Source organism: Diadema antillarum, unplaced genomic scaffold (genome assembly GCF_040938485.1).
Source record: "Diadema antillarum isolate AM-2024a unplaced genomic scaffold, OU_Dant_1.0 scf00000116, whole genome shotgun sequence".
NCBI lineage: Eukaryota > Metazoa > Echinodermata > Echinoidea > Diadematoida > Diadematidae > Diadema > Diadema antillarum.
Window position 1 is genome coordinate 1,052,309 of NW_027271005.1, and position 144,179 is coordinate 1,196,487.

Sequence of the window (144,179 nt, forward strand, 5' to 3'; positions counted from 1 at the left end):
CTTAAAAGGTCATTGGAATGAGGAGACTATTGGATAAGTTTGAATATCTTTTGCGAGTTACGCAATGAATGCTTAGTACATCTCTAGTCTTTTTTCATAAATGACATATACATGTAATGTGCATTCTGATTTGTGATTATTCTTTGTTATAGAAAACCAGTGAAGCTTTGCAACATGAGAATTCATTAATTGTGTCGTTAACTCGTCACTCTCAGTTTTTGCATCTATTTCTGTATTTCCTCTTTGCCGTTTAAAGACGGCAGGCTCCTGCATGTTTTTTTTCCTTCCTCTTAATTCTGAAATAAGTGTATCCTCGATTTATTTGATCTCATTATGTTTATACCTTAAAGATTGTGATTATGATGCTATGAATGTGCTATTTTTTTTCTTATTCTGTTGTCAGATACACGTGTTGTCGTTTTTTTCAATATATGATTTCCTTGAAAAAAATAGAGAAATGAAATTGAACTGAACTGAACTGAACTGAAAAGAAATGGGCTTATTGAGAAAACTAACAGTGTAGGCCTACTGCAGAAAAGAAATTCAACGTTGCAAGCATTTTGCCGTCATGGTAAACATATGATATAGGCCACATGAATGCGTGTAGGGCCTATATGTATGCATTTACGTTGTATATAAAGGGGCTTCAGTAGTGGTAGTTTATTTATGCACTGACATAGCATTGCATCTGACTCATTGCGTAAGCTACTGAATCATCTATCACTTCTTCCTCTTTTAGTTTTTTTATGGCCGACATAAATTACAGTGTTGGGAAACCGAATAGGTCTATACAGAATGTAAGTCATTTACACGAAGACATGAAAAGAGTCTGACAAGCCATGGATTATTGATGTGGAAAGGAAACTATCTGCGATCTACAATATACAATGTTTATGCGTGTAGTTTCATAGTACTGTCCACATATTGCTCTTCTCGGCTGTACATAAACATATTCATCTCCCCCCCCCCCACACACACATAATGACACACCCATATCCACAAACAGTACAAACATGTATAAAAATGTAATATATATTTATATAATATGTGTGTATATACGAGTTTATGATGTGTGTATGTGTTTAATGTTTCTGTTTCGATTGCTGTACAGGTTATTTTGATCATCAATTGTTGATGTTTGCTTGAATAACAAACATAATAAATGCTTGCAACGTTGAATTTCTTTTCTGCAGTAGGCCTACACAGTTAGTTTTCTCAATAAGCCCATTTCTTTTCAGTTCAGTTCAGTTCAGTTCGATTTTATTTCTCCATTTTTTTCCAAGGAAATCATATATTGAAAAAAACGACAACACGTGTATCTGACAACAGAATAAGAAAACAAATAGCACATTCATAGCATCATAATCACAATCTTTAAGGTATAAACATAATGAGATCAAATAAATCGAGGATACACTTGTTTCAGAATTAAGAGGAAGAAAAAAAAAAACATGCAGGAGCCTGCCGTCTTTAAGCACATGCTTGATAGTGATGGCAGCCTCAGAATCTCAAAAAGGAAATAAGAAACACAATACATATACAAAATGGGCACTTTCCCATTGAAATGTTTTGTGCTAATTTTGTAGCGTCCGCAAGGGGATGTCAGGTGGGGAAAAAAAGAAAAAGCAAAATGTGCAGAGTAGTGAATAAAGTGCATCAAGTGCAGTGAAATGTGCTTTTATTATTACTATAAATCAATTAAAACATGTGAGAATGTATTACATGGTTGTGGACATGCGTGTGTTTATGTTAAATGTATTTTGTGTGTGTGTTTGTCTTTGTGTGCGTCACGTGTGTATAATTATGTGTGTGTGCACGTATTATGCGTGTGGGTTGATACATACTAACTTTTGGATGATGATGACTTAATTTTCATGATGATATCGAGTGTGCTGAAGAGTTTAAATATATCTGTAATCAGTTTCGTGAAGGGACCTGCGATAATTGTCTGTTGCCCAAATTTTAGCGGCCAAAGTACAGTAACCAGGAAAATCTTCAAAGCTGATTGGATGCCATATCCATCTGTCCATAGAGGAAAACCATCTGAATTCCTGCATAGGGGTTTATGCTGTCGTAGACAATTAAAACTTATCTTTTCTTTGGTCTAGCGTAAGAATGTATCTATTCAATTCAATTCAATTCAAAGGTTTTATTTTCACTTCTTTCAACAAAATGTACAAAAGATATAGATTCGACATGCGTTTGAAGGAATGATACATAGATAGCAAAGAATAACATTTGTCAATAATCATTACAAAATTAGGCATTTTTCATACAGACATATTTATACATTCTGCGAAAAAAATGGAGGTACCCACTCAAAAGACTATGCTTGTACAACGTGGGCACCTCACAGGAGGAAAAAAAGTAAAAACTTAACTACAAGTGTGCGGGATGAAAAAAGAAGTGGAAAAGGGGAAAGGGAAGAAGCAGAAATACAAGTAAAGAGACGAGACAACTAAGAACAAAAAGCCTAGATCAACCGGTACATTCAAGATCAAACCAACAGAGACTATTAGCCATATTAGAAGTGTAGAGCGTTGAAAGCGACGAGAAAGTGATATATACAATTGTATGGAATTGCTGATAGCAGAACACATTATCTGTTCTGTGAGAACATTATCTGTGAGAACATTACCTGTTCTAGAGAGAACATAGAAGAGTAAAACATGCGTGAGAGACATCGTGGGCAGTCTTTCATGAAACTTGTCAGTCACTGCTGGCTTACGACAACCGTTTAAAATCTTCTACAGCTCTTATAAACTTGATGAGTGAAGATGGGTGATCGCCTGGATGCTTTAGAGAAATTTAACACTAGTAGAAACCAAACATGGGAATTTCCGCTCTGTGTTTGTTTGTCGGTTGGTTTCATTTTCCATCTGAGACGATGGATTTAGAGCCTATATTCAGCTGCACTAGCTGGTCTTCCATGGGGTCTAGTTGGATGTGAGGCGGGACCACTTCACCGGGTGTCCGGTTATGCACTGTCCTCTTTACGAAGTATGAATGAGCGAAGAGGGATCTTTCAAGTGCATGAGGAGTGACCCTCTCTCACACGGGACCTCCGGTTTATGTCCTATAATTCGAGGGACTGTGTGGAAGCCAAGAAATGAGAACTGGGTAATCAGTACAATACTTCCTCGTCAGACTTTCCTGAGACATGAGTGTATGTATACACGGGTGTACATGTCATGTAGAACGCGAAGAGCCAACAGACAATCCGCTGTCGCGGAACTGAGAGGGCATCGATAGCTAGTTTCAAACTTGATGGGTATATAATTCATGACGTGGTTTCGACTCGAAATGTTCACTAGTTTGAGCCTCTGCAACTGACCTCTAACGAAACATAGGTCGAAACTACAACTCTCCAAGAAGTGGTCTGGTGGATTTGGACAGCTTTATAGTCTTGTTCAAGAAAAGGTAACTGAAATATGAATAGCTCCACATTTGCACTGGCGCATCGTTCTCTTGACATTCCCGATACGAGTATGCATTCATCGTTGAGTTTTGCGCGCTCACTTCTTACGGTCCTGTTTACCTTTGGGAGCAGTGATTAAAAAAGAAAATGTTCCAGATATCACATTTGATGGATATGTGTAGGTCTGTTATCACAAAACATCCTAGGCATATAATTTTTTTTTTTGCAATAAAGCCTAAAATATAAGAAGATATCAGTATTTTTCTCAATAAACCATAAGTTTAGACGAATTAATCCGGGAACATTTTTATCATAACTATTGTTCACATTTTGTGTATTTATCCATACTTAACATCGATTATACGGATTCAAATTTTTAAAGTGTTTGTTTCTATCCCTAACTCCTAACTCGCATTAAGTATTAGCATTACTGCTGGGTTTTTGTTTTATCTGCAAATGGTAAATTATGCCTTTAAAGATTCGTTTGTATATACCTGTATTAAGAAAAAAAATATATACAAGAAATAGAAAGAAACAAAATAAAGGGGGCTGTAGTGGCACCAGAAAATTGCGCTGAAACTTTTGATCTGTATTCATTAACGCTTTAACAGGGCCGTATTCAGCCATAGAGTAACCTTGAATTTCACCTGCTGTGCATAACACCTGCATGTGGTATAAACAGCAACAGTTTTTGCAGGTAGATATTATTTTAGTTTTCGCTTGTAGGCCTATTGTGATACGTGAGAAACTTTGTATATAATGCGGGACAAACACACATGCATTTACAATGTAGCATCAAGACATAATCGTGATAGAATTCCTTGATTTAAAAAAATTGTTACATCTATAGAATTATATAAGTTGAAGTTTATACGATTTATAGAGATGACTAATAGACATAAAATCAAAATGTGACGCACCAGAGTGTATGGGCTGCGATCAGTCTCAGTTATGTATATAGGCCCTATACCTTGCAAAACCAGTTTGTCATTCTACGCATTACAAGCAAATATGCATATACGCTTTTACAAAAGCAAAAAAAAACCAACAACAACAACAACAACAACAACAACATAAAAAACATGCACACACATTGGTATTAGGCCGTATATGTAGTATACAACCTGGCGTATACAAAAAAATAATAATAATGTAGCTCATGTCTGCTCAAATTCCATTAAGATGTCCTGACGAAAATATAGTTTCACTCTTTACAAAGGAGAAAACTTACGAACAAAGAGAAGCACCAACTAGTGGATCATTGCCATAGTCATTAGCCAAGTCCAATTTACTTTCTGTATGCAATGCGATATCCATTGCGAAACTTTTTTCCGATGGACATTGGCATGGACATGCATTCAAGCTAGACCCGCGTGTTATACGCATTCCCACGTACATAGCCAGGGAAGCGACTGAAAAAGAGACTAGGCATGAAAATTACGACCTCTCTGTAAATAAAGAATCAACAAAAGTAAAATGCAAGAAATGAATCAGTGTACATACAGCCTATCTGTAGTTTCTTTCACTCCATGGAGCCCTGAAATATACAAGGATATAATATATGCCCAAGCTCAGCAAGAGGACCTTGATGCAGAAATGAAAATCTAAAGGACATGTCCACCTTCATAGACATGTGGAGTGAGTGAATGCAGCAATTTCAACAGAACACATCAGTGAAAGTTTGGGGAAAATCGGACAATCAGTTCAAGTGTTATGAATTTTTTAAGTTTCAGCTTAGTCATTGCTGAATGAGAAGACTACTACAGTTCGTGATGTCACATGTGTACAACGATTTAAGAAATATAAAGAAAATTCAACATATTTTCACTTTTCTCGCATAATAAAAAACACTTTCAGAAGGCAGGGGAAATAATATAAATCTTAACATACATCAGTGACAAGTTGCAGAAATGTGCACTCTTTTCAAAAAAATAAAATTTTGTGAAATTCCCTTTATATTTTCCTTTTATTGTTGTACGCATGTGACATCATAATATGTAGTAGACTTCTCATGTAGCAGTGACTGCACAGATACTTTAAAAAAATCATAACTTTTGAACGGATTGTCCGATTTTCCCCAAACTTTCACTGACGTGTTCTACTAATATTGTTGCCTTCACCCAATCCACATGTATATGAAGGTGGACTTGTCCTTTAAGAGCATTCGTGAACCTGCCTTCCGAAGCAAATGCAGTTTCCCTAAACTTAATTGAAATTGTGCCAAGCATCTTTTTTTTTTTAAAGGTGTAGGATATTGTAGAGGGTTCCACCTCGATTGCCTGAATTATAGCCGCATCTTATTAGCTTTGAGTTCAAAGTTCAAATATATATATATATTTTATGTCCATCAAATAAACAGAAAAATTATATACAATATATCATAAGCAGAACACATTTTATACTGCAAAAACGTAAATTAACAAAATACATGTGATGAGTAACAAAATGAAGAAAACATAATTAATATTTTTAAATACATATGCTTATATGCATAGTACATATCAAATAAGGAAGGGAATGAAAATGGATGGTTCCACTTATAAACAAAGCTTATACAATATGGGACCCTCACGTTAGTATTAGGCCCTTCCGGTATTATTTTGATGCTGGAGAGAGATAGAACTCTAGCAGATCCGTTTTTACTTGTGTGATGTTTGGCATCATCATGTACATATTTTCAGTGTGACACTATATGATTGCGCAGTCTCTTTTGCAGCACACACACCAGTGTTAAACGCTGATTTCCACACTCTTGTGAAACACGCTGAACCATTCCTTTGTGTGTTACACTTGTACATATATTCCCAGTCCATAAGTACGTAAAATTTCTGCACATTATTTCACGCGTTGGCACCGAAAAGGTTAAAGGTGAGCGACGAGTTCCTTCTGATATATCATTTGCATTATAAATACCAAGGCTTTGGTAAAAAAAAATGTAAAAACAAATGTTTTGTTACTTGGACGAGCTGTACTATTCATGTATATCAATTTGGCAATAGAGTTAAAGAGGAGACACACCCCAAAATAAACAAACTTCGAAAGAAAAAAAAAATTCCCTACAGAATTTAATTAGAAGTAAGGAAGATATGAAACTTCACATTTTTCTGGAAAATATTTCTTGACCACTCCTTATGAGCATTCAATTGAGCAAGTTGACGATGTCATGCTCTCACAACTTCTTACTCATATTAGTATATACAGAAATGACAGAAATCTCATATTTCAACTATTATTATTGTTATTTCGTTTTATTTATACAGGGTGGCCCCGTCAGTAATCAAGTACTGTTTTCCAGGGGGCCCTGTAAACACATACATGCAAGGTAACAATCACAAAAATTAACATAACACAATAGGTCTACATCATACAGACCAGAACTGTTCATAAAAATGAGAAAATAAAGAATGAGACTAAATGCATCAATTTGCAACCAGAATGAAAAAAATGAAGATACTGACTGGGTTTCTAAAAAAAAAATGAACCTTCTATAATAGATATGGGAATATCATATGTATCAAAATATACGTGCCTGAAAAAGTACACAACCACTGAATTCTGTTTCTATCAATATACAAAATCAATAACTATTTTCTATACTAAGCTCTTATTTCACTTATACATTATCATATTATATACCTCAAAATTCTCCATTCATTTCTTATAACAAAAATCAGTTATAAACAACATCAATCATCTTACAATATTCAACAACATAACATTTGCTTCTTCTACCCCCCAGTGTTGCCCCATAATATGTGACGCCATGAAGGCAATGATGTCAACATCATGTCTGTCCACTTGTCGAACCAAAAACAAAATAACCCTAATTTACTGCACAACCACAGAGCTGACACTGAGTTCCACAAGGTTCCACAAGGTCCACACTGTATGAATATAAAACGAGCTTTAGAACCAACCAGAATATAAAAGAACAAAAGATCTCTGACATATCACTGTGTATCATGGTATGAGAACATGCTTTTATTTGTTTTAGCTGGTTTAGAAATGAAAAAAAAAATAAGAATTTCATATATGACATACATGAAAAAGTGTGAGGGTATGACGTCATTTACCCGCTCATTTGAATAAGGACTGGTCAAGAAATGTTTTCCGAAAAAAAAGTGAAATTTTGAAATATCATATCTTCCTTATTTCTTATCCAATACTTATAATTTCTATGTCTTCTGTAGGGAATATTTTTCTCTTTCTTTTGAAGTTTATTCATTTTTCCTCTTTAAATAATATGGCTGCGGGTAGGCCTACTACACTAAAATCTCTTGGTTTTATGATTTCGATTGGATCGTTTATTCCTGGCCTTATTACTCGAGAAATACCCAGGGTTTTCCATTTAATGTCAATTCCTAACCATTTGCACTCAAATCACGTGCTTATATAAATGACACTTGAAAACGCTTAAGTACCCCTTGTCAAATTCTGGAGCCATGACGATATACATTATATTGCCATCAAAGTGTAATTAACAACATTAACCCGGAAGTGATTATAACACCATTAGTGGAAAGATGATGCCAAAGTGTGTATAAATATTCTACATCTACTTTGACCGATTCGCCGATTTGTCCATTCCTTCAATCAGTCCGTTACTTATTTTTTCTTTGTTCCCTCAGTTATCTATATTAAGCCTACCCAGTCCAACCCATCCATGCATAAACATGTATACGCATATCATACTCACGCATATCACACTGCGTATACGCACAGACATACAAACACAATCTCATATGAAACTCGGGGACATGTTGTATAGAGATTTTTAACATACACAGTACACATTCAAGTTGCTTTCTGTTCCCATTTCTCCTCGCCTGTCTGTCAGATGATGTTTAGACGTTTGCACAATCTTTTGTCATTTATCGAGACCTCCTCCAAGATCAAATAAAGATCTCGATCCTGCGTTTCTTTTCTCTTGTCAAATCCCCACAGCTTTATCTCGAAAGTTAAATAATCAACCGTATTGTTTCTATTTCGACGAAGTCTCATGATATTTGCCAAGGTGGGAGAGCAGATTTAGTTCATCTGATGGGAGAACATAATTGACATGATAGGAAAGATAAGAATGAGTAAAAAGAATAATACATTGTATGACCAAAAAAGGTGCAATTGAATGGCTTTACAGAATGTCGTCATGCAAGCTATCGATCTCCGTGTGCACCTCGGCTTCATCAGCGAACGTCCAGGGGCTAATCGACGAAATGAGGTCTCGCTTTAGGGATATCGTCGCCGATGTCGATTACTTCAAACTCCCGTACAACGACATCGACAAGTTCTCCGTCGCAGACAGCGACATTGACGTCATGCTCTTGTGCCACTCCATACACAACAGGCGGTTCGCCATCACGGACGTGACTGACGCCCTCTATCAAAAGTTTCTGCCTAAAGCAGCAAGAGTTGTGGGTAAGGTTTATTGCCACTTGATCTACTTACTATCAGATGGTCTGCTTCCCAGTTTGTTTAACACCACTATGGCTAAACTCATTTAGTCTATTGTCAATTTCTTCTGATGCCCGTGTGGTCTAATCGTCACTTGGTCTAATACCCAGTTTGGCTAATTATCGTTCCATCTAATAATCAGATGGTCTAATCTCAATATCTCCTTAGGGTTCCCCCCCCCCCCCCACTGTGGTCTAATAAACTGTGGGTTATACGAAATGGGCATAGCCAACCTGGGAGTAGGCCAACTGGTAATGAGTCTAAGTGGAAATTAGACTAAATGGTCACTAGACGAACTGGTTGTAGACGAAACGGGATTAGACCATGTGGGTTGAGATTAAATGGCTATTGGACGAAGTGGGAGTAGACCATGATTGTGATAAATCACCGTGGGTAAGACGAACGATTTAGATAATGTGATTTATTCGTCCTGGAAATGATGACACATATCTATTGTTATAATGTATGTCGATGTGAACGGAAATAGATTATAGTTGTTGTGTTCCAGTGATATCCATTAGCTTTAGTCAGTCTGTAAACGGTTAGGTCTGCAGTTTTATATTTGCCCATATCCTCTGTTGTCCAGTATAGATACGACCTCTTTCTCTCGCGTTATTAGATGCGGACTAGTTATGAGTGTTCTCCATCTTCCCGTCATTTTCTTTCTCATTCTTCCTTCTTCTTTCTGTCTCTGTCTTTACTGTTTCTGTTCTGTTTTCTGTCTTTTCGTTATGTATGGTCTCAATTATGAACGATACTCTTAACAATGATCCTCGAGAATTTGAGGAAATAAAGATCATGTCCACGATTATGAATATCTTGTTCATAAAATCCTGCCTTATTTACTGATTCTCGACTTCACTCGCCGTAGATCTTACTTATACATCTCACGTCTGTTCTCCTTCAGAGTATCAATAAACATTGTTCCTTGCTGTCATTGGTTTTCTTATGTCTGATTGTGGCAGGAAAAAGCAGAGTTGGCGTGATAGTGCACGACATGCCCAAGGACAAGTTCGACCGACATGACGTGTATGCCAGAGAAATGAATGTCTTTCGCAGACAGCAACCCAAGACGTTCAAGAATTCCGCATTGGCGATGATCGCGGGAAAACTGGACTTCAAACCGGTGGAGATCATCCCCGATGACTGGGAGAGGCTGGAGGGGTTTGTGAGGGAGGCGTCATCACACTCAAGGCAGCAAACAGAAAGGGGCAATAATAAGTCACTCGACAGGCAATGTTTGATCGTCACCTTGGCTCTCATCGTCATTGCACTGGTCGTTGGTTTAGTCTGCCACCTAATGCCGCCATCCAGGCTGGAATTCTCACCATTCAGAAATGATACGCAATGACCCCATGTGTTTCCGTTCACGTTAATGTGACCTCTGACTTGTACATTTCTTCCTGTACATGTTATTATAACATTTCCGGTCTTATACGCAATCATCTTAATCCCCTCGTTAATGTGTGTGTGCGGTTTTCTTTGTGTGTGTGTGTTGTTGTTGCTGTTGATGTTGTTTTTATTTACGCTTTAAGATAAAGCTTATCTCCAAATATGACCTGCTAATCGTAAACCACAAGTAATGTGTCTTTAAACGTCTGTAATGTAAAGAGCACAACAATGTCAACATGATATACAATGCCATTTTTTCTGTTCGCTAGTCATGCTTTTGCTCCTGGGTAGGAAAATAATGATTTAGATACCAAACGTGAAGAGTGAGACAATTCACAAGGTTAGAATGGCAGGTATAAACGAGCATCCAAATGTATAGGTTTTACCATTAAGACCTGTTGATTTTATTTGCACTTGTTCTGGTTCTCATCATAATTATTGATGTCAATCCTACATCAACGTTTTGTCTTAAAAAGAAGTTTCTTGAACGTTTAATTGTGATGCAACTGTGGGCTCACGGACATACAGACACACACACACACACACACACACAAACACACGCACACAATATGTGCTTGTTTTATTGTTGCAGGGGGTTTATTGTCCGTTTTTTATCTCTTATCTTAATGAAGGATCCCATTTTACTTTCATTTTGATTTCGCACTAAAAAAATGATTCTGTATATTAGGCATTACACTGCATGTATGAATTGTCTTTATTACAATGAAAGAGTAAACTTTGCCAAAATGAATTGTCGAGGCTTCTTCAAGTAGAATGTGACATAGGAATGTTGCAAGGAACTTAAGCTAAACATGTTTTCATTGAGCAATGACATTGCTCGAATCCACCATTTATAAAATTTAATAATGTTAGAGGCTTGCTGTCATTTCTCACATGTACAAATTAAACGTGACCGGTATCATAATTGTGCAAACATGTGGAACTATCTATGATCCCATAGGCCACTTTATCACTACACTTTTTCCACAACGCGTCTGCTAGCTGCACGTACCCTGAGCTCATTAAAGAGGCTTGCTTCACAGGTGACTGAAAAGGCAGTTTCACTGTGGAGACGCCCATTCCATTAAATTCCCTGTAAATCAACTTTCGATGGATCAGAACGTGCACAATAAATTGCCGTCTGAATGTTGAATTTCAAAAATTCGAATTTTGAAGTTAAATTTTTTGAATCTAAAATTTTGAATTTCACTTTGCTTTTGACACGATTAAAGAGCCCATACACCAACATCACTCTGGAAAGATATTACTAAACAGCAACATGAAAGAAAACAATGTTGATTTTTGCGAGTGCTTGAAGGGTGTGTACAGATCTGGTCGAGGTGTAGATTTAGCTTTTAACATTTTGCGAGATATTCAGAAACCACTCTATGAGATGTCAAAGAGCATGCAGTTCTAAGGGGTATCAAAAGTTTATTCGATGAAAATCGGTTTTGAAATGGCTGGGATATCCAAAAACAAGGTGGAACAAAGAGATCCTAATAAAGGCGTGGCATGTCGCCTTTTATTATTATCAGGGTTTTTTTTCTAATATCTCAGCCATTTGAAAACCAATTTTCATCAAATAAACGTTGAATCCTTCCTTAAATTACATGCTCTTTCATATTTTATAAGAGGTCTTTCATTATCTCACTTAGGAATGTTATAAACCTGAATCCCCACCTCAACCAGTACTGTACAGTCCCTTTAAACACCTTTAAACTACACCACAATCCACAGTATGAGATGTCAGTTTCCTTGAAAATGGGCAAGCAGGCTGTTTAATGAAGTTGCTGTTTCCTTGGCATCATTTTGCGCATGTCTTCAATGTTGTTTACGTTTGAGTCATATCATAACTGTGAAATTATATTCCTTCTTGCTCATTATATGAGCCATGAAGGTGCTCATGTGTTTGAATTAAGTTTCCATTGACTGACAACATGTTGGCAGTTACTGTATGTATTATTGGCATTGACAGCTAGTTAACTGTAGTATTGACAGTTACTGTAGTATTGGCAGTTATTGTAGTATTGACAGTTAACTGTAGTATTGACAGTTACTGTAGTATTGACAGTTATTGTAGTATTGACATGCAGTAAATGCAGCATTGGCAGATAATGACAGAAATTGTAGTATTGGCACTTACTGTAGTATGACAGTTAATGTAGTATTGACAGTTTATGTAGTATCAGTTACCGCATAGTATTGACAGTTAATGTAGCATTGACAGATAATGTACAACGCCTATTATTGCCAGTCAATGTTTTGCGTGTTTATTCAGGGCGGATCTAGGAATTCCGTAAAGGGGGGGGGGGGGGGGGAGCAAACAGTATTTTCTGGTGCTACTTCCGAGTTTCATCTCATTTTTTCTTTTCATTTCTTTTGTTTTAAAAACAAATAAAGAGGGGACGCCCCCCCCCCCATCCCCCTTTTGATCCGCCACTGCATGGTATTAAAGGTTAATGTATAATATTGACAGTCACTGTATGTAGTATCGAGAGGTATTGTAGTATTGACGATTAATGGTTAGCATTGACAGTTAATGCAGTATTTTTCATCAGCTCACAGAGGCAGTTCCCACAATATGCTCTTTCCCCACTCAACAAAATTATTTGTGGTGAACAGGAAATGCTTGCCATCTGGGCTATCACAAGCGACCCACCTTTGATCTGAGCGCATATACATTAAATGGCGCTGACTTTCTTCTTAATAATTGCTGTAATGTAGATTAGCAGTTATAGTTTACCAGCGGTCAGGGTAATTTAAATTAATAATAATCCTTGACGACTCGACCACGAGACTGACATATCAAGTAGGCCACATTGGCCATCGGATATAATCTTATTATTATTATTCAAGGAGAGTGGGGTAAGGTGAATAATTATCCTGGTCTTCCTAAGTTTGGTTGACATCTAACATCCATCGTTAACTTATTTGTTGGATCACTATTTCCTCTTAACGCTCTCACATCAATACGACTGTGAACACTACATGCATGTAATTCGAATAAAATAATTAATTTAACCTGCACTCGAAAGTGCTTGTCTATGATACGACGGTGACCCTGAAATTTCCTCCAGAGCAACAAACTCAACAACGCACAGCATTAATGAGCAAATAATTATGCCTCTATACTTCTACATAATAATAAATACGCACTCGGACACACATACACACACACACACACACACACACACACACACATACACACACACACACACACACACACACACACACACACATATCAAATTCACCTTTCTGTCGTGCCGAAACTCAATACGAAAAAGTAACAACAGCAACATTTCAATATTTTTTCAAAAACTTATATTTCTCATTTTTGTTTGTTTTGTATGTTTGTTTGCTTGTTTTTATCTCTGCCAGTGGCATTCTGGTCTGTCTAATCTGAATCAACAATACGACGCTGTTCTTCACTCCTTTAAGAGGGTACTCCACCCTCGTGGTATCCTTCTTCTTACACACAAAATGTGGGGTCCCTCTGGAGTGAGGCACGATGCCATGTCGCGGCCACCTCCCCCTCCCCTCCTCTCTCCCCCCCCCCCCCATCGTAGGAAGCTCTTTGTTAGACGTCATTGATTGCCAGTGTATGTATCTGTGAAGGAATTAACAAATGAAAAGGGCGTGTCTCGTACAGTATTTCCTTTTCATCAAAATATCTCAACCACCATTTTTTTTTTCTGCGAGGAGAACCGACTGTAACAAAAGTAACGTTATTGTCGTGGTATAAGAAGACATATACGTAGGCACGGGCGGAAAAAAAAAAATCCAACCAAACAAACAAACAAGCAATATAGATTGTCAATCTATCAATAGTCTTCCTTCATTGTGATAAAAGTCTCATTGAAACTACTATCTTTTTTTGTATCAATGATATTCCGAAACGCTTCGAAGTAGGCTGAATAGGTTGGGATTCCCCGAGACTGCATGCCCTTACGGAATGTGACTGAAATCAGGAACTGCTTCGTACAATATTTTGACGCAGCATTACATAGCTCGTAGAAAACGAACTGGACAACAGTCACCGCATTCCTTTGCTGCACCCTTGAAATTGTTTTCAATCGTGCAAAATGGCTGACTCTGTTATCACTGAAGAAAATATGCCAGAGAAACCAGGGGAAACACAGGTAAGCCAGTTGAACTATAGGCACTTTTACTGAAGTGGGTGTAACGCTATGGTGAGTACAGGTTCTATGCTTGTATTACATGGCCATTGTTCTTTGGTCATGTGATTATCACTGACTATCTATATTCCAAAAGGATAATCCCGTCACTGCATGATACGTATGCAGCCTCTGTGTGTGTGTGTGTGTGTGTGAGTGATGTGTGTTTGGGTGCTTCGTTTTGGCTATCATTTTAGACAATAATAAACAATATCAACTTTATTTGTTGTAAGCCTATGAAACGTGTATGTAAGACTGAGATGGGAGAGAGGGATAAGTTCGTATGATAAACATGATGTGTATGGGTACATTAGTCATATGTTAGTGCGGACAATGTACCGTGTAGTTGTCAACGCTAAAATCGTTAGTGAATGCGTTCCTTGGCTTAAGTGCATGCATCAATGCAATCACAATGAATTCAATAATCACTATCGAAGTTACTTTCACTTTCATTATCCATTCATCTCCACTAAAAAGACATCTGGTCATCTAAAGAGTTGATTTATTGGGATGACTTCGCAAAGAATTAACTTGAAAGCAAAGAAGTACGACATTCACGAGGATAGATCTTCCACCATTCCCAAAATATGAGAAGCAAATGGTTCCCTTTAACATTTAGCCATCTGGAGGAGAGAGAGAGAAAGTGAGAGAGAGAGGGAGGAAATGATGTGGGGGAGCTAAGGGGTGACTAAACATCTACATCAAGCTACGATCGGTGCAGCTGCAAGTCGCAGAATTTGTGTTTACATGATCTCTCCTCGTGCCGTATTTTAGCTGTGCGTCTATTTAGATTAGTGATTGGTGTAGAATCTATTCAGTGTCCTTCATTAAGTATGCTATAATGAGTAATATTTATAATATTTTATAATAAATAATAATAATTTATATTTCTAGTATAAATGATACAATCACGATCATTTAGGACAATGCCTATGGTAATCTATCTATATATATGTATTATATATATATATATATATATATATATATATATACACACATATATATATATATATATATATATATATATATATATATATGTATATTGCATCACATGATCAATTTTTTAATGCCCTGCCCCATCTCATAAAGTTCGTTTGCGGAAATTGACACCCTTATAGAGGAGTTTGTATCCGTTTCTGTTTTGTCTGCTCAGTCCCTCTTCACACTCTCAACCCCCAGTGCTCTGCCGCACATAAAGGGGAGGGAGGGGGGGGGGGGTGATGTCAGATAATTTGGGTGTAAGGCACCTCTGGTGGGATTGTACAGTCACATAGATGACATGCCATAATTATGACATATAACAATAAACGATCCAGATCATGGTCCTATATAACATGCAAATTATAAATGAATATTTCCCGCCCTTACTCGGTATTTGACTGTTGCATGACATTTCCCTATCATAATCAAAATAATTACTCATCAAAACGCAGTTCTAACATTTTCAGAATTTCTTTCGGTACTTATACGTTATTCAAAAATTGAATGTGAACAGAAAAAAATGAACCTGAAACTTTCGTTTAACGCAACCAAAACCAAAACATCATTCAAATAAAATGATACACTCAATCACAACCCTGCATACATGATAATCAGACATGCCATTGCCTCACAACTATCCAATTTAGTTTGTACATAAAGTTTATAGTTCACGTCACTATCGCATACAAAACTCGTGACTTGCAAATCGCCGTGGTGTGTTTCATAACGTTTTGATGAAACCTCTACCTTAATCATTCTGTTTATATGTGTCTAGCCTGTAAAAGTTATCCACGTCACTTTGACAAGAAGTGGCGTTTCACTTAAACGGGCAAGAATGCAAGTAACCAGCATTGTTATCAGAGGTTGTTTCATAGGAAAAGCGGGTAGTCATACAGGGACACCCAGATAGAAGGCTGATAGGACAGGTAGGTCAGGAGAGGATAATTTTTATATCGAAAGGGGATGGGGTCCCTCATGTAGTCTGTATCTTAATCCGCAAATTATTCCCACTAGCCGTAATTCTGTAGTTTCTTGATGTATCATTTTGTCATAATGTCAACTAACTTAGTGTTTTAAGAGGTATATCTTTCAATTGGGCCCTCCGTTTTCCATATGTTTTTGTTTGTTTGGGTTGCAGAATGGTATGAAGAAGCCTCTAAAATTATCAATTTGCAATGAGTAAGAAATTATCGTCGCATTTTAGGATAGTGAAGTCCTTTTCTGTTCTCTCCTCTTCCTCCCCCCTCTCTCTCTCTTTCTCTCTTTATCTCGACTTTGCCAACTTTCCGTAATTGTAAATATCTTTCCTTGATTTGTGCAGATGTGAAAGTGCGGCAGATATTACCAATTAGCAAATATTGGTCTAGGTGCTCACATCCGGAAGATGAAATTTTGCATCTACAGCTATAGGTGGGACACTTATTTTAAAGATTGCTAGCTCCCTCCTCCTTAATTCCACGAGCAATAGACATCACGATACTTTTGAAATGCAGATAATTGAATTTATCAATCAGAGTGCATGGTACGGGATCCAGACCACTGCACAGAGTTACCGTTTTCATCCATATCGATTCTTTTCGTCTCGCAGAGGCAGCAGTCGGAATCTGCTGGAAAGGATCAGGAGCAGAAGGAAAAGAAGAAGAAGGACAAGGAGAGGAAAAAGGAGGAGAAGAAGAAGAGGAAGGAAGAGAAAAAGAAGAAGAAAAAGGAGAAGAAGAAGAAAAGGAGGAGAGTGACAGTCACCGTTGGTACTACAGGCGGCTCAGAACGTGTGGCAGGTCTCATAGCATTATTACGAAGCATGGATGATGTTGTAAAGAGTGTCAACTTCAGAGAGATACCCTATAACGTGAGAGACATGGATCAGTTCGAGTTTGATGACGTGAACGTCTTCATTCTCTGTCATTCCATCACCAACAGAAGGCTGTCTATCACTGACGTCCCAGATTCTCTCTACGATCAGTTACTTAAGACGGCTTGTCGTGCTCTTGGTACGTAGATTTTTATGAAGATATTAAGTATACTCTGAAGTGATATATTAAACATTGGTTTCAGTTTATCATGATGGAATAGGTACCCTTCTTCATTATAGCCTTGCAGTGTGATCCATTTGTCAAGCATTCTGCCATATTCTTCTATTTCGACGAAATTGAGATTACATATGAAATTATGTCCTTGAGATTCATCAAGTTCATAAGGCAAATTTGAAAGTAGCTTGAGTAATTTTTAATTCACTTAGAGAGATTCAAATTGAGAAACTCAGACGTTCCCTTTTGAGCATTAACTCAACAGCAAGTCAACCAAAAAGTGAAGAGTTTGTTCGCAGAAACCGATAAGTTCATTTTTGAAGATTTTGAAGTACGGTCTCTGTCATAAAGTACAAAATAATACCTTTTAAATGATATATTGGTCACTACATATAAAGGCAAATTTTTGAAGTTATTGTCAAAAGAAGCATAAATTTTCTTATTATTCTCTGTATTTTTCTTGACCTTTAATCGCAAATATCTCCATTTGGCAAATATGGACTTATCGGTTTTTGCGAACAAACTCTTCAAGTGTTAACATGTCACCTGATCTTGATTTAATCATCATGGGATACGACTTCCAGCATTTCCGTATACTTACAATATTTTTTAAACTTTTAATTTTGTCTTATGATGAAATTTATGTATTCAATTTCTGTAAAAATATGTTTCTGTTGGAAATTGAAAAATAAATGAATGAAAAATACATGAATGACATGAAGGCTTTAACTGCAATTAGTGATTTCACGGATAGGGGAACGATACAAAGAAAAATAAACTAGATTTCCACATTATTTTCATTTCTCTATAGAGCATAATGAAAGGGCTCATGACTAATATCCTTAACCCTATAAAGCCCAAGGGGGGGGGGGGGCACATTGTGCCCCCTACCATATTTTCGTTTATCACTCCTACACCCTTTACTCGATTTCAATCAAATTTGGTGACTTTTCCTAAAACCTTATATTGCAAACATTTTTATATATAATTTAGCTATGTCCGATATTGCTGGTTGCCATGGCAACCGTAAACTGACAACCATGTTCGTCAGATTTTACATGATTTTCTGTTCCAATTTCAGTTAACAATATGATAATGGATGAAATGGGGGTTTTCTTGGCTGTAATTTGCTGAAGGACCAAAATTTGAAGCAATTATGGTTGTGAATTACCCTAAAATGGTCTTCTTATTATTTTCTTAATTTCTTTTATATGACGTAGGCATCAAACAATAGATAGAAAAGAAATAATCGAAAATACAGCATTTTCCAAAGACTACCCTTCTATTTTGTGTTATCTTCACACAAGCTTTGCCTGTAATATCATTTTTTGTCATATCATCAATCTGCAAATTCAAAATTTCAATATTTGGAAATATGAAATGTGATACCAATATTATGTACCTATTCCAAGCAATACATCATAGGTTTCATATATTTCTTCATACTGTAATGAGTAGCGCCCCCACCTGTTGACCTTGAGAAATTTCAACCTTAACAAATAGTGAAGGTTGACTTGCTTTTCCTTTGTGGTAAATATTAAAATGGTTGATATGAAATAAAAACATATATGCTAGGGATAAAGAAATAAAAAGAAAAAATATGATTTTAGCATATTTCCTATGTATTTCTTTATATTTTGGTAAATAGCGCCCTCAGTGGATGACCTTGAGAAATTTCAAATGTTGGGTCATGTAGAGTATGAGTTGCTCTACTCATGTGCCAAATATGACGGTCATATATCATATATCATAACTATAAAGAAGTTATATGGGGGGGGGGGGGGGGCACAATGTGCCACCCCCCACCACCCCCCCCCCCCCCCTCTTGGGTCTGGAATGGGTCAAAATAGCTTGGGCTTTATAGGGTTAAGAAGGCATGAGAAATTGTCACACGACATTTACCATGTCAGCAACAAGTAGAAGGATTGTGTACTTTTCATAAGCAATGACATTTTGTGTGAATCGCGTGGTATTTTCTCCATTATATCATGCCGCTATATACTGTATCCATCACTGGCTGTTGTACAGCCTTCTTATCTAAAAATCATTACCTGTACTTTAAAACTTAGTTTCTTACTCCGGTTTCCTCAAAATTAATCGATGCGTTCAGTAATATTTCTCCATTCTCTAAAATAGATGTTACTCTTTAAATGCAATTTAGCAAACATGATGGTCTACAATGGTTGTTGATGTTTTTGAGGGAGGGGGAGGGGAAGGGGCCAGAGGGCAGCCATCCCAGTTCCGCGGACATTGCGCTCAGAGTGAGTATATTACGTCATCTGTAACAGATAGTCAAGTATAGGTTTATCACACAATCTATTCCCTTTTCATTCTCATACCCGATATTTCTTTTTCCTCGTCAGGTAATAAAAAGGTGATCATTGTTGCGTACGACTTCAAAGATAATGAACTTGAAGCCAACGTTCTTGCGAGTAGTCTGAACGCTTTCAGGATCAAGCAGCCGACGGCGTGCCGCAAATCGTCCGCTGTGGTGTTTGCCGGACAGTGTGCTTCCTCACCGCCGGAGCTGCCGGAGGATCAATTGGAACAACTTTGCAGCAGCTTGAAAGGAGCTGTCTCAGCACGAAAGCGAGGATTTTCGGGCTGCTTTAAAACTTCTAACAGTAATTAGAAACCTACGATCCATCCTAAATCGCATGATGATCTCTAAAATGTGTGATTATTCATAATTTGTCGAACTGCATTGGAGAAGATAAATCATGTTCATTTATCTGTCACAAAAATACACTTGTCTATTTGGGGGGGGGGGGGTCACAAAATAATCGGAAGTAAATAGAGTCACTCCAGTTGAGTAGTGTGGTTAGTTCGCAACATTTGTTGATGTGAGACGCATGAGGAAGTCATTTTTACTGGTTATTCAAACTTGGCCTTCAGCTTGGAAAAGTTTCATGTCACTGACAAATCTCCATGATATATATATATATATATATATATATATATATATATATATATATATATAGATATATATATATTTGTTAACAATCAGTTTGATCATAGACCTACCTTCTCGAGCTTTTGCCTCGTACCCAGACTGCCAGACTGCCAACGCTCCGTCTACAAGGCGAGCAAGTCCAGTGTAACGAAGCCAGCAGACATAGTCATAGGTGAAAGCTCACGAAGGTAAAATCAAATCCTGACTGTGAACGTCTAATTTACTTTGAGCTGTGTTACTCAATACCAACTGCGTAAGATCTTATCTGCCTCTTATAGTAACCTCATCGTGTTAAACTTGTTTATAAAAGTAACTTCACACTTTAGATAACATTTCCCACCTCGCTTTCCAGAATAGCTTTATTTGTAACTCTGACTGGTGCTAGTGAGAATGTCATGTACATGTATATTGTACAGTGCAAAATGGAGATAGCTTGCTTTATCGCAATAAATTATCAGAAGCAGCCAAACATCGGAGACAGACCAGCTGATAAAGCAAGCTGATCAATGACGAACTCGTTTCAGCTAAGATTGTTTGATTCTGTGTTTGTCTGTATAGGGCAACAATGGCGTAGTCCATTATAATAGCGTTTGCTCCCGGGTTTGCTCGTGTTGTATTGTCTATACGCGAGCGTATGGATGTGTTTGTTTAATTAAAGGAAACCAGGGCCCCATTTCATAAAAGGTTGATATGATAACAACTCTTGCTGGAACGGCAATTGTCATGGCAACGACAGGAATCCAGCTTCCTGATTAGCTGTTTGCTGTGGGAAGTTGTCATTCCAGCAAGAGTTGCCATCCTAACATCTTTTATGAAATGTGGCCCAGAAGTCAACAATGAATGAGGATTGGGTGAAAGTAGCAATATAGAGGAATACTTTAGTGAAAGTTTCAGGAAAATCGCACAATCCGTTTAGAAGTTATACGAATATGTAGGGTTTTGGTGCCGTCATCTCGGGATGAGAAAATATTACAGTTCATGACGTCATATTCTGGACAACAATAATACGAATGAATACAGAAAATTCAACATACACCTTGTATTTTCACTTTTCTGACATAATGAAAGAGCACTTGATTTACTTCTTTTAGAATGCGGGGCTATTAAAATTACCCCATGTCAGCTAGAATGCGGGGTATGTCAGCAACATGTCGATGAAATATGTAATTCAAAAAAAAAAAAGAAAATTGGTGAATTCTCCATTATCTTCTTCAAATTGTTATCCAGAATGCGATGACGTCATTAACTATCGTATCTTATCCAGCGATGATGGCGCCGGAAACTATGTAACTTTTGAATCATAGTCCTACAATTTTAACGGATTTGTTTTTCTAATTTTTACTTCTTCTACTGCTTCTTTTCCTCAATCCACATTTACATTTGGGTTTCGGTTTCCTCTAAGGATGGATGGAGTTCCATGAAGTGTCTACAAATTAATAATGATATAATGCATGCATATTATAAAGACTCTCCAATGTCGCTTTGCGTGATATACTAGTACAACGCTTGGATAAAGTGAGTCGTACTTTTTAGTTTAGTCCTTGATATAACTGTCATATACGTGTGGAATTCTGATCATAAAACTTACCTGCGATCTTTGTTAACTTTGTACATGAGATATTGTTGTTATATTTGTGCATTCTTATTGTCTTTCACGTGTACCTAGAAATTTTTAACATTCAGTTACCATTTTAATATAAAAACGCAGTTATTCATGTATATTAGTAATATGTACGTACACTTATGAATGCATTATTACTAAAGCGCATTTCGCCTGTAGGCCTGTAATTTTACTGTTCAATGATCCAGAACTTTACGAGTTCAGTTACATTTTTCTGTTGTACGGAAAGCATGAGTAATGTGCAAATTAGTTTCTTTTCCTTACCATACACTTTGCCATATCAAAACAAAGTAGATGGATTTAAGGATAACCTGAATAGTCGCATCTGGACAGACGTTTTTCAAAGTGCAAAGTAGAATTTATAAAAATATGAAATTCAATTGTGACGCTTGAATGTCATAATCTATGTCCACTATACAATAAGTCCACAGTGTCCACCGATACCCATGGGCCTGTACTTTATCGATAGAAGACGAAGAAGAATAAGAATGCCTTGATTGCATCGTCATCATGTTATGTTGTGATGGGGAGGAAAAAGCCGCGATGATGCCCCTCTTGCTTTTTGCGGTTGACTGCCATGTTTAATTCATTTCACTTCATTGATTTGTATGCAAATTTATTTGTGATTGAACCTAGTCTCATTTTGGAGACATATGGCTAGACTGTACACCCTAATTGCTTATTTTGATGATCCCGAAGGAGCCTGTTATATATAAAATACAGTCCGACCTGTCCTATCCGGCCTCTCTTTATCTGGTCTCTCTATTATTCAATCAGGGCATGGTGCAAGTTTCGTTCATTGAGCAAATTATCAGAGAATTCTGAACGCAGACCAGCTGACGAGGACATGACATGTTCACGTAAAATCAATACACGTAGGCCTACATGTAGCTACCATTGGGTAGACAGCTGCTTGTACTAAACATTATCAAAGTTTCCCATATCCGGCCAAATCCTTTATCCGGATGAGCGCCGGTCCCGGCATGTCCGGATAGGAGAGGTCTGACTGTATACAATATATCTTCGAATTTTCGGATGATAATTTTAGTGTATGCGGGTGCATGGTATATAAGTTTCATTACCTCTGTCCATCATGCCACCATCCAGGGAGGTGTAGGGAAGGAGAGACAACTACTGCTCTCCTTTGAAGTCATGCGCGGCACAGTCGAGAAGTTATGCGCTTAACTGCAGGTGGGAACCAGATGCTTTGACAAAAGAGAGCATCAATAATCGGGGCTAGCGCTCTCACATCAGGAAAGACTTGCCCTTACTGTAATTCGCTCTCTTTCAATGTGATGGCAACAATGAATTTGTGTACCTTGAATTGGAGCAGCGAATCAAAATGCAGTGTAAAACTGACAATTTTAACAACAAAAAGGTTTAAAACACGCTTGAACACGCTTTAGCGGAATACTTTATTTGAAAGATCAAAATATCCAAGATTAAAAGATAGAAAACTGACATACGTAAATGTGCGCATCATAGAAAAATATTAGGTTTTTAAGAGGGCCTAAGTTTCATTTCATTTCGATTTGCGCCTTAAAAATAAACTAGAAATACATGTTTATTATATTGAATTCTTCCCTAAACTGTTCTAAATCAATTCGAGCGTTTCATTTAAAATCTCACTGTGAAATAAAACTCGTAATTCAGTGAAAGGTGAAATGCGTCCTTCGTCTCCAAACTTCGTCTTGACACTAGAGCGGTGCCAAGCATGACTTAAAAGTGTAGTGTAATGTTAGACATCCTATTGTCAACGCTTTGAACCCAAACATGTGTTTGCATGAATTACGAAGAGTTGCCACTCTATCTCTGTAACACATTCCTGGATAAACCCTTTGTGTAAGTGCAAAGTGTTTGAAATCATCATTGATCATTGCCAACCTTTTCATGAACTGCTTTCATTTGTGTACCTGTATAAATATGAAGAGATTTTTATAACGTTCAGGTATCGTTCTATGACAGCATGTTATGGAATGAATATCGGTAAGATTTATATCCGTGACTGCATACAACTATTGATGACCAAAGACCATTATTTTCTTTGATTCACGAGGTGTTGTCGTTTTCAGCTCTACAGAGAGCACGAATGGTGTGACAAATGTATCTTCTTTAACATACAAAAGCAAACTACATGGAATTTAAAGCCAAGTAGTTACAGACTTTTTGCAATATCTTTACATAAAAATCACCTTTCGTGAAAAAAAGAAAAAAATAGGAAAAAGAAAGAGCTAAAGTATAATTTGGAATCCCAAGAAGATTTCATTCGAAAAGAAACATATTGTAAGTATGAAATTGCAACTGTTTAATGCTTATTGTTATCATGCATGTCCGAACCTTTGTCATCTTACTCTGATGTGAAGAGAAATATATAAGATATCTGCTGATTTCTCTTGCTCGGAACTAATAACTTCTTGTTGTGGATGACGTACAAGATTCCAACCATTGAATGAATACATGATAGTTTTATATGATATATATATATATATATATATATATATATATATATATATGGGTATGTGTGTACGTGTGTGTCTGTGCTTGTGTGTGTGTGTGTGTGTGTGTGTTTCCTCAATTTTTGTCTCTGAAAATCAAGAAAAGTTTCTTCCTTCTATTTCTATTTCAATTCAGTATTACAACGTATATTCCCAAGTCAAGTTCCATTTTATCCGTTTCATACAATGTTCCTTATATTATAGATAGAAGTCCGCACGAAATATGCAGGCCTGGATGAGAAACTCATTTACAGAATTTCCTATCATCCAATATCACGTCATAAACATGTTTACTATCACCAACAGCTGCGTCCGTTAAATTGATTGTGAAGCCTCAAATGAATAATTAGGCCTACTGAAGTTTGAATTGTGCAGAAACCCGACTGTCACAATTGTGAGGATGGATTGTGATATCATTCAGCGTAATTCAAGGGAAAATAATAAGATAGAATAAGTCGCCCATACAGTTCAGAAAGCGCCTTGTTGCCACCCGGGATCTCAATAAACTAATAATAGAGTGAATCAAGAGAACAAACAGAAGTACAGTCATCTATGTGTGTTTTCTTTGAGAATTCCAAGAAAGAGAATAGTCATTGATAATAGGAAGCAATGCTGGAATGAAGAAAGCAGGGATGATCTTGATCTTTATTTACAAGTCATTTTCCTATTCATTCCTGAACACTTTTTTAATAGCTCCTTGGCAGAAATTGTAAAGTTCTGGTTGAAATTGGAAAGTTGAAAAATCTGTAAATGAGCTTTCATTGCGAATGCTGACAATTGAAAATGCATAAAAACTGAATTTGCCAAAGTGTCCATTCTATATTTTTGCAGCTACATTTTTACCTAACACTAATCGTGAGAATATGTGAGAAACTTTGATAATTGTCTGGAAATGCTTGTATTGGGAGTATCCGTGATCGAGTTGAAAATGTCCTGCTGAGATGAATATTTACAGAAAAATAAAGAAACATCTTACATCGAATTAACGACTCTGGTTTGCGTATTAAAACTATGCAGGTCAGGTCACCTGTAGAGCAACAATGTATCATTATAGTATATAAGAATTAATTTTACTGTGCAGAGGCATGCTGGCCGGGCGGTATTTTCCAATCGGCGAGTTTTGTTCAAAACAAATATAAGATAAGAATACAATAAAGATATACGAATTAATTTCATGAATGAGGCAATAAAAATTTGTATTGCATCACAAATGCTTGCAAAAAGCCTCCTAAGACAGCACCAGTAGCCCCCAACTATACACGTGACTTGATAACCTTTGACAGACAGCTACGGATCCAATGATGAACCGCTCGCAGAATTCGGGGGTTGCAACAATTTCAATGACCATCGCAATTTGTAACAGCTTAAGGCCTCCCTAACAAGAGTCGCCATTTTCTTAAAACGAGTAAGATAAGAAGCTGAGGAGCAGTCATACAATCCAAAATCAGAAATGATAAAACAACGAAAGTAACAAGCAACTTTCTTAACAGAAAAGGGCGATGATGTGGCCTAAACTTTATTGATTATGTGTGTGTGTGTGTGTGTGTGTGTGTGTGTGTGTGTGTGTGTGTTCCCACTTGACTAATCACCGGCATTACCGCTACAATTGCGAAGTATAGGTGTCAAAACGGTTGCTAAAGGAAGGTGCTAATTTGACTTTCACGTCATCAAGTAGTCATGAACGAATGCTATTTATACCACTTCTACTTTATACGATTAGCCTACTACTACTACTACTACTACTACTTTATCTGATAATGGTGAAAATATTATACATAATAATAATATGTATAATGATGATAAAGATAATAACAATTCGAATACAGAATACATGATATCATAATACTGCAACAACTATATACTAACATTTTATACCTTTAGTACAAGATATTGATAATCTTCGAGAATGATTCAGCTATTAGCAATCTCTTCATACTTATAGGCATACTGTATATCACAGGGATGTAACCACTTAATTGAATGGGCAACTCCATAAACAGTATTAACTGTGAAGCAACTGCGAAACTGCATGGCTTATACGAAACAAAGAGAAACTATATCTACTCAACTTTCCAACCAAAAAAAAAAAAAAAATACCGAACAACAACAATACAGGCAAGTAATCTGAATCATGTACACTGTCTGTATGGTAGGGATAGATACATACGATTCGGGAAGTAAAGTTGAAAGTTTACAGGATGCAAACGACGGATCACGACGGCAACACATTACTAACACAAGGAAGTCAGGCCAATGCTAGCCATGCTTTCGGCTACCTGGCTTTCTACATAGGCTATTTTCCGTTCTGGATTGCAGAATCGTATATAAATGAGATAATTTAGAAGTTAACGATTGCTGACATCATTTTATGCTTGTAATCTATTCAACAAGGAATGACTTATTTCCTCTTACTTACCAAGACCCATACAACCAAGTGAAATTCTTAAGATAGCTGCTGAGTTCAAATCAAACAAAAGTCCTTGATATGATGATATCAATTGATTCTGAAGTTTTAAAGAAATCTATCCATTATCTTGCCACTTCTCTGTGTAGTACTTTTAATCTTCTATTCGAACAACGTGTTTTCCCACGTTCGTTAATGATTGCCAAAGTTGTTCCTGTTTATAAAAGAGTTTATGCCTTCTATCCCATCCAACTATAGGCCTATTATATTTTATCTGTATTTTCTAAGTTATTTGAAAAACTTTTTCACAAGCGATTGATTTCATACCTATGTTATAAAAAAATGTATTATATGGAAAACAAGTTATATTCAGACCAGGGTATTCAACATATATAGCATTACTTGACTTTGTTCAGACTAGGGTATTCAACATGACATTACTTGACTTTTGTGTACATAAAATGAAACATCATGTTATTGTACTGTAACAAGTACCAAGCATCTCCAAATTCTGAATTTGCCTTCAGGCAGTTATATTCAATGAGGCCGCACGTCGAATTGAATATAACTGTCCTTCGGGGCAAATTTAGAATTTGTCGGTGCTTGTTATAATGCATTCAGCCTCATGCACTAGACTCTATTTAACAGACGTAGATGGTTCCTTATCATGCACCTCTCTATCTACCTACCCGTCTATCTATCTGTCTATCTATCTATCTATCTATCTATCTGTCTATTTATTTATCGACTATCTGTCTATCTATCTATCTATCTATCTATCTATCTATCTATCTATCTAGCTATCTACAATGTATCTGTATATGCAGAAATTGTATACTATACACAGTATAATCCAATACACGTAATTATTCGGGTGTGTGAATGATTTTATTATTTTCATCATTACTGTGAATGCTACTAACTTGGTGATTGCTTTTGATCAAATACCTCTTTGCGTCTTCTGAAAATACGTCTAAATACCTATAAGCTCATAACCCTGCATCCACCGGATTGATTTCTTAACCGTATTTCCTGCCCAGACAAAACGCAATACCGACAATTCATAACTATTTTTATAACGTACATTTCCCGTTTAGATTATTGTGGTCCAAGCCAAGCCATGAATTGTCGAGCTGATATGCTGGTTTCCAGAAGATCTATGCCTGTCGAAACTTACAATTTCAGCAATAGCCTATATTTTTACACATGACAAAGTTCTGTGGAAGCATCATATTTCGTAGATAAGTAATCTAAAACGGTTGCAATGTAAGCTAGGGATAGACTGCTATTTCCCCAAGTTAACGTGTGCCCTTACGAACTGAGCGGACACTGGTAGAAATCAGTCCATCAGTGAAACATCCGGGAAACTATTTTCAATCAGGCAAAATGGCTGGTCGTTTTCATCCAAATGCTCCGCTACTTCAGGAGGAAAGAGAGGTAAGTTATAGTTCGTATAAGAAACAGTCACACTGACTTCATTTTGAGGATAGATCTTTTCAGTGGGTGGAATTATACTCACTGTAAAGCAAGTATAGAAAGGCACATTTACATATTGCGAGGCTATTTGTGTCACGACTGCATTATACATACAGGCTACTCTTTGCAGAAATGCGAACAGCGCGTGCTTTTTAATCATGTGATAATAATGTACGATAATTTATTTACCAGTGTAAGGGTACGGGGGTAATTGCCCTAGACCCATTTGTCAGTGCTATTGGTAGTGACATACCCAAAGCTGAGGGATAAGAGAAGTAATAGCTCGTCTAGTTTAACGCTATGTAATGTGTTTGTACATTAAGTAGTCCATGGGCCAGGCCAGATATTGGTACCACCTGAGGTGGCAATACCTTTTTGGTGTCATTTTGTTTGTCGGACATAGATATGCTTATCAAGCTATGAAAGCATTTCCAAATGAGTAGCTTAGTCATAATAAATGAATTTTAAACCAATTTGGTCTCGCTGTTTTATCCCTATACTTCTGAATCGAGACCAACCGCGGAAGAGCACTGTCTTCTGTATGTTCACAGGTGTTCTGTTGTAAACGCGGTGCGCTTAGTGTTTATTCAAGGCAGCGAAGGGAATATCCAAAGGGTTATGATGTCCACAGCGCTTAGTCTAATATTCAAGACGGCGAAGGGAATATCCAAAGCTTATAATATAGTGTATATCCCTTTATCTAAAAACAACAATAACAAAAAAAGCAATTCCTCGTGAATTTTACCGTATTTTTTAATTATTTATCATTTTCCGGTGAAAACGCTACGGTGAAAACGCTAATAGCACGCCGATGTCACTTTATTTCCATCCAACAATGAAAGATAATGCAAAAACAATGTACCGGTACACTACAATACATTATAATAAATAATGTTTTCAATAAACAGAGTGATTTTTGTTTAAAACTGATGTATTTGTTGAGAGGGTGGTATAAAAACAGTATATAATCCCTTTTATTAGGAACTTTAGATATGATAACGGTACACTGGTCTAGATAAAGACTTAGCGTGACAGCTGTGGACATCATAACCCTTTGGATATTCCCTTCGCTGCCTTGAATAAAGACTAAGCGCACAGCGATTACAACAGAACACCTGTGGACATACAGAAGGCATTGCTCTTCTTTGCATAGCAGTTTAGTTTCGATTCAGAAGTATAGGGATATAAAAACGAGACCAAATTGGTTAAAAAATCATTTATTATGACTAAGCTACTCATTTGGAAATGCTATCATAGCTTGATAAGCATATCTATGCCCGACAAACAAAATGACACCGAAAAGGTTTTGCCACCTCAGGTGGTACCAATAACCCATTTTTCGGGTCTTGGCCCATGGACTAAAGTTGATGTTGTGTTATTCATCACGACTTATCTCATCAAAATAGTCACTTACACAACCATCCCATACTCGACGATCTAATGAATTCTATCTCCCTCTCATGAGAACTATAAGTATGCATATCTAAAAAAAAGTTGTTTTATTTATTTGATGTCCGTTTTATTTCAACAGGGTAGCCCTTTTAGTTAAAAAACTGCTCTACCAAGGGACCCTGGATAATAAGAAGATACAACAATATATATAAATACACAACATTACAATCAAAACAAACGTACACATTATCAACCAGATAGTAAAAAGACAAATGAATAATGTAACAAAATTACACTATAACAAAAACACAATAGGAATGAGAAAGAGACCGAGAGAAATACAATACACGAGTTAAAAACAAGTACAACAAAAACAACAGCAAAACAAAATACTGATGTGTCACTTTCCGGTGTTACAGAAATAAACATATACGATGTATTGTGTTCTGTTTATCCAAAAACTACTAACAGTGTGTGCATTCTAATCATGTCACGATAATGCGCGATTATATTGGACCCATATTTTGGAATGGCTTGAATAACAATAAGGTGAATCTTCATAAATCCAGTACATTTGAATATAAACTAAACAGTTTTCTAGAAATAACATTAGATAATTGTGATAATTAAATCGCTTATGTAACAGCCCTCGTACATGTATAGTCGGGTCTAGGGCAATTACCCCCTGGGCAATTACCCCGCACCCTTCCCCTGGCCCTAATCCTAATCCTAATCCTGAACCTAATCCTATCCCTAACTCAAACTCCTAACCCTAACCCTAACCCTAACCCTAATCGTCACTCTAAGCTTACCACTAACCAGTATTTAGCCAGGGGGTAATTGCCCTCTCGGGGTAATTGCCCGGATACGGTATAGTCACCTGTTTGGAGCAACGTGTTCACTAACCTCTCTCCCTTTCTTCTCTGTGTTTTCTCCTTTTACCTTGTTCTTCGTTGTGTTATAATGTCTCTGTGTTCTTTAACTGTTCTTGCTATATACTGAAAAGACGTGGACACTCGTGGACAATGATTTTACCTACACTATTGTATGTGGGCATTTTCCTTTTTTTTGGGGGGGGGGGATCAACTTCTTCTCCTTCTTCGTATTCCTTTAAGCGTAAGTTGAAATCCTTTCTGTTAAACCCTCTCTGACAACCATCAATCAATTAATCTCTGAACTCATTAATTCATGAAATAGCCATCATATTCTCTACACGGCTGTATGCAACCACCGGCTGTTTAAAGCATTTTTTCAATTCCCTCTTCAATTCCCTCTTTCGTTTCTTTGATCAGCGTGTAGGCATTCTCTTTCTTCCTTCCTTCCTTCCTTCCATTTTCCACCTTTCTGTCTAGTCGTGTCATGTTATTGTGTGTCTCATGTTTTGTTCCGTCTTGTTTGAATTATACTTGTGTTAAGCATAAACAAATAAGTATTTCGTTAGAGTTTCTTGAGTGGTTCACAATCTACAAGCTTGCTTTTTAGTGGACCTCTCAGTTCTCCTTTTTTTTCCCAACTGAAACATAGACTTGTATTATTTTGCGTATATATGCATATATATGTAACTTTATTATTGTATCATTTGATATCATTTCCAGGTTGTGTGTATACGATTGTGATAATAACCTAATTTATACTGTGTTGTGTTCTGTTGGAAAAAGGAGAATGAAATAAAATAAAATGAAATGAAATGAAATGAAATGAAATCAACTGTGTTTGTGTGTATGTATTGTTGTTTTTGTTACCATATTTTCTTGGTACACACGACTCGATGAATAGTGTCTATGCCATATCATTGATATCTTCCATCATGCTCTATCGTTGCATAGCCTGGATTTGGAAATATATTGGATAGATTATATTATTTGCCTATTGCCTATCAAGAGATCCACGTCTTTTCAGTATAGAACACTCCTTTCCATGCATTGCAAAATATACTTTTCTTTTACTCTTGCAAAGTATGCATTGTTTCTCTCATTGATTAATTTATCATTCCGATGTTCATTTTCGGATTAACGAATCTCCGGAATAACGAACCTTCGGTAAAACGCCAAAAATGTTCGGAATAACGAACCCTTTTTCATTTCCGGATAAACGAACCTTTAGGTATAAGTAATTTGGGTGTTTCGGATTAACGACCCTTCGGAATAACGAACCTTCGGAATAGCGACCCTTCGGAATAACGAACAGCACTCGGTATGGTTTGGTTTACCCCATAAAACAAGACCTGGAATAGCAGTTCTCCCAAACGAGAGATGATCTATTGTCACGAGACCTTAGAAATTCAGGCAATCGGATGTATCACTTAGCAGTCATTGTGTACAGCCTTGTGGAACAATGCAGTTTTCATTTCCCTCCATTTCGATTCCTTTTGTCTTGCAAAGAAAGTGGCAGTCACCGTTGGCACTCTTGGCGACTCAGAACGTGTGGAAGGCCTCATAGAATTACTTCGAAGCATGACACACGTTGTAAGGAGTGTTGACTTCAAAGAGATCCCTTACAACGTCGCCGACATGGACCAGGTCAAGTTCAATGACGTGGACGTGTTCATTCTCTGCCATTCCATCAACAACAGACGGTTGTCAATCACTGACGTCACAGATGCTCTCTATGATCGATTACTTAGGAGAGCTCGTGGTGCTCTTGGTACTAATTAATGTTTTAATATGAGTTTGATGGTATGATACTTGGCAGCACAATATATTATCCTTTATTTCTGTGATACCTATTTGTGATGAAAACAGCAATTCTGTCCATATCGGACCCATGTGTGCCATCCTATACGGTCAATTATTCTGTTATTCGTCTTTTCAGACACGAATTTTAAAAAAAATGAAAAAAAAATCACGTTCATGGGGACAAAAGTCGAAAGTAATTTGGAAACTCTACTTCAAGAAATATACATTTTCCCAGTGAATTCATCATTGCGTCATCTTAAAGTTCCTATTCCGAGCATACAATTTCGCGCATTCCACGCTCGCAGCACTGAATCAAATTCTAAATCCGGTCATTCAAATTCACCATTGGAGCATCTTATTATTCATTTGAGTCATTCATATTTAAGATGGGGCATGCATTTTAGGAACGAGCATTCAAATTCAAATCTCATCGATCATCATAAATTCGGGAGAAGGCAACAATGTTTCAAATAAGTGCATTCAGTTTATAAGAAGCCTTGCATTTAATACTTTGGGGCCAAGTATAATGTGTGTCTTTCACTCAGCTTTGCAAAGACTTGGGGTTCGTGATGAAGATTATCTATTTTGCCGTGGATAGGTCCACCTGTTCATACCAAGATGTTATATTCACTAGGGTAAAATGCCAGCTAACGCGGACGCTACATACAGGCACGTACGTACAAACGAGCATATTATGTTCCGAGAGAAAAAATTCAGACTATTGCTGAATGCGGCCAGTCACATAAACGAAGAATACGCGACTTAAACAAGTCTAATAAGATCAAAGCAAAATGTTCCAAACATTGTCGGCTCAAATTTGACTGTCAAAATGAAATGCGCGAGGAAATGCATGGAAAACTTGATGTCATGACAATATCAAAATAAATGGTTATTACCATCCCATCAGGAAAGAATAATCTTTGTACTCGTACTGGAAATTCGAAAGTGAGCACAATTTACACAAGAAGCAGACGCACGTCTTGTTCTTCGACATGTTCGACATCTTAGTTTGTGAAATGCTACTCTTGTAAGGCTTATCGTACTCCTGATACAAAAACACCATGGTCAGGATGGTATGAGTGTGACGTACACAAATATTAAATCGTCGAATTTCGTCTTCATACGTCGTTTCAGAACAGATAGGACACAAGGTGAGCTACAGATTTCCGCATAATCGACATGCAATATACTTATACCATGGAACTATGAAAGAATGTCTTTCTTTGATCCATCGTCACCGCAGTCACTGATAATGTGCGTATTGACGAGTACATTCAGATGTTTGGACAATGACGATTGTGCCATCGTGCGTCGTCGTTGACAAAAGATCTGTTTTCCTTGTCTCGGTCTTGTTTAGCTGAGGTGATTTTTCAGACTACACTGTCTGTTTGAATAAACACCAATGATAGGGAGCAGCAAACCTCTGAAATATTTTGTGTGACAAAAATAATAATAATTACTGAAGTGGACACTTGGAGACACGCATCCCGCATGTAACGTTGTTTGGTTTCGTTGATGGTAGGCCATACATTCGTCTACCGTTACTGTCCATGTTTACTCATTGGCTCTGAAACAATGTGCGAAAAATTGCGAAACTTATATTATAAATCACAGTCAATTTGCCAAAATGTTTGCTATTCGTTTGTTAAGTAAGTCCATGCTTATACGTTATGTATGTATGTATGTATGTATACTCATTACATACTCTGTGATAGGCACTCAATCACCAATCTATGTTCCTGACATTATAATGTTTTCTTCTTCTTCTTCTTGGCCAGGTAAGAGAAAGGTGAACATTGTCCTATACGACTTTAAGTCAAATGAACTTCAAGACAATGTCCTTGCTATCAAACTGAGTGATTTGGAGAGAAGTCAACCAACGGCTTGTGACATATCATCAGCTATAGTGTTTGCCGGAAAGTGTAATTCAGCACCGCCTGAGCTGTCGCAGGAACAACGTGAGAAACTCCAGAGCAGCTTGGAGGTAGCAGCCCGGCGAGAAACATGCTGTTGTCACATTTTGTAAAAGTAACGACTTTCACAGCTTTCTTTGGTCACTGCCGCATCTGCTCGAGAACGGGGAACATTTCTGTGACAACGAATATTGATTTTTCTTTCACAAATGTGTGATTATCCCATTGTCGCCTCCGCATTTCATTTTGGGTCTTTGACCCTTCCAAAGCCCAAAGGGGGGGGGGGGGGGCACATTGTGCCCCCCATATAACTTTGTTATTGTTTTATGTTTCATCGTAATATTTGACGCATGGGTAGAGCAACTCATACTCTACATGACCGAATACTTGAACTTTTTGAAGGTCACCCATAGAGGGCGCTATTTACCAAAATATAAAGAAATACATAGGAAATATGCTTTAAAAAAAAACATGATTTTTCTTTATAGTTTCTCTATCCCCAATATGTATGTCTTATCGTATAGACCAATATTTTTCACATTTGCCACAAATGATGGGCAAGTCAAAGCTCATTATTTGTTATGGTTGAAATTTCTCAAGGTCATCACATGGGGGCGCTATTCATAACCAAATAAGGAAATACATTATGAGATTATGATATATTGTTTGGGATAGGTACATGCATAGTTATCATATTTCATATTCCCATAATTCGATTATTGGAATTGTAAGTCTGCAGATTGATAATGTGATAAACAAATGATATTAGATGTATAACTTGGGTGAAGGAACCAAAATGACACAAAATACAAAAATGGAAAATACTCTTATTTTCAAGTATCTCTATTATATTTATTGTGTTATGCCGTTGTCACAGAAAAACAAAGGAAATAATAGGAAAAACATTTCAGAGCCATAAAAACTTCACATTTGGCTTCTTCAGCAAATTTCAGCCCAGAAACGCCCATTTCATACATTATAATACTGTTAATTGGAATTGGAACAGAAAAATACGCAAAATCTGACTGACATGGTTGTCAGTTTATGGTTGCCATGGCAACCAGCAATATCAAATATAGCTAAACTATATATCAAAATGTTTGGAATAAGATTTTAGGAAAGGTCACTAAATTTGGTTAAAATTGGATTAAGGGCGAAGGAGTGGCGAATGAAAATCTGGTAGGGGAGCACAATGTGCCCCCCTTGGGCTTTATAGGGTTAAACGTAACCATGAACTTATTACCATGGTTACCTAATACTGATGACGTCAAAAACTTACAAACTTCTTGTGACTTACACTTTCAAACTTGTTAAATGTGCATTTCCAACATTCCACATATAATGAATGTTAGCTCACGATGCCCTGATAGCTTACCTTATACTGCCGAAAGTAACTTTATTTTTATCATTCATGTACATTGATAATTTACAACTTTAATCATTTTACAATTCTATAATATTACCGCAATCGTCATACTGTAATGTTGTATAGGGTAATTCCTCCTAATCTCATTCATCTGAACTTGTACAGCTTCAGAAAAGAACTATTCGAGTTATAACGCACTCTGTGCGTGATGCTCCAACACTCCCATTATTCAAAGAAAATACAATTCTTCCATTTCAGGAATTGGTTATACTTAATACTTTAATATTTATGTATAATTTTCATATCAGTAATGTTCCTAGTATAGTTGAGATATGTTTAAGTGGAACTCATCTCTTCATATTTATAATACAAGGCAGAAAATATTGTTACATAAACCTAGTACATATACGACTCAAGCATTGAAATTGTTTTATACGCTACGCAGGAATAAACATATGGAATGATTTAAATGAGAATATATGAGTATGCTCAACTTTGTCAAATGTTAAAGTATTATGTAACAGGCAAATATTTAACAAAAGGTGAATGTGGGAAGCGAAATACATAGTACACAGACGTGATTGCTGAGATTAAAAATTGGTGGTACACTATTAATGATAATTATGGATAATCGGAAAGTCACACTCCAGGGGTCCTTTTCATGAAAGTCTTATGAATGACTTTTCGCTCAATAGACACACATACGAGAGACTTCATGAAATGAATTAACTTCTTTTTCAAAATCTTCCATAGCTACATGTTATATGAGGGACTGTGGCCATTCTATGATTTATGTAAAGCATTTTATATGATGATTTCATGAAACGGACTCCTGGTCCTCTTCCAAATTGATCGGTGCCTCCGATACGATCGATCATGACATACTGCTGACAACATTGCGAACATCATTATTGTATTGACGGTATAGTCCTCTTTTAGATTCTGTCGTATCTATCTGATAGACAACAACAGATCGGTAGATAATGATTGTGCTATTTAAGAATAGATTCCAGTACTCGTGGTGTACTTCAAAGGGTCGCATGTATAGTACAAGTATAAGTCCAGGGGGTGTTTACAGTTTGTCAGCGCTGACAATTTTAGCAAAATGCTTGGTTTTGATTGGCTGACATGCTCTGGTCACTGACTGTTACTATGGTGATTCAAGTTGTCAGCGCTGACATACGTTGATGAAACACCCCTTGTACTTTTCACTTCTATGCAAGCAATTTGATAAAGCAAATGAAAGTAGAATTTCCTGGTGTCACTTTTACGCTAGTGATCCAAAGCTTTATATGTCTTCCAATCCAGCTATCACTCCACAGGAACAGACTTTTCTTTTCTAAAGCCTGTTTCCACGTATGTGCGTTCCTGGATGCTCCATCATATGTCGAAGCTGAATGATAAAAAAAACTAAAACATAGCTTATGATTGTCGAAACATAAAGACATATATATAGATCCTTGCATAAATTAATTGTACTTTATTTCATCGCTGGAAAGTCACTATGTTGATCTTTAAATATAGCCATGATAGGCTTGGTTTGACTCTCGGCTTAAAATGGAATATCAAATTTCCAGCGTTTGTATAAGTCAACATATTATTTACTTTCAATCAGTAAGTATACACTTACAGTATCTTAGATTATAAAAACAGTAGTGCGAATATTGATCATATGATATTTTGATACTGCAAAATTGATAACTGCAACGGTATATAGTGTGGCTTACCTGCTGAGGCACAACTATAAAGTTACAATGTATACAAAACGCCTGTGCAAAACTTGGACCTTAATCTTTCAAATATAATAATAATAATGATGATAATAATAATAATAATAATATTAATAATAATAATAGTAATAGTGATGATAATAATATTAATACATTACATTTGAAATGCGCTTAATACAGTGTTTCTAAGCGCAAAGGGAAAAGAAGAAAGAAAGAAATGAAAAAGGTGAGATAACAGACAAGTAAGTACACAAATAAGAATAACTAAATAAATAAACACATACAATCATAGTAATTGTAATAATCATAATAATAATCATGACAATGATAATAATCATATTACCTCTCTTTGAAAGAACTTTACACTTAGTATATACGACAAAGAAGCATGTTTAAAATTCTCTTGATTGTACACAAAGCACTAACTAGGTGCTATCCAAGTTACAAAAAAATGAGCTCTCATTCTCGGAATCTGGGGTGCTGAAATTATAATCGAGGGCCTACTTTTGAAAGTTTGCTCTTGGAGAATAAAGCCTAGCCTAGGTGAATGGGCATGCTTATTATACAGTTTTTAAGTGCACCCCTAAAGCTCTATAATTCTCTCCCAACAGTCAGTAGACGAGTTATGTCAGTGGTTGATCATAACCGAAATTTGACTGAATTCACACTTGTTCAAACTGTTTCTTTTTGTAGTGTGATAAGGTGGGCAAAACGATTTATATTCTGTGTGCTCTGTTCTCTCTCTCTCCTTCTCTCTCTCTCTCTCTCTCTCTCTCTCTCTCTCTCTCCTATCCCCTCCGAAGGATACCCTTTTAGCTATAGGTGGTTATGCCCATACTGTAGGTAGGATTAGACATGTCTGTTCGTATTTCACCAGCGTTGACATGCATACTGCACTGCTCACACATGCAGATCTCCATGTCGATGCATGGAACAGACGTATCTCAGCATTGCAGTACGGGGGTCGATGCTGACAGGACTTCCGTTTCCTGTCTCTATGGCACAGTGCTTCATGGCAAAAATGTGGAAAATGTTGATAACTGCAAATTGTTTGAATTTGTAATAATTTTGAGTTTCATAATGTGAGAAAAACATGTAAGAGTTTCCTTGTGCAGTGCAGAAGAATGTTATATTTGTATAACTGTACTAGCAAATGCACACCTTATTGTTATTATTTGTTGTTATTATTATCATTATCATTATTATCATTGTTGTTGTTATTATTACTATTGCTATCATTATCATTATCATCTTCATCATCATATCATCATCATCTTCATCATCATTATCATCATGTCTTTTAATTAGAGTTTAGGGTTTGCTTTGATTAATTTAAGCAGCTGGGACAAAGCAGTTGATAAAGCCCAACAGTCACGCAGTATAACTTTAGCAAAGATTCCACGCCATGAATACACATCGTAGTATTTTTTTTAATGCAAAATTAACCCACATATATTCCTCTCCATCAAGCTCGAGCATATTACAAAGAATGTGATCCCCACCTCATGACTCTTGCCATTAAATGAATACAGAACCCTTTAAAAAAACCCCAAGCAAACCTGGTATGCTGTCGTCGTTACCTTTCTTCATGAAATGTTATTTTTGGTGCAATTTTGCACCAATGATCATAAGCGAATATTCATATACAGTTGTAGATATTTGTATGTATCATTTCAGATATTCATGTAAATCAGTAAAAATGCAAATGTACAACTGCCGAAGTAAATTGCATTTATACGCAAATCCTATTACTCCGGATCATCAGTTCTTAACATTCTGATGTAAACAGAGAGAGTGAGTATAGTCTCTAGTTCCTCTCCATCACTAAAAATGTAAAGCAGAGTAACTGGAATCTTGTGACAACCTGCACAATCGTATCTCAGCATGACTTTTAAATAAGATACCTTATGTTGATACAGTGTATGGCCCCTTAATTCTCCCCCCCCCCAAAAAAAAAAAGGGACGAAAAATGTACAAAGAAAGAGCTGAAACATGATGACGAATTCTCAAAAGATTTGAATTAGCAACATAAAGTCACCAAAATATGATTTTTGTGACGATATACAATTTGTATGTATGTCAATTGCGTCACTATATTCAATTCAATTCAGTCCAATTCAATTCAATTCAATTCAATTCAGTTCAATTCAATTCAATTCAATTCAATTCAATTCAATTCAATTCAATTCAATTCAATTCAATTCAATTCAATTCAATTCGATTCTATTATCCGTTTCTGGAAATTTGGTTTGTTTGCATGCGTACAAATTTACATTGATACATACATTAAGCACACGTATAACAGATGCATAGACATGATAGACACACAATATATATACAGCAATACAATGTCATTGTCATTGTCAAAAATACATAACATAAAAGAGATATCAATCTGTATGAGTCAACGTTGTGTTAGATGTGGTGTGCATATAACATTATACGAGTCTGTAAATATGTATCAGATTAATGGTAACTGTATGAGAGTTTTAAACAATATAAATGCATGCATCTTTATGTCTTTAATGATTGTATAAAAATCTTGAAGGCTACGTACGTGCGTGTTTGTGCGTGTATGTGTGTGAACGTACAAAAATGTGGGTCTATGTGTTTTTACCAAAACCGTATGTCACATCACCGTCGTGATCATTCTTCTCCTATAATAAATAAGTGTTTTCACTTGACTTTAATAATATATAACAATGTTACGGGTGAAACACTACAGAACTGCCTGTCCCTTCTGCAATTGCCCCCTTGTTTTCGGAAAGCAAAACACTTAGAATTGAGGATCCATATCTTTTCGATATTGTTTGTCAATGTTTTAACGGGAGCTTATTGAGTTTTGAGCGTATGATAGGCTCACGTTTGGCTACATGTAATTGAACCAGCGAGAGAAAGCATTCAGAACGTGACACTCTGACAAAGTGAAAGTAAGGGGATATTGCCATCCTGACAGGAAATAACTTGAATCTTTACAAGGCACTGTGACAAAAAAAAAAAAAAAACTGATGAGGGCAAAATCCACACTTTAGAAGAGACATTCACATGTGCTTCGACATTTTATTTTGCCTATAATGCGTGTGCTCATTAAGAACCTGATCACATTATAACAATGTCACATTACCTGGGACGAAAATGTTGAATGAGCTGCCAACACTCTTGATAAAACTTGCTTTATGTATGTTAACAATTTGAAAACAAAGATGACGTACCATGCTTATTCAATCAAAGTCATGGTACATTTAACTATAACGACATGTATGATGCTTTGAATGAGTATACTTTATCTACTTTTTATGATCACTCTTCTTTTTACGGTCACTCTTCTTTGTAAGTATTGCTGTCCTGCCTGATTAACGTGGCTTCGTTTCGTTCTCCAGTTCTCTTATTCTTTTCCTACAATTTTACTAAGCAATATCTCCCATTGACCACTTGATATTAATCGTTATGCAAGGCCTTGCGTGTTCACGTCCCAGTCAACGTCAACGTCCATTTTGTAAGTTTCTTTCTTCAGCTCTGTCTCTGCCTCTGTCTGTGTAATTCTCCCTGTCCTTGTCTATTTCACAATCTTTCGTATGATTCCGTTTATATTTCTGCATAATAATCATTTATTTAATATCACATGAATGTCACGACAAGTTTTCTGAGTCTTTTTTTTTAGATGTGCCCCGGCACATTCATAATCATTGCATTGTCATTTTATGCTTAATGTGCATTTTGGTGGCTAAAAATTCATGTCTAATTGAACTGAAATAAACTTTTGAAACCTCAATATTTTCGATCATTCTTGGTTGTCAGTTATCTATGTCTGCTGAATTTGTTGATTGCATTGCCTTCACACCATAAGGTAGATTCACTTATTCATCGATGCTGTTATTGGTAAAAAATGAAATATACTTTACAAATCAAGCACGGATTTTGATCTTCATAATTGCTTACTTCCCATATGCCTGTGTTGTATTAAAGATAGGAAATGTTTTATTTCGTCTTTCATATCAGGAATATTACGCCTGCTGAAGGCAAAAGCTACGATTTAGAATACTACATTTATTGTCTCGATTGTGCTTCTTATTTCCTCCGTATCCAAGCCGACCACCCTGAACTATCCGTTAACGATCGCCCCGTCACTGTATACAGGCATGCTAATCTGGAAACATTAAACTGCACATTACTTGAATATGAGACCATTCTGAAGCAAATAATTTTCACACAACAATAGATATATGATGTACTCTTAAATGAAGCCCACAAGGATTAGAACAATCATCCCCCAGCATTCCCACTGATTCCCACTGATCAGTTACTAGCCATCCCCTTTAAGTCATTATTCGTTCTCTTATGTATTATTTCTGAGGGTCCCATCATATCGAACAAGCTTTGCTTTTTAGTGGGACCCTCCATTTCCATTCCCATCCTTGTACTATGCATATATATATTATACCCTAAAAATGCAGTTATATTCTTACTCATGATCACGTGTATTTTGTTAAATTACTTTTTTTAGTTTATTACAAATATGTTCTATTAATGCATTGTATATGATTTTCCCTGTTTATTTAATGGATCTGAAAATAAGTTGAATTAGATTTAATTGAATTGTCTTCTCCGCTACGCATACATGATTGTAGGGCCTATACTTTCGTCTTTGAAAATTCTGTTTTAGATGTCTTCTTTATTGCTGGTGTCTGTTCGTTGAAGACGTATTATCTGTTACATTGAATTTGGACGAGTCTTATTAATGGTTAGTTCTGTTTGTTCGTTGTTGTTTTTTAGTCTTTAAACGGTCATTTCTTGATGAAGAGGAATTGTTCTATATTGCTGTAGTTAAAGTCATTGATTTCAACCTGTAAAGCAGACATAGCTACAGAAGAACAATTAATTGACAAGACCTGCAATAATAACCTTATACGTAAATTATCAAAAAAGTCTGTGAAAATTACATCCTGTACATAGACAAAAACCTACGCGACTGAAAGCAGGCTACGAAATCATGACAATATAGGCCGGGGATTCCCCGCACTGATTCCCCGCGTGATGTCCTTTCACACTAATGACTAATGTAGCTGAAACGTTACAGCTCGTAACAAACAAACCAAACGAGTGCCTGAGTTCATATCAAGTTGAGTGCATCTGTGAAAGCGTGCAAAATGGGTGAAGGTATCAGTCAAGAAGCTACACAGGTAAGCATTTCTAATGAGACACGGTTACTGACTTCACTTTGTGAAAACCGTTGAGCTACATGTAGTACAATCATGTACTATAATACGTCAGATCACCTGACTGGTCTGGTCCCGTGACGATAGTGACTGATAGTGACTGGATTGTACTCTAAATTCGTGGTAATGTACATAGCCTCTGTGTAGATGAGACATGTATGCAAACAATATCTATTTCCCTTTTTCATGAGCAGAATCATGTCTGTAAGGTAAAGGAAAATAGAAGAAATTGCTCGTTCAGACATACATGTAATTTATGGGGTTCATCAACGCAGACAAATATTGTACTGGTAAATGGTTAACGCTGAAGACGAGTGTTTTCATAGCCCGACCAGACGCCGCCGTGCGTAGCACAGCGAGAGGACTGTGTATGCATCTCTATAGTATACTAGTAGTGTACATGAAGTTGGTGATTGACTTTGCGTGCAGAGCATGCCATATTGCCTACATCATTGAAAATAAGCCTTCAGTACATGTAAGTCATTTTTGCTCCATTCAACAGTTCGTTTCCGCTGATAATCATCTGATCCTGAAAACGATTATTTTTTTGAGGGTTGCCTGGAACCAACAAAAAATGTTGAATTTCATTCTTTCATTCATCCATCCATTCATTCATTCATTCATTCATTCATTCATTCATTTTTTTCATTTTCAACAGAAACATATAAATACATTACAGAAATTAAATACATACAAATGTAGATTTCATCATAAGACAAAATAAAGGATAAGTTAACAAAATATTGTAAGTATTCGGAAATGCTGGAAATGGGGAAGAATGCTAGAAAGCAATGCTTGTAGGGAGCATCCACCCCCCCCCCCCGCGTAATACAAGAAATTATCATAAGATTGACTCTACGTGACATTCCCTATCCCCATTTCATAGCATGAAAAATGGTCCTTTCCGACACGACGAAGGAGAGCGATAAGGAAGGAAATAGGAAAGGGGAGGGAGAGGGCTTGTAATGGGGGGGGGGGGGGGGTGGTAGTAGGGAGTGTGATCCATAAAAAGTTGTGCTGCTATATAGGTGTAACTCTGCGAACCATCGGCGTTATCATCATTAATATAGTTGCTATTTGACGTCAATATATCTGATAAAGAAGCCGTGTTGTACAGTGCGTATCAAAAAAAAGGTAATCCAACTTTGGAGGGCTACTATTTCATAATTATCAGCTATTGAGAGCACACTTTTATTTGTGAGGAAAGGGGAACTCTTCCTCTTTCCATTGATACCTATTTATGTCGATAAATGTCATGCATGACTGAGCACATGAACTTTAAAGACAACAATGACAAATTGCACTTTTCCAAGATTGCGTGTTATTGTGAAGGAACAATGCATGTCTCACTGCATGGATGAGATCTGTCAATGAAAGTGGCCATTTAGGCCAGCCTGTACGAATGCAGATTTGTGTTTAGGGTTTGTGTTTAGGGTTTTTTCCTAACCTTTTATGGTTCATAGCCTTTAAGATGGCCACCTGTTGGATAGCTAAAGTCACTCCCACAGAGGCCAACCCACACAATCGATTTTCTCTGTTCATATTCAGCACATTGCTCGCAGCGACAAACCATGTCTTAAATGTGAAGAGAGAAGAATGGATACTGGTTTAGCCTTTATGGGAAGGGCCAAGTTTTCAACAACGTGGCCATGTTGAAGGCTATGAACCATAAATGGTTAGAAGAAACCCTCAACACGAACCTGCAGTCATGCAGGCTGGCCTGATGATTCGACCACCTGCATTGACAGATCTCATCCATGCAGTGAGATATGCATTGTTCCTTCACAGTAACATGCAAACTTGGAAAACGTGCAATTTGTCATTGTTGTCTTTAAAGTTCATGTGCTCAGTCATGCATGATATTTTTCAACATAAATAGGTATCAATGGAAAAAGGAAGAGTTTCCCTTTCCTCGCAACTAACATTGCGCTCTCCATAGCCGACAATTATAAAATAGCAGCCCTCCAAAGGTGGATTACCTTTTTTTTTGATACGCACTGTATAGTTGCCATGGGACAATACAATGACATTGTGCTGAATTTACTCTAGAATTGAATAGAAAAGAATTGTGTTTCAAAAGCTCTAACAGTTCATTCAGAAATCTAGCAATGTGTGTCTAGTAGATAAATAATACGATTACTTTTTCTCGGTATCTGTACCTCAAGGCTGATGACTGATGCTTCAAAGTTGTAAACATTGAGTATCCAATTAACAAGCAGACAAAAGCAAAAGAACACATTTTGTCCATAATTTATATCGTTATTTCTTATACTTGCATTGACTAGTTTCCTGCACATGCACCAGCACATTCCTCATCCCAGGAATATTTGAATATTTGATAATTACGTAAGGGGGTCATTCTATAACGATGATCGAACGAAATTACGTTGTGCGTAAAATAGTGTAACTTGATTTTTGATTTGATTTGATTTGATTTGATTTGATTTATTCACAAAATGCATATACATACATTATTCACAAATATGCACATAGTTTGTACATGAAACATATTACACATTTTGTCTGGATCGTCATAAGCTATGAAAAGCTTGACTGGGACGTCCAGTATGGATAACGTACACATATTATGTACATAAACATCATTTATAAAAATGTGTTATGCGCGTTCAATTTGTTCATAGATAGGAAGATGAGAGAAAGAGCGAAAAAGAAAGAAAAGTGAGAGGAAAAGATAAGGAGAGGGATACTCTACATCATGGTAGTTAAAGGTATACAAGATTGACAATTCTGGTAACAACTAACATAGAAAGACTCGCTGCTATTATGTACGTAGTGTACGTATGACAAAATAAACCTGTGAACCTGGGGTAAGACAGCAGGCAAGAACCATGCAAATAGTATTGTTTAAACGTATTTGCAAAGAAGGGTATTCTTTACTAGTCTTCTGAAAGTATGCTTTGATTGGCACCGTCGCACTTCACGAGAAAGAGAATTCCAGATGTCAGGACCGGCATGTCGTATGGATCGATGGGCAAGGGCAGTTTTTGGATTTTCTAGGTGCACGTTTGTCGAGGTTCTGGTTGAATAACTATGAATAGCCAAATTAAAACGAAACATGTTTAACAGGTTGGTGGGAAGTTCTTGCGAATGGAATCTATACATAAAGACAGCACTTTGGAGGTAATGAATGTCGTAAATGGAGAGTGTACGCAATTGAAAAAACAATGGGTTTGCATGAGACCTGTAATCCGAGTTCGTGCAAATACGAACAGCTTTTTTTCTGAAGGAGAAACATTGAGTTGAGTTTAGTCTTCTGACAAGCCCACACGATATTGCAGTAAGAAATATAAGGCAGGATAATGGAATTATAAATGGTGAACAACGTAGAGCTTGATATGTATGGTCTGAGTTTGTACAATATTCCAACTCCGCGTGCTACAGAAGTCACAACATTGGCAATATGCAGATTCCAGTTCAACTTGTCATTTATAGTAATGCCTAAAAACTTCGTACTTTCTTTCTGTTCAATTTTCATGTCATCTATAATAATATCAAAATGAATGCCAGAGTTTAATGATCGTTGACTTTTGAACTTTATATAATTTGTCTTTTCTACATTTAATGATAACTTATTGCTTCTGAACCATTCGGAGACTTTGGGTAATTCTGTATTCATAGTGTCAATAAGACGCTCAAGATTATGATCAGAAAGAAATACATTGGTATCATCTGCAAATAGAATGAAATGAAGTAAAGAGGATGAATTACAGATATTACAGAATTACAGAACTTAAAGGGTCAATTTAGTCCAATTATTAGTCTGATATAAAAGAATAAAATCTTACGAGTTTAACGGTAAAAATTTGACTGAAATCGGATGAAAAATAAGGAAGTTATGACATTTTTAAGTTTTGCTAATCTCCGCAAAACAGTTCTTGTACAGTGGATACGAAATGCAAATGAGTGAGCTAACTATGCATGTCACACCCTCATAATTTTCCATTGATCGTGTAAAAAAAAAAATGGCGAAAACTCAATGTTTCTGTCATTGAAGTATGAAACATGATGCTATTCCTGGTTGAATAATATCAGAATAATAATCAGTTAGATATATCAGGATTTGAGCCTCATATTTGAGCCTCATAATAACGTTTGAATGACAAACAAAAAATTTAATAATTTTATGTACAAACCATAAGTTGTGAGGGGATGACATGGTCGCTTTGCCATTCGCACATTCATATTGACTGTTCAAGAACTGTTTTCCCCCAAAATAGCAAAACTTCAAATGATAACTTCCGTATTTTTCATCCAATCTCGATCAAAATGATACCATTGAATTCGTAATATTTTACTCTTTCTTATCAGACTAACTTGGACTGGATTTCCCCTTTAAAGTGTGTGTGTGTGTGTGTTTTTTTTTTTACAAAGTAACAAAAATAGAGACAGTCTTGCAGCTCCCACTTCACCCTTATCATCGCGAATTGATCATTTGTTACCAGTGGACTACTGAATAGTCTGCTCATCATGCCCATACTGGCCATGCAGCCAGTATAAGTACATATTTAATTGGATAAGGAAGAGATTGGTTATATATCCAGACTTCTTCCTCTTTTTCTCTTTTTTTTCACGGTGCTTTATTTTTCCTTCGATATTCTCTTCCAGAGAGGCCCACATTCTACCAGCTCTGCTTTTTAAGTGGGTACCTCCATTTTTTTGCGCTTTAAGCAAGGTTATACATGTACACTAATTGGACCACTTCTGTTTCTGTTATATATACTACACTGTGTAATTATTATAAGGTTCATCAATTATTGTATAGTCTTTCATTCTTCATTGTTCATTTTATATTATTCTCTGCTATCAAAGGAAGTGAACTATATGTTTTGTCGAAAAATGAAATAAACTTTGAAATTGAAATTGAATTAAATATATACGTAGGCCTATATACATTACAGCTGTATATCATGCAGACATATTCAAACATGACTTTCAAAACTCTTTTTAGAACATGATACCAAATAATAACTTGCGATTTTATGTTACTACATGAACATCGAAAATCTATCTTTTATATTTTATGCAGTCGTGCAGTTAAAGTGGAACCCACGGTCATTTAATAGCCTGGCATGAAAACTATAGCGAAAATAACAGTATGTCGAGAGGTGCTAATCCGTCAGACAACGCTCGGGAGAAGTCTCCATCAGGAATCAATGAAAGAATTCCCCTTATCCAGGTATATCTTTTGTGTCCTTCATTCCGTTGCTGCGTCGAAGCAGTGCAAAGATATTTGCATAAAGATTGGTTACTGTATTCACCAAAGTTTCTTTTTCGACACGTTGGAGCAGTTGAATCTTATACGTTTTCCAATTAAACATCGAAGGAAAATGATGGATGTGAATTCGGATTCTATGTAGCTTCCCTTAAACGACCAAAAAAAAAAAAAAAAAAAGATCGAAACGTTACACACACACAGACACTTTTTTTTGTTTTATAATATTCTTTATTTGAGCTTCATTCAATATGAAATCCATATTAACAATACAATTAATACATCCACCAACAAAAACGAAAGCAGCTGTATTCTTCTTTCTTGTGCTGCTAAATCATTTTTCAAACATACAGTACGATATATTTGATTCTTTTTACCAAATCACTCCTTGTTTTTATAAGAGAAATGACATAAAATCTGCATAATTCTCAGAAAAAGCTATTTTGATCAGCCTAATCAAGCCAATCCGAATGTGCCTATCACTCACACACCGAATGAGAAATGTGTGCTACTCAATCACTTTTTTACTTAACTTCCTTCTTTTTTTTTTTTTTTTGGCAGAGCACACGCTATATACATAAATATATCAGATAAGATATAACTCTTAAAGGGGAAAAAATTCTTGATCAACTTGATCAGATTGCTCAATATCCACTTCATTACATAAATTCTCTTACACTCTCTTGAGAATACAGCATTTCCTGAAACATATCATTAAAAAAACATTCTTTACTTAACCGAACAAAACTCATTATCTTTTCTATCTAACCTATCAACCACCCCTCCCCCCCCCACAGCACAAAATAACCATATGTGTATATCATCAAAACAAACCATATTCCTGCCTAACCCCTTAACCATTATTTTACTATTGCCTAACTACATCTACCTAACCCTGACCATCCCCACCTATTTCCCCACTAACCATTACTCTACTCTTACCTAACTACATCTACCTATAACCTTAACCATCCCCACCTATTTCCCCACTAACATACCCCCCCATAGCCTTCCCTCAACACACACACCCATATATGCACTACACATCAACCAAAACAACAACAACAACAACATACCCACCAGTGCGCACTCACAAACACCAACATTTGCACGCCAAATCACACTACATACTTGTGGTATCTTGGTTACCTGTTTCTCTGACAGTTAGACACACACCAAATTAAAACCGAAGCTAACTAAACATTTTACATGGGGGGAGAAAAAAAGTGACCACCATAATGCTGATACATATACCGATTCCTAAACATTAATACGGCAAAAACCTATATAAACTGACCATACATCTGACTCTATGAAAGTTTCAACTGCTCTCATTTTTGGAAATGAAAACCAAGCTTACCTGCTTTAACCGCATCGTTCTTTTCCTCCACTATAAAATCCAAAACAAATTTCTTTATCTTTTCCCTCTTGGGTAACTTATTTTGTTCTCTTGACCGAAATATTACAATTTTCATCAAAACTATCAAAGCATTCACGCATTTGATTCGATTTGAACTACCTCGTAAACCCAAGAAGATATCTCTCCATTCTAATTCTTCTAACTCAACTAAATCATAAAACTCAATAAGAAACTGCCATATCGGCTTTACTTTCACACAAAAAAAAATATATGTGAACAAGTTTCCCTTTCCAATTGACAAAAAGAACAAAGATTATCATTCACAAAACCAAACTTAAACAAATGTTCCCTTGTATATATCATCCCGTGTAACAACATAAACTGAAATTCCCTATGTTTACTAAGTAAAGTCGTGCTTCTAGGTCTGATAAGTAAATTTCTAATTTCCTTATCACTGAAATCATACGTCACTTCACCATATCTTATTTCCAGGGTATACAATTCTTGTAAAGCTGTAACTAAATACTCATACACTATTTTTGACTTAATATTTTGAAATTCTAATATTCTACCAAAAATCTTCACCTGTATATCATAATTTAATACATCAATTTGCTGAAACCTTACACTCCCTGTGGACTCTTTCCACTTTTCTGGAAAAACATAAATATCATTTATCTTAAATATACCATTTCCCATGATACCTAAATTTCGAAAATACCCAACGGGTTTAATAAAACCTCCTTGTAAAATATGATGTACATTATAAACACCCTTTTCATATAAATCACAATCAAAAATACTCTTCCCTTTTATACATATTTTTCTATTATTAAATATAAGTGGATTCATCACTTCATCTTCAAAATTCCTACATTTATCCATTTCCTGCCATACCTTAACCATTTCTAAATAAAAAGGTGGAACTGGATTTGTCAATGTCAATCTAGACCATTCATAATCACATAAAAATAAAAGCCTTCCTCCTACTAATCGAAAACTAAAATCAAAATACATTTTTCACCCAGATTTCTTCTCACCATACAATAAACGTTTCAACCACATAATACGTTGCGTTTTGACAAACAGCTTAAAATTTATCATTCACAGTCCCCCATTAACATAATCTTGATACATAATATTCCTTTTTACCCGGTCTTTACCATTCCACAAAAATTCAAAAATCATCTTATCCAATTCAGGAAATATCCATTGAGGAACAACTATAAGTGATGAAACATGATTTAACCTTGATAATGCATAAGTTTTCAACAAATGGATTTTCCCATGAGTGTTAAATCACGCTGTTTCCACCATCCTAACAACTTTTTTTATTCTACTTAATATTTCTTTAAAATTGATCTCATTCTTCCCCCTCACATCTCTTGCAAAATTCACCCCAAAAATTTTATCTGCATCAACATATTTTCCAGATACAGATAATACAGGTTTCTCTGTATCCTTACCCATCCACAAAAAATTAAATTTTTCTTTATTTACAATTAAACCGCTTATTTTCTCGAATTCATCAAAAATTTACTGTAACCTATTTAAAGATTTTATGTCCTTTATAAACAACGAAATATCATCCGCATATAAAATCTGCTTTATTTCATTTCCCCCAAAACATATTCCTTTAACAGTGTTATCTTTCCTTACTACTTGTGTCAGTGTTTCAATTACTAATAAAAACAAATACGGAGACAGGGGATCACCTTGCCTAACCCCTCTCTTGATTTTGAAATAACCAGTAGAGTGCCCTCCATTCATAACACAACTGCTAAATATCCTTATAACGCACCTTAACCCAGGAACAAAACGATTCACCGAAACCAAACCTATGTAAGACCCGAAATGAAAATTCATGTGCAACTGAATCAAACGCTTTTTCGAAATCCACTGTGACCAAAAACCCACTTGTGTAGTGCAAAGAATGACATAACATATCATCTACTAATCTTACCGCTTCTCCTATATTCCTATTCTTAATGTACCCAACTTGATCAAAATGAATAATCTCTCCCAAAACTTCTTTAATTCTATTTGATAACACCTTAGATAATATCTTATAATCTACATTCAAAAGTGTAATAAACATTGGTCTATAATTTTTGATGTATAATACATCCCCGTTTTCTTTTTCTAATAAAGTAACACCTTGCTTTTCTGATATTGATAAAGCCCCTTCATCATATACCTCATTCAGAGCATCTACAACTATTTGCCCCAGAACCGACCAGAAAGTGAGATAAAACTCCACTGTGAAACCATCGTTTCCAGGAGCTTTATTACCTTTCATTTCTTTTAAAACCATAAAACATTCATTTATATTAACTTTCCCTTCACAACTTTCTCTACTCTCTTCACTTAATTTCGGAATATCATCAAAAAATACACAATTTCTATCATGAATATTTTCATCATTATTAGAATACAACTTTTCATAAAATAACCTAATTACTTTCATTATTCCATTTACATCCTTTACCAACTGTTCTTTATTATCATATATTTCCTTAATAACACTTTTCTTTTTATTAGATTTGAACAATTGTTCAAAATATTGTGTTTTTGTTTCTCCTTCTTCAAACCATTCAGCCCTAGACCGAACTCTCATACCTTGTCGAGAATACTCATATATTTTTCGTAACTCCGATTTCTTCTCCTCTATATCATCTACTACCGCATTGCTGGATGAAACTAATATCTGGTTCTCTAATTCCTCAATATCTCTTTCTAACTCCTCTATTCTACTTCTTCTCAATTTTGCTTTATCTTTAGAATAACTCATAATATATCCCCTCATTTTCATTTTTCATAAAATCCCATAACAATCGTTTATCCTGAATACTCAAACTCAATTCTTCCCTTAATCTAATTATTTCATTACTAAATTTTTCAACAAATTCTCTATCCATACATAAACTGTTATTAAATTTCCAATATGACTTACCATAACAAAATGTATATACCAACTGTTCAGCCTGTAACAAAACACCAGAGTGATCATAACAATCGTTTTTTGGTTCTAAATCTCACTTGAATAAGTTGGATATTAATTGTATTTCGATTGTAGGTAATGATATTCCTCTGTCAAAGTCATGTCGCAATCTGGGTGTTATGTTTGACTCTCACATGGCTATGTCCGATCAAATCACCAACATTTCTAAATCAGTCCGTTATCAATTGCGCAATATTGGTTTTATTCGCAAGTATTTGACTCGCTCTGCCACGGAAAAACTTGTTCATGCACTTATTTCTTCACGCCTTGATTTCGGTAATGGTTTGTTTTTCAATCTACCAAACTCGCAAATTGCCCAATTACAAAAGCTACAAAATGCCGCTGCACGTATTGTTTCTTTGTCAAGTAAACGCAGTCATATCACACCTATCCTGAAGAGTCTTCATTGGTTGCCTGTACAGGAGCGTATTCGGTTTAAGATACTTCTTTTGGTTTATCATGTTATTGAGGGAACAGCTCCTGATTACAATGTTTGTTTGTTTCGTCAATACCAACCTTCACGAACTCTTCGATCCTCAACTTCAGGTCTCTTACATATTCCGTTTTCTAGGAAATCTTGGGGGGAACGAGCTTTCGCTCACGCTGGACCAACACTGTGGAATTCACTTCCTCGTGAGCTGAAAGACTCGAGCTCTATAACATCTTTCAGGAGTAATTTAAAATCCTATCTGTTTAGCAGTGCATTTTGAAGACCAGTGTCTTTTGAAGACAGACTTTCATGTCTTTTTTTCTGCTTCTTCATCCTTCTTCTATTACTGTGATGTACTTGTATTTTCAATCTGTTTGCTTTGATGTACAATTGTAAAGCGCCTTGAGCATTTAATCAAAGTGGAGAACGGCGCTATAGAAATTGTATGTATTATTATTATTATTATTATCAGGCGTTATTGACGTTATTTAATTTCACACTTTTTCACAGAGTGTTGTAAACTAGAAGAACAAAACCAGTAATCTGAACGGCTTTGAATAACAGGCCATTTTTGTCTGAACGTAAATTGTTGTTTGCAGATTTCTCTTTCTCCATATATCTATCAAATTATATTTATTCAAAAAATCTTCAAATTTTCATTAAAAACAGTTTTCAACACCTTCCTTGGTCCCATATAATCTAAACTTCCATTCATTATCAAATTAAAATCCCCTCCTATAAAAAACAATTGATTAGGATTATACAACCTAGATACACTAATATCTAATTTCTGCAAAAACTCCACTTGCATTCTCTCTATATCTCTTGTAGGGAAATAACAATTTCCCATTACCAAAGTAACCCCTTGCATACCACTTTTTCAATCTTTAATTTTAAATGTGAAGATATCAACGTTAATACACCCTTACTATGATTTGATCCATGACTGAAAAACATAGGTCCGTCCCAATCTAACTTCCATATATCTTCCACCTCTCGTGTACTATATGTTTCTTGTAATAGAATTATATCACTCCCTTTACTTTTACACCATTCAAAAATATTCTTCCTGTTCAATTTATCTCTTATTCCTCTTACATTTAAAGACATAAATGTACAAAAAGACAGACTATTCATATACTACATCACATATCCCAAAAATTCTAACAACCTTATTCCCAACAGATTGTTCAATCACACCCCAAACATACCCATAAAGAACTTTCTTTCCCAGGACATTTCTTCCCAACTGATTACACAGACAGAAAATCGCAAAGTGCGAAATTGCGCTGACTGAAAATAACTCCTCAAAATGGAAACAGGCAACCCTACCACGACTTGACATCCCATAACATTCACGCTCACAACACCTCAAGCACACAACACTCACCTCACACCCTTTACTCCTAGAATTAATCCCCTCTCCCTCCCTCCTATTACAGCCTAACTTATCCCAATATCTAATTCGGTGACAAAAACCTGATACCCATGTGCTATATATACCTACCCTGTACATAACTTCAAACACTACAAAAATAAACCTCCATACCAAAACAACTAACCCACTTTCCATAACATAAGGAGATGATTGAAAGCGGCCCTCCACCAAAGCCATACCAAAAAAAAAAAGAGTTTCTGGAAAGTCTGCGTACTTTACACACATAATTTAACAGTAATTTGCTTACCCGACATACATGAACTGATTTGAACCGGGTAGATAATAATAACTTCTTTTATATTAGATACCCCCCCCCCCCAAAAAAAAAAAAAAAAAAAAAAAAAAAAATATTCAAATTATGCATAAAGAATGTGAAGCATACCGAACCAAGAATTCGTACATTCTGGGTGTGGTGCGACACGCACCAAAACCCGTATCGATGGGCAAAAAAAAAAAAAAAAAAAAAAAAAAAAACATTGTATAAATATAGTGTATAAATCACCCGAGAGCCTGACAGTTTACATATATGGCAGGCATCCCAGCGAAAAAACAAAGCAAAACTGGTTCTGCCCATGCCAAACCAAGAATTCGTACATTCTGGGTGTGGTGTAGTACACACCGAAAATTATAACAATAGGCGTCCTCACACCAGCCTCCCGAGTCTATAACTCTGGAAACCTCCGAAACAGCAGTATAAATCAATGCGAACCATCGCGCCACTTGATAACGCTCGGGCCAATGCGAATAATAAAGGAAATAGCGCGCCAATTTGCGATCGCGAAAAGAAGAAAAATATATATATACATATATATCCCGGGCCCAGATCCCCACCGGGCTGATGTGAAAACGCCCAATGAGCACAAAAAAAAACAACAACAAACAAACAAACAAACAAACAAACAAGACATTAGGCGTCTCCACACCAGCCCGACAAGAAACATTTTTCCAATCTCCCAAGTCAACAAACAAACAAACAAACAAACAAGACATTAGGCGTCTCCACACCAGCCCGACAAGAAACATTTTTCCAATCTCCCAAGTCAAAAAACAGCGCGCCACCCCAAAACATCGGGCCGATGCGAAAACGCCCATTGTGTATTAATGTAACAATAACAGCATCACCCCGAGCCTGACAGTTTGCCTACATGGCAGGCATACCAGCAAGAAACTGGTTCTGTCCAGTTGGGAATTACAAAACTGTCTGTTTTGACTTTCGAAACATGTCATACGCAACCGCCCTAAAACTACATATATTTCCTCCCTTTTATTGAGTGTAAATACAAGTATGCAATTCCATAACTTAAAGACAAAACTTTCTATCAGCAATGGTATGGGTGGACTGGGAATCCATAAAAATTTGATTTAAAAAAAAGAAAGAAAAAAAAAAGGAAGAAGAATTAACCATACCTACAAAGTAAGTGTTTAAACATCTTTCACCACACCCCTAACTATAATTCATCTACAAAGCATAACCATGCCCTTTTCAACTTCAAAAGGCATTAGAATTCCACCAAGTGAGGCGGAACTCTCATCAATTGAGTGAACTTATAAAGACCCACTGGAATTTAACAACCAGATTTAACTTACATGCATAGCAAACCATGAACACATCTGAGCCTACTGCAATAATGGTATTAAATGCACGACTGACTACCCACGTTTTTGGCGCCAAACCTGGCTTATTCATATAAACATAGCATATGCGAAGCTACTTCACACTTGCTGTATCACACTTTTGTTCTGGGTATAATTCAGCTCACTCATCAGGCCGTAGACCCCTTTTAAGCATCAATGAGCTTACAATCTCACAACTTCAACAGGCCACATTCACAAGGCTCAGTAATTGCATAAAATTTGCATCAAAGTGCATCAAAAGAAATTTGCATCAAAGGAATTTGACAAACAGATTTAACTTACATGCATAGTAAGCCATTAACACATCTGAGCAGACTATGGTAATGCATGACTGACTGCCCACGTTTTTGGCGGCAAAAACCTGGCTATTCATATAAACATAACATGTGAGAAGCTACTTCACATCCGCTGTATGTTCTGGATAAGATTCAGCCCACTCAGGCCATAGACCCCTTTAACAATAAGCATCAATGAGCTTACAATTTCACAACTTCAACAGGCCACATTCACAATGCTAAGTAATTGCATGAAATTTGCATCAAAGGGCATCAAAAGAAATTTGCATCAAAGGAATTTGACAAACAGATTTAACTTACATGCATAGTAAGCCATTAACACATCTGAGCAGACTATGGTAATGCATGACTGACTGCCCACGTTTTTGGCGGCAAAAACCTGGCTATTCATATAAACATAACATGTGAGAAGCTACTTCACATCCGCTGTATGTTCTGGATAAGATTCAGCCCACTCAGGCCATAGACCCCTTTAACAATAAGCATCAATGAGCTTACAATTTCACAACTTCAACAGGCCACATTCACAATGCTAAGTAATTGCATGAAATTTGCATCAAAGGGCATCAAAAGAAATTTGCATCAAAGGAATTTGACAAACAGATTTAACTTATATGCATAGCAAACCATGAACACATTTGAGCAGACTGCAATTATGGTAGTGCATGAATGACTGCCAACGTTTTTGGCGCAAAAACCTGGCTTATTCATATAAACACAACATGTGAGAAGCTACTTCACACTCGCTGTATGTTCTGGGTATAATTCAGCTCACTCATCAGGTCATAAACCCCTTTTAATCATCAATGAGCATACAATCTCACAACTTCAACAGGCCACAGTCACAAGGCTCAGTAATTACAAAAAATTTGCATCAAAGGGCATCAAAAAAATTTGCATCAAAGGAATTTGACAAACAGATTTAACTTACATGCATAGTAAGCCATTAACACATCTGAGCAGACTATGGTAATGCATGACTGACTGCCCACGTTTTTGGCGGCAAAAACCTGGCTATTCATATAAACATGACATGTGAGAAGCTACTTCACACCCGCTGTATGTTCTGGGTATAATTAAGCCCACTCAGGCCATACACCCCTTTAAGCATCAATGAGCATACAATCTCACACCTTCAACAGGCCACATTACATAAAATTTGCATCAAAAGGCATTAGAATTCAACAAAAATTGAATTCAACAAAGAGAGACGGAACTCTCATCCCCAATTGGGTAGCCGTAGAAATTCCCTGGAATGTTACCAACGAAAGACAAAACTTGACTATGCATACAGAATACGTTTCTAAACAACTTCCACCTACACCCTTAATTATAATTTGCATACATTGCCAACCATGGACAAATTTGAGCACACTGCAATATAATGCATAAATGACTGCCCACCCTTTAACACCAAAATGTGGTTTATTCTCTCAACGATAAACTTTCTTTCCCCAACTATATAAAATATTTTTAAATAATTTGTGCACCATTAAAAAACAAACAAAAATAAAGTTATTCTTTAAAGTCTTCCCAAACACATACCCAAAATGTGTCAGTGAAACCTTTATACACCCCTATACACAGGTATATTTAACCCATTTCCTGATTATATACTATAAATCCTAATTTAATTTTCACGTCAGAGGTGAAGAACAAAATGACCTACTAATAAACTGCAAAACTATAATATTCCTATAAACCTTAAAATAATCATTACTTTTTTTTCCTTTTTCTCTTCTTCATTTCTACCTATCAAAATACCGATTCCAAAACTTAAGAGGCAGAAAATAAAGCTTACCTCCCCCTTTCTTTATAGATTATATCTGCTCCAAACAAATTTCATTCTCTAGGTAAGTTACTAAGCCCAGGATTAAAAAACAGCAACAAATAACCCTGAATGAAGTGCTCATGACATTTGCATGATGTAAATAAGAAATAGTCAGATTTTGACCATTTGCTGGGGTGCTCATGATGTAAATAAGGAATCGTCAAATTTTGAAGTCAGCTTTTACCTCTGCCGAAAAAAAAAAGGAACAGGGACAACAGACCATTCTATATAGATATTACTCTCATCTTCAGTAGTGTCTTATTGTCTTTTAAACCTCTGCAAGTCTTTTTCATCAAATAATGTAATATTACCACCACAAAAAAGAAAGAAAAAAAAAGAGAAAAGAAAAAGAAAAACCAAGAACCTTGCCAAGTGACATTCCGTACAGTATCTCATACTTATAACAAAGAACGAGTCTATAGCCTTCTATTATTATAACAAAAAAGAAAAAGAAAAAAAGGAAGATACATCACGATATCAACGACCGTGCACCCAAAAAGGGGCAGGGCCTATAACCTTGTCTCTTGAAAGTTCTAACCATGAAATGAAAAAGGAACCATCATGCATATCATTCTGGCGATAGTGTTTACAGAATATTATACAAAAACCTTTTTCTTTTCTTTAGGTGCCGAGGTCTCTCTTACAGACACAGATTCTCACGAGACTTCTCCTTGAATGAAACTTAGCTATTTCCTTCAGCTGGAAGAATATTTCTTTTCAATGTCAAAACACCATTCCAAAACTTAACACCATAAATCCCTACAAAAAAAAATCCTTTTTTTTTTTGTAGACACACGCACACACACACACACACACATACAAACTATGATTTCTAAGGTTCTTGAAGTTCGAAAAAGTGAAACTTTCAATATCATGTACGGAAACTGGGTGGTCAATAATGACCTTTTAAAAGTGCTATTGTTTCGAATTCTGCAGTATTTCTCTCTCTCTCTCTCTCTCTCTCTCTCTTTACAGTGGAATAATTCACAAAGCAAACACTGGCGAAGACTGGCGAAGATGTTATGATATAAAACACAGTAACTGAGACTGAAAATTGTAGATTTGATCAGACAGATAACGGTTAAAAGAGAAAACAAAGGCGTTTCAATTTCGTTTCGACAGTTCATAGTGCCACTGCCGTCGATGTCGGGGTCAAATCTCGGGCTGGTTTACTATTTTTACTTGTGTATCACAACAAATCGAAAGTTGTTTTCTTTTTTTTTTGTATACGGATAGCAACGACATACAACAGCCATGATATTTTAGATTATTACCTATACGAGGGAGTTTTGCGAGGCAATTCCGGTTGTTATTTGGCAGGGTTAAAGGTCAGGAGTTGTTATTTTGCAGGGTTAAAGGTCAGCAGTCAATATGCTTTTCGTCACGTCGCTGCGTAACAGTAACAGTATGTGCAAACAATGCAATCTTCCGGTTTGGGGAGGTGGGAAGAGAAAGAGTGGAATCTCTCTTCCCACCTCCGATCGACCACGAAAAGAAAACATTCCAGGACGTCCAGGGTGTCAGTTACACGCACCACAGAAGAACGCTGATAAATCAACTCATACAAAGGTCGACCACTTACAGCAGCACTAGGCAATGACTAGTCCATTTGTGATCAGTAATTGCACAGTGACCATCAGTTTTACAACTCTCAAACTTTAAACAGAGAAGTAAAAATAAAGTGTAAGAACGTTCAGAAGTTTGAAGTTTACCTGTTACAACTACATGCATCTTTGAAGTTGGAGTTGAATGATATACATTGATGAACAATTTTGCAATTATTCAACACGTTGATGGTCTACAGGTAGTCAAATGTGGCTTGATCTCTTATATATAGTGTATAGCCGTATTTACACATTTTCTTAATTTACCTAGGGGGGTAGGTAATAATTATGATATTGACTGGCCTTTCTTTCGGGAGGTACCAGATACATATTGCCCGCACTGAAAACATATTGCCCTCGTCTTCGACTCGGGCAATATGCTTTCAGTTTGGGCAATATTTTCTGGTACCTCCCTCAGGGCCAGTCAATATTATATAATTATTACCTTTACGAGGGAGTTTTGCGAGGCAATTCCGGTTGTTATTTTGGAGGGTTAAAGGTCAGGAGTTGTTATTTTGCAGGGTTAAAGGTCAGCGGTCAATATGCTTTTCGCCACGTCGCTGCGGAACAGTAGCAGTATGTGCAAACAGTGCAATCTTCCGGTTTGGGGAGGTGGGAAGAGAAAGAGTGGAATTTCTCTCCCCACCTCCCTGCTCTAAACGTAAATATTCCGATCGACCACGAAAAGAAAACATTCCAGGACGTCCAGGGTGTCAGTTACACGCACCGCAGAAGAACGCTGATAAATCAACTCATACAAGGTCGACCACTTACAGCAGCACTAGGCAATGTGACTAGTCCATTTGTGATCAGTAATTGCACAGTGACCATCAGTTTTACAACTCTCAAACTTTTAAAAGAGAAGTAAAAATAAAGTGTAAGAACGTTCAGAAGTTTGAAGTTGGAGTTGAATGATATACACTGATGAACAATTTTGCAATTGTTCAACATGTTGATGGTCTACAGGTAGTCAAATGTGGCTTGATCTGTATCATATATACTGTAGTGTATAGCCGTATTTACATATTTTCTTAATTTACCTAGGGGGATAGGTAATAATTATGATATTGACTGGCCTTTCTTTCGGGAGGTACCAGATAAATATTGCCCGCACTGAAAACATATTGCCCTCGTCTTCGACTCGGGCAATATGCTTTCAGTTTGGGCAATATTTTCTGGTACCTCCCTCAGGGCCAGTCAATATAATATAATTATTCAAATTCCATACCGGTCACTGACATGATATCCATAGGACAAAATGTTGAAAGAATCCGTCCGATTTTCCTCTCTTTTGTGCACTAAACGAAGGAACATAAAATGTTGGTAATGTCTCCTCTATAGCTGATAAGATAACGCAGCGAAAAAGCAAGGTTGGTTGATTTAATTTCCAATCTTTTTCTTGATTTACATGCCATGAATATGACAATAATGATTTGCACTTCTTTTATTCCTTTTACTAATCCCTCACTGCATTCATACATACTGTGCATGATAGAGACATACGTTTTTTGTTTAATTGACACTATATTTTGAAAGGTATAATAACACTCGCTTGCAATATTAACCTCCATACATTTTTTGTGTGTGTATCTGTACAGTTGCTGTGTTATACCAATATAATGGTAGATAAAAAATATCATATTGAAACTTGAACACGAATTACGTTTTACAAACGTATAGCATCAAACTTGATAATGTGCACTTTGTTTATAGCGAAGAGGTTGACGTACTATAATTATAGTTCAGGGTTCAAGAGTTGCCATCGTATAGGGCCAGCTGATATCAAGACCCCAGTCAGCCAGTAGCGACGGTATACTACAGTCATCAACATATTTTGCACAGGGTTTGTGTATAAATCCATTCTGATTCTTTTCCTCCAGCAGCCGCAGCCGCAGCCACAACAGCAGACGCAGTCGCAGCAGAAGAGAATTGTAGTCACCGTTGGTACTACCGGAGACTCAGAACTTGTGGCTGGTCTCATGGAATTTTTACGTAAGCAAGGCGTTGTAAGGAGTGCCAACTTCAGAGAGATACCATATAACGTGAGAGACATGGATCAGCTCGAGTTCGATGACGTGGACGTGTTTATTCTCTGTCATTCCATCAAAAACAGAAGGCTGTCTATCACTGACGTCACAGATTCTCTCTACGATCGGTTACTTCAGAGAGCTTGTCACAATCTTGGTATGCAGACATTCGAATTTTAAGATACTTGGCAAAAAAAAAAGAAGAGAGAAAACGGTATCGATATAATAATGTACTCCGCAAATGAAGGTTGATGATAAAGTAATGTGAGGGAATCAGGGTGTAGTCGACCTTTTGTCTGTCCGTTGCAAAAGCGACTACTTCCAAAGTTTTTCTTAACAAACGATTTGCCCTCTAGTGTTGGCGTCGACAACATTTTTTTCTTTTTTTTTTTGAGGGGGGGGGGGCCGAGTAAAATGTGTGATATTGTATGATATCATAATATACTAAAATATGCGGAAAGAATGCATATCTTGTCCAAAGAGTCTACATAAACATTAATGTGGAGCAAACAGCTTCTACAGTTTTGAAACCATTCAAAGGGAGGTGGCAAGATAAAGGCGTTTGAGGGATTGACGTGCAACGCATACCATTTTCTCGTGTGGTGAAAGAGCAATTATTCATCTTTGAATAACTTAATAATATAACTCGGCAATTTCTGGTAAAAAAAAAGATAAATAAATCCTTGCTTTTTTTTAAAGGAGACTAAGGGAAATCAGCAGTCCCTTCGATTTCCAACAACTTTTATTTATCATAGTAAAGTCAAATACTATATGAGTGTATTTCATTACACTATGTTTTCACTAATCACCGTGACGTACATGTTGACGTATAAGATTCTATTCAATCAATTAGCGATACGATCTTCATTATGAAATATGGCTTACGGTTTTTCTCTCAGGAAAGAGCAAGGTCATCATTCTCGTTTACGACTTCAAATCAAATGATCTTCAAGCCGATGCCCTTGCAATCAAATTGCAATCGTTTAAGATCCAGCAGACAACGGCATGCAGGAAGTCGTCGGCTGTGGTGTTTGCCGGACAGTGTGCTTCATCACCGCCTGAGCTCCCGCAGGATCAACTCGAAAAACTCCAGAGCAGCTTGCAGGCAGCAGCCTCGCCACCAATCATGGAGACAATTATTGTCCTGTTGAGAAAATGTTTAATCTGTGCAATTTGAAGGAAAAAGCCAGATTCTTCCATAATGGTGGTTTGACTTTGTTATACTGTTCATAAGTTACATCATGATACGTGTACATGTACTGATTGTCATGTATTCCCATTATCCTACTGGGGTGCTGTACCTGCCAGGTTGTCTGCAGTAGACCTTGCCCATTTACTTTAACACCGAAACGAGAAGGGTGTTTTTTGTTTGTTTGTTTGTTTGTTTGTTTGTTTGTTTGTTTGTTTTTTCACTTGTCTATTTAATTCAACGGTAGATGATTGTCTGTCAGGCTGCATAGTTCATTGGCGTGAGAAGGATATGAGGGCATCACCGCGTTCAATTCGTTCAAGATAAACTACGAGTAAACTTTGTCAGTAACAATCGTGTATGCTCTATTTACAATTACCGCGTGATTTGCTATTGTCAATCACGTTTTTATGCATCCGCCACGAAATGTCGCCGGAGGCATTGGGCCGAATGCATAAACGCTAGCAATTGCTTGTGCTAGCCTTTTACTCGAATCCGTATGCATAAAAACAAGCAATTGCTTGCAAGCAGAAGCTTTTGCTAGCAAGCACTATAGCTATTGCTTGCTGCCCGCAAGCAATTGCTTAGAGACCAAGCATTTGCTTAAAAACGTATGCATAAAACATACCATTTGCTAGTTCTTGCTAGCAATTGCTTACGATTTTCCAAGCTCTGTAAAATGAGCTTGAGCTTTTGCTTAACCGGAACGTTCCCTTTTAAGTATCATTTTCATATTTATGAAAGAAAGACCACACTTGTGATGGAGTGGTATAAATCTACAAGAAATTACTCATAAGTAGTGTAAGAAACTTTTTCATTTCAACAACGAGAATGTCCAGTGGTTAGCACGCAAAATGTGATGAAATCCAGGTAGGATGTCTGACTTCGGTGGAGAGCGAGGAGACCTCTCTCTCTCCACGTGCGATCTGGCAGATACGGGCTGCTGTAAGCTGCAGTGATGGGAATCGGCCAGTAATACGTGTGTGTGTATAGATGTGTGTGTATGTGTCTTTGTGTGCATTTCATAACTCTTCTGCTATGTCAGGAAATGTTTCCACACACACATGCCCTTTCAAATACATGCTGCCACACTCGCCTTTGTTCTTGTGTTCGCATAGGCGTGACATCCCTTTTGTTGAAAACGCAAGCAATTGCTTGTGCGGGACAAGCAAAAGGTATTGGCATAAGCAAAAGATTATGCATATGGATTTAAGCAATTGCTTGAGCTAGACCTTTTGCTAGACGAGCTTGTGCTTTTGCTTGAAGCAATTGCTTACAAGCAATTGCTTGTTTTATGCATTCGGCCCATTATGTTTTCGGGTTGTCCGTCCGTCCGTCCGTCCTTCCGTCCGTCCGTCCTTCAGTCCGTAATCAATTTTATGGACAGCGTATCTAAAAAACTGTTAGAGGTATTCTAATGAAACTTGGCATGTATATGTATGAGTGAGTGAAGTTGTGCCTATCAACTTTTGGGCGCACATGTTCAAGGTCAAAGGTCAAAAGGTCAAGGTCAAATACTCAAAATTTCACTATTTCCCCTATATCCATGACTTGGTACATACATGAACTATTAAATAAAGATTCCCCAGAGAGAGCTTTGGGTCATGAGGTCAAAGGTCAAAGGTCATGTGAAAATGTTAAAATTTCACTTTTTTCTCCATATCTCACAAATATTTCAAGGTATCTTCATGGAACTAAGTATATATATGCATGTATTGACTGGCAGTGATCATGTAAGGAATTTAGAGGTCATGGGTCAAAGGTCAGGGGTCAAAGTCAAGGTCAATTCATCAAGATGTCATTATTTCTCTATTATGCATGCAATGCCCTCAGGATTTTTTCTTGAACCTTTGTCTAGTGTATGTATGTATTATCCAATACAGATTCTCTTGGAAGTTTCTTGCCAAAAGGTCAAAGGTCAAGTGAAAGTGCTAAATTTCACTTCTTCTTTAAACTTATAAAAGGGTCAAAAGTTGGGTACAAATTCTCAAATCCCCAAATGCCTGCACTCTTAGACAGTATAGCCATTCATCCAAATAAACCTAGTTCAAGGAATGTGAACACTCAATGCGTTTGTGACAAAGCTGTCATTTTAATATTTTGCTAGTTATGTGAAACTGTCATCACACACTGATATAGACCTATTTGGAGAACCATGCATTATAGCGGAAGCATACCAGTCGCCATAGCGACATTTCTAGTTAAACATGCACTAATTCTATTAGTAAGATCAGAATGGAATCACAGTGGTCTGATAAGGGATCGTAACGTGGTCAGTACTTGGCATAGTTGTTATTGTGCCTAGAATGGATAATAGCAAAATCCTCGATGGTTGTTTTCGACTAAAACCAAATAAGCAACTAATTTCTATCCATGTCATTTGCATAAGATATTTTTAAAATGCTAATTGGCATTCATTCTCAACTGAACGTATTCGGACCACGACGTTTTTCTTAAATACAATGAAATGAGAAAATATTTATCACTTTTCTTTTCATGTTTTATTCATCTGCACACTGCCGCCTGCCTAGCTCAGACTATCCATCACTGTCAGAGTGAGAGAATATTCAAGATTTTTTTTTCTTTCCCTAAAGGGTAATCATTTCCAAAGGAAAGTTAAGGAAGGCTTCCATATAATATGTATGTATATATATATATATATATATATATATATATATATACATATACATACATACATACATACATATATGTGTGTAAGTGTATGTATACGTGTGTAAATCGCCATTCCACGAAAATGTGATGTCCGAAACGTGTTACGACTTATGAATGTAACACCTGAACATTTGATGTCTACCCATACCATTACAAATAAGTTTGAAATTGATGGTATTAAAGATCGACGTATCAGTACCTTTGTTCAGGTAATATTATGAGAATAATATCATTATTATCTATTATTATATAGCTATACTAATACCATTTTCGTTATAACTTCAGTACAACTGTATATGTCTTTGAGTATAGATACAATGCTAATCGCTTCCAACTTTATATACTTTTCAAACATAATCACTTCCAACTATCAGATATGACTCATGCTAATGATGGGTCTAATGTCTTTCACATAATATAACTGGTATATATTGTGCAAAGAGTGGATGACTTGCTTCATCGCGATGAGCAGCACTGAACTGACAAAGTAGTTGATACAGCTCAGTTATATTTGATTTTCTTCTGAAACTGGCTCTCTGGACATGGGGAAAATGCCTTTATGACTATTCTTCTAAAATCTTGTTCCTATGGTGTAGCTGTACGTGTGTGTCTGTGTATATTTTGGTTATATTCCATGATAACGAATGTTAAGGAAGGCTTCCATGTGTATAATATATACTTGTATGTAAGTGTATGCATGCATGTGATATCGCCATTCCGCCAAAATGTGATGTCTGAAACGTGTTGCAACTCATGAATGTAACACCGAAACATTGAATATCTATCATAATGACTGCAAATAAGTTTGAAATTGATGATTTTCAAAATCGACGTATCAGTACCTTTATTCATGTACTATATAATATCATTATTACGATATTACTAGTATATAACGATAATAATACTATTATCGTTACACCTATAGTTCAACAGTATGCCCTATATGTCTTTGAGTATATAAAAAGAGATATTATCGTAATTATATGCAAGTATTATTCTTTAGTACGATGCCAACTGCCAGCTAACTGACAGTTTATGATATTGCATCTTAATACATTATGACTTTTAGAATATCTTGAGAAAATATATATTGTAGTTTTATTCAAGAATCTATATATAAAATACAACGAAAAACCCTCTGCTTTTTGAGAAGTAAACCGCTATGTATTTGTGGAACCTTCATAAGATTTGAAGTAAAGGAAAAAAATAAAGTAAAATATGTTCTACCCTCTGAGTGTATAGAAACGTTATCCTTTCACTGTTTTTATGAAATGTATCATGATACAATGTAACATAGTGTGTTACAATACTTTCATCCATTCTCACCACGTGGTATTGTGTAGATTAAAAGGCACATGCACTTTGGAATTTTCTGGGTCATTTTGGTTCTAACTGACAAACTTTCTTTTGATACTTAGAGCCGTCACGATTTCAGTGACTCATTTTCTGTGTGTCCTCTGTCACTGGTCATGATTGTGATATCGGTGAGACAGAAATATAGAAGATATTTCTGATATGATGGATGGGGTATTAGAAAAATTTATCAGTATATATATATATATATATATATATATATATAATTTTATACACACACACACACATATATATATATATATATATATTATATATATATATATATATATATATATATATTATATATATATATATATATAATATATATATAGTAAAAATACATAGACATAGACAGCCTAGAAAAATGTTCACTCTGTACGGGTTGACAATAGGGCAATAGAAAGTAGACAATATTAACCACTTTATGCTTGTTATTATGAGGAGTGCATGAGAAACGAATTTATAGATAAAGTTATTAACACATTTAAAGGACAAGTTCACCTTCATTAACATAAGAATTGAGAGAATGTAGCAATATTAGTAGAACACATCATTGAAAGTTTGAGGAAAATCGGACAATCCGTTCAAAAGTTATGAATTTTTGAAGTTTTTGTGCAGTCACCGCTGGATGAGAAGACTACTGCAGTGTATGATGTCACATGCGTACAACAATCTAAGGAAAATGTAAAGAGAATTTCACAAAATTTAATCTTTTGAAAAAAAGTACACATTCCCTTGACTCGTTACCGACATATGTTATGGGTAATATTATTCCCATTGCCTTTAGAAAGAGGCAAGTCAAGTGCTCTTTTATTATGCGAAAAAAGTGAAAATATGTTGATTTTTAAAATATTTTCTTTATACTGTTGTACTCATATAACATCACGAGCCTTAGTAGTCTCCTCATCCAGCGGTTCCAACACAAAAGTTTTAAAAATTCATAACTTTTGCATCGATTGTTCAATTTTCCTCAAACTTTCACTGATGTGTTGCACTAATATTGCTGCATTCTCTCAATCCTTATGTTAATGAAGGTGAACTTGTCCTTTAATTTATCGCTGTCCGATGCAGCAGCAAGCCCGTGTTTCTTCGCCACCAAAGCTACATAGCAGAAAATCACGTGAACAGAAATTGATATTGTGTTTACAACCACCTGTCCGTGACAATGATGAGAAACTGCTGGTCGTTGCATGAATGCTTAGACGCCTGCGAACATTACAGTGCATATTTTGTCTGTTTAAACGTTCATTGCAGTTTGTAATGTTAAAACTTTAAATGAAATTTACTTTTATTTTCCGGTAACATTTTTCCCGGTGACATTTTTTGTTTTTGTTTCGATGGCATTCTACTTGTCACCATGCCAGCCACGGTTAGCGATTAAGAAAAAAGTGATGTCGTCTACTTACATCTCAACACCCCTCACAGCCTACATCAGGGTTCTGCTTTATATCAAGACTGACTGCTGCCTTAGAGTTACAGTTTAGTAAGCTACTCCACCATAAAAATCAATTTTGTACGTCTAGATCATATTCTATTTCAATTCATTCTTCATTTCAGCTTATAAAATGTTATATCATTTCATTTCTTTTTCTTAAATATTTGCAACTTTTTCATAAACACAAATTTTGCAAAATATATTTACATTCCAGATATGAAAGTGTAAGGGTATATTTTGACACCGCGATAATCATTTTAGAAAACAAAATGCTTTGCAAAACCAGTTAGCAATCTAAATTGTGTTTTGCGATGTTATCTCACATTTATTGGGGTTACAGGTTTTTGCACAAAAAGCTGAGTTTGGAAAGCGTGACAACCATGAAAGAAATCTATAATCTGTATTTATTTCTTAACCCAACACCAGCGATACGTGCAAAATGAAGCATGTGGGGAAGGATTTAATATTATTGTTGATGGAAACATTTATGATTATGAAGAGATGTAGCATTTTTAAATACTGAATAGCGCAAACAAGAAGGAAGTAGGATGGGTGGGGTTAAAGTGCATATTTTATAGTCATTTAGTAATGAACTCTTGTTACCAATGGTATTGCAGAATATTGCATGAGCATGAATTTGCCCTCACACTGTCATAATTATACACCTGTTATTCAAAGCGACAAGAGAGAAAATAGATACATCTACAAGCCAATATAATAAATGCAATATGTGAGGGTCACTCAAATAACACACACACACACACAAACACAAACACTCACAAACACACACACGCATATATATGTATATTCATATATATATGTATATATATACATGTATACATATATATATGATTGTATATATAATTTGTGTGTTAGTGTGGATATATGTCTACAGTAAATTACACAGATACACACATGCACCACCTTTAATGTTACAGAAGGAAAGATGAAAAAATGATATAGGGACTAATATTCGAGAGCCCTCTTAAGGCCGAATATGTGCAGTTTTGAGCTCCAAATGTTGCTCTTAAACGTGTATATACAGCTGTATAGTATTATACTCTGAGACAATAATGACCACCTTGCAGATGATGGTAGAATGCTACCAGAGTGACTCACTCCATAATCGTGTAAGCTGAAAATTATGTGAAACCACCTACATCGTGCAACGCGGCAATCGATAGAGTACAATTGCACCATAGCACAGCCGGAGAAAACACAGGTATGTGTATAATGTACGGCAATTCGAAACAGATCTACGAGGAGTGTGATACCTCCTTGTTCAGACACATCGCTGTGTATACCATTCATTCCTTTGTCAAGGGGGTGAAGTCCAAGTACACGTTGCACAAGTGACAGGTGTTCATCAGACTGACTATGTGATTTGACTATGTGATTTACATTGCGTACGTACACAATGTGCCCTGTGTGTGTCATGTCGCACCGCTCGTAAACTAACACTGAGACGAAATACGATACGACAGTTTGGCACAGTCCCTAGTACATGTCTACGGCATCGACGCAGTCGCCACATTTTCTCATAGTGTTAACATCTTGTACACAGCACACATATTCAAAAAAAAAATGAATGAAACATTGCGCTCATACTGGACAATGAGCATGTGACATAGGTAGTGATACTATACAAATGATGCACAGGATAGAGTGCGTTAGTGTAGGCGTAGTGCACTCGAGGGTATTTACAATTGTGAAACATGCCCGAGGCGAAGCCGAGTGCATGTTGCACTACATTGTAAATACCCGAGAGTGAGCTACGCCTACACTAACGCCACGAAATAATCCTGTGCATCATTTGTTTTATAAAATGGGTCGAAAATTCGAAAACTAACATCATTTTTCAGCGTTTTTCACGTACCTCTGTGGGTCAAGACGTCCGAAGATGTTCGTCCCAAACTTTTACGCACGTCGCACTCGCGGAAGTCCCGCACATACAGTATAAGTATAATGGGGGGTTGGGTTTCCGGACACCCGCATGAAAACTTACTTATTTTACATAGAATATGCACCCTTTACCTTAAAGACTTGATATAGACTCCTCATATAGGCCTACTAGACAACATACTCTGAAAACGGCGTGAGAATTAACCTGCTAAATCGTTGGATTTGCTCTTCAAAGTGACTCCATGTACGCGTCCGGTCCCATAACGCTTGGTCTACTGTACTGTACAAAGTGTACGTATAGTACAGTATACGTACGTACGCCACATATGTTATGCACAAGGGAAGACAGGCCGGCCGGCCGGCAGCCCGAACTAGAAGTTGTTTACAGGATTGACAGCGCCTACGCGTATGCATGCAATTCATCAAAGGAGCCGCCGCGCGCACAGACGATCGGCAATCTACCATAGGATTACAGGCAGTGCAGTTGTACTGAAGTAAAGGAAGGAGGTGTGTCTCATTTCAGCGCTTCCTATTGGCTACATTCTTGAACCCATTTTATAATACAATATATTGCACTGGGTCCATGCAGGTTAGTGTTCCAAATGCGCCGAAATGCACCAAATTAAGTTCATGATCATTATGTTAATTAATATTTGCTGTGTGTAGCGACATAATTATGAGGGACATTATCTGTAATCTCTCGCGGTTCTGTCTGTTACCAAATTGCCAATCTTTGGCAATGGGAACCTCTGAAATCTCTACTTTATAATACAAAATTGGGCAAACACATGCACTTCCACCCACCTAGAAAATACGTATCACATTTTTCTACCTCGTCTTGGTAGAGCTTTCTGCGTGATTTTGTCATGCTTGCTTACATATACGTCTTAATATACAGGGTATTTTGAAAAGGGGTTTCCAGAAGCATAAATTGACATTTAATGACAATACAGAATCCTGTTGGCACGAAACATCATTTAAGTATGAAGGAGGTGTAAACAACCCGTACAAAAGTTATGATTTATTCAAGTTTTGGATTAATACATTGTGGGATGAAGAGACAACAACACAATGGATATCAATAGAGTACATAAATATGTAAAGAACATTAATGCGAAGAAAATTAAAAGAAATCCACTGTTTAATGAAAAGTAAATAACTTCTCTTATTCCTACTTTATGCTCATTGCAAGTGATTGACAAATAGTCTTTACGGACGTAATAAGCACCGATTATTCAGTGTCTTATAGTAGTAGCCATGACGGGCACAAAATTCACGGACACACTATAAGGCACCTCCTTTGGCATCATTATACCACTAATTGCTACTGACATAATCATGTTAAAGGAAATATCGTCCTCCCTGTCTGCAACTGGAGTTGAGTCGAGAGCTCTTTCCCAATTATGCTAGGAAAATGAAACGTAAGGAACATTCTCTTTATATTTCTTGCTTTTTGGTGGTCCTGACACCAGAAACTCTTCCTGTATCCACCCAAGACGGCAACTTGACTTAAACAATACTTTGAAAATTCACATCTTCGGACTAAACTCCTGTGTTCTGCTAGCATTTCTATATACACTGAAGCCACATGCACATACTGGGGTACCGGGTACATTTCCTTTGAAAATTTGCAGTTTCATTGTAATGTCCCAAAGATTACAGGAAAGATGTAAATTAATTTGTATTACACTATCATAGCATCAGTAATTTCCTGACAATCATGCTAGTCTCTGATATAGGTATGTTATTTTGCTCACTTTATCTTATTATTGCACATTCATTTAAATGTTATTGTCGTTTCTTGTCTTTGTTTTTACAATTTCTACTTTATTATGATCAAACAGTGGCGTCGTTGAAATTGAATCAACAATTAAACAATGTCATCGCCCGGTGTAAAAACAAACGACATGGAAAGTGATACTAGCTCATCAGACATCGCAAAGAATACTGAAACAACTGCTCTTACCAAGGTATTACATCCATTGTATCGTGTTGCTCAACCTATGTTTACGGAAGAGAGATGAAATCACCAGGAGCATACGTATACGTATTATGTGTACATGCATGCACGAAACTGGCATTTCTGAGAAGTCAATGACACTTTTCTTTTGAGAACTTATATAACAGACAAGAACATCAACAGGCAAAAGTGTGCATCAAATTATGCGATTTGTAGTGCTTTGTAGGGATGGTTTTCATTACAGGCCCTACAAAAAGAAATAATGTAATTATGGAATGAATGGTTTTATATCCTCAGCGATTACATTCAGTGTTGACATTGCCGAGTATCCAACAAGTTTGTAAGTCAAACGATATCTTGAGGAGTGAAATACTGTTCACGGCATGTTATAACCCTATAGCAAAAGCCCAAGGGGAAGGGAGTGACCACATTGTTTTCCCCCACCAGACTTTTATTTGTCACTCCTTCGCCCTTTCTCAAATTTCAACCAAATTTGGTGACTTTTCCTAAAAAATCATATTGCAAACGTTTTGATGTATAATTTAGCTATATTTGATATCACTGGTAGCCATGGTAACCTTAAAGTGACAACCATGTCAGTCAGATTTTGCATCTATAGTATTTTCTGTTCCAATTTCAGTTAACAATATTACAGTATGTGAAATGGACGTTCTGGCTGAAATTCACTGAAGAAGCAAAATGTGAAGTAGTTATGATCCTGATTTTTTTTTTTTAGTACATGTCTTTTCTTTGTTTTTATGTGACAAAGTCGTAAAACAATGAATGTAATAGAGACAAATGAAACCAACGGTATTTTCCAAAGATTGGCCTTATATCATTTTTGTGTCATTTTGAATCCTTTCCCCAAGTTATGTCTGCCACATCGTTAGATTATCATATTATCAATCTGCAAACTATAAATTCCAATATTATGCAAATATGAAATGTGATAACTGTAGTCTATCCCAAACATGTCATCAAAAGTTTTTTTTTTTTATAAAATGGGTTCAAGAATGTAGCCAATCGGAAGCGCTGAAATGAGTCACGTGTGCTTTGGTTACTCAGTCCCATTGCACTGCGTGTTAAATCCTATTGCCGATCGTCTGTGCGCGCGGCGACTCCTTTGAATTGCATGCATACGCGCTGTCAATCCTGTAAACAACTTCTAGTTCGGGCTGCCGGCCGGCCGGCCTTTCTTCCCTTGTGCATAACATGTGTGGCGTACGTATCATACGTACAGTGTACAGTAGACCAAGCGTTGTGGGACCGGACGCGTACATGGAGTCACTTTGAAGGGCAAATCCAACGATTTAGCAGGTTAATTCTCACGCCGTTTTCAGAGTATGTTGTCTAGTAGGCCTATATGAGGAGTCTATATCAAGTCTTTAAGGTAAAGGGTGCATATTCTATGTAAAATAAGTAAGTTTTCATGCGGGAACTGAAGTGTCCGAAAACCCAACCCCCATCATACTTATACTGTATGTGCGGGATTTCCGAGTGCGACGTGCGTAAATGTTTGGGACGAACATCTTCGGACGTCTTGACCCACAAAGGTACGTGAAAAACGCTGAAAAATGCTGTTAGTTTTCGAATTTTCGACCCATTTTATAAAACAAATGATGCACAGGATTATTTCGTGGCGTTATAGTGGAGGCGTAGCTCACTCTCGGGTATTTACAATGTAGTGCATGTTTCACAATTGTAAATACCCTCGAGTGCACTATACGCCTACACTAACGCACTCTATCCTGTGCATCATTTGTATAATAATGCATTCCTTTATATTGCTATTAATAGCGCCCCATTGTGGTGACCTCCAGAAATTCAAATATACGGTGATGTAGACTATGCGTTGTTCTACCTATTTGTTAAATATGACGATACATCAAATAATTAAAAAAAAATTGCATAGGGTCCCCCCCCCCCCCCCTTGGACCTGGGAAGGGTCAAAATACTGAGCTTGGGTTTGACAGGGTTAAACTCCTATACAGATATATCGCCTCAGTTGCGGTGGATCCCCCCCCCCCCCCCCCCCCCACACACACACTATTTTATCTAATTACATTCTCCAATTCACCTCCTAGTAATTGTAACTTCTACAAGCATAATTTTTTATTTCCCAACGCTGAACTGCGGTCAATAAGAGTTTTAAAAGTTCACGCAGTCACAGTCCAACAAATTGTAACCATGACTTGCACAGTTCTGCTTTACCTATATTCCGGTCATTACTTTTGCCTAGCAGACGCAGCAGAAGGAGAACAAGAAGAAGAAGAAGAAGAAGAAGAAGAAGAAGAAGAACAGTAAGAGAGTGACAGTCACCGTTGGTACTACAGGCGGGTCAGACCGAGTGGCAGGATTGATAGCATTATTACGTGATATGGACGATGTTGTAGAGAGCGTCAACTACAGAGAGATACCCTATAACGTGAGAGACATGAGCCAATTCGAGTTCGATGACATGGACGTGTTCATTCTGTGTCACTCCATTACCAACAGACGACTATCTATCACTGATGTCCATGATGCTCTCTATGATGATTTACTCAAAAGAGCTTGTCGCAAACTAGGTATGTACATGTTTCGAGTTTGACGATACGTTGAAATAGTATACTTATTTTATTCAACGTATCGTCAAACTCGAATGCATCTTTGATATTTCTTTCTTCTTTTGTGTTCGGGATTTTATTGATCCGGACAAAACATTCTCTTTCTCATATCAAAGTTGCATGACATCGTATATTTCGACATTACAAAAACAAATATTGACCTTACCATTGACAGAAGAAGACGTCTGATCAATTTTTGGACCATCCAATAACGTGCGTTAATATCGATGCAATTCAGAATCCTATACAACGAAAAAACGAGGGGAAGATAGAGAATAAATAGCTTTTAGTGCAAAAAACAAAACAACAAATCAAAACAAAACACACAAAACACATGCTAAAGTTTGATAAGAAAAAAAATAAACAAAGGTAACTAGCTCGTTGATGCACTCTCCGTTGCTTTACCTGGACAATAGTCTGCAACCAGCATGACCAGCCCAATATCTTTCTCCCTGCCGAATTGTGTGGTGGCAATCGTAATAGTCGAGCACTTACACGTCTATACCAAGAGATCAAACGCGAATGAATCAACAAAATATTTTTGGTTGAAACATGAAACAACGAAAGATTAAAGTCCTGATTTTTTTTTTAACTCCATGATGAAAGATTGAATATAAAATCTTATGTCTGCTTCATCAGGAATGTCTTAGAATCAAACACAAATGACAACTTGATAACTGGTCAATTCAGCATTCAACATGTTATTCAATCCATCAAAAAACAAATGATCAAAAACCACTTTCACGACACTTGATGATTAGTTAAAGGCGACAAAATAATGTAAAAAAGTGTGTTCTCTCCTTTATAATATATATATATATATATATATATATATATATATATATATATGTGTGTGTGTGTGTATGTGTGTGTGTGTGCGTGTGCGTGTGTGTGTGTTGTGTGTTTGTGTGATAGTATGTATCTTTCTTTCTCTCTCTCTCATATATATATATATATATATGCTCTAAGCTAGAGACACGCCACTTTTTAGACATTTTAGTTTGTGTAGACCCTATTGTTTGTTTTGCTAATCTGCTATATGCATTTCAACGTCATATTTTCTTTCCAACAAGCCCCCCCCCCCCCCGAAAAAAAACAAACTTAAAAAAAGTGAATCAAACAAAATAATAGAATACAATTTCAGGGTATGAATTTATTACCCACAGCTTACAGAAAACTCATGCGATGTATTTAGTGTTCAAAGAGAAATGGGATCTTTATGGAGTATGTAAAAGAACAAAAAAACGTACAAACTGTCAGACGGTGAACTGAGATACTGAAAAGCAATCCCCTCCATTTGCAACAAATCTGATCTAGCCATTGTGTTCACACATGCAGTTCCAAGAGCATCTAAGTGCTAAGCTTGAAAGAAACAGACCTATGGCATGCTATAAACAGATCCACATTTCTCTGTGACCTCTTAGTTACCAAACTGAATGAGGTTTTCTGCAGAATAAGTAAGGTGTTCTCTTTTTTTTTGGACTCTGAAAGGCATTCATACAGTTTAGTCATACTAAAAAAATATCTATTCGGAAATCCAATTATATACATGTATTTTGGTGTATATATATTCTTCATATCATTCTCGATTTAAACGACCTTTTTTTTTGTCAGATAAGGAAAATGTGATCATCGTTGGGTACGACTTCAAAGATAGTGAACTTAAAGGCGATGTTTTTGCAAGCAAACTGAACGCTTTCAAGATCCAGCAGCCGACTGCGTGCGAGAAATCATCCGCTGTACTGTTTGCCGGGCAATGCGCTTCCTCACCGCCGGAGTTGCCGGAGGATCAACACTACAAACTCTGCTGCAGTTTGCAGAAAGCAACTCCGCCACAAAAATGTTGTGTAATACTGTAAAGGCAAGACTCTTTTCGCACCCTATTTGCGAGCAATTGATTCAATTTTATGTGTTTGTTTATCCAAAGAGGTGGTCGCTTTCCATCTTGCCGGTTTAATATGTAAACTGTAAACATGTTTCTTGTGTTAGGAAAGGCGACAATTTTCGTTCACGAATGATGATAGCAGAAACTGTATGAAAGTATTCAGTCTCATGGTATTAAGTATATATACTGGTTCTAAGCGGTGTATTGCCTAATCGCGTGGCTCGAAACATAACACGGACATTTGAGGGATAAACATAAGTCACACACTTCATAGTTTGTGCCTTTATATGCAAGAACGTTTGAAATGTCATTTGAGAATACTATAACACTTTTATGATAAAATTTTCATTTTGTAAAAAGCTGCATGTTTTATCATTATTGGGATCTTTTTATTTTCTGTCGTATCAAAAAAAAAAGCGCCGGCTCATGGAGACATACATTTAATGAGTTAGAAGTGCAGCTCGCCTAACATGTTTGTCTCCAGGCTGTGATATTAATATTGTTGTAGTCTTCTCATTCGACAAGCACCAAAATTTAAAGAACGCGTAACTTTAAAACGGAGTGTCCGATTTTCTGTTAACTTCGCGTTTGTGTTCCACTGTTTGTACATTCCATCAATCCTCATTTTGGTTTCACTGTTCTGTCAGAACTAAGAATTACAATGACTGTGATATTGTGAGGAGTGCATTCATTTACAGATTTCTGGTCATTATACGTGCTATATCGATTTGGTTAGAAATGTTCAATGTCACATAACGTCGGCGGTAATCCGAACCGTCCTATCAGCATGAAATTTTCGCGTGAGAATGACATTTCGAGATAATCGCGTTTGACGTTTACCAATTTTTCAATCATGATTGTCACACTTTTATGTCTGGTATTTCTAATCATTTTTATCATGCGTCAGCTTTTAATTCTAACTCTCACTCTTGTATTCTTAGGAATAATGCGAGAAATAGCAAGAGAGCGACATGTATGTTTTTTTTCTTTTTTTTTAGTTTGCAAAGACCGAAATGTCATTTTCCATACGACAGTTTTGTTGACCCCTCGCACAATATTTTCGGTCACTGAAACGTCGTATAATAGGAGAGGATGGCGTATCACTACGTTTATCACGCCCGCCTGTGGGGAAATGAAAATATGAAATGATAAGACTCTATAAAAGTGACAGTCACACAAAAATTACATCAAATTAGAAAATAAAGATTTCACAGTATATGTATAACGGAATGTCCACTATCGAAACTACTAAATATCTCAAAATCGAAAATTTGACCCCAAAGCAGGATATACGACGGTTCCAATGACCGCCGACAATCAATGTCCTCTTAGCCTCGTTCAAGATCTTGAAGTCAGTTAGTTATAGAGTTCTGCATGAAAAAGAATAAAAAATGCAGGAAGAAAAACAAAGTGGGAAACTTCCATAGGTGACCTGGAGCCGCTTCACTGCCGGTGTTTCATTTTATGTCGGTCACTTTCATTTCAGTTAGAAGAAAAAAATGCATTTACTATATAGTATTCAATTTAATTCAATTCAATTCAATTCATTTTTATTTCATTCTTCTTTTTCCAACAAAACTTAACACATAATAAATCTGGAATTACATCATAAATATAAACATTCGACTTCGCAAAAGATAAATGATACAGATAAAAAAAAAATGCATACTGGCCAAAAAAAAAAGGTACAAAGTTATGCTTCAGTTGAGAAACTGAATGTCAGTATGAAATAAACAGTACCAGAGATCGGCACTAACTCTTTTCTGTGGTGGCCCGTTCAGGTCACTCAAATCTTAATAGATTTGAAATGTTTTTGGCAAAAAAAAAAAGAAAAAAAAGAATATATATATATATATATATATATATATATATGTATATATATATATTTCCGGATATTAAAGGAAAAATAAAAGTAATTTTTGAACTCCAATTACCAAATCGGATGTCGGAAATTAATTTCGGAAATTTGGCCAGAAATCATGGAATATTTTGGCCCCGGACCATCTGACCACGGCTATTTTCGACTGTTGTAGACTTGATTTTTAAAAATCATTGTGATATTATGATAAAGAAAAAAAAAATTTCTTAGAAGTTTGGTGATTAGATATTTTTATGAGGGGACTGCAAACTACAAGCCCTGCTTTTTAGCAGTCCCCTCCGTTTGCGACAACTTTCTTTTGGTATTTTTCATGAAATTTACATCATTGTATCTCAGTCCTCATTTCTTTTATTACATTGCTGTATTATGATATGTATTAGAATGGTAAAATCATATTTTTTCGAAATGAAATAAACAAATTGAAATATACAACAAACACTATAACGTGTACATAACTGTACTAAAAAAAGTTATTGGAAGTAAATGGGAATGCTGGAAATAAGACTTGTATTAAGCAATTTACGGTCTCCTCGTAAACAACATAATCAACTGACTATAAATCGCTCAAATAACAAACCTAAGGGAAGTTGCCTTTAAGAACAGAAAAAGAAAGACAAGAAAGGAACAAAAATAAGAGCGCCGGCACACACACACACAAACACACACAAGACATCTCTTATATAATATATATATATATATATATATATATATATATATATATATATATAGTCGAGACAATGTATAGATATATATATATATATATAGTCGAGACAATGTATAGATGACAAAAGATGTCGCATGAAGCCAGCTATTACGAAGCTTTCGACCTTAGTCTTCCTCAGCTTTATTATCTGTTTATGAAATGAAATACATGTTATTGAGCATAGCAAATCTGGAGTCATGAACACAATATATTAAATACAGGTACAAGTTTAGCATGAGTTAATAGCTTCATAGCATACTTGGCAACATTTTTGGCAATTTGCAACACATTCAACAATGTATAACTGTAAATGAATATATAGTGAGTATATGTAGCATACAAACATATCATACAATAACAAATATAAAGCATATATCATAAATAAACTAAGTAATATAATTACCTGCTAAGCAGACGTGTGGGTTACTTGGGTGTCTTGTGGCTGTCTTGTGGCGGGATGTGAGTGATCATGTGATACTGGGGGGAAGGTTTGTGTGCGATGGTGCATGTCAGGCAGGAGTGGGGTAGTATAAAGAATTAGGTTCAGTGTTACAAGTGTGTCAGTGCAGATGGAGGGTTGTTTACAATTACGATACAATAAGCATTCTCGTGGTCATTAACCCCTACAGCTGGTTTACAAACAATCAACAGAGCAGGCATGGAACCCGGGTACAGACAAAGAGTGGATGGTGTGTTGCCACCTGTCCCTAGGCACATAACACAGAAATATACAATATACACATTTGATTTATATTATATACACGTGTATACCAAAATTATTACTGACAAAATTTTCATGCTCTTACCACATAGTATGACAAAACTGTATCGCGCAGTATAATATATTGTTTTTCCTGTGTACACCTCTATCCATCTGTCTATTCATCTATAATCATCACTTCCTATACATATCATATATATACACATACATATATATATATATACATTTAAACATGCACACATATATATTCATAAATATACATATATACATACATACATGAATATACACACATACATACATATACATATATACATACATACACATATGCATGTATAATTATATGATTCCTTCCTATCTTTTCCGATAGATACAATCTCATTTTACATAAAACCCGGGTACAGATAAAGAGGGGATGGTGTGTTGCCACTTGTCCCTAGACACACAACACAGAAGTATAATATATACCAAAATCATTGCTGACAGAATCTTCATGCTCTTCCCACGTGATATAACAAAACTGTGTCGCACAGTATAATAATGTTGTTTTTCTTGTGCACACCTCTACCTGTCTCTCTATCTGTAATCATCATTTCCTATACATATTGTAACGAGCCAACCTCGTTACGAACAGTCAGACAGTTTTTAATCGAAGTTCACAACATTCACTGTTGATTCCTGACTTGACTACTTGACCTAGAGGTCTATAGAGGTTTAACGTAGCTGAAATTGTTTTGCTTGGATATGTGTTATAAGTATAGAAATGGTTAATGCACATTGCATTCAGCAACTTCATACATTCTTTAAGGCATTGAAGAATGCAGGGAATACCCGTTTGTTATGAACTTACGGCCAGGAATATATCGGTAATTGAAGGATTTAGTATGTGTAGCGAATATTTGAGTGGTAACTTACCCCATGTTGACAGAAATATGAAGGAATATGGAGTTTGAAGACGATGTTAAGTTCTTACGAAGGATCCAAAACATTGCCGATAGATGCGCGTACCGCGTAGTGTTCATTCAGGGTTGTAGACCTTCCCTCGTTCGTTATCATCGATACTTTGGTCATTTATTTCAATTCATATCCAAATTTCTTAAATTCACCATATCTGAGAAAGATAAGTTGCAATTACTGATATATGAACTAGCTTTTGGTGATAGAAGTGAATTTTATTATTCTTCGGAAGCTAACTCGCAAATTGATGCAAGATTGAATGCGAGCTTTGGCTTCGCATCGCTGTGATGACGTAGCCACGTCAGCGTGTGATTTGGATCCTCCGTATGTAAAAATTGCTGCTATTTTGGCGATTCTGGTTAATGAGTAGAGAAATTTGGTTTATCTTATGTATCTGGTCATTTGATAAATAACTCACACTTTACTGTAACACGGATATTATAGTATGGAAAGTGATATTTGTCAAGATAATAAGATATTTGCGACGTCAAACTAGCACAAAATCTACGGTGTGTACAAGTTCAGCGCTTAGCGCATACCGTAGCTACCTCCGCGTAGTGTTTCCCTCGACGTCCGCATTAAGAGTATATAAGCAGGAGAAATTTTAAGATCGAGAGGAGACTCCCGGAGTCCTGCTCCAGGTAACGAGCTACTCTCTGCTCACTCCTCAACACACTACTTTCTTTCTCCCTCCCCCTCCCCTTATGTAGAGGAGACTCTTGGAATTTTACTCCAAGTATCGAGCATCTGCTCACTCCTCTACATATCAACTACAACCCCCCCCCCATGTCCCCATGTAAAATTTCAACTTATGTTTTGGGATCTTTTGGCAAATTCAAATTCTACTAGAGCGTAGAGACATGCTTGGTTTTAGTTTCAGTAGATGTTACTGTTAGGAATTCTGGCGAGTCAGAAACTAAGGGGAAATAGAAGAACTTATTCACACGTACAATCAAACGAAGTGTATGCATGGTTCGGTATTACAATTTACGAATTGGCTTAGGCATGCATTAATAAATGAGTATGTAACAGTGGCGATTTTGAAATGTTGTAAATGAAAGATTAAACTTTGATTTTTGTTTTTGTTGAACTTGAAATCTGAGTACCACAACCTTGTGTCTTTCTTTGTTTCTGTGTACGACTCACTTGACTTAGTTTCTATTTTCACACACCACACAACCCATACACATCTACTACTACTACACATCTACTACATACAAACACTACACACACACACACACACACACACACACACACACACTACACATATATTCCTCTCCTTTTACATTCCATCTTCCCTCCTCGGTCATATACTTTGACCTAAGAACTCATCCCCACCGAGACTATTAGTTTCCGAAGGGTCGATTAACTCTGTATATGTTTTTACCGCTCGGACATTTTGGGCTTAACACCTCGCCCACGGAGTTGATCAATCTTTCTGGAAAACACACAACATCTACACTAATAACTCTCGGTCATTATATTCTGTGGTAGTGGCGACAGTGCGCCCTCGACAAACAACAAACAACTCAGAAGGGCGACACAAAACAACAACGACCTTTTAAAAAGCCATCTAAAGCCCGCCACACAAATTTTTGGTGTCAGGAGTGGGATAATTTGGAAAATAAATCCAACATGGAGGGACAAGGAGATGACATAACAGAACAATTATCACAGTGTCCTAAAGTAGAGATTGAGTCAGGCGAGTCTTCTTCCGACACAGAAACCACACAAGCGTCTAGGAAATCGACTAAATCTAAGTCTAAGAGACATGGCATGCAAACTCGAATTCTTTCCAGACTGACGAAATTGATGGAACAAATGATGACTCTGACCAAACGTACGAACAAACGAAGTAGGCGTAAACGTGCTGGTTCAAACTCTTCTACTGAAGAACTAACTGACATATCTTCATTAGATAGTGAAGTAGTGCTGAACTTTGACAAGGACCAACATGAACAACAACCAATTGAGAACTTGAGTGCTACCACACATCAGCCAATGGCTGAGACTGTAGAACAAGTTGCAGGCACTCATGTTGTCCGACCAACCAGCATTGCGGACCACGCAACTAACAATGAACCGCGAACTGAACATGGTCTTTCCACTCGCCCACACATTATGCCTGATAAATATGGTAGCGCGAACTGGGCTGACTGTGAGTCACACTTTGAATCTTGCCGAACAATTAACAACTGGACTGACGAAGAAGCTGTCAGATACTTGTCTGCTAGTCTTAGGGGACCTGCCCTTAGGTTATTGAACGAACGTAGAGCAACCAAGTGGACATATTTTGACTTGAAATCCAAATTGTCAATGAGATTCTCGTCCTCCAAACAAGCTGAAAGTTACCTGCTTGAACTTCGTGCTCGTAAGAGACGAGCAAACGAATCTTTCCAAGAGCTTGGACGAGCTATTAGGGAACTCACTACAAAGGCTTATACCGACTTTGACTCGGACGGAATTGACCGTCTAGCCAAGATCCACTTCACTGACGCAATCGAGAATCCGGAGATCCGAACGGGGATTTTCCACGCAAAACCTAAGACTTTGGACAATATGATTGAAGCGGCAATAACAACTGAAACATTTCTGCTAACTGAATCTCAGCGTTCGTGGAAAAAGACCACGCACAACAGAGCAGTAGATGGAGAGCAAAAATGTCAGAAAGACTTGCAGAGAACAATTGATCAAGCGGTAGAAAAAGCGGTTAGACACGCAATGTCTCAGCACAACGGTGACAGAAATGATAGACTTAATCAGAACCAACAGGCTGGAACCGTTGTGTGCTACTACTGTAACAAACCAGGTCACATTGAGAGGAATTGTTTCAAGAAACAGTCTGATTTGAGACAGCAAGTGCAGACTAACTACCGACCTGGACACGATCACTTGGGAAACTCTGAACAAATTCGTCAGTCAAACCAATTTGGGCCGCCCACGAGGGCCACGGCGCGGCCAATCACAAAGTAGAATCGGCCCGCCAACCAAAACAAAGAGACAATGAAACCCCGAAAACTCACTCTTCCCCTAATACCGCAAATTGTGATGGTTTGTTTGTTAGAGTATGTATTCACGATAGGGAATACAAATTTCTTGTAGACACTGGAGCCTCGGACTCCTACATTTCTAGACAGGTATATGAGAATATCCCATTGAATGACAGGCCTATGCTACAGAAACCAAACAGAAATGCTAAGTTAGCAGATAACTCTCCTCTTCCCCTCGATGGTGCAGTGACACTCGAATTGAAGATAGGCCCTACTTGTGGAATTTCTAGATTGCTAGTCGCTGACATTAGCAATGATGGTATTTTGGGTCTTGACAACTTGTGTAGAATGGGAGCTATTAAGTTAGACTTTAGCACCTTTGAGCTCTCAACTAAATGGGGAAGCATTGAATGCGAAAGAGAGTGTGATGGATTATTTTTCTGTCGCATTAGTACAACAGAGACTGTTACCGTCCCAGCGGGACATGAGGTTCTTATCAAGGGAACCGTCAAAGACAAACTCAAGCCAAATAAGTTTGGAATTGTAGAAGTAGGCGATGCTCAGAACCATCTAACAAAGTCAGGACTGATCGTAGCTCGTACTTTGGTCAGAACAGGGAATGAAACTGTCCCAATGAGAATCTTCAATCCCTCACCTTCAAACAAAGTAATCAAGAAAGGAACTTACTTAGGTACGATAACAGTAGTTGATGAGAGTGACATTGAAACCACTCCAAACTCTGAAGTAGCAAACTCTGAGGAAGTACCAGAACACTTGCGAGATCTATTAGAAAGAAGCACTGAGGAACTTCCTCACCAGTATCACAAGGATGTAGCAAATCTGTTAACTGAATTTCACGATGTTTTCTCGCAAGGAGAGAATGATATTGGCAGGACTAATCTTGTCGAACACAGCATTGACACGGGAAGACAACATCCCATTAGACAAAGACCTAGGAAGCATCCACTCGGTCAAAGGACTGAGATCAAAAGACAAGTATCAGAACTTTTGGACAAAGGGCTAATAGAAACAACAGATAGTCCCTGGTCATCAAACATAGTTCTTGTACGTAAGAAAGACGGCACGCAGAGATTTTGCGTGGACTATCGGCAACTCAATGCTGCCACTATCAAAGATGCTTATCCGTTACCACGCATTGACGAAACACTTGATGCCTTATCAGGCGCTTCTTGGTTTTCAACCTTAGACTTAGCCAGCGGCTATTGGCAGGTAGGGCTCGATGATGATGCAAAACAGAAATCAGCTTTCTTAGCCGATGGTGGGCTCTATGCTTGGAACGTCATGCCATTCGGGTTATGTAACGCCCCTGCCACTTTTGAACGACTAATGGACAAAGTCTTGAGAGGACTCCACTGGGAAACCCTCTTAGTGTACTTAGATGATGTAATTGTTTTCGGTAGTTCAGTACCAGAGGAACTCGAGAAACTGAAACAAGTGTTCCAAAGATTGAGACAAGCAAACCTGAAACTGAAACCAAAGAAGTGTCACTTGTTCAAAACTAAGGTGTCTTACCTTGGGCACGAAGTATCGAACCTAGGAATATCGACTCAGACAGAGAAAACCGAGGCAATCAAAAACTGGCCAACACCAACAAATGTCAAAGAAGTTAGAAGCTTTCTTGGGCTAGCCTCGTATTACAGACGCTTTGTTAAGGACTTCGCCTCTATCGCGAAACCTCTTCACCAGTTAACCGAAAAGAAACGTGCCGGGCGGTTCGAATGGAGTCCCGCTTGTCAAAACGCATTCGATGAACTGAAGAATAGACTAACAACTACTCCCATCCTTGCGTACCCTACTTTAGAAGGAGAATTGATCCTTGACACTGATGCTAGTAAAAACGGTATCGGTGGGGTACTTTCTGTAGTCTTGGATGGACAAGAACGGGTTATCGCTTACGGAAGCAAAGTCCTAAGTAAAGCCGAACGTAACTACTGCGTCACGCGTAGGGAATTACTAGCAATAGTCACTTACTTGAAGCATTTCAAACAGTACCTTTACGGTAGACATGTCAAAGTGAGAACTGACCACGGAGCCTTGCGATGGCTCACCAACTTCAAACAACCTGAGGGCCAACTAGCCCGATGGCTTGAGGTTATATCGGAGTATGACATTGAGATAGTTCATAGGGCTGGCCGCAGCCATGCCAATGCAGATGCACTTTCGAGACGACCTTGTACACAATGTGGTAGAGAAACTGAATGTGAACTTGAAACTAACGAACTAAACTTTGGTCGAACTTGTGTTATTCAGTTGTCGGATGATGGTAGTTTTGTTGAGATAAGGAAGGCTCAACTAGATGATCCAAGTCTAAGGCCAGTCATAGAGGCTTTAGAACGCGGAATTAAGCCGACAAAAGAGGAAATGTCTCCTCTCTCGTTTAGAACCAAAGTGTTAGGTCACTGGGGACAGTTGCATATGTGTAATGGAGTTCTTTTCCGGAAATGGGAATCGGAAGATAGTAGGACTACTAGAGATAGACTAGTTTTGCCGAAATCTATGGTACATGAAGTTTTACAGGAACTTCACTCCGGAGCTTTTGGTGGACATCTCGGGTCTACCAAAACGCTAAAGAACGCTCAGCTTCGTTATTATTGGGTCGGGATGAAAGCAGATGTTAGATCTTTCATTCGACTATGTACCGCATGTAGTAGGCGGAAAACTTATCGGAAGAAACGAAGAGCACCGTTGCAACAGAGACAATCTGGCAGTCCGATGGAGCGGATTGCATTAGATATTTTAGGGCCCCTTCCGTTGACCTATGATGGCAATAGGTATATTTTGGTGGTAGCAGATTACTACACTAAGTTTGTTGAGGCCTATGCCATTCCTGATGAACAAGCGCATACCGTTGCGCAGAAGTTAGTAGAGGAATTTGTCTGCCGATATGGTGTACCGAAGGAAATTCATACAGATCAAGGTCGTAATTTCGAGTCGAATTTGTTTCAAGAAGTCTGCAAGCTCATAGGTGCAAAGAAAACATGAACTACTCCGTACAATCCAAAGTCAGACGGAATGATAGAACGTTTCAATAGGACATTGTTAGGAATGCTAGCCACGATGATCGACCCTCTTGAACACCAGCAAGACTGGGATCGTTATATCCCATTTGCCACCGCTGCCTATAGAAGCACTGTTCATGAGACAATCCAAGAAACCCCGAATATGATGATGTTTGGCCGCGAGGTTACCCAACCCATAGATCTGGTAGCACGACACTCTGCCCCTGAATTGCGCACAGATTATGCTGCCGAACTTAGAGACCGTATGGAAGACACCCATACACGGGTGACCAAACACGGCAAAACGAATATGACACGACAGAAGAGAAATTACGATAGGCAAACGTCAGGTGAAACTTTCAAAGTCGGACAGTTTGTGTGGCTTCGGAACGACTTTCGTAGGAAGGGTGTAAGTCCCAAACTAACTAACAGATGGGAAGGCCCATTCAGAGTTACCACTCGACTCTCTGACGTAACTTACCGAATTCAACTCACTCCCAGAAGCAAACCAAAGATAGTACATTTCGACCGTCTCAAACCCTACACAGGGGAAGAACTAGCCCCATGGCAAGAGACGCCATCAGATACCCACTTGATTGAAGGGGTTACTTCAGACCATCCAAGTGATGACGACAATGATGAAATTCTGAGTAACCTACCTTCCGAACGAACCGACTTGACATCCTTCCAAACCCAACAATCCAGACGCTATCCTTTAAGGGCTAGAAGACCCCCTGACTATTTCTACTAGCCCATCCCATCACCCCAGGGACTTCCCATCCCCTTCACCCAAGGGAACTCCCCTTCTCCTTCCCTACCCCCACCCTGATTTCGCCGATTAAAGATCCCAGTCGGCCCACTCAATCCCGACCTCGGTTGCTGTTCCAATGGACTTGGCCGGCCGGCCTACCTGCTGAAGTGGCAAAGGAGCCGCTTCTACCTTCGCCAGTCTCGAAGCCTGACGTCGACTTCACCCTCGTCAACCCTGAAGCCCCAGACCCCGAAGGATTGACGCTCCGTGTTTTTCGTCGGATTCCTCTTCTCTCCGCATCCTGCCGCGCCTGTGGATCTCTGCACGTCCAGTGTTCTTATTATGCGATGTATTTATCTCTGAATGATGCATGAATCTTTCTACCGTATCTATCTGTCTTCACCTTTTATCTTTCCTATTCACTCTTGTCACTTCCTTCTTTTCTCTCTTTCACCCTCTCTCTGTTTTTCTTGTATCATTCAGTGCATGTTTATATTCTCATGAGATGTGTATATATGGAATCTATCTCTGAAAGATAGATGTTTCTACCGTATCTTTCTCTCTCCTTCTTTCCTTCCTCTCTCTTCTCCTCTTTCTGTCTCTGTTTTCTCCTATCCTTCAATGCATGTGAATCATTTGTAACGCCACTGAAATTGATGTTTGGTGTTTTCAATGTTTAAGATTATTAATAATTTCTTCGAGGAAACCCGAACTTGTTCTCAAAATAATCACCGGAATGTGGTGAATAGAATGGCTAATTTGGTAAGTATTAGCCGTTGCTTCCTGAAGTAAGTATCTTGACGCACATTTTCACTTGAAGTTTATGGATTATGGATATTTGGTATGAATTGACTGTTTTGGAGTGTGCGTAGTTTTTGGTGTTTGATGTGACTCAGAGGAGTTTGTTATTGGATGGTTGTATAAGGGCCCACATTCACATATTCAGGAAGCAAAGGCTAATGTCTATCAAATGCTTATGTTTTACAGATCAAAGTTGGGACTTTGATGATATTGTTATGATTGTATTCTATATTTGGAAATAAATGAAGTGGCCTATTACACTTCCGTAAATTGTCTCCTCGAAGAAATTCGCTATTTTATAAGCATGAATAGGTAGGTTCTGATGAATTTTAAGCTTATAAATGCGAGGACGCATTTCAGAGGGAGGAGGGCTGTGTAACGAGCCAACCTCGTTACGAACAGTCAGACAGTTTTTAATCGAAGTTTGCGACATTCACTGTTGATTCCTGACTTGACTACTTGACCTAGAGGTCTATAGAGGTTTAACGTAGCTGAAATTGTTTTGCTTGGATATGTGTTATAAGTATAGAAATGGTTAATGCACATTGCATTCAGCAACTTCATACATTCTTTAAGGTATTGAAGAATGTAGGGAATACCCGTTTGTTATGAACTTACGGCCAGGAATATATTGGTAATTGAAGGATTTAGTATGTGTAGCGAATATTTGAGTGGTAACTTACCCCATGTTGACAGAAATATGAAGGAATATGGAGTTTGAAGACGATGTTAAGTTCTTACGAAGGATCCAAAACATTGCCGATAGATGCGCGTACCGCGTAGTGTTCATTCAGGGTTGTAGACCTTCCCTCGTTCGTTATCATCGATACTTTGGTCATTTATTTCAATTCATATCCAAATTTCTTAAATTCACCATATCTGAGAAAGATAAGTTGCAATTACTGATATATGAACTAGCTTTTGGTGATAGAAGTGAATTTTATTATTCTTCGGAAGCTAACTCGCAAATTGATGCAAGATTGAATGCGAGCTTTGGCTTCGCATCGCTGTGATGACGTAGCCACGTCAACGTGTGATTTGGATCCTCCGTATGTAAAAATTGCTGCTATTTTGGCGATTCTGGTCAATGAGTAGAGAAATTTGGTTTATCTTATGTATCTGGTCATTTGATAAATAACTCACAGTTTACTGTAACACGGATATTATAGTATGGAAAGTGATATTTGTCAAGATAATAAGATATTTGCGACGTCAAACTAGCACAAAATCTACGGTGTGTACAAGTTCAGCGCTTAGCGCATACCGTAGCTACCTCCGCGTAGTGTTTCCCTCGACGTCCGCATTAAGAGTATATAAGCAGGAGAAATTTTAAGATCGAGAGGAGACTCCCGGAGTCCTGCTCCAGGTAACGAGCTACTCTCTGCTCACTCCTCAACACACTACTTTCTTTCTCCCTCCCCCTCCCCTTATGTAGAGGAGACTCTTGGAATTTTACTCCAAGTATCGAACATCTGCTCACTCCTCTACATATCAACTACAACCCCCCCCCCCCCCCCCCTATTTCCCCATGTAAAATTTCAACTTATGTTTTGGGATCTTTTGGCAAATTCAAATTCTACTAGAGCGTAGAGACATGCTTGGTTTTAGTTTCAGGAGATGTTACTGTTAGGAATTCTGGCGAGTCAGAAACTAAGGGGAAATAGAAGAACTTATTCACACGTACAATCAAACGAAGTGTATGCATGGTTCGGTATTACAATTTACGAATTGGCTTAGGCATGCATTAATAAATGAGTATGTAACAGTGGCGATTTTGAAATGTTGTAAATGAAGATTTTTGTTTTTGTTGAACTTGAAATCTGAGTACCACAACCTTGTGTCTTTCTTTGTTTCTGTGTACGACTCACTTGACTTAGTTTCTATTTTCACACACCACACAACCCAAACACATCTACTACTACTACACATCTACTACATACAAACACTACACACACACACACACACACACACACACACACTACACATATATTCCTCTCCTTTTACATTCCATCTTCCCTCCTCGGTCATATACTTTGACCTAAGAACTCATCCCCACCGAGACTATTAGTTTCCGAAGGGTCGATTAACTCTGTATATGTTTTTACCGCTCGGACATTTTGGGCTTAACACCTCGCCCACGGAGTTGATCAATCTTTCTGGAAAACACACAACATCTACACTAATAACTCTCGGTCATTATATTCTGTGGTAGTGGCGACAGTGCGCCCTCAACGACGACGATCAAACAACAAACAACACCTAAAAGGGCGATACACACACAACAACGACCTTAAAAAGCCATCCAAGCCCGCCACAATATCATAGGCCCTATAATATTCATGCATCCATGTCATGATCATATACACATGCATACATTATATATATGTATATATATATATATATATATATATATATATATATATATATAAACATGTATATATGTATGTATATAGATATATATACATACGTACATATATATATATATATATATATATATATTCCTTCTAAACATATTATGTGATAACTATATATATGACGATGCCTATCAATCAACCAATACAACATCAAAAAATCAATCCTTTTCCAATAAAAAGAATATCATCGTACATAAGAATAATCCATACACATTTCCAAAATACCATTCTATATTACTCATCTACATTAATACCATACGGTGTGAGTGTTTTAAGTTTCAAGATCCAGTATGATTCCCGCTTCAGAGTGACTTTATTTGATTTTTTGTGGATAAGTTCAATGCCCGTGACCCGTACATCGTCGATTGTGTGTTCATGTGTGCTGAAATGCTGTGCTACCGGAATTTGCTACCGGAATATATGAGATTAAAACCTAAAATGGCATTAAAACGCTTTATCCTGGCGAGGAAAGCGCATGTTTTAGAGACAAGACACCAAACAGGTTAGTCATCGCATTCTTCATCAGCGACCAGGATGCGATGTGATGTTGGATTAAAATCCGTTTCTGAAGCAGAACATACACACAAGGGTATACATCTGCTCCTGGTCGGACGGATTTCAAAACTAACCTGCTTGTGATGGAATGCGTCTAGTCTGGTAGTGCTGCCACAGTGCATGGTAACCGCGCAGTGTGTCTGTGCGCGTTTGGCGTAGCAACGACGCATCCATGGACTGGTTCCCTCCACGAAGAGCCGAAGATGAAAGGATGAAATCAGTGTTAAAAAACATGACAAAACATATCATATATATATATATATATATATATATATATATGTGATATATATATATATATATATATATATATATATATATGTATACAATTTGTGTGTGCGTGTGGATATGTATGTATACAGTGAATTATATAGATACACACATGCACCAACATTAGCGTTACAGATAATATTCGAGAGCCCTCTTAAGGCTGAATACGTGCAGTTTTGAGCTTCAAATGTTGCTCTTAGACGTGTATAACTACATAGTATCATACTCTGAGACAATAATGACCACCTCTCAGCTGATGGTAAAATGCTACCAGAGTGACTCCCTCCATTATCGTGTAAGCTGAAAATTATGTGAAAGCACCTGCATCGTGCAACGCAGCAATCGATAGAGTACAGTTGCACCATAGCACAGTCGGAGAAAACACAGGTATGTGTATAATATACGGCAATTCGAAACAGATCTACGAGGAGTGCGATGCCTCCTTGTTCAGACACACCGCTGTGTATTGGTAGTGAGGGCTCTTTTCGTTCCTAGGTCAGGGGTGAAGTCCAAGTACACGTTGCACAAGTGACAGGTGATCATCAGACTGACTATGTGATTTGACTATGTGATTTACATTGCGTACGTGCACAATGTGGACTCAAGCAACGGACAACACGCTCACCCTTTAATACGCAATTCTATAGACACAGCATTCAATTCAATTAATGATGATGACTTTTTTGATTTGGCAGGACCTTCTTTTGAACAAAACGAATCAAATATCAATCAAAATGACAATTTTTTGGATAATCATGTTTCTGACAGTTTTAATTCATCGCCGCAAGAATTAGATTATGATTTTGACACAGAGAACCAATTGCAAAGTCCGTCTTCTGAATATCTTACTCAATCCCAATTTACCAATGTTGTCAAGGAATATGATAGTACTACTTTTTCTCTTTTACATTTTAATATTAGAAGTATTAATAAGCATTTTGAAGAATTGAGGTTATTTTTAAATAGTCCCATCATGCATAATATCTCGGCGGTAGGTTTAACCGAAACCTGGCTCTCTCATGACTCCAGTCTTCCCTTCGCTCTCGACGGGTACGATTTAGTGGTTAATAACAGACAAAATAGGGTAGGTGGAGGCGTTGCCATATATGTTAAACAAAATTATGATTATGTAGTCCGTGATGAGTTCACCAGTATGACTGATTTTTTTGAGTCTTTATTTATTGAAATCACAGTTCCAAGCAGCAAAAATATAATCATAGGTGTAGTATATAGACCACCAAACGCGAATACTAAATCATTTTTAGATTATTTTTCGGATCTGGTTAAAAACCCACTTTTTATCAACAAAAATTGTTTTATAATGGGTGATTTTAATATAGATTTGCTAAAACAGAATAATATGTCGCAAGATTTTTTGGAAATATTTTTGTCTGCCTCTTTTTTACCCTTAATATCTAAACCCACACGTATAGTTAATGAATCTGTTTCTTTAATTGATAACATTTTTTGTAACATTCTTCCTCCTCCTGATTCTTTTGTAGTACTCTCAGATATCACCGATCATTTCCCCATCTCGACTGGTTTTTCTTTAAATGAAACAGTTAATAATAAAAACAACAATATATTTAAACGAAGAATTACTTATGAAAGTATAGCTAGGCTAGGTGCTAGCTTAGACACCGCAGACTGGTCCTGTATCCTTGATACAGATGATGTTAATTTGTCTTATGAATATTTTATGAAGATTTTTATCCAACATTTGGACATTTGTATTCCAAAACGTAGAGAAAAATCAGCTAATTACAAAAAAAATACCCAGGCTCCCATGGATTTCAAAATCGCTCCTGCGTTCAATAAATAGAAAGAATAATTTATATTACAGATTTAAAATGAAACGTACTGAGCAATCAAAGTTGAAATACACTAGTTACAAAAATACTTTGACGAAAATTATACGAATAGAAAAGAAAAAATATTATACTAATCAGTTACAATTTTACAGGCATGATATGCAAAATACATGGAAAGTTTTAAAGCAAGCCATGAATATATCAAATGTTAAGTCAGATATTACAAAAATTAGATTTGATGGTGAAATTGTTGAAGATTCTCAACAAATTTGTGATGTTTTGAATAACCATTTTTCTTCAATTGGGGAAAGCCTGGCAAGTAATATTCCTCCCTCCACAAAACATTTTTCCGAATTTTTGGGTGCCCCAAATTCTAGTTCAATATTTTTTAATCCAACATACACTCAGGAGATAATTAATATTGTCTCTGATTTCAGTTCCAAAAAAAAGTGCTGGACACGATGACATCAGCAATTTTCTTTTAAAGGGGGTAATATCGTCAATTGCGGATCCCTTAGCTCATATATTTAATCTATCCCTTTTTAATGGTACCTTCCCCGAAAGTATGAAAATAGCAAAAGTCATCCCCTTGTTTAAAAAAGGTGACAAATTAGATGTAAATAATTACCGACCAATTTCTTTGTTAAGTGCATTGTCAAAAATTCTTGAAAAATTTATTTATAAAAGAACTATCAATTTCTTTAAATTTAATAATATATTTACGAATTCTCAGTTTGGATTTAGGGAGAAACATAGCACCACACATGCATTATTGAGTTTTATAGAAAAAGTGGCACATGCTATCGATAAATCTTCTCATTTGATAGGTTTGTTCCTGGACTTCTCCAAGGCCTTCGACACCATCAATCATGATATTTTACTTAACAAATTACACCATTATGGAGTGCGTGGGAAGGCCTTGGAGTGGTTCAGGAGCTACCTCATGAACAGGAAACAATATGTTTCTTTAAATGGTTGTAATTCACAAATATTAAATATTAAATGTGGGGTGTCACAGGGAAGTTTATTAGGTCCACTGTTGTTTACTGTTTACATAAATGATTTTTGTAGATCATCAGATGTTCTTTCTTTATTCTTTTTGCAGACGACTCAAATCTATTTTTTCACACAATAATCTTTTTACCCTTGTTAATACAATAAATTTAGAATTAGAAAATGTTGCCCAGTGGATAAAAGCAAATAAGCTATCTCTTAACCTTCAAAAAACAAAATATATGCTCTTTAGTAATTCTACTGAGGCATTACCTGTTGATATTGTTTTAGATGGTACTCCACTCGAAAATGTCTCCCATATAAAATTTCTTGGAGTAACAGTTGACAATAAGCTGTCCTGGAAATTTCATATTGACAGTATATGTAAAATTATTTCACGTAATATTGGTATAATTAATAAGCTTAAGTTTTGTTTTCCTTTGTCGTCCCTGCTCGTATTATATTCATCCTTAATATTGCCATATCTAAGTTACGGTATTCTCGCGTGGGGAAATACTTATAAAACATTCTTAGATAAATTACTTTTATTGCAAAAGAAATCACTCCGTGTTATATGTCATACTGCATTTTTGTCCCATACTGACCCACTATTTTATGAGCATAAAATATTGAAAATTAATGATTTGTATTTGTTTAATCTAGGACAATTTATGTATAATTATAATAAAAATAATCTCCCAATATATTTGAAACAATGTTTCAAAGAAATCAATCCATTCATAATTATCCAACACGGCGATCAAATGATTTCCATTTGCCATTTCTGAGAACTTTGTTGGCTCAAAACACATTTATTTACGACGGGCCAAAGTACTGGAATTCACTTCCCAGTAACATTACTACTGCTCAATCTCTGAATTCCTTAAGAATAATTAAAATCATTTTTATTGAAATTTTACAACATTCAACAGAGTTAGTTTCCCTTTATCATCTCAGTCAAGTCATCATTCTTTTTTACATAAGTCCTCCTTTTAAACTATGTCCCTCTCTGTGTTTTAAATATAATGATGTGTTTTTTTTTCTCCTGCATTCTTACCAACATAACTACGTATAATAAATGTTTTGTTCTCTTTTTTTCCTCTTCTTTTTCCTTTCCTTTTCTCTCTTTTTCCTCTTCCCAATCATTTTGATGTCAGTTGACATCGGTTCGTTTATTGTGTTTTATATTGATGTTTTGTGTATTTTTCTGAGGGTCCCATATCGTACAAGCTTTGCTTCTTAGTGGGACCCTCCACTTCCATCCTCATCCTTAGTTGACTTGTATTATACGCTTTACGTATTTAACAAAGATGTAATCACTTCTACTTTTCATTTTCATAATTTTCTTATGTACCTTTTCAAGTTTTGTTCTGTATCACAAATATCCCGTGTATAAGCAATGTACATAAATTTCTTTGTTCATTTTGATGGAGGTGAAAATAAAGTTGAAAGTTGAAAGTTGAATGTGCCCTGTGTGTGTCACGTCGCACCGCTCGTAAACTAGCATTGAGACGATATACGATACAACAGTTGGCACAGTCCCTAGTACATGTCTACGGCATCGACGCAGTCGCCACATTTTCTCAAAGTGTTTAACATCTTGTTCACAGCAGACATATTCAACAACAACAACAAAAATGAATGAAACATTGCGCTCACACTGGACAATGAGCATGTGACATAGATAGTGGTACTACAATATATTGCACTGGATCCATGCAGGTTAGTGTTCCAAATGCGCCGAAATGCACCAAATTCAGTTCATAATCATTATGTTAATTAATATTTGCTGTGTGTAGCGACAATTATGAGGGAGATTTAAAAATCAGAACGATGTCATTATCTGTGATCTCTCGCGGGTCTTCATGTAACCAAATTGCCAATCTTTGGCAATGGGAACCTCTGAAATTCCTACTTTATAATACAAAATTAGCCAAACACATGCACTCCCACCCACCTATAAATACGTATCACATTTTTCTAACTCGTTTTGGTAGAGTTTTCTGCGTGATTTTGTCATGCTTGCCTGTATATACGTCTTAATACACAGGGTATTTTGGAAAGGGAGTTTTCCAACAGCACACATGGACATTCAGGGAATACAGAAATATTTATACGAAACATCACTGAAAGTATCAAGGAGGTATGAACAAACCGTACAAGAAGTTTTGATTTGTTCAAGTTTTAGATTAATTCACTGTGGGATGGGAAGACTTCAACAAAGCATGATATAAACAAAATAGATGTAAAGAAAATTAATGCAAAATGAATTAAAGAATCACTGTTCACACAAAAGTAAATATTTTTACAACCCTACCTCGTTGCAACCGATTGACAAATTGCCTTTTATGGACGTAATAAGCACCGATTATTCAGTGTCTTATAGTATTAGCCATGACGGACACAAAATTTACAGGTACACTATGGCCACCTCCCTGCGTGATTGGCATATACATACTTGGGTTACCACTTATTGTTACTGACACAATATGTAAAAGGAAATACCATCCTCTGTCTGCTGTGGGAGTCGAGTCAAAATCTCTTTCATTATGCAGAAAAAAAAATAAACATAAGGGATATTCTCAGTATATATTTTGTGCTTTTTCGTGGTCCTGACACCAGGAACTCTCGCCACCCAAGACGGCACTTGACTGAACAAACAATTTCAAAATTTATATCTTTGGACTTTACCCTGGCGTTCTGCTGGCATTTCCATATAATTATCCCCTGAAGCTAAATACGTGTATGCACATATCACTGCATATACTGGGGCACCGGGTATGATCCCCGTGAAAACTTGCAGTTCCACAAATTCGTTACTGTAATGTCCCATATAGACTACAGGAAAGATATGAATTAATTTGTGCCACACTATAGATATAGCGTCAGTAATTTCCTGACAATCACGTCAGTCTCTATGTTATTTTGCTCACTTAATTTTGCCATTGCACATTCATTCATATGTTATTTTTTTTTATCACAATGTCTACCTCACTGTACGTTCAAACAGTGGCGCCGTTGAAGTTGAATCAACAATCAAATGTCATCGCCCGGTGTGAAAACTAACATGGAAAGTGATACTAGCTCATCAGACATAGCTAGGAACACTGAAACAACTGCTCTAACTAAGGTATTACATCCATTGTATCGTGTTTTTTTTTCTTTTGCCTCATCTGAGGATTTATTCAAGATTCTATTCAAAAAACACAATCAAAATAATATTATCGTAACGATGTCACATAAAAGTGAGGCAAGCACAATCGTGCATTAGAAGTTCAACAATTCGTTTGGTAACAATAATTGTTCATTTCTCCGTAGTGTTCTTCTATGTTTCATACAACATTGTATTTCTATTCTCGTTCTAATTTCTCTCATAAACACATGCTTTAAAGAACAACTTCTTTTATCATTACTGGTTTCATTCCGTTTCAAAATAAGTTTATAAATACTCCAAAATGCTATTGTCAAAAACAAACTATACTGACTCTTGCACTGTATTTTCAGCAAATGTGAAACGTTGATATTTGTTACTGTTGCGTGGTAATACATCTTGTAACAAACTCCTTACGTATAAAAGAAAATTTTCATTAAGTTTGCATTCAATGAAAGCATGAACAATGTCCTCTTTTACGTTGCAGTTCGGGCACAAATCATCATGACTTAAACCCCATTTGAATAGATTACTTCTCACTGGCAATAAATTATACAACAATTTGAAATTAAGTTCTCGTAATTTGTTTTCTTTTATGTATTCTAAATTATATCTGAATACACTGGCCCAATCAGCTTGGAAATGAAACTTGTTCTCCAAAAATAAGGAACATGTATTGGTTAACGAGTTTTTTGAAGGTATCAAATTATACAAAGCCTTGCTGCTTAGATCCATTATAAAGACTACTTTTTTTGAAACCCACACACTAATTGGTATATACAATACTTTTTCTTTTCTGATATAACTATCAAACATTTTCTTATGTATCATGTTAAACCATATTAATGGTATTGCTTTTTGTAATGTTGCATAATCAAAAATTGCAGTACATTTTCTTCTTTTGAAATTTATTTCTGACATGATGTATTCAAAAGACCGGAAACCATTTATTGTTACTAAATCTCCAAAATAGAGTATGCCAATTTCATACCAATCTTTATAAAACAGCGAATGCTTGTCAAACAATATAAGTTTGTTATACCAAACAATCTGATTTAAAACATCAGTTGACCCACACTTTACACTGTTGATATCTTTCACTGTATAGTACGATATCGTATTTGTTCCCATGCCTGTAAAATTTCTTTATAAAAGTTTGGAACTTTCTTATCAATATCATTAATAATACTCATGTTGTAGTTACAATTCAGCAGCAAAATAATACCACCTAGCAAATCAAACCAATAAGAACACATTTTCTTTCCATATATCTCTTGAGTCATTGAGAAAACGACCCAGCCATTTAAACCGAAAACTTAGCAATTGTTTTTGTATATCCATCATCTTTATTCCACCTTTGTTGAAATCTTCTGTAATAATACTTCGCTTCATTTTTCTCATTTTTTCTTTTCCATATAAACTTAAACACCATATTTTCCAAAATCTTCAAAAATTTAAACGGTATTGAGTCTACCATTTCCAGATGAATAACTTGACTAAGGGCTAAGCTTTTTAAAACAATAACTCGTCCAAAGATGGTTAAACTTCTCTTTGTCCAACTGTCAAGGATTTTTTTGCAACTTGAATAATTTTTGCTCCCAATCTATCTCCAAAGCTGCATCATTATTGGGGTGAATATAATGTCCCAAATATCTAACTGGTTTATTCGACCATTTCAAATACAACTTATCTAAATTCCAACGTTCACTCTGTTTACCGAACCAAATCATAACTGTTTATCTTTGTTAATCTTTGGACCTGCTACATCTCCAAAAGAATATAACTCTTTTAAAATTTCCTCTAACGATTTTTCATCTTGAACAAAAACAAAGTATCATCAGCATATTGTAACAGTTTAAGTTGAAAATCATAGCCTGCTAATTCCATGGGCCGAATACTTCTGTTTTCTCTGATGCTGTTGGCCATGAATTCAGCTGCTAAAATGAATAATAGTGATGACAGTGGACATCCTTGTCGGACTCCTCTTTCAACATCAAAAATTTCCGATATCCAACCATTAATCAATACAGAGCTTGATATGTGCGTGTAAAGAGTACGAATCCATTTTCGAAATGATTCGCCAAAATTTAATCTTTCTAAATACAAACTCAAAGATTCTATATCCAAAACATCAAATGCCTTAGCAAAGTCTGCTAGCATTATTGCTCCGGTTTTACCGCTTTTCATAAAATATTCAATGATATCTTTCGTTAACCTTACATTGCGGGCAGCTAAGCGGCCCTTTATGTATCCTGTCTGAGTGTCATTCACAATACCGCCAATGACCTTTTGTACCCTTATACGGCCAAAACTGCTGCTACATTGTCACAGTTGAGTAGAGTGATAGGTCTCCAGTTTTTCAGCTGTTGACTGTCACCTTTTTTAAATAACAATGTGATGAGACCTTTGTTTGGGTATTTGACATCATTCCGGATAAATAATTTTCATTCAAGGCTTCTACGAGAAACGCTTGTATTCTCGGCCAGAACACCTGATAAAACTCTGCAGAAATTCCATCTAGACCGGGTGCCTTATCTTTTTGCATAGCAAATACAGCTTTTTTACATTCTTCTTGTGTGAGTAACCCTTCACACATTGCCTTATTTTCGTCAGAGAGACGCTTGATATTTTGTGAACATGTGTAATTGTCCATAGTTTTTCTGGTTTGTGTTTCTTTTTTGTATAATTTTGAATAAAAATCAACAATCTCTTTCAGTATCTTTTCATGTCCTTCAATGATACGATTATCCTTATCACATTTCAAATGTGTAATTTCATTTTTCTTTGCATTCATCTTTTCTAAGTTCAAAAAGTATTTCGTGCTTTTTTCTCCTTTCTCAATCCACCTTGTTCGAGCTCGTATACCAGCTCCCTTGGCTTCGTATTTATAAATCTTCTCCAACTTCTCTTTGACATCAGAATAAGAACTTAATACCTCTTCATTACACTCATTCACATCAATACATTTTTCAAGTTCAGCTAGTTTTGCTTCAAATGACAATTTGGAGTCTTTCTTTCCAAGTGCCTTTTTCTTACAATATTTCTGTGAAAATTCACGAACTTGAACTTTAAACATTTCCCATCTCATTTGCACAGGCTAACAATTTGTTGAAAATGTATCGTGTTGCTCAACCTATAGCCATGGACCTACGTAGGTCCATGATCACAGCTTGTTTACGGTAGCGAGATAAATCACCAGGAGAATACGTATACATACATACATACATACGTATATTAGTGTACGTGCATGCATGCATGCATGCAACTGGCATTTCTCAAAAATCAATAACACTCCATTTGAAAAATAATATAATGGAAGAGCACATCCAAAAGCAATCTTAAACTGGATTGAAAAAATGTGCATCGAATTATTTTATGATTATTACTACTTTGTTTATGACACAAAGGCTCACAGTGCATGCAAGTTAAGGGCTCATGAATTCATCAAATCCGGAATACGAACTGATAAACTCTTTTCAACACATTACATAAAGATTGAAATTTGCATAGGCCTAGAGGATGATTTTCATTATCCTAAAGATCAAATACTGCAATTATGGAAAGAGTGGATTGATATCCGCAACGATGCGACTGTATTGCATTCAGTGTAGACATTGCCGAGCAGCCAGCAATTGTGTTAATAAAAAACGGGTTTGAAATCATTAGAAATACTCTGTTTTACCACATGCTGTTCATAAGCGTGCTTACACATTTTGCTTCAGTTGCTATTTGACTTAAGAAAAATTCCACACTATCTATTTATGTTTATTGTTACATTCTCCAAGCATGTGCCACGCCCTATATAGATTCTACGAGTGTAAAACACTAATTTTCATTTTAAGGCACTTACATGACTTAACTACGCTGAACAAGAGCTTTGAAAGTTCCAGTCAAGTGCACCAAATTGTATCCACGAATCGCAGTTCTGTTTTTACCTGTATTCCAATTACTTCTGTCCTGCAGACGCAGCAGCTTTCTGATGGAAAGAAACAAGGGAAACAGAGGAAGAAGAAGAAGCAGAAGAGAGTGACAGTCACCGTTGGCACTACGGGCGGCTCAGAACGAGTTGCAGGCCTCATAGCATTGTTACGAAGCATGGTCATGGGATATGTTGTCAACTATAGAGAGATACCCTATAATGTCTCCGACATGGATCAGGTCGAGTTCGATGACATGGAAGTATTCATTCTATGTCATTCCATCACCAACAGGCGGCTGTCGATCACTGACGTCACAGATTCTCTCTATGATCAATTACTAGGAAGAGCGAATCGTGTACTAGGTATGTATACGTTAGAGTCTGTCGACACGTTGCAATAATATGAGTGTGTTTTTTCCCAGTCTAGATCTTACGCTAAAACAAGTTTATCTCTTCATACCGAATCGTGTAAGTACAATAGTAGTCAAGAACTATACTCGTCTATAGTCAGACATCAGAGGCAAATTCACATTTTTTCAAATTCAAATTCTAATTCAAATGAATTTATTAGGAATTTTCCGCATCTAATATAATACAAATGCAGTAAGTCAGATATCAGCTAATTCCCTTAACTTGATACATGTATAATGTACTTTTTCATTTTCGCTTTAAAAGAAAAAAAGTGATGTGCATGCTTTAATTTGTTCGGGAAGAGAATTCCATATATCCGGTCCACGGTGTCGGATAGATCTATGAGCGACAAGTAGCTTCGGGTTATGTAGATGAATGTCATTGCAATGACGAGTAGGATAGGAATGTACTTTGCTATTTTAGATGAAAGTATCATGAAAGAACGATAGTAAATTGTTGCTGATTGTAAATGATACCAGGAAACAACAAACGACCTCATATCCAGAAAAGTTTCAATTCCTTGATGCAAGTTTGAAAAAAAAAAGACTATTTAACGCTTGCTTCAGCAGTAATTCTAGAATCAAACACGGGTGACAATTCGTTAGCTAGTCAACCGAGCCACGATTTGTTATTCCATTAATCCCTTATATAACACTTAACAAACCTGACTTACACCTTTTTAGTCTCCGTTCGTAGGCCCTCCAGGCTTTAAAAAAGACTTTAAAAAAAGATTTAACACACTCTTATGCTGATTTGATGTCTAAATAGTGAAAACGTGATTTATATCCTGCTTTTTTGTTGTTGTTGTTGAGAATACTGACCATTATGATTGCAGTAATACAGGGGCGTCACCAGCTTTTTTTCAAGGGGGGTGCGTTTTGACACTAAATGTAACGAGATTTTTTTTTTTTTTTGACAGACATTTGGAATATAGGAAGCTCTCAATCCCTAGACTTTAACTGTTTTTTTGTGTGTTTTTTTTTTGAGGGAAACCAAGCGGGGAAAGGGCACCGGCGTATCTAGGATTTCATCTTGGAGGGGGGGGGGGGTGTTAGTATGCGAGGGGGGGGGGAGGGTGTGGAAGTGCCTGTTGTCCCCCCCCCCCCCTCCTCCCACGGTGAGAACTTTTTGCATTTTGATGTTGTAAATGGTGCAATTTGATGCAGGCTTTTTTGCGTGTCACACTTGTTTAAGGTAGCAGTACATTTTGATGGAAATTGTTGTTGAACAAATTACTGGCAGCAATATCAGGAGAAAGGCATAACGACTAACGAAAATTTTGACATTTTACAGTCCAAAAACAGCCGTTTATAGCCATATTTTTTGCTTTGGAAATTAAGGGGGGGGGGCGCACCGGGCGCAACTGCTGGCAATTACTGGCAGCAACATCAGGTGAATGGCATAACAATTAAATGCGAGCGAGCGGAGCGAGCGAGCTTGAAAATTTTGACATTTTACAGTAAAAAAAACACTGCCGTTTGTAGCTATATTTTTTTCGCTTTGGAATTTAAGGGGGGCGCATCGTGCGCAACTGCTGGCATTTACTGGCAGCAATATCAGGAGAGCATAACGATTACATGCGAGCGAGCGGAACGAGCGAGCTTGAAAATTTTACATTTTACAGTCCAAAAACTGCCGTTATAGCCATATTTTTTCGCTTTGGAAATTAAGGGGGAGGGGGACACCGGGCGCAACTGCTGGCAATTACTGGCAGCAACATCAGGTAAATTGCATAGCGATTAAATGCGAGCGAGCGAAGAGAACGAGCTTGAAAAATTTGACATTTTACAGTAAAAAAAAATGCCGTTTGTAGCTATATTTTTTCGCTTTGGAAATTAAGGGGGGGGGGGGGCGCACCCGGGGCGCAACTGCTGACAATTACTGGCAGTAACATCAGAAGAATTGCATAAAGATTAAATGCGAGAGAGTTTGAAAATTTTGACATTTTACAGTCCAAAAACTGCCGTTTGAAGCTATAGAAAGATCTTTTTTTTTTTTTTTTTGCTTTCGAAATTAAGGGGGGCGCACCGTGCGCAACTGTTGGCAATTACTGGCAGCAATATCAGGAGAATTTAAATGCGAGCGAGCTTAGCAAGCGAGCTTAAAAATTGTGACATTTGACAGTCCCCAAACTGCCGTTTGTAGCTATATTTTTTCGCTTTGGAAATTAGGGGGGGGGGGGGACACCGGGCGCAACTGCTGGCAATTACTGGCAGCAACATCAGGTGAATTGCATAGCGATTAAATGCGAGCGAGCGAAGAGAGCGAGCTTGAAAAATTTGACATTTTACAGTAAAAAAACCTGCCGTTTGTAGCTATATTTTTTCGCTTTGGAAATTAAGGGGGGGGGGGGGCGCACCCGGGGCGCAACTGCTGACAATTACTGGCAGTAACATCAGAAGAATTGCATAAAGATTAAATGCGAGAGAGTTTGAAAATTTTGACATTTTACAGTCCAAAAACTGCCGTTTGAAGCTATAGAAAGATTTTTTTTTTTTTTTTACTTTCGAAATTAAGGGGGCGCACCGTGCGCAACTGTTGGCAATTACTGGCAGCAATATCAGGAGAATTTAAATGCGAGCGAGCTTAGCAAGCGAGCTTAAAAATTGTGACATTTGACAGTCCCCAAACTGCCGTTTGTAGCTATATTTTTTCGCTTTGGAAATTAGGGGGGGGGGGACACCGGGCGCAACTGCTGGCAATTACTGGCAGCAACATCAGGTGAATTGCATAGCGATTAAATGCGAGCGAGCGAAGAGAGCGAGCTTGAAAAATTTGACATTTTACAGTAAAAAAACCTGCCGTTTGTAGCTATATTTTTTCGCTTTGGAAATTAAGGGGGGGGGGCGCACCCGGGGCGCAACTGCTGACAATTACTGGCAGTAACATCAGAAGAATTGCATAAAGATTAAATGCGAGAGAGTTTGAAAATTTTGACATTTTACAGTCCAAAAACTGCCGTTTGAAGCTATAGAAAGATTTTTTTTTTTTTTTACTTTCGAAATTAAGGGGGCGCACCGTGCGCAACTGTTGGCAATTACTGGCAGCAATATCAGGAGAATTTAAATGCGAGCGAGCTTAGCAAGCGAGCTTAAAAATTGTGACATTTGACAGTCCCCAAACTGCCGTTTGTAGCTATATTTTTTCGCTTTGGAAATTAGGGGGGGGGGGACACCGGGCGCAACTGCTGGCAATTACTGGCAGCAACATCAGGTGAATTGCATAGCGATTAAATGCGAGCGAGCGAAGAGAGCGAGCTTGAAAAATTTGACATTTTACAGTAAAAAAACCTGCCGTTTGTAGCTATATTTTTTCGCTTTGGAAATTAAGGGGGGGGGGGGCGCACCCGGGGCGCAACTGCTGACAATTACTGGCAGTAACATCAGAAGAATTGCATAAATATTAAATGCGAGAGAGCTTGAAAATTTTGACATGTTACAGTCCAAAAACTGCCGTTTAAAGCTATAGAAAGATCTTTTTTTTTTTTGCTTTCGAAATTAAGGGGGGCGCATCGGGCGCAACTGTTGGCAATTACTAGCAGCAATATCAGGAGAATTTAAATGCGAGCGAGCTTAGCAAGCGAGCTTGAAAATTGTGACATTTGACAGTCCCCAAACTGCCGTTTGTAGCTATATTTTTTCGCTTTGGAAATTAAGGGGGGGGGGGGCGCACCGGGCGCAACTGGCGGCAACTACTGGCAGCAACTTTACGACTAAATGCGAGCGAGCGGAGCGAGCGAGCTTGAAAATTTTGACATTTTACGGTCCGCAAAAACTGCCGTTTGAAGCTATATTTTTTCGCTTTGGAAATTAAGAGGGGGGGGGGGGTGGGGAAGCCTGGTGCGCCCCTCCCCCTTGATCCGCCACTGGTAGTCAAGGGTGTCGGTTTATGTTCATGACTGGGGGAGGTATGACCAGCGAGGTGGCGTCGAAGTGACCAAGCGGGGGAAGGATGTCCAAGATCTGCACTTTAGAGCATCCCATCGGTGCGTGTTTGTTTGTGTGTATGTATTATATACATGGAAAAGTTAGGAATTAGCCCAGGTCAAGTCTTTTTATTGGCAATGCAAGACATTTTTATACAGACTACTATGTAAAGCAACACTGCAAAATCAATGATCTAGCTTTGATATAACGAAGCGTAAGGTACAAAGGTGTACATACATCACATTGCGCAACATTGTAGCGACTCTTTGCAACATTGTAGCGACTCTTTTTGCCGTTCGGATGTTCTGAGTACACTGCGCACATCCTGCTTATATGCAGAATGCCAACCAGGAATCACGCTGATTCACAATCTTTTGTCGGGTCCGGGCTTTTTGAACAATGTTTCACACTATATACCTATTTTATTATGGTTAAAAGAAATCATAGAAAAATATCTTATTTCTTGATGACCCTTTCATCCTAAAGCAGTTTACTAACCCTTGAATTACTATTTTGGTAAGTCTTTTTTTTAAACCAGCGGATGGGGGGGGGGGGGGGGTGACGCACCCTCCGTAGTTATGCCACTGCTTTTGGGTGAAATAATTGGACAGATTTCTAACAAAAAAAGCAAGAAAATCTTTTCATCGCGTTAATTATGATTATGTGGGGTGGGGCAAATGGTGCGCTTGCCTTCCAATATTTTTATGGGGACAACATTTTGTTTTCTTTCAAAAGCAAGAAAATCTTCTCATTTCGGGAATCATTAACAAGGGGGGGGGGGCAAAATTAAAATATGCTTGCCCCTCCAATATTTTCATGAGGGTAACTTTTTGTTTTTCTGTCAAAAAAAAGGTAAGAAAATCTTCTCGTTTCTGGAATTATGGAGGCTAAGGCGCACTCTTGGGCTGGCAATATGGATTGGTCAGAAGTAACGTATAGACCCTACATACTTGTAAGTAGCATACGTACATATACGTGCTCCGTATCGTGCGGATGTACAGTACGGTTGATAAATAGTAAACACTGGATAGAATACTAGTAGATATGTATAAAAAAATCATTGCTGCCAGAACCAGGGGTGCGAATTGTTTTTGCCCACGGTTCTTTTTTTCTTTTTTTTCCCCTGGTGCAAAATATTAAAAAAAAATAGAAAAGAATAATTATTTAGCGTCCGGCGTTGAGGTCGCTCGCAGACTGAAGTTTTTTTTTTTTGTTTTGTTTGTTTGTTTTTTGTTTTGTTTTTTTTAGGGGGTGCGTTCGCACCCAACGCACCCCCCCTGGTGACGCCCATGTAATACCTTACTTTTTCAGATTTTGGATGTAATATTTTATGAAGAATACAACCCCCGATATCACGCTATCTAAACTAAATGTGTCATGACAAGCTTGATATGTTAATCTAAATCACGTTTAAATATTTGTCATACTGTCAGACAATATTTGAATGACTAATGACAGACTCAGCAAGATTGTCGAACGATTTGTAGATCTGTTGTACTAGAGACTTAATAGTGCAATGTTAGCGACTTGTTTTTAATAAATTCAAATGAAATTTAGAGCATAATCATAATGACAATATTTTGTAGATGTGCGCAACAGATTTTGTACAAGTGGTAGAAAGAAGAAAAATGCAAATAATGACATAATAGTGAAAATTGGGCATTCAAAAAAGTATCGTCCAAACTCTGTATGGCAAAATATGTATTTATATAAGTAGGCCTATTAACATATATACATGATACCTTTTGCACGAGTGACAGACAATGCATTGATATTACAAAGACATAAGTTATATGCCAAAAGGAAACAATCCAGACGGAAACATTTTTTAAAATAATTCACATGTAATATGTCATTCAATGCGGTCTTTGTGTTTATGTTGCTGTTCTGTCGTCGAGTATCGCACGACGATTAAAACAATTCATTTCATTTTGAAGAGTCATGTTTTTCTCGCATACTATACAATCAAATATACGAGAGAATGCATTTGGAAATGTAGTGTCATAACAACATCCGAAAAAAGCGGATATTGCCATCCCGATATCAAATTACGTGAATGTATTATACAAATGATGCACAGGATAGAGTGCGTTAGTGGAGACGTATAGTGCACTCGAGGGTATTTACAATTGTGAAACATGCACTACATTGTAAATACCCGAGAGTGAGCTACGCCTCCACTAACGCCACGAAATAATCCTGTGCATCATTTGTTTTATAAAATGGGTCGAAAATTCGAAAACTAACAGCATTTTTCAGCGTTTTTTACGTACCTTTGTGGGTCAAGACGTTCGAAGATGTTCGTCCCAAACATTTACGCACGTCGCACTCGGAAATCCCGCACATACAGTATAAGTATGATGGGGGGGGGGGGGGGGGGGGTTCCGGACACTTAAGTTCCCGCATGAAAACGTACTTATTTTACATAAAATATGCACCCTTTACCTTAAAGACTTGATATAGACTCCTCATATAGGCCTACTAGACAACATACTCTGAAAACGGCGTGAGAATTAACCTGCTAAATCGTTGGATTTGCCCTTCAAAGTGACTCTATGTACGCGTCCGGTCCCACAACGCTTGGTCTACTGTACGGTACAAAGTGTACGTATATAAGAATATACGGACGCCACACATCCCGTTATGCACAAGGGAAGAAAGGCCGGCCGGCCGCAAGCCCGAACTAGAAGTTGTTTACAGGATTGACAGCGCGTATGCATGCAATTCAAAGGAGCCGCCGCGCGCACAGACGATCGGCAATAGGATTTAACACCCAGTGCAATGGGACTAGAATAACTAAAGCACACGTGACTCATTTCAGCGCTTCCTATTGGCTACATTCTTGAACCCATTTTATAAATACCAATTAACACTCAAAAGCAGACATAATCTACACTGAGATAGAGATGCCAAATTCAACATCTTAGTTTTTGAGTTGCTTGTCCTCTTGCGAGGCTTCTGAAGGAAAAGCAGCATATTAAACTGTGAGATACAGATCAAAGTCAGATCTCTTCTAAGCAGACAGTATAGTAAGACCTAGACGGGAATGGAGCAAGGGGAGCCGAAAATATTCCCTATTTGTGGTACACACGGTGACAGAGTGTGCATAGTCATCTGTAACACCATGAATGATAAAATCAGGTATAGGGATATTGATTTGTTCCTTACATCATTCTCAATTATGATCTTCTTTGTCAGGCAAGGAAAATGTGATCATCGTTGCGTACGACTACAAAGATAACGAACTTCAAGCCAACGTTCTTGGAAGCAGACTGGAGACTTTCAAGATCCAGCAGCCGACAGCGTGCAGTTATTCATCCGTTGTGGTGTTTGCCGGAGAGTGTGCTTCCTCACCGCCGGAGCTGCCAGATGTAATGCTGGAGGAATTGCGCAGCAGTTTACAGGCATCAAACCCTCGCAAAAGAAGTTGCATTCGTCGATTTTGTCGTCTCTTAAGGCGGTGGTGTTGTTGCTGTTGACGCTTTTAAACATTCGATAATACCATCATGAAATATTGTAAATTAATCAAACAGTATAAGACTTCATATTGCACTTGACCTTGAAGGCATAATTTACCATTTGCAGATGAAACAAAAACCCAGCATTAGTGCTATAAATGTGAGATAGGGATAGAAACAACCACTGTAAAAATTCAAATCCGTATAATCGATGTTAGATATTGTTAAATGCACAAAATGTTAACAAAGTTATGATAAAAAAATGTTTCCAGACTAAACCTTCTACAGTTATGGTTTGTTGAGAAGAATACTGATATCTCCTTATATTTTAGGTTTTATTGCAAAACATTTATATGGTAGAATGTTTTGTAATACAACAGACCTACACATAATGCATCAAATGCGATATCTTGAACTTTTTTTTTAATCACTGCTCCCGAAGGTAAACAGGACCTTTAACGTTTTCTGCGAACTTAATGCGATTTTCTGCCTTGCATGTCCAGTTGGGTCTCTTCAATTTCAATTCAATTTCAGTTCAAAGTTTATTTCATTTTTCGACAAAACATATAAGTTACACTTCTTTTGACAACAGAGAATAAGGTAAACAGAACATTATGTATTGAAAAGAATGTACAACAATTGAGGACATTATAGTTATTATATATACATTGTAGAAAACAAGAAACAAAAGTGCGAAAAATGGAGAGACCCACTAAAAAGACAGAGCTTGTAGAGCTTCAACTGCATTCAACCGCACACTGCGGTCTGACGAGCTGCATACATACCCTGGTGTTTGGTGACAGATGAGGGACTTTCTTTCATTCAAATCTTAAACACGAGCACGTTTTACTTAATACCAACCATGCAGCTACGGTGCATGTTTTATATTTACGCTATAGGGCCACGCAATTTTCCTGTAAACCATGTCATTACACATGCACTATTGACAAGATCGAAGTGGGACTCGTTTATATAGGCCTTTAAAGGAAAACCACCATCCCTATTTACAATATCAATTCCAGTAGAGCCTATACAGACAGTTTCATTTCGTCCGTCGAGAATGTATGTATAATTGTTTGCCTCCGAGGTAAATCATACCGAGTGTAAAAGATCGAATTATTCTCGGAGTATAATTATCCTACCCAACCCCCCAATGACTGTTTGTCGTCTTTTAGGTACATTTTTCTTTGCACCTATACATGTGTCTTCCTGTATTCTGTACATCCAAGATTTAATGTATGATACCTATCTGCTATTTGTGCACATGCTTATCATGATACTGTTAGCGATGTGCGTTAAACATGTAAACGCATGGAGTTTATCCTCTATAACTATTCACTGTATAATCAAGAAGCGTGTGGGGTATTTTGTTAGACAAGATTAAATTCCATCTCTCATGAGTAACAATGGGTTCGATATATGCGTGCTTGACGTGCATTGGATACCAGAGACGACATGGGCTGGTATATCGCAAACAGTCTATAGCAGCATCCACCCACCGGGGATAGACCAGTTGTAAATCATCCTCGGATTGTTTGGTATTCTTCACGTCGTGTTGCTCGAAAACGCTATAAAACTAATGAATATACTGTAAATAGCATGTGCCTGTCAATGAATAAGCCAGTTCGCAGTTCCACTTTGGGCATGAGCAGAAAAAATGTCACCAACAGGCGTGTGGGTTTTCGAATTCACTGGCAGAAACATCTGTGATGTAATGATTATTCACGCGATCCTCTACTTTTGCTTACCAGCACATCCACCTGACTGCAAAAGTGGTATTTGGCAATATCAATGAAAAAGAGTGTTAATACATCTAATTCCAAATAGTTAAATGGATGCTTTCACAGGTGTTAATTGACGGATCATTCTGGTCATCTGGTCGCTACGCAAGTTCATTCTTTGTTTGAACAAGATTGATCAATCCCACAAATTGTTACGTTGAGCTTATGCAATATGTCGCTCTGAAAACGAATGAAGTGCTCCTAACCGACTGAGAAAAAGAAAGGTCATTCGTACCATTGTACCATGAACTATAACTTCTAACTAGCTTATTGAAGAGTGCTTGAGATTTCAGTTTACAAAGACTAACCTATGATTATTTTTGTTTCTCACTTTGCATTCTTTTGTAACGCTTAATTTTTCTTTGTCTTATGTATTTCTAAATATAGGGAGATTTGACCACTTTATGTATTTCTTCATGCATTTCTTCATTAATTCATTCAGCCATTCATCTATTCATTTATTCGTTCATTCATTCATTCATGTATTCTTTCATTCATTCATAACAAATTTATTCACGTATTACACATATAAGTGCATTATGTATGCAGAGTTTGTTCATGCTGATCGACAAGCAATATAATAGGCCTAACTGAAGTGGCTATGTCTCCGGGTAGTGAGAGATGTTACAGGAAACTGTTTGTGTCGCAATCTTCTTTATCTTGACGGAGTAAAACTGCCACTGTATTCAAATACGAAAGCTTACACTGTCACATCAAGATTTAATAGTACTTTCGCATTTTGTAATGTGCACATCAGATAGAGTGGTCGTCGAGGGGGATTTTGATATATGAATAAAATGAATATGACGAATTTACGTGAGTAAAATTGAAATTCTTCTAACTCATTAACAAGTTTTTGACCATTTTTAACTGCAATATCGATTTGTGTTAGCATGTTTGTTGTCAAGCAATGCCTTATTGGCATCATTCATGTGACTGTAAAGTAATACAAGTAGGGTCCCGCATGACATGAAATAAAACAAAGTGCTGTAAAAGGCACCAATTTACAACTTTTATGGGTGACCTCTTGTTTTGGCCACCTCAATGCAAGTACATCATCCAATTTGCTCATCCCATATACGAGCTTCGGTAATGTTATTGTGACATTGGAACAGACAAGTGATTTCTATGGATTTAGATTGAGTATAGACTTCCTCGTTTTGATTATAATGTAATATAATGAGCTATTCTGGGTGGCCTAGAAAAAAACCCGGAATACATTAGATCTTTAATTTCAACAATATTGTTACGAATATGTCATAATTTTGTATACTATTGGAAAGACCACCCTTTTCCCATAAAATAACACCAATGTCTTTAATCTATGATTTTAGGACCATTATTGTAAAACCTTGCACTCCCAGAGATACCGAAATCAGCGAGAATTCGGCTTGCCATAAACGGACGGTATGATTACCATAGTCCGTTATCATTTTGAATGAGACGACCTGTGTGGCTCATTGAGACGCTAAATTTAGCTGGAAAATAGCGATGTTTATTCAAAGGCATGATTGGCAGTAACGCGAGTTCATGAGTGGGTGAGGAATTAAGCCCGTACTTTTAACTATAAGTAGACCTCCAGAGTTGGATTACCTTTTCTATGCGCATTTTATATACTTACATATACCTTTACACAACATCCAAAGATAGATACATAATCATATTGTATAACTACGAAGAGAGAGAGGGAGATAGAGAGAGAGAGAGATAACCCGTCGAGTAATCATTAAGATGACCATAATTATGAATTGATAGTATAAATTGTATCTCCTTAAAGGGATATCGACGATAATGTTATTGCATGTGAGGCTAGTGTGTTCCTGTATAAGTCAGATCACTGTCTTGTATTCAGTCGTTTAATAAAATTTTCATAAAATATTACATGATACAGGCCCTAATGCCTGTTAATATTTCAATTTGTCCTTTAAAAGACCAACCAATCGAAAATTTCGTATGAAACTTTTCAAAATCAAAATCCCGTCATTATATACCTCTGTTTACAGAGGAACTGCTTATTCATTAAATTTGTGAAAATCGTTGGCGGTGTAAACTGATACATTTCATGAAATGATATGCAATGCCATCATATTACTTGAACATTAGATTCGATACACAAGGCGATATTTAAAAACTTAAACTTTTACCACAGGTAATCATAAGCAAAACAGAATTAGGCTTACTTGAAGCATTGTAATCTTCAGATAAGACCTATATTGTTCAATATGTCCTACCATTATGTTGTACGTAATGATTTTTGAAAGTTGTGAATAAAAAAAAGACAGTTTGGTATAAGAGAGAGAGAGAGAAAGAAACAGAGACCCATCACGAAAAGACCGTATTGGTATGGTATTCGATTTCAAGTAGAGTTTGAATCGAATTGAACTGAATAGATTTAAACTTGGGTAGATTCAAAGAAACGAAGTAATCTTTAGAATTAACTTAGCGGATTGCCAATGGTTGACACATTTAGCGAATACCCTTCATCGACGTACATGTATATAAACACCAGTTATGCAGTGCTTAGAATAATAGCCATGACAAAAACGACGACAACAACAACAACAACAATGGCTACACAGATACTCTGGTTGGGATTTGAACCAAAAACCTGACTGCCAGACAGGCGTTGAACTATATTGTATACACCGAGCTTCCGCCCCATAGCTAGTGATGGTTCCCATTTCTGCTATATCACCGGGTATACTGAAGTGATCAAACTGAAGTATACAACATGCAATGTTGGGAAAATGGAGGGACGTACTGAAAAGACAAAGTTTGCAGAAAAGTATAGAATCTGGACATCTCTAGAGAAGGACATCAGTAGAAAATAAGGCAAAACATAGAAAGTAAACAAGGGTGTGGAAGCCCACTAAAAAGACAGAGAAGCACAGACACACACGCACACACACACACACACACACACACACACACACAATGAACATAAAATGAAACTTTAACAACAACCAGACTACTAGAGGAAAGACTTTGATCTCAAGACAAATGAGACAAGATTATTAAACTTAAAGGGGATGGCTAGTAACTGATCAGTGGGAATGCTGGGGGATGATTGTTCCAATAATTTTGTGGGATTCATTTAAGAGTACATTATGTATCTATTGTTGTGTGAAAATTATTTGCTTCAAAATGGTCTCGTATTCAAGTAGGTGTGCATTTAATGTTTCCAGGTTAGCATGCCTGTACAGTGACTGGCGATTAAACTGCACATTACTTGAATATTTTATGAGTCAATTCTGAAGCAGATGATTTTCACACTACAATAGATATATAATGTACTCTTAAATGAATCCCACAAAGATTGGAACAAGCCACTGATCAGTTACTAGCCCTCCCCTTTAACAATAAGACAAAAGAACAGACAGGAATGAATACAGACAGCGATCGTAATGGATTATAGGTCGAAAAAAATATTGTTCCGCGTTAAAAGAAAAAGAAAAATAGAGAAATTATTGCGGAAATAGACTAATATAGAGTCAAATCCTAGCCCTATAAGTGTATTTGAGCAAAAGTGGCAATAATATAGGTGGCAATGCAGATTCATCGAGAGGGTAAAAGTATATAATATAACAACAAGCAACTTAAATTCTGCAAAATCATAAACTTGCAATAGAGAAAATTTCAATCTCCTTTTAAAATGAATAATAAAGGACACTTTTTTGTACATCATGATTCAGGGAATTATAGTGATTTGAGCCAGTATACAGTATAGATAAATGTGTTCTTAGAGAAAATCGCTCGTAGAAGCCGTGAATGAAACTCACTGAAAGGCCGAGTGGAATATTTTTCGAATGATTGAATTTTGAGGAACGTAAAATCAAAAGGAGACGAAGGATGAATTAGATAGATAGATGAATTTGGCCTGCTTCTCATGCATCGACGCAGATGAATATCGATTCAGTGCTCAGACTAATGGTCATGGTGATGATTATGGTCATTAGTACTCGGGTTGGATTATTATTCCCATGACTTCCCGATTGCTATAATCAGGTGTCATAAGACTAGGGCCTACCGAGCTTCCGCCCAAAAGTCAGTGATGATTCATATTCATTCAAATAAATGATTCTTGCGTAATTCGAGTTGTTTTCATTGCAACTGCATGATTTGAATTAGAAGTGACAATTTCTGTACGCATTCAATGATCGATGTTTATTTTCGTGTATGAAGAACAATTTGTCAATTAGTTGCCCTAGTCACAACCGTATCAAATTAGGATTAGAACAATATATCAGGCGGGATCCACTTTTGCTTCGGTGCACAGAAGAAAGGAGGAAACTTCAATTGGATGCCCAGCTGTAGATAATACAGTCAAGACATTGAAAGGATATTCGATTTTTTTTTTACTTTGCCCGAATTCCCACAAATATGATGGTCAAAAGATACGTGTACCTCATATTTAAGCAACATAATATCTCTCGGGCCACATCTGATGTCATATTTTGTTATTCAAAGATGTTATTCAACTGATGGAAAGCTGAACAATGTAAACAGAAAACCGAACAAGAATATCGCAATAAAATAATGCAAGAAAATCGCACGTAAAGAGAATAAACTGTGCAACTAACTAGCAAAAAAAACAAACAAACAATTGAACCCCCCCCCCGCTTTGGAGAATAAAGATGCATATTGCAGAGTGTCATGATAACATAATGTACTGCTTCTTACCATTCGAAAGTGGTCCTTTTGGTTGATTAAACGTTTTGAAGGGGTTAGTATTGCAAAGAGCTATCAATGTGTTGTAATAATAATGTTTGTAACCGACTTTCAGAAATGTTGTTTTATTCATTCAAGAACATAAAAAGTCTAAGAAAGATATAATAAATTAGGCCATTATATATATATATATATATATATATATATATATATATATATATATATATATAATTGAGAATGTGCCTGGATGCTAGAAAGATTCACCCCACATAAAATATCAAAGATGTTTTAAAAAAAAAAAAATATATATATATACTCAGCAAAAATGAAAGTAAACACTTTTTCAAGTTTATCTTTCTCATAGACTATCTGGCTAAAAATGGTGTTTTATATACTATGTTAAAGGTAATTTAATTAGCTATCAACCCAGTAGGTCAATGAAAATGTTAACTTAACGCATAAGTGAACACATTCGTTTTTCTCTTCCAAGGCACAAAAGTAAAAATTGCAAACTGGACAAGTTGTTACTCAAGCGTATTTGTTGTTCCATATAATAATGAGAACAAAAGACAAGTTCAACACAATAGAAATGCAGATTAATTTGCAAAAATCAACCTATGATCTCAATAATGTCTCTGTAACCTTCCAAATATAAAGAAAGGCAAAGGTTATGGAGGAAAATGAAGAATCTTCTGTCAAATCCGCAGTCAAAAGACACAGAGAAAAATTATGGTACCAAAGAAAGTTAAATTTGAAACGTTATTCCAAATGAAGAAAATTTTAGATAATATTAGGTTCTTGAATTTGTCTCGTGCATTCTTAAATTCCGTGATTAAAAGGTAAAATGAAGAAATTCTGCCGATTTTATCACCTTTACGGCTTACTCCCTATATGTCATTTAAAGTTTGAATTGATGGACAATGCTTATGTTCCACCTTCAGTTTCCCTACTATGTTTTTGTTTTTAATATAAAGGGAAATAAGGGAACAGAAACTTATTTCTGCTATATCATTCATGTCTCTCATTGCGTTAAATTGGTCTTTTGTTATCAATTGCTATCTTGGAGGGCATTTGCAAATGAATCTCAATATGTCCAATTCTGCAATTTTTACTTTTCTGCCTTGAAGGGCAAAAACGAATGTGTTCACTCATGCGTAAAATTTCCCTTTGTATTTACACCAACTAGGTTGATAGCCAATTAAATAATCTTTGATATGTTATATGACACATTGATTTCTATCAAAATCTTCTATGAAAACTATTGACTGGAAAAAGTGTTTACTTTCTTCTTTTTTTTTGCTGAGTGTATATACATGACCATATATCGTTTTGATAATTTCTTTTTTGGTGGGGATTCAATGTTTATAACGATTAAACTGTGCCTTGATTCATAACAAAGATTGCAATAACCTTAGCACGACTAATTGCCGTTCAAAATACTGTTGAATTGACTTACATACTATTTCCAGAATGATATTTAATAATTAAACATTCTGTGAGGTACATCATGCAGTTGTAAAGTATTTTAAGAGAAACGATCGCAAGGGAGCAGCCTGCAGTGGCTTCGAAACCAAATCAAACAGTAATGTAATTATGCAATATAAACGCAGGCTGTTGCTTTAATTCATGAATCACATTGGATTAGGAAAACTGTTCACCTCTGACACTACTGCATGTATCATTGTGTACAGTGCTCTGGGTTGCTTCACTGTGCGTCATCTACCTTGAATTTTAGACCTTGCTACCACCCAAGGGCTACAAAATAATGCCGCTTTCAATGAGCTCGTGAGGGTTGGGTATTGTGATACGCTCTGACATCTAGGCTCCCGCTACGGAAGTTTTGGACATGTTGTACATTTTGTGGAGACCAGGGGGATGACGAGCTTTGAAAGAGATGGGGCTTTAGCAGTGACTTATGTGATGCCATTAACAGAATCTTGGTTCGGAAATTTGTGTGTGTGTGTGTGTGTGTGTGTGTCTGTGTGTGTGTGTGTGTATGTGGGCGTATCCAAGTAAGCTGAAGAAAACAGAATAAAACTAGAAATGTCGCTATGGCGACTGATGCCTCCGCCATAATGCATGATTCTCCTAATAGGCGTATAGTACAATGTCTTCACAATGTGTGATCCATGACAGTTTCACATAACTGGCAAAATATTGAAATGACAGGTTTGTCAGAAATGTCTTGAACTGGGTTTGCTATAATTTTCTAAGAGTGCAGGTACACATATTGGGGAATTGAGAATTTTTACTTGAATTCTGACAGACCTTTTCATAAGTTTATGCATTGAGTAATTTCCAAGGTATGAAGAAAAAGTGTAATGACGGTACAAAATAGATTTTTTTTTTTTTTTGGGGGGGGGAGGGGATTGAAACCTGGCCTTTTACCCTTAACCTTTGACCTTTGACCTTCTGGCTGGAAATTTCCCAGAGAATCTCCATTAGGTAATGCATGTATTAAGTTTTGAAACTAATAATGCAAGCATTGCATAGGCCTATACTAGTATATGAGGAAAATAGTAAAATTTTTAGGAGTTGACCTTGACCTTTGATCCCTGACTATGGACCCATGACCCCTAAATTCCCTCAAGATAATCCCTGCCAGTCAGTACATGCGTATGTACCAAGTTCCACGAAGATACATTGAACCATTTGCAAGAAAAGTGATATTACAACATTTTCACCTAACCTTTGACCTTTTGATCTTTGACCTTATGACATGAAACTCTCTCTGGAGCATCTTTACGCAGTAGTACATGTCCACACCAAGTTTCAAGAAAATACCTTTAGGCATTGCATAGATATGGGGGAAATTGCAACATTTGTAGCATTTGACCTTGCCCTTTTGACCTTTGACCTCTTGCCAATGTCCCTAAAGTCTACTCAACTAATTGTCCCGTCATACACAGGGGCGGATCCAGGAATTCCGTAAAGAGGGGGCGCGTTTACAAAATTAAATGGGGGGCGCACGCACCCCTCCCCATTTTTTTCTTTTTATTTCTTTTGTTTCAACAAAAAATAAGGGGGGGGGGGGGCGTGCGCCGGTTGCGGTCCTCCCTGGATCCGCCCCTGATACATCATCCTTGGACCAAGTTTGGTGAAAGCTGTTTCATCCAGTTTTGAGTTATCACGTAAACAGATAAATTTTAGGATTTGACCTTGATCTTTGACCTTTGTCTTGTGTCCGATTTCACTGAAAAACTAATCAAGTGATTGTCCCATCATACATCATCCTCCAACAAAGTTTGGTGAAATTTGCTTCATCCAGTCTTGAGTTATCGCGTAAACGGATACAATTTCATGATTTGACCTTGACCTTTGACTTTAGCTGATTTAACCCAAAATCTAATCAAATAATTGCCCCATCATACTTCATACTTGGACCAAGTTTGGTAAAATTCCAGTGAATATTACTCAAGTTATCGCGTAAACGAAAGCGGACGGACGGACGTACGGACGGACGGACAATCCGAAAACATAATGCCTCCGGCACCACTTCGTGGCGGAGGCATAAATATGAAATGCATAACCTCCCCCTGTCCTGTCCCCACCCAGACACACCCCTCAAATCCCTCAAATACTAAATACAGATCATAAATTTCTCGCGCTTTTCAGCTCTGCTTATTTGACAACTCCTTCAATACCCTCAAATATGAGAAAGACATTGACAAATACAATTTATATCACTCATTGAATTTGACAAGACTGTGTTATGTCATATCACTGTATCAAAATGTACCCTTATACAATCATGTAGTTCCATATCTTGAATACGTATTTTCTTGTAAATAAGAATATCATCATAATCATTATCATTATTTTCATCATCATCATCATCATCATCATCATCATCACCATCATCCTATAACACAATAAATTCCGTTTCCTTCTAACCTTTTATGGTTTATCTGTAACCTTCAACATTGTCACGTTGTCGATAACTTGGTCCTTTCCGTAAAGGCTCAACCATTACCCATCTTTCTCTCTACATATTCAAGACATGATTTTTTGCTGCGAGCTGTGTGTGGAATATGATCAGAGAAAAATGGACTCTGTGGATTGACCTCTGTGAGAGTGACCAAGCTATCTGACAGGTTCCCATGTTAAAGTTTATGGACTATAAAATATTAGGAGAAATCTAAACACAAACCCTAAACACACACCTGCATTAGTACAGGCTGGCCTAATGATTTGACAACTTTCATTGACAAATCTCATTCATGCAGTGAGGCATGCATTGTTCCTTCACAATTACACGCAAACTTGGAAAAAAGTATAATTTGTCATTGTTGTATTTAAAGTTCAGTGCTCAGTGCATGACGTTCGTAAAAAAATAATTAGGTATCAGTGGAAAGAGGAAGAGTTCCCCTTTCTTTACATCTAACATTGCGCTTTTCATAGCTGATAATTATAAAATCACTGTAGCCCTTCAGAGTTGGATTACCTTTTTTTTCTGATAAGCACTGTATATTATATATATATATATATATATATATATATATATATGTATATATATATATATATATATATATATATGTGTGTGTGTGTGTGTGTGTGTGTGTGTGTGTGTGTGTGTATGTGTGTGTTTGTCTGTGTGTGTGTGTTTGTATATATAAATATGTGCATATATAAATGATCTTTTAGAAGGCAAACAAGGAAGGACGGAAATTCGGTCTCCAACGCATCAAGCGATTGTAATAGAAACCGGAATGATAGGCCTATTTTTGCGACCAGGGATTTGCGAGAGCCGATGTGTGCAGTTTTGGAATTCTCCACATTGCTGGTATACTCATTACGGTATAGTTTCAGTAGCACTACAGCTGATTGAAAGCGTGACTTAACAATCGTGTTGACAAGATGTAATGTGAAAGTACCTTGAATTTTTCTACATACCCTTCAATAAAGAAGTTGTATCAAAATCGGAGAAAGTAAAGGTAAGTGCACTGTGATTTGAATCAGACACACTGTTGTGTAGGTAGAAACAGATCCATTCTATCCCGTGTAAGTTGGTGATAAGTACAAGTATAGGTATCTACTGTATAGCGCAAGCAGGAAATCACCAGTCCGACCCCATAACTATGTACGTTGCGTACATCACAGTTATGTGCAGCCAATGTGTGTCGTATCATGTCGGTCGTTGTACACAATGGTAATAATTCATTGGGCAATATCACGCAGAGATTATGCATACACTTCGCACAAGTAGTGTCAAGACGTTTTACATGTATTGTTAACGTTTTGTATAGGCCTCCTGATACTTCTGATGGATATGTGGTCAAATGTCATTGTATCATCGTTAAAATACCAACTACAAACGGCAGGACAGAAAAATGAAACTGATGAAAGTGACTCAAGAACAGCTTTTATCAACTAGGCCTACATGTACATAGTTCATTCACTACTGTGTAATGTAAATTTGATCATACACATGTAGCACTGGTGCTGTATTGATACGTATCTTCTTGTGATTCTGTACATTATAGAACATTGTCATTGTCTTTAAATTTCTCGTTTTGTTAAATCATACACTTTAATTAAATCATTAGTTAATGAGTTTTCCAAAATCTGTAGTTTTCAGAAATTTAATTTATTTTTGTTTCGTTTGCTTTAAATTTCCTAGTAAACAACTGAGTTAAATTACTGAAATATATTATGTATACATATTGTATGTACATTTTTATTCTCTTCTGTATGTATCTGCTATCTGAGCATACATTCTGTAAAAAATAACATCTGTAGTCTGTACATTCATGAAATGTAACAATCAAACACTGCGTGATGCCATTTGTTACAGGTCTCACACGGGTAAATAATTCCCCATAGAGACGTGTGTTGAAATTCAAAGTTTAAAAAATTCTGTAAAATAGCTGGGAGAAATGAGGTGTTTCATCTTCACTAACCTGGATAAGTGAGAAATACCCTTTCATCCACCAAATTTCCAAGGCGAGTTCTTCGGCTTAAACTCTTTCAAAGGGTCTGCAAAGCCAGACTACGAGTTCTTTTCACCCCCAAAAATCACCTATTTTCTGTACATGCAGCCAATGATATATAGTCCACTCAAATTCCATCAGAAAAGCTTTTATTGTCCAACCAAAATGCAGTTTGAAGAGAAATTCCTATTCAATATCTACAGCTATTCAGTTTTTTGCCAAACTGAATCATTCATTTTTAATTATTTTTTTTTCTTCATTTACTTTGGTATCTTTGGTACGAATATGTGAAGGGGTCTGGGACATTCCATTTCATTTACAGGTGTGAGCCCTTTGTGTAGAGGTCATATTTCTTAATTGACTTTTTAACGATCATAAATGTGTTTTTGATAATATTTGCCCCTACATCATATGAGAAACTGCACATTGAAGGGTTGTAAAGCTTCTCAAAGGGACACTTTTGAAAATCATGCCCATTGGGTTTTTTTTTTTCAAAAATATTTCTTGCAGTGTTGATTAGTTTTTCATAAGATGAATACATAGATGCAGTCAGTTGTCCTTGATTAAGTGGGTGTGTGTCATCACCTTATTGCCTACAAATTACTTTCAAAGAATTCGTTTTGTCAAACAGATTAACTTTATGTATTTTGAGCTGTTTCAGTGGTAGCCAAAACAAAGATATACATTAAAATACCACAGTCATTCAAAGTTGTGTGATACTGAAGACTGATATTTGCTAAGATCTAGTACCAGTTGGAGTTGGAAGGGTGGGGGGCGGGGGGAGTAGAGAAGGGGGTGGGTGAGGAGAAGGAGGGAGGAGGAAGGGATCTGACACAATAGATTAACATAAACGGTCAACCAGCAGAGCTTGCATGGGATGAATTCTTCCCATTGACTTGTGTGCATCACGTGCATTCTCTATAGGGCTCACACGGGTAAATAATTCCCCATAGCGACGTGTGTTAAAATTATAAATTCAAACAATTCTGTAAAACAGCTGGGAGAAATGAGGTGTTTCATCTTCACTAACCTGGATAAGGGAGATATACCCTTTCATCCATCAAATTTTCAAGGCGGGTTCTTCGGCTCACACTCTGTCTAAGGGTCTGCAAAGCCAGACTACGATTTCTTTCACCTAAAAAAAAAAAATCACCTATTATCTGTACATGCAGCCATATAGTCCCCTCAAATTCAATCTTCCAACCAAAATGCAGTTTGAAGAGGAATTCATACTCAATATCTTCAGCTATTCAGTTTTTTGCCAAACTCAATCATTGATTTTTAATTACATGTAATTCTATTTCTTCATTTATTTTGGTATCTTTGGTACGTATTTGTGAAGGGGTCTTTGACATTCCATTTTATTTACAGGTGTGATCCCTATACACTTTTAAAACATCCGGGTCAGAACTGACCCGGAAAGGGTCCATTGGGTTCACACCCCGTTCCAGGTCAGAAATGACAAGGAATGGGGTCAGATATGACCCCATTCAGAGTCATGAATTGGGTCATGACCCAATTCCAAGTCATTGTTGACCTGGAACGAGTTGTGACCCCAGTGAACGGACCCGGTTCCGGGTCTTTTCTGGTCCGGGTTCTGTTAGAGCGTACGTGTAGAACCAGCAACCCAAATCAGAATCTGCAAAATGCATTACACGACGAATACAAGACAGATACGCGTCTAAATTTAAGAATGAGATGAAACAATGCAATACTCCCAATAGGTTGACTTGTGTTCTTTGTCTGTAGAAGACTCAAAGGCGATTATAATAAGATTGCCCAATGTTTAAACTCTTTTGATTTAAATTTGTCTGCCATTGGGGAGAAAGAAACCAGAATGCAGAATAATGATAATTGGTTATTCCCATTACATTACTATTATTTGTGTGTGTTCGTGCGTAGGTGTGTGTGTGGGGGGGGGGGGGGGGGGGGAGGGAACTGGTGGTCACACCAGAGAGAAGGAAGTGCTAGCCTTTATGCAGTTTGGCTGAAACAAAAGAAATAAAAAAAAACATGGGTGTGGGTCTGTGCGCCCCCTTCAATTCTGCAAAGGCGTCTCCCCTTTATGGAATTCCTGGATCCGCCGTTGTTTATATGCATAATGAATACAGATTTACACCCTGTTTTGTTCTCTTTGCTTTTAATGAGTGCACTGAGTATGTCTGTATTGAGCCAATTTGCGAAATAATCTCGTTGTAGCTACTGTTTCATAAACCCCCTGTAATCAATCTATCCAGTCTTTTTGCTCCAACATGTACTTTACACAATATTTCAAGAAAAGGAATGGTGTAAACAGTCGGTGATGTTAACGTTAATCTTCTGGTTGGTAGCGATGTTATGCATCTTTTCTTTTTTTTTTTCTGGTGACTTGCTCACTTCATCTGCCCATGTTCTTATAAAACAGGATTTCCCGGTCAATTTCAAACTCTGCCAATCAAATTCGTAGAATGGTCATTCAAATTCAACGATACCATACTTTCGGTGTTTATTGGTCATTCAATTCAAAACAAACAGCAATCAATTCCGATTTAGGGTAAGAGATTTCGGTTTGCTCCTTCAAAAGTGTTATAGGAAACCAATTTCGCTTTCGATTACTCAATTTTGTTTTTGAGCGATCAAAAATGTTAATATGAACACATCAATGTACGGTGGATTTGAAATTTCTGCAATAAAATTGAGAAGTCATTGTTGGTGAGCTCGTTTCGAGCATACCAATTCGTTTTAGAAATTGGATTTTCTACTTTATTCATTCGAATTGGAATGAATGCGTACGATGTATATATCTTCGTGGACACGACATAAATCTAGTAATTACACATGCATATTGGGACAAAATTGGTATGGAGACACCCCTCCCAAAATAATGGACCAACCCAGGGTGTGCAGTGTGCGTGCACACGAAAGTGTGTGCGGGGTATAAATGATGTCAAAGGACGCGATACACAGCGGGTACAAAGGTCTGAGTGCAAGAGGTCGTGGGTTTTAAATGACACTGCTCTGGGGTCCATTCCCCATTCCTTCCCTATTCTCTTATCCTCAGTCACACAATTCAATATGTATGTAACATTAGATATGTCAATGACTGCTTTATTTTGCTCATAATGATGAAGTCGTACATTGATTTCATTCTTTTTTTACGCGAAGTGGAGAGTCATTTAAACTTGTAAACTTGTATTCGCACTGGGGTCTGGACTATTGGTATGTTCATTTCATTTCATTTCATTTATTTCATTCCTTCTTTCTTTTTCGTCAAACATAACACAAACATAGGCATGTATTCAACTTTACATGGTAGATAATGGTTAACGAATAGGAAATTATACATGCATATCGGCAGAAAAAAAAAAGAGAAAGAACTGAGAGGTTCACTGAAAAGCATGCCTGTAAATTGTGAACCACTCAAAGGATTCTTGTGAATACATTAAACTTTTTTTTTTTTTACAAAGACAGGAGAGAACAAGACAGGACAGAACAAGACAGTAGAAACACAACGACATTACATGACTTTACGGTAGTGTATACCATGACAGTAATAAAACACAAAAGAATAATGGAAAGGAAGGAGAGAAAGAAAAAGGAAATGAAAGGAAAAGCCAACACGCTGAACATCGGGATCGTAAGAGGGAATTGAGGTGTTTCAGCTCAATCAGCCGAGCAAAGTTATATCATACAAATAAGATAATGTAAAAAAATACACAATGATGAAATCAATGGTTGACGATGAACCCTTAGGCTGTAAAGACCAGCTAAGTAATGAATCGTATATATCTTAATATGAGTTCAACAAAAAAATATTTTAACTTACGCTTAAACGAATTCAAAGATAAAGAATTTTTTATATCACAACTTAAAGAATTCCAAAATCTAGGGCCAGTGTATATAAATGTATTTTGAGCCAATAACGTTCTCAGAAGGGGTAAATGAAACTCATTTGATCGCCTGGTGGGATAATTATGAAAAGATTGATTTCGTGGAAACATTGAATCAAAAATGCTAGGAAGTGTATTTGTGTTATGATTAAACATCAACTGACCCAGCTGAAAGAAAAACAAATCTTTGATTTTTAAAATCTTATATCTAACAAATAATGGATCTGCATGAGAACGTGGAGAAACGCCACAAATAATACGAAGTGCCTTTTTTTTTTGTAATAACAATAATCTATCTAATAAAGTTTGATGGGTACTACCCCATGCTAAGATTCCATAATTTAAATAAGGTAATATTAATGAAAAATACAACGTCAGCAAAGAAGACAACGGGATATGGGATTTAAGTCTATTAATAATACCAATATTACGCGAAATTATTTTACTTATATTAATAATATGAGGCTTCCACGAAAGTTTATCGTCCACTGTAATACCGAGAAACTTTGTATGAGATACTCGCTCTAAGTGAACGTCATCAAAGATGATATCTGTGGGTAAAACTTCTATAGACTTACTGAATAACATATAATTAGTTTTCTGAAGATTCAGTGATAATTTGTTGGCTCTTATCCATTGAGTTTAATTTAATAACTTCAAGACTAGAGCTGTGCTCGTTCAAGGATATATATTGTTTTCGGTTTTGGAGGTAACTCCTGAACCACTCCAAGGCCTTCCCTCGTATACCATAATGGGACAATTTATGAAGTAAAATTTCGTGATTAATTGTATCGAAGGCCTTGGAGAAGTCCAGGAAGATACCGACAAGATGGGAATGGTCATCTATAGTATGTGCGGCGTTGTCAATAAACTACAAAAGAGCATGAATGGTGCTGTGTTTCTGACGAAACCCAAATTGAGAATTCGTAAAAACATTATAATAATTAAGAAATGTAATCGTTCTTGTAAATATCAATTTTTCCAAAACCTTAGATAGGGATGAAAGTAGAGAAATAGGTCTATAATTACTTATATCAAAACTGTCTCCTTTTTTGAATAAAGGATACACCTTAGCAATTTTCATACAATCAGGAAAAACACCATGTAATATGGATTTATTAAAAATATGAGAAAGTGGATCAGCAATAGAAAATATAATTCCCTTTATAATAAAATTATTTATATCATCATAACCGGCACTTCGTTTGTCATTCATTGCTGTAACAATATCTATTATTTCATATTTCGTAGTTGGAGCTAAGAAAATAGAACTGGGATTGGATTGACCTAAAAAATTTTGCAAAATGCATATCGGAAGGCGGTACTTCTTTTGCCAGATTTTCTCCAACCATTGAAAAATAAGAATTAAGAATATTTACTATATCACCAGGATCTTCAACAATTTTATTATCAAATCTTATTTTTGTAATGTCCGATTTCTTTTTTGATATATTCATGGCCTGCTTTAATATCTTCCATGTATTCTTCACGTCATGTTTATATTTTTCTATCTGAATGGTATAATATTTCCGCTTTTCAGATCGTATGACCTTAATCAAAATATTCTTATATGATGTATATTTATTTTTTGACTCCTCAGTTTTTTTCATTTTGAATTTATAATACAACCTATTTTTCCTCTTAATTGAACGGAGGAGAGATTTCGAAATCCATGGAAGTTTAGGTGTTGTTTTATAACTTACTGACTTATCTTTTAGTTTAGGAATATAATCATCTAAATGCTTTTAATATTGATTATCTCCATAAAATTATCGAATGATACATTTACATCATCAGTATCACAAACACTTGACCAATCAACCCTATCTAAACAGGCGTCAAGACTAGCTAAATTTTCTGGTGTGGCTCTACGTCTAAATGAAGGAAAATAAGACTTATTAACCGAATGTTTAAGATCACAGCATGTTATAATTGGAAAGTGATCGGTCATATCGGATAGAATTATAGAAGAATTCAAAACTTGTAAAGAATTCGTAAAAATATTATCCAGGAGGGAGGCAGAATGATTTGTAACACGTGTAGGTTTGGAAATTAATGGCAAAAAAGAGGATGACAAAAATAATTCAAGAAATTCTTGTGACGTATTATCATCACTCTTAATCAAATCAATATTAAAGTCACCCATTATATAAATGCATTTATTAACAAAACGAGGGCTTTTTAATAAATTTGTGATACTATCTAAAAAATCTTTAGAACTGGAGTTTGGGGGTCTATAAACAACACCAACTATAATATTTTTACTTTGAGGGATGGAAATTTCAACAAACAAAGACTCTATTATATCATTCATTATATTTAAATCATCACAAGTATCAAACTCAAGTTCATTAGATAAATAAATCGCAACCCCGCCGCCGGTCCTATTCACTCTATTATTTACAATCAAATCATAACCATTCAATGCATACGGTAAATTGATATCAGATGATAACCATGTTTCTGTTAAACCTATTACAGATATTTGTTGTTTATTTTGATTATCTAACAATACCTGTAATTCATCAAAATGCTTATTCATACTCCTAATATTCAAATGTACTATAGAAAATATACTTTCTGAAAAATCTTTCACAAAATCTTTAAATTGATCAACCGTAACATATTTGGAGGAGATTAAAGTGGAATCATGTTCAAAATCAAAATCATTAAACAAATCATTAGAAGAAAAATTAACATTGTTGGCAACGAGGTTTTCAAAAAGTGCAGAAGAACGAGAATTGATCTGACTTCTTGATTCTGTAGGCGAGCGTCTAAACAAATTAAAGAATTCATCGTCATCAAGGGAGTCAAATGCTGCGTTGAGTCGATTAGCCATAACGCAGAACATAAAGTATATGAAGGCATGTCAACTGGCAAGGTTGCAAAAGAATGATATATGTGGACGTAAATGAAGCACAAACAATTCCGAGTTCGGGGATAGTACAGCGTGTTAACATTGCCATGACATATGTAAACATAGTGATAATTCAATCTACAATCTAAGAGACAAGAGGCAGGTTAGTGTTCTTTACCTTGCAGAAAACACCAACCTTATAGATTGAAATTGTGTCATTAAGAATCGTATAGGCCTACAGGTGTATTACGTTGTTTTCCACTGATAATCGGAATTAGGATCTGATTATCAGCATCGCGATCTCTCGATTCATACAAGAAACCTGCCAATCTTAGTGAACCTCATTAAAGGGGATGGCTATAGTAACAGATTAGTGGGAATCAGCGGGATTGCTGGGGGATTAATGTTCCAATCCTTGTGAGGTTCATTTAAGAGTTCGTTGTTGTGTGAAAATTGTTTGCTTCAGAGTGGTCTCATATTCAAGTAATGTGCAGTTCAGTGTTTCAAGGTTGGCATGCCTGTACAGTACGTCATGGCAATCGTTAAAGGCCCATGAACGGTCGCCCCGTCACTGTACAGGCACGCTAACCTGGAAACATTTCATGTCATTCTTTTTGGATTCTGTTTCATTAGATTTAGAGGGAAATCAATTGAATTAAACTACTCAAAATTGGCATTCAATTTCAACCCAGCTGGATAGACGTTCAATTTCGTCCCAAATAACGATTTTAATTTCATTTATAGGAACACAAATTCGCACTTCGAACTTTCGAATTCAATCACCATGTTTTTACGCATTTCTACGCATCTTTCATATTCATCTTCATTTCAAAGATTCATTAACTCCGTAATCTTAATTGTATTGTATGCATTTCTTTCCTGTCAACCTTTCTTCCGTGTCACTTTCATTTTATCCCCTGTAAACAGTATGGATGTAACACTTAGAGAATGGCCATACCTAAAAATTTCTTGTATGTCCACATCCATATTTGCTTTTGTCATTCCATTCCTACTTTCCTCGTGTTCATAGTGTATTAACTGTTTCATCAGAGGGTATTGCCAGTGGGCATGATGAGTCTTGCTCGTTTTCAAACGTTTCACCAACTAATTCTGTCCGTATTCGAGATATCATTGTATACTCTAATCTAACAGCCGCTAAAGTTATGTATAAATAAAATGTAAATGTGTGGGTATGAAACTGAAATTGCACGCTGATGAAATTAGATCAAATGAGCTAGTTACCTTTTTGAACGGTGATATTGGTGATAATTAAAATAATTTCAATCGAATTCAGCTTGAATGATCACATACATCCATCATTAAATCGAATGCAAATCTGATGAAATTGAAAGGGATAGGCACCTACTATCCTCCATGTATCCAAAGGTGATGGCGATCAAGTATTCTTTCACATAACTATAGAAAAATTAAAGTCAAGGAATTTTCTGTTCATATTTTCCTCATTTGTTTGTTTGTTTGTTTTTTGTGACATTGGTACCTGCTGTAGCGTTTGTACCAATACTTGTGCCCCCCCTCCCGAAAAAAAATATTTGCAGGCAGTTATATTACTTTACAGATACTGCCTTTTATTTCCCATGGGGTAGAATGACTGCAAATGGATTGTACCAAAACTGTCAATGCTCACATTTTGAACGGATTTTCCAAATTTTCAGGACTTCACTGTTGTGCTTTTCTGAGTATTTTATATATCAATTGAAGCCATTTGCACATTTGTGATACTTTTCCCTTACGAGTTGCAGTTCAATCTATATGTTATTGTAATGTCCGAAGAATTAGAAATGATTATGAATGCATTTGTGTTCCGTTGGCATTTTCCTGACAAACATGTCTTCCGTGATTTTTCACTCACTTGCTCACTCCATTTTGTTATTACGCAGTCATTCATATTTTTTTAGCATAATATACCTCAGTGTACGTTCAACAGTGGCACCGCTGAAGTTTAATAAACAATCAAATTTCTTTGGTGAATGCGAAAAGTCTGGACATGGAGTACGATAAAAGCTTGCAACACATGGCTGGAACCACTGACACAACTTTTCTAACCAAGGTAATACATCCACTGTGCTTCTCATTTCATTCAGAAGTCTGAGGCAATGACGTGATACTATATTGCTCAATATTGCGTTAATCAGGAAGAAAAAGTAAGTCAGAAGTAATTTAGCGAGACTCCCACATCAAGAAATAAGTACAAGTGGAACACAACATCTATACCAGTATGCAAATGTGTTGACATAAATAGCCAGTTTCTCTAGTCAAAATGCTAGAATAAAGATTAAAAATGAAACACTCAAATCTATTCTTTAAGAGCCGTATAGAAACAGCTCTAAACACAAGACGGGGTCATCCCAAGAGAGCGACACCCACGAGTCATACGGCTCACGAGTTCGGCATTGAAATAGGGTCCACGAGTCATACGGCCCACGAGTCATACAGCCCACGAGTCATACAACCCATGAGCTCGACACTATAATATAGGCAAATAAGGCCAATGAGTTCGACAGTAGGTATACGAGGCCCACGAGTTAATCAGTTAATTAGTTATCTGTTAATGAGTTAATCAACACACTATCTAGAAGTATGAACTACTGTTTCACGACATGCTGTTTATATACTTCTAATCATTGCCTGAGCTGACATTATGATTTTCACCGAAATAATTATTCCATGGTTATGGTTGAATAATTGAAGTATATAATTATGCTACCCCTATCGATTACAAACGCAATTAAATGCTTATTTCATGGCGCATAACAAGAGCTTTGAAAGTTCACACGATGAAATGCACCAAAATGAATCACACAGTTCCCTTTTGCTTGTGTTTCGATTATATACTTCTGTCCAGAAGAAGAAGAAAAGGAGGAGAGTGACAGTCACCGTTGGTACTACAGGCGGCTCAGAACGTGTGGCAGGTCTCATAGCATTATTACGAAGCATGGATGATGTGGTAAAGAGTGTCAACTTCAGAGAGATACCCTATAACGTGAGAGATATGGATCAGGTCAGCTTCGATGACATGGAAGTGTTTATTCTCTGTCATTCCATCAACAACAGGCGGCTGCCTATCACTGATATCACAGATGCTCTCTATGATCAATTACTCCATAGAGCTTATCGGAAGCTAGGTATGTACAAGTTAATAGAATATGACGATACTTTGCAGTATACATGGTATGTTTCTACTGTCCTCATCTTACCCTAAAAACAGGTATACAGTACTCTCCGCGTAATCGGGTATCGTTTAAACGGGTACTCCGTTTAATTGGGTAGTAATGTCAAAAACAGTTCCAATGCACATTAAAATTACCTGATAATCGGGTTGCTTCTCCGCATAAACGGGTAAACGATTTTCTTATCTAATTTCTACCCACATTTTATCGCAGATATAACACTTCAGAAATCATGAATGTCAAATTTTACACGGCTAATCGCATTCTCTGCTTAATTTGCAGAGAAGACCGATCATTTGGGGAGTGATTAAACATGAAAACACAAGTACCAGCACCGACTTGCCGCACGTAAACGAACATTACACATTATTGTATATAGCTGGAACTCACAGCTGCATAAACAGACAGGAGTTGAACACACAGTTTGCGCTTCTCCCTTGCTCCGCAATAACATTCAAAATACGAGAAGTTTGCAACGAAAATCAGGCCATGCACCAGCTCCATATTTTTACTTTTCCCCCAGTCACTTCTCGAAAAGCAACCCGCCGTTCTGCGTGACTAGTGCACGTAAGAGTCGTGTTTATTTCGGAAAGCGCCTGCGTGTTAGCGAGGAGTCTATAGTCAAACGACAAAGTTTTCTGAAGACATTGTCCATAAAAAGACTGTAAATCAGTGCTCGTGAACGAGCAAGTGTAAGGTATGTATAGTGTGCCGTGCAAGCACGCATTTTCCGTAAGTATGAAGTGTAGGTGTTTGGTGCACTGTACAATGCATGTACATACACATTGTGTGTGTCAATTGTGAATGAAACGTATTCTTCTCTTAATCGGGTACTCCGCTTAATCGGGTAAGAAACGCTCTGCCCGAGCCTACCCGATTATGCGGAGAGTACTGTATTTTCAAGACCGAATAGTGCAGTGCAATGCAATCAAGCACTTACAGGGGCGGATCCAGGAATTTAGTAGAGGGGGGGGGGGTGCCTTTACAAAATTAAAGGGGGCGCACCCCCATTGTTTCTTTTTATTTCTTTTGCTTAAACAAAAAAATAAAAAAATAAAGAGGAGGCGCGCGCCCGGGCGCCCCCCTCTGAATCCGCCACTGCACTTACTTGTCTACTCAGACGAATGATACCAGGGAAAAAAATATTTGATTTCCTGACTTTTGTTAATTTCATGATAAGTTTGAATATTTAAAAAATGGACCCTTCTGATTTTGCTTCGTTAGGAATCCCGAGAATCAAACAACTCAACAGTGACAGTCAACCAAGTCATAACTGTCTGCCTTAAATCACAATCAATATTTATTCAATTGATTCTAGAACAAGCATGGATTATCAAGGACTATCAAGGAAATTCAATGGAAACTAAATGTCTCTGTGGAGAAAAAAAAAATCAAACCCACCACTTTTATGCTGACTAGATGATTGGTGCCGAGTGACTAAAGTGTAAAAATTTGTTGCTTTTCCTGGTTTTTAGAATACTGACCGAAATGATTGATGTAATAACATAATTTTCTCAGACTTTGAATATTGTGAACGTAAAATATACAAAATACAAGCCTAGAAATCGTACCATTTAAACTCTCGGGGAAAATATGAGTTGTGAAAGTTTATGTGTGTTAATTGTATCACAATTTTAACAATTTTCATAACACGTACATCTGTGAATTACAGTATACATGTGGTATGAAGTACCATAATTGCACGTTTGGCAGGTATATCTTAATCAGATGAGATAGAGATTGCATTGAAACTATGATATCATGTCAACATCGAATTAACGGGAAGAAGGCCCTGTCACACCTTTCCGGGCAAGCCTTGGATGCGCCTTGCGAAGAGCAATTTTTGCTACTCGGAGGTCCCCGCAAATGACCCGCATATGACATTAACTAGCACGTATCTCACTCGTAGTCACCCGGAGCTGCTCACGCAAGTTCTATGAACACCTTTCCGGGCTTGCGTTGCATGTGGGGATTTCCGGCAGGCCGGACAAGGATTTGGGCGAGTTTCGCATGCATCTTACCTGCTGGAGCTGCGCTACTTACATTCAACTTACGTTCACTCCATGAGCTCTGCGTGTGAGGGCTGACACATAGGTGAAAGAATCCCTCTGAAGGGATTTAATATGGTAGCAGTCCATCAGAATGTCATTATCTTGGCCGCAGCCGACTCTCAAATTACTATCAAAACTGACTAGCCACACGGATATGGCAGTTTCAACAACGTTCTTTGCCAGCAAAAAACACCCGCATTATGCTCGTAGAATGCCCGCAGATGACACTCACTTCTGTGGCATAAGCATAGATCCGCGGGCAACTTACGTACTACAAGCGGGTCAACTACCTGTGACTAACGGAAATTACGGCCCCTCCTACTGGTGATCTGCGTGGTTCTCTGCGGGCAATCACCGCGACTCACCCGAAAAAAAAAAAAAAAAATCTTGGTCATGCTCAAAACTTGGTAAATCGGACTTGCGTGCGCACCTCCGGGCATTATACGGACTATAGAAACGAGCTATTTACTGTCAGGTGTGAGCCAACTGCTGGGAGGTCCGGATAGCAAAAATATTCCCCGCAAGTCAACCCGCATAAGCACGCGTCTAGCAGGTAAGACGCAAGTGCGAAACTCGCCAACATCCTTGCCATCCGCAGAAAATTCCCCTGCGTGCTGGAAAATCCCTTCTCGCAACAAGCCCGCTTAACTTACCTGGAAAGGTGTTAAGGCCGTGTCACGCCTTTCCGGGCAAGCCTTGCGTGCGACTTGCAAAGAACATTTTTTACTACCCGGAGGTCCCCGGAATGAGCCGCACATGGCAGTACGTAGCACGTATCTCACCCGTAGTCACCCGGAGGTGTGCACGCAAATCTTTTTACCCGCAACCATGTTTAGGCCCTGTCGAACCTTTCCGGGCAAGCTATGCAGGCTTGTTGCGTGTAGCGATTTTCCAGCATTCTGGAAATTTCTGAGGGCGAACAAGGATTTGGGCGAGTCAGTGCATGTGTTTTACTTGCTGGACGCGTTCTACTTAAATTCTACTTGCGGGTAAACTGTGTGACCTTTGTACCACTCGCCTGGGGGCTGACAATGCAATTAAGGAATTCCTGTGAAGGAATCGCAGAAGTCCCACGGAATGTCATTATCTTGGCTGCATACGGGGACTGCGAAGTACCTGCGTGGGAGTTGCCTGCGAAGTGCTGCCGCTAAGGGCCTCCTACTGGCGTTCTGCGTGGACCTCTCCGGGCATCCCCGCGACTCACCCGGAAAAAGTTTTTGTCGTGCTCAAAACTTGGCTGCGGTTAAATCGTACTTGCGTGAGCACCTCCGGGCAACTACAGGCGAGATAAGCGCTAGATACTGTCAGGTGCGGACCAACTGCGGAGAGCTCCGGGTAGAAAATTTGTTTCCCCGTAAGTCAAGCCGCAAAACTTCCCAAGATACGGTATGGCAAGGCCTTGAGCATGCTCAAAACTTGTTCCGAGTGAGTCGTGGGGTTTCGCTCGCAAAGGTAAACGCAGAACACCAGTAGGAGACCCTTACCGGCAGCACCTCGCAGGCAACTCCAACGCAGGTACTTCTCAGTGCCCATAAGTCGCTCGTAACAGAAAACGGATCGGTTTCAAAGTTCTCACTCAAGTAGAAGCTAAGTAGCACGCGTCTAGTAGGTAAGAAACAAAATTTGAAAATTGCAAACATTCTTGGTCGCCCGCGGAAAATCTACGTGCTGGAAACTACCTCCTCGCCACAAGCCCGCGGCGTAGTTTGCCCAGAAAGGTGTGACACGGCCTTAACAGGGCTTTAGCAAGAGCCTTTATATGGACACTCGGTGATCGAAAGCGTGCAAAATTTAGACCGAGGTATAGAGAAATACCTACTCTAAGTTGGTGCACTGTGTATTCTCTCGCTAGCCTCCTCCAGAAAAAAATCAGCTTACTACTAGTTTCTGTGAGATGCCGATCAACATCGGATCTCCTTGCAGTGTTTAAAGGTCTAGTGGAACAAGGGGAGCTGACAATATACAGTCCCTTTAATTACCATATATAGTATACGTAGGCTGTGTATAGTTATCTGTAAAGCACCGCGACTAACAAATCAGGGATAGAAATATTGGTAAGCTCCTTACATCATTCTCCATTATGATCTTCTTTGTCAGGTAGGCAAAATGTCATCATTATTGCGTACGACTTCAAAGATAATGATCTTCAACCCAATGTTCTTATAAGCAAACTGGACGCTTTTCGGATCCAGCAGCCGACGGCGTGCAAGAAATCATCTGCCGTGGTGTTTGCCGGACAATGCGCTTCCTCCCCGCCGGATTTGCCGGAGGATCAACATAGCAAACTCTGCAGCAGCTTGCAGAAAGCAACTCCGCCACAAAAATGTTGTGCAATATTGTAAAGGCAAGACTCTTTTGGCACCCTATTTGCGAGCCAGTAATTCAATTTTGTGTGTTTGTTTATCCAGGGTTGTGGTCGCTTTCCATCTTGCCGGTTTGTCTTATGTAAACGGTAAACATGTTTCTTGTGTTATGAAAGGTGACAATTTTGTTCACGAATGTACTGGTGATAGCAGAAACTGTATGAAAGTATTCAGTCTGCATGGTACTTAGTACATACTGGTACTAATCAGTGTATTACCTGATTGCGTGGCTCGAAATATGACATGGACATGCAGGAACATTTGAAATGTCATTTGAGAACACTATTACATTTATGATATGATTTTCATTTTGTAAAAACTATCTTATTATTTATAAAGGATTTTTCCCGTCGCATTATACCAAAAAAAAAAAAGTTTGATAACATGTGAAGAGACACATTCATTCATTTCATTCTGTAACTGCATTCTATTCATGTTCATATAAAGCGTCGGCTCTTACAGACATATATTTAATGAGTTAGAAGTGCAGGTCGCCTTACATGTATGTCTCCAGTAATATTGTAGTAGTCAGTTGGTAGTCTTCTTATTCGAACGGCACCGAAATTTAAGGAACGTGTAACTTTAAAATGCATTGTCCGATTTTCGTTTAACTTTGCGTTTGTGTTCTACTATTATTTTGAACATTCCATCAATCCTCATTTGGGTTTCACTGTTCTTTCAGAATTAGGAATTACAATGACTGTCATATTGTGAGGAGTGAATTCATTTATTGATTTATGGTCATTCAACATACGTGCTATATCGATTTGGTTGGAAATGTTCAATGTCACAAAGCGTCGGCGGTTATCCGAGCCGTCGTATCAGCATGAAATTTTCGCGTATGAAGAATGACATTTCGAGATAATCGCGTTTGAAGTTTACCCTTTTTTCAATCATGATTGCCACACTTTTATGTTGGGCATTTCTAATCTTTTTTGTCATGCGAGATCTTAATTCAAACTCTCACTCTTGTATTGTTAGAAAAAATGCGAGAAATTGCAAGAGAGCGACATGTATATTTTTTTTTCGGTTTGCAAAGACCGATGTCATTTATACCATACGACAGTTTTGCTGATTCCACGCACAGTATTTGCGATCACCGAAACGTTGTATGATAGGAGAGGACGGCGTATCACTGTTTTTATCACGCCCGCCTGTGGGGAAATGAAATGTATGAAATGACCAGACTCTATAAATGTGGTTATCACACAAAAATTACATAAAATAATGAAATAAATATTTCACAGTATGTGTAACGGAATGTCCACTATTGCAACTACTAAAAAATCTCAAAAGCGAAAATTTGACCCCAAAGCAGGATGTACTCCGGGTCGGATGACCGCCGACGATCAATGTCCCATTAACCTCGTTTAAGATCATGAAGTCATAGGTTTAGAGTTCTGAGTAAAATAGAGTAAAGAATGCAGGAAAAAGAACGAACTGGCAAACTTCCATAGGTGACCTAGAGCCGCTTCACTGCCGGTGTGTCATTTTATGTCAGTCACTTCCATTTCAGTTAGAAAAAAAAATGCATTTACTAGTCATGCTAGTATTCGATTCAAATCAATTCAATTCAATTTATTTATTTTTATTCTTTTTTTTCAAAAAAAAACTTAACGCATGATAAATCTAGAATTACATCATAAATATAAACATTCTACTTTGCAAAAGATAAATGATACAGATAAACAAAAGAATGCATACTGACCAAAAAAAAAGTACAAAGTTATGCTTTGTATATAGTGTATAGGTGAGAGTAAGGGTGAGACGATAGACGTAGCTTAAATCCTCACAGTTTGAATTTTATTGTCAAGCTTTCGGGCCCTGCCCTTTATCAAGACTGAGGATCAAAGAAATCGGACAAAATAATGATGATGGATACAGAACATGATATAGATATGGTATACAAAAAAAAATAATGATCAAGACAATAGTGAAAATAATAACGATAATGATAGAGGCAGAAACAGCAGAAAATAACAAAACTGATAGGAGTGTATTATGCGTCAATCATACATAATATAACATACATACATACATACAATCATAAACAAGCATGTATAACATACACATGTATAACCAAACACATGCGCACACACATGTTATGCACATAAAATAAGATACAAATATGCAGGCACATATCCAAATGCATATTTCCACATGTGTGTCACAAACTATATCCAAGTCGTTATAAATACATGGGATAGTGTATTGTTGATAATCAGCCATATCTCAGTTCATGATTTTATGACCACTTTTGATGGTGACAAAACAATTTTTGATTAAATGGGTTTAAATTATCTGACTAAAGTATTTTCGCCGTAGGGATTTGCTGTTGTTATTGCATGTGAGACTGTAGTAAAGATCTGCAAGTTGAAACTTAAAGGTCTAGTTTACCTTTGGGAGCAGTGTTTTGAAAAATGTTCAAGATATCGCCTTTCATGTATATGGGTATAGGTGTGTTGTACCGAAAAAAAACACCCTTCCTTTTAAAATTTTTGCAATAAAGCCTAAAATATAAGGAAATGTCAGTATTTTTTCTGAATACAACGTAACTGTAGACTGTTTAGTCTGGAAACATTTCTAATACAGTGTATAACTTTACTGATTCAAATTTTCACAGGGGTTGTTTCTATCCCTATCTCACATTTTAGAAGTATTTTAAAGCACTAATGCTGGGTTTTTGTTTCTTCTGCAAATGGTAAACTATGCCTTTATTCCACTTGAATTTTGTTACGCACGAAACTTGATTCCAGTCGTTTATGTAATTTTGGTTGAAATTTCATATGAAATAGACCCTAATTGGGTTGGGTTTTTTTTTTCCGGCATCGATCCAGCTAAAGAGCATCTATGTACATGTGCGTATTCATACTTATTCTGACCTTAAAAAGACAAAACAACATAGATTTAAAAAAAAAACAATCGAAAACCAAAATCCCATCATATTTGTGCATGTTTCGAGAGTAATAATACCGTTATTAACAAAATTGTGCATATTTATGCAATTTATTAACCTGTAAACATGCAATACTGCATTGAAAATGCTAGAACATTGCACATACAGCGGGCAACACTGAACGAAACAGCTTGTACTATTAAGCGTTGTGTGTATATATAATATCAATACCAATATCAATATATATATATATATATATATATATATATATATATATATATACATTGTTCACTAGTCATGAATAAAATAAATTCATAAACAATGTATTAGGACATTAAGACACGACATGTCATAATTCTTTGTGCTTTACCCATGATACACAATCTGGTGTCAAAATTGATTTTTTTTTTAAACATTGATGCTAGCCTCTTTCTAACTTTTTAGTGCACTCATGATTAGTATTCTAGATATCTAAAGCTTTTTTCAGTCTGTACACATTTAGCTATTTATCTTATTAATCATTAATCACTATAATATTTCAAATCACCTTGCATAAATTCATAGATATTGTACGTGTATGAAGAAATTTCAGCTCCAAGGAAGGTTATGTAAATTCATCTTATGCTCTTTAAACATCTACACTGTCTTGTCAAGTTCTAAAAGGAAGCTTTGGATTGGCGATTCGAGCCCTGTCATGCAGACTCTTGGCGAAAATGTTGTTACGTGCATGCACGAGATAGCAGTTTTCTGTCCGTACTGCATCCTCTTATTTCTTTTCACGATGGTAAGAATGGTTCATTGTGTCTTCCCAAAATCTATAAGCCACCTTTGCAACATGATGCGAGGAAAGAGGAGAATGCAAGTTATCCAGAAGGATTCGGTGTCACAAAACTCTGTCACCAATCTAATAATTCCCTTGTATTTTATACTGTTATTCAAAGTTCACGTAATATTTGACTGGACTGTCAATCACTCTCGCAATATTGTAAATTGCCTTATTTATTTGCTTTTTCTTTCAATATCCGTGAGTCTGTATGTACTTTAAAAAGAAAAAGAAGAAGAAATAAACAATTTTCCTTAAAACGTGGAAAAAGAGTGTTTGGTGTAAATTATTAGTCTCTTTTTATGTATGCAGGAATGTTTGATGTGATGCACAGAGAGTGATTAGGATCCCAATCATTGCAGCCATTTGATCAGAACAATCTCATTAAATTTGATTTGATTCCTATTTGTAATTTGACTGGGATTTCCTCATCAGAATTTGATAGGATATTTTGAATTGAATCTAATCAATTTTGATTAGAAAAATATCTTCTTTCCCAAATGGTATTTTCAAAGAAATGATTACGGTCGACGGTATAAAGTACATTGTGAAGGTTATCATGATTCACCGTACCATCCACTTCATAGTAGACATACCCATGAGCAGCTACCTTATACTAGTCACCATACAGATGTTCACTCAGATCGTGGACATGAATGGGCACAAGTTCCATATTCCTTTTGCCCGAACACAGCCTTTCCGGACATCGTTCTTCCCCGGTTCCATACGAGGCCTTACGCTCCTAATTCAACTCGCGCATTGCCTACAGGGAAGGCAGTACAAAGATGAGGTAATGTTATTTTTTTAAAAAAATCATTAAAAATCAGTCTAGTGGAAAATTGTCTCCTTTTGTGGTGTTTGACATTGCTTGAGGACAGGAGGTTCTGCAGGCTATGAAGAAGTTGAATGAATCAGAGTTTTTGTATTTTGAATGAATTCTTTATTGATATAATATGAGGTAATTTGCTATTTTTATCATTTTTGAGAGTGACTTGATGACTAGTCTCGTATAGAGGCTCTTAACTATTTTTTTTAGAGCTGGAAAACATCCCAAAATATGTTGTTTGCTTGAAAGCAGAGAAAATTTCCCTTCATCTGCTTCAATTAAAAAAAAATCTACGATTCGATTGATTTTTTATGATTTATGGAATATGCTGCATTTAACACTGGTTTCTATGGGAGCCCGGAAAAGGAGCGAGAGCCCTACGACTATGGAACTCGCTGCCAAGCTCGACCATTTGCACCTCCACAAACCGATTTAAAGAGGAGGTGCAAAAGATTCAGCTCCTTTAGAAGGATGCATGGTTTTTACTCGCACGTAGTTAGTTTTTTTTATGGAGTAATTGCACAGCACACTGCACATCACTCTAACTACGACGATACATCTCATTGGTGGACTGTAGTGCAGAGGAAGAAGAAAAAGAAGAAGAAGAAGACGAAGAAGAAGAAGTTCGGATAGAGTACCGGAAGAGGAAAGGTCCAGATTTGACAGCAAACTCTGAAAAAAAAAAAGGAATGAGCATGCTATATCGTTGACAGACACATCAATTGTTACAATGTGGAAAAAATGTCTTGTAACAATGTTTGCATGAGCTGTGACGTGAAATCGAACACTAGCTTAAACAACAGTTGAAACTTGAGAACATTGAAATCATGGACGAATAGTCAAACTGCGTGAGCTGTTGAAAAGTGATGGGAAACCCCAGTCATTGTGAGCTCACACAATTATTGTACAGCAAAGGAAAGGAAAATACTGGGCACAGAATCCTGTCTTGCCCATCGTGGCTCACGGTATTGGTGCATCAAAAAAAAGAAGATTATGTTGGCGTGTGATTACAACGTAATTATACTGGTACTACAACGTCGTATGTATACAATGGTTCCAGAAGTTGAAGCTTAATGTATTGTTCTATTGCTATCGATAATGTTATTGGATCAGCATGAATGAGATAGGCGATTCTTAGACTTGAAGAACGACATATTAAGGTAAGTAACGTTTCCTCTATTAATTTACTCGGACATTGCAACGTTTCATCCTTTGTAATTGAATGGTTTAGAAGTAGTGGTTGTTTTGATTGTTAGCAGCTCTGTGTTAAAATGCTGAATTATAATTGCTGAGAATGAGAACAGAATCAATTATTGAGTGCTTGTGGTAGATTAGATCGGTGTAATAAAGTATCTATGTTCTATATTCTATCCAACTTCTTGGAATTATCCTTAATCTCTCTTAAACTCAAATGGAAGATTCAAAAAACTTTAGTTGGTATATTGTTGGATCTCATATCTATACCAACCCTGTAACACCTTGTTAGTGGTACAGGGATAAAAGCACTAGAAATGTACATTCATACATGAATTAGTATCAATGCGTGCGTACTTGCATTTGTTTTATTAAAATATAACATTTATTTGGAAAGCTTAGAATGAAACACTTGTTTAGAATTTAACATGATGTCTGATTTATCCTTTGTTGTGCTGTAATTACACACAAAGTAATGTTGGACGAGTAGATCGAGATACATGCAGTTTGAAAAGTGTGTATCATAAACGTGGTATAATTTGTATCATTTTGTTTATAAAAAAAAGGGCTGGCATGCAGTTAAAGGTTCAAGATTTTATCGAATCCAGAATGCAAGCTGACAAACTTTTCTAAAATATTGAAAGTCAAATTAGGTCTAAAGGATGATTTTTCATTACACTATACGCAGAATTAATGTAATTAGGGAAAAAGTGGATAATCTGAAACAACACTTGTATTCAGTGTAAACATTGCCTACTAGACAACAAGAAAGTTGATCAAAACAGTACCTGTATATAGGTATGAAATACATGTTCTGTGTTTCATAACATGCTATTTAAACTTGCATACCATTTGCCGACGCTGCGAATTGACTGAAATAACCAATACATATTTATAATTATTATTATTATTATTATTATTACTATTATTTATAGTGCGCTTTTCCCACAAGGCCCAAAGCGCTTACAATCAATTCAAAACATGTACGACAGTATGTATAATTGGATAAATGTTATATATACAGCTACGAACTAGTTGCTACTGAAAAGATGTGTTTTCAAGGCTTTTTTGAACACACTGACTGATGAAGACTGTCTAACGGTAAGTGGTAAATTGTTCCAGTGCTTTGAAGCAGACACAGTAAATGTCCTATCACCGGCTAAGGTGCGAGTAACAGAGTATGTGAGACGAAGCGGATCACTAGATGACCTCAAATTTCTAGTAGGTGTATATAAAGTCAAACAGGCGTCTAAATATTTCGGAGCTTGATCGTTAAGGATTTTATAAACAAACAAAACTAATTTGAAAATTATCCGTTGCTTCAAAGGAAGCCAGTGCAACGACTTCAGAAGTGGCTGAGATGGGTAGTCCCTAGAAACCTGAAACACTAATCGGGCTGCCCAATTTTGAAGTCGCTGCACACGATCCAGTTGAGTTGAAGGAATGGAAGAGAGAAGCCCGTTACAATAATCTATACGGGATAGAACTAAAGAACGCACTGCGTTATGACATGCAGATTGATCAATAAATCTCCTAATCCTAGCAATATTTCTTAAATAAAACGTAACAGTACTACAAATTTGAGAAATATGTTGAGACATTGACATTCGACAATCAAAAATAACACCAAGATTTCTTATTGTTTCTGAGGGGCTAATTAGTGTGCAACCAACATTGAGCTGAATGTTTGAAAGACCGCGCAGATTGTGGGCTGAAGCTGCTACAAAAAACTCAGTCTTCGAATCATTCAGTTTCAACTTATTTGCTACCATCCATTTCTTAATATCTAAAATACACATTTCAAGTTTAGTGATGGCATTAAAAGAAGCTCCTGGAGTCTTCGGGTCATAAGAAATATATAACTGTATATCATCAGCATAAAAATGATAATTAACATCATAATGTTGGGCTATCTCGCCAACTGGAAGAGTATAAATTGAGTATCCTATGGGTCCTACTATTGATCCCTGGGGAAGTCCAAACTCTAACACAGTGGGGTTTGACAAATTACCGGCAATGTCAACTTGAGAAGACCATCCCAAAAGGTATGACTGAAACCATTGAGTTATATATAGGAGTATATTCCACCCCCTGTCGAATCTATACGAAATTGACTGTTCATTTCCTGGCGATGAACAAGTGTGGAGCTTTGAAAGTTTACGCAGTCAAGAGCACCAAACTGTATTCATGAATTCACAGTTCCCTTTTACCAGTATTTCAATTATACACTTCTGTCCAGCAGACACAACAGTTTTCTGCTGGAAAAATAAACAGGATTAGGAAAACAAGAATATGAATAGAGTGACAGTCACTGTTGGCACTACAGGCGGCTCTGAACGTGTGGCAGGTCTCATAGATTTACTTTAACCCTATTAAGCCCAAGCTATTTTGACCCCTCGCAGGCCCAAGGGGGGGGCACATTGTGCCCCCCTATATAACTTTTTTAGTATTTGATGTATCATCGTC

General features: G+C 37.0%; 4 protein-coding genes across 9 annotated transcripts; all 4 read left to right on the top strand.

Annotated features, from left to right (window-relative positions):
* The first annotated feature begins 14,209 nt into the window (after nt 1-14,209).
* LOC139719881 (uncharacterized) lies at nt 14,210-20,328 on the top strand. Its single transcript, XM_071631265.1, has 3 exons — nt 14,210-14,400; nt 17,006-17,408; nt 19,808-20,328. Exons 1-3 carry the CDS (start codon nt 14,344-14,346, stop codon nt 20,074-20,076), a joined length of 729 nt encoding a protein of 242 aa, XP_071487366.1. The 5' UTR covers nt 14,210-14,343; the 3' UTR covers nt 20,077-20,328.
* A 22,183-nt stretch (nt 20,329-42,511) lies between these two features.
* On the top strand, nt 42,512-64,856 carry LOC139719882 (uncharacterized). Of its 5 annotated transcripts, XM_071631267.1 has the most exons (5): nt 42,534-42,649; nt 47,312-47,344; nt 47,733-47,882; nt 61,394-61,697; nt 62,440-64,856. In XM_071631267.1, the coding sequence occupies exons 3-5, from the start codon at nt 47,802-47,804 to the stop codon at nt 62,715-62,717; spliced, it is 663 nt and encodes a 220-aa protein (XP_071487368.1). In that variant the 5' UTR covers nt 42,534-42,649; nt 47,312-47,344; nt 47,733-47,801; the 3' UTR covers nt 62,718-64,856. The 5 variants fall into 5 exon arrangements, with proteins under 5 accessions (XP_071487370.1, XP_071487367.1, XP_071487369.1 ...); XM_071631266.1 differs by lacking the exon at nt 47,312-47,344 and having other exon boundaries at nt 42,517-42,649; XM_071631268.1 differs by lacking the exon at nt 47,312-47,344 and having other exon boundaries at nt 42,517-42,649; nt 61,397-61,697.
* A 4,409-nt stretch (nt 64,857-69,265) lies between these two features.
* On the top strand, nt 69,266-81,191 carry LOC139719922 (uncharacterized). 2 transcript variants are annotated; one of them, XM_071631306.1, is made up of 4 exons: nt 69,266-69,412; nt 71,937-72,062; nt 74,292-74,619; nt 76,273-81,191. In XM_071631306.1, the coding sequence occupies exons 2-4, from the start codon at nt 71,970-71,972 to the stop codon at nt 76,515-76,517; spliced, it is 666 nt and encodes a 221-aa protein (XP_071487407.1). In that variant the 5' UTR covers nt 69,266-69,412; nt 71,937-71,969; the 3' UTR covers nt 76,518-81,191. The 2 variants fall into 2 exon arrangements, with proteins under 2 accessions (XP_071487407.1, XP_071487408.1); XM_071631307.1 differs by having other exon boundaries at nt 74,295-74,619.
* A 10,638-nt stretch (nt 81,192-91,829) lies between these two features.
* On the top strand, nt 91,830-110,816 carry LOC139719924 (uncharacterized). Its single transcript, XM_071631309.1, has 4 exons — nt 91,830-91,985; nt 97,413-97,532; nt 101,517-101,835; nt 109,008-110,816. The coding sequence occupies exons 2-4, from the start codon at nt 97,443-97,445 to the stop codon at nt 109,286-109,288; spliced, it is 690 nt and encodes a 229-aa protein (XP_071487410.1). The 5' UTR covers nt 91,830-91,985; nt 97,413-97,442; the 3' UTR covers nt 109,289-110,816.
* The last annotated feature ends 33,363 nt before the right edge of the window (nt 110,817-144,179 follow it).

Coding starts and splice junctions, on each gene's coding strand:
- LOC139719881 (XM_071631265.1), top strand. CDS start 14,344: ATGGCTGACTCTGTTATCACTGAAGAAAATATGCCAGAGAAACCAGGG. Junction 14,401..17,005: donor AGAAACCAGGGGAAACACAG/GTAAGCCAGTTG, acceptor TTCGTCTCGCAG/AGGCAGCAGTCGGAATCTGC. Junction 17,409..19,807: donor GACGGCTTGTCGTGCTCTTG/GTACGTAGATTT, acceptor TTTCCTCGTCAG/GTAATAAAAAGGTGATCATT.
- LOC139719922 (XM_071631306.1), top strand. CDS start 71,970: ATGTCATCGCCCGGTGTAAAAACAAACGACATGGAAAGTGATACTAGC. Junction 72,063..74,291: donor AAACAACTGCTCTTACCAAG/GTATTACATCCA, acceptor ACTTTTGCCTAG/CAGACGCAGCAGAAGGAGAA. Junction 74,620..76,272: donor AAGAGCTTGTCGCAAACTAG/GTATGTACATGT, acceptor TTTTTTTGTCAG/ATAAGGAAAATGTGATCATC.
- LOC139719882 (XM_071631266.1), top strand. CDS start 47,802: ATGTCGAGAGGTGCTAATCCGTCAGACAACGCTCGGGAGAAGTCTCCA. Junction 47,883..61,393: donor AAAGAATTCCCCTTATCCAG/GTATATCTTTTG, acceptor CTTTTCCTCCAG/CAGCCGCAGCCGCAGCCACA. Junction 61,698..62,439: donor GAGAGCTTGTCACAATCTTG/GTATGCAGACAT, acceptor TTTTTCTCTCAG/GAAAGAGCAAGGTCATCATT.
- LOC139719924 (XM_071631309.1), top strand. CDS start 97,443: ATGTCATCGCCCGGTGTGAAAACTAACATGGAAAGTGATACTAGCTCA. Junction 97,533..101,516: donor AAACAACTGCTCTAACTAAG/GTATTACATCCA, acceptor TCTGTCCTGCAG/ACGCAGCAGCTTTCTGATGG. Junction 101,836..109,007: donor AAGAGCGAATCGTGTACTAG/GTATGTATACGT, acceptor CTTCTTTGTCAG/GCAAGGAAAATGTGATCATC.